The 144,179-nt window shown below is 37.0% G+C and overlaps 1 pseudogene; it reads right to left on the bottom strand.

Moving 5' to 3' along the window:
• Window positions 1–34,009: 34,009 nt before the first annotated feature.
• Window positions 34,010–34,640, bottom strand: LOC118832897 (annotated as a pseudogene).
• Between the last annotated feature and the right edge of the window lie 109,539 nt (window positions 34,641–144,179).

The following is a 144,179-nucleotide window of genomic DNA, read 5'->3' as shown; positions in this document are numbered from 1 at the left end:
CAATAAGAGAAGAAAAAGAAATTGAAGGAATCAGAATGTGCAATAAGGTAATAAAACTATCTCTCTTTGCAGATGATATGATCATATACTTGGAAAACCTTAGAGATTCAATTTAAAAGTTAGTTGAAACAATAATTTTAGCAAAATAGCAAGATATAAAATAAACACGCATAAATCATCAGCATTTGTATATATGACCAACAAAACCCTGAAAAAAGAGATACTAAGAGATAACCCATTTAAAATAACTATAGAAGGTATAAAATACCTGGAAGTATACCTGCCAAGACAACCCAGGAAGTACATGAATAAAATTATACAATACTTTTTATACAAATTAAATCAGATTTAAATAATTAGAGAAATATTAATTGTTCATGGGTGGGGAGAGCCAATATACTGTATTTCATCACATGATTGTCACCATAGCCTAATCATTGCACCCCATTTTTTCAGTCCAAAAATTGGCCTGAAATCTTTCATCTAGTAATCGTAGCAGGTATCTCTGTTCGTTATGCTGCATAAAAGGTAAACAGAGCAGCGGTGTGTTCACCAGTGGCATATGGATACACATTTATGTCTTACATATTGTAAGTTGTAATCCTAGAAATCTCAGCGCAATTACATTGTCAGTGTATTTCTGAAAGCTAACTTATGTGGTTTGTTTAGAGTGCGGTAGTACTAATGGTATTGTCACCCAACCAATTGAAATGCCATAGGCGCAAGGGGAGTGGGTGGGCTGGCAAAGCTGCCATGAGTAAGCTTCCGATGTGATATGGTATGACTTGAATCCTCCTGTGCTAGCTAAACTGTATAGTTGCTCTGCCAGCCATACATTAACCCCCCTAGCAATTCTTTCTGATTATGGGTAAATATAAACACTATTCTGCGAGTTTCAAGCTGAAAGTGATTGTGTTCCCTGAAGAGCATGGAAACAGATCTGCACAAAGACAGTTTTCAGTGAGTGAAAAGTTGATGTGAAACTGGCAAAAACTAACAGAGAAGTAATCCTGCAATTTTTTTAAATAGCTTCACATAATGTTCACGCCCCACATTTTTGCCAAAAATTTGGCATAAAATCTACAGTAATAAAATGACAATTATACCTAAACTCATCCACTTATTCAATGCCATCGCAATTAAATTAGTGAGAAAACTTATATTGAGCCAGTAAGAATAATAACAAAATTCATTTGGTAGGACAAAAGGTCAAGGATATAAAAGAAATTAATGGAAAAAAAATACAAAGGAAGGAGGTTTACCTGTACCAGATCTTAAACTATATTACGAGGCAGTAGCTAAGAAATAGAAAGGTGAATTAGCGGAAGAAAGTAAACATATAATAAATGATTATAGTAACCTTGTGTTTAAAGATTTAAGCTTTTGGAATAAGAATTCGCTATTTGGTAAAAATTGTTGGGAAAACTGGAAAACAGTCTGGAAGAAATTGGGTATAAACCAATATCTTACACTATTTACCAAGACAAGGACAAAGTGGATACATGACCTAGATATAAATGGAGGTATCATAATAAAATGGAACATATTACACATTAGACTTAGCGATAGGAGACTATATGAATAAACAAAAGATAGAGAACATTGTAAGATATAAAATAGGTAATTCTGATCACATTAAATTAAAAGAGTTTTGTACAAATGAAAGCAATGTAGCCAAATTTAGAAGGAAAGCAGAAAATTGGGGACAAATTTTTATAGACAGTTTTTCACATAAAAAAACACAGGTCTAAACAAAGTAGAATTAATGAGATCCTGAATAAGAAGTGCTTTAAAGAACCAATCATAGGGGGCGGAGCCAAGATGGCGGCTGGTAAGCACGGACTAGAGTGAGCTCCGTACCCGAGTCCCTCCAAAAACCTATAAAAATGGCTCTGAACCAATTCTAGAACGGCAGAACCCACAGAACAGCAGAGGGAAGCAGGGCTCCAGCCCAGGAGAGCCCGGATAGTCTCTGGGTGGGCTCTATTCCACACAGAGCTGGGAGCTGGGAGCTGGGAGCTGGGAACGGAGTGGAGCAGAGCCCAGCCTGAGCGGCGTGGACGATCCAGTCCAGAAGCCGGGCAGAGGGGGCCCTAGCGCCCTGAATACGTGAGCAGTTACCAGACCCCTCGACCCACAAACACCAAAGACTGCGGAGAAGGTTAGTGGGAAAAGCTGCGGGAGTGGAAGGAGTTCGCGGTTCGGCTTCCAGCCCCAGGGGCAGCGGAGGTGGGGCAGCTACAGCTGTTGTTACTTCCGGCTCCAGGCCCACCTGGTGGGGGGAATTAAGTGGCGGATCACAGCAGGGGTGCACAGCCTGCCGAAGATCTGAGCCCAGTCTGGACTGGGGGTCCTTGGGGAAGGAGGAGTGCGGCTCTGACAGAGCTGGCACCTCCCCCCCAAATGTAGAACATAGAACTCTGTAATCTACAAGCAGTCATACCGACTGAAAAACTCAAGGGTCAAGTTAGTTGGTTGGGAATATGGCCAGGACGCGAAAACGCGCCCAGATTCAGTCTCAGACTTTGGATTCTTTCTTTGGTGACAAAGAAGACCAAAACATACAGCCTAAAGAAGACAGCAAAGTCATAGAGACTACAACCAAAGCCTCCAAGAAAAACATGAACTGGCCCCAGACCATAGAAGAACTCAAAAAGAATTTGGAAAAGCAAGTTAGAGAAGTAGAGGAAAAATTGGGAAGAGAAATAAGAAGGATGCGAGAAAACCATGAAAAACAAGTCAATGACTTGCTAAAGGAGACCCAAAAAAATACTGAAAAATACACTGAAGAAAACAACACCTTACAAAATAGACTAACTCAAATGGCAAAAGAGCTCCAAAAAGCCAATGAGGAGAAGAATTCCTTGAAAGGCAGAATTAGCCAAATGGAAAAGGAGGTCCAAAAGACCACTGAAGAAAATACTACTTTAAAAATTAGATTGGAGCAAGTGGAAGCTAGTGACTTTATGAGAAATCAGGATATTATAAAACAGAACCAAAGGAATGAAAAAATGGAAGACAATGTGAAATATCTCCTTGGAAAAACCACTGACCTGGAAAATAGATCCAGGAGAGATAATTTAAAAATTATTGGACTACCTGAAAGCCATGATCAAAAAAAGAGCCTAGATACCATCTTTCAGGAAATTATCAAGGAGAACTGCCCTGATATTCTAGAGCCACAGGGCAAAATAGAAATTGAAAGAATCCATCGATCGCCTCCGCAAATAGATCCCAAAAAGAAATCTCCTAGGAATATTGTTGCCAAATTCCAGAGCTCCCAGATCAAGGAGAAAATACTGCAAGCAGCCAGAAAGAAACAATTTGAATATTGTGGAAACCCAATCAGAATAACCCAAGATCTGGCAGCTTCTACATTAAGAGATCGAAGGGCTTGGAATGCGATATTCCGGAGGTCAATGGAGCTAGGATTAAAACCTAGAATCACCTACCCAGCAAAACTAAGTATCATGTTCCAAGGCAAAATATGGACTTTCAATAAAATGGAGGACTTTCAAGCTTTCTCAGTGAAAAGACCAGAACTGAATAGAAAATTTGACTTTCAAACACAAGAATCAAGAGAAGCATGAAAAAGTAATCAAGAAACGGAAATTGCAAGGGACTTACTAAAGTTGAACTGTTTTGTTTACATTCCTACATGGAAAGATGATGAGTATGATTCATGAGACCTCAGTATTAGGGTAGTTGAAGGGAATATGCATATATATATATGCATATATATATGTTTATGTATATATATAAGTGAATGTGTATGTATGCATGTATCTATGTGTATATGTATGTATGTGTATGTATGTGTATATATATATATATATATGTAAAAGAGAGAGAGCAGACACAGGGTGAGTTGAGGATGAAGGGAAGATAGCTAAAAGAAATAAAATGAAATTAAGGGATGAGAGAGTAACTTACTGAGAGAGGGAGATAGGGAGAGATAGAATGGGGTGGATTATCTCCCATAAAGGTGGCAAGAGGAAGCAGTTCTAGGAGAGGAGGGGAGTGGGCAGGTGAGGGGGGAATGAGTGAACCTTGCTCTCATCAGATTTGGCCTGAGGGGGAATACCATACATACTCAGTTGGGTATCTTACCCCACAGGAAAGAAGAGGGAGGAAGATAAAAAAAAAAATAAAAGGCAGGGGGATTATGGAGTGGAGGGCAGATGGGGGTGGAGGTAATCAAAACAAACACTTTGGAAAGGGGACAGGGTCAAGGAAGAAAATTCAATAAAGCGGGATGGGTTGGGAAGGAGCAAAATGTAGTTAGCCTTTCACAACATGAATATTGTGGAAGGGTTATACATAATAATACATGTGTGGCCTAGGTTGAATTGCTCAACTTCTTAGGGAGGGTGGGTGGGAAGGGAAGAGGGAAGGGAATTTGGAACTCAAAGTTTTAAAATCAGATGTTCAAAAACAAAAAAACTTTTTTGTATGCAACTAAAAAATAAGATACACAGGCAATGGGGCGTAGAAATTTATCTTGCCCTACAAGAAAGGAAGGGAAAAGGGGATGAGAGGGGAGGGGGGTGATAGAGGGGAGGGCTGACTGGGGAACAGGGCAACCAGAATATACGCCATCTTGGAGTGGGGGGGGGAGGGCAGAAATGGGGAGAAAATTTCTAATCCAAACTGTTGTGAAAATCAATGCTGAAAACCAAATATGTTAAATAAATAAATTGCATTAAAAAAAAAAAGAACCAATCATAGAAACATAATTATAATAAAACAGAACCAAAGGAATGAAAAAATGGAAGACAATGTGAAATATCTCATTGGAAAAACCACTGACCTGGAAAATAGATCCAGGAGAGATAATTCAAAAATTATTGGACTACCTGAAAGCCATGATCAAAAAAAGAGCCTACATATCATCTTTCAAGAAATTATCAAGGAGAACTGCCCTGATATTCTAGAGCCACAGGGCAAAACAGAAATTGAAAGAATCCATCGATTGCCTCCTCACATAGATCCCAAAAAGAAATCTCCTAGGAATATTGTTGCCAAATTCCAGAGCTCCCAGATCAAGGAGAAAATACTGCAAGCAGACAGAAAGAAACAATTTGAGTATTGTGGAAACACAATCAGAATAACCCAAGATCTAGCAGCTTCTACATTAAGAGATTGAAGGGCTTGGAATACAATATTCCAGAAGTCAATGGAGCTAGGATTAAAACCAAGAATCACCGACCCAGCAAAACTGAGTATCATGATCCAAGGCAAAATATGGATTTTTAATAAAATAGAGGACTTTCAAGCTTTCTCAGTGAAAAGACCAGAGCTGAATAGAAAATTTGACTTTCAAACACAAGAATCAAGAGAAGCATGAAAAAGTAATCAAGAAAAAGAACAAGTAAAAGAAATTGCAAGGGACTTACTAAAGTTGAACTGTTTTGTTTACATTCCTCCATGGAAAGATGATGTGTATGATTCATGAGACCTCAGTATTAGGGTAGCTGAAGGGAATATGCATATATATGTACATATATATATATCTTTATGTATATATATATATATGTATATGTGAGTGTGTATGTATGTAGATATGTATGTGTGTGTATATATATATATATATATATATATATATATAAAGAGGGCGGGGCACAGGGTGAGTTGAAGATGAAGGGAAGATATCTAAAAGAAATAAAATCAAATTAAGCGATGAGAGAGGAATATTCTGAGAGAGGGAGATAGGGAGAGATAGAATGGGGTAAATTATCTTGCATAAAAGTGGCAAGAAAAAGCAGTTCTGTAGGAAGAGAAGAGAGGGCAGGTGAGGGGGAATGAGTGAATCTTGTTCTCATCAAATTTGACCTGAGGAGGGAATACCATACATACTCAGTTGGGTATCTTACACCACAGGAAAAAAGGAGGAAGAACATAAAAAAGGGGAGGATGATAGAAGGGAGGGCAGATGGGGGTGGAGGTAATAAAAAACAAACACTTTCGAAAGGGGACAGGGCTAACGGAGAAAATTTAATAAAGGGGGATAGGTTAGGAAGGAGCAAAATATAGTTAGTCTTTCACAACATGAGTATTGTGGAAGGGTTATACATAATGATACGCATGTGGCCTATGTTGAATTGCTTGACTTCTTAGGGAGGGTGGGTGGGAAGGGAAGAGGGGAGAGAATTTGGAACTCAAAGTTTTAAAAACAGATGTTCAAAAACCAAAAAAAAGTTTTTGCATGCAACTAGAAGATACACAGGCAATGGGGCGTAGAAATTTATCTTGCCCTACAAGAAAGGAAGGGAAAAGAGGATGGGAGGGGAGTGGGGTGACAGAAGGGAGGGCTGACTGGGGAACAGGGCAACCAGAATACACACCATCTTGGATTGGGGGGGCGGGGGTAGAAATGGGGAGAAAATTTGCAATTCAAACTCTTGTGAAAATCAATGCTGAAAACTAAATTTAAAAATAAGTAAAAAAAAAAAGAAAAATAATTATAGAAAGGACAACAAAGAACAGAAAACAACCCAAAATTCTACCATATAGCTAAATAATTCCTTAGAGAGAAGAAAAAATATTATCTATTAAAACATACATTAATAAAATAAAAAAGGAGGAATAATGAACTGAAGTGGCCATTCAATTACAATAAATTTATTGAACTAAAGTATGGACAAAATATCATATGTCTAGAAATATAACATATGTCTATAAAAATAAAAGGTAGCACCAATTTGGTATCGATATGGTTATTGATGTATTCTTATTAAAACAGAAAAACAACAGCTCTGAATCATGAAATTTCTTATGCCATATACTGAATCTTTTGATTGGATGCTATAGTTGTATTTTAGCCTCAGCTAAATGCATCCTCACTGCCAGTAGTGAGGGAGGTGAAGGAGAGGTGCTATGTGAGCATGCTATAGCAGTCAAGTCATAGGTTTGTTTTGTTTTACCTTCTTTTAGATTGTCTCTGTCCTAAATCATGGATATAGCTGATGTTAATTCATCTTTGGTGAATTATTTCTTTTTTGGAGATGTTTCAGAGGTAAAAGGATCAGAAAGTATCTAGTCTTCTATCATGTTGATCATTATGACCTAAAAGTCCAATTCTTGTTTGTTTCAATGATTTCCTTCTTTAACTCACTCACTGTTTAGGATTTCACTGTTAAGTTTGTGATTTTGTTTTTGTCCTTTGTGGTTCATGCACCGATGACTATTTTTATTATATTATGGTCTGCAAAGGATGTATTCACTATTTCTTCTCTGTGTATTTGTTTTCAGTGCCATAATAAACATTCAACTTCCTAAAATTACAGGTGATTTCATGTTGAGAAATATATTTACATATACATATTTCCATTTAGAAGACAGCACAACTATTTTTATTCCACTTCCTCCAGTAATTTTTTTTCACTTCCACATTTTCTCTTTTGTGTATCTTTGTACTAAACTTATAAAAAGCTGAGAGAGGAAAATTGAAGGCTCTTGTCACCATTATGTTACTGCTAATGTGTTCTTACAGCTCAGTTAATGTTTCCTTCTAAATTTGGATACAAAGGCATTTGAAGCTCATGTTTATTCCAGATATTGGTTTGTTTTCTATGGTTCCTTTCAATAATCTTTGATTTGTCTCTAATATTGTATTTTTTCAAGTTATGATTTTACTCCACTTCTGTTGTAAGTAGAGTATTATGTTTCTTTAGATATTTTAGCTTATTTTTTTTAAAAGTCAGTCTTATTTCTATTGAGCCTTCTCTCCTTACTCCTGATCTCCCTCCCATTTGTTACCCTTTTTGAAGTTTAACTTATTAGCGCCTTTTTCTTTCCTAATTTTATTTGGCAATTTATTTCTTCCCCTCTTTTCTTCCTCTCAGTAAAGTGGATTCCCCATTTCTGTCCTTTTCAACTAGTCCTCTTTATTAGGGTTTTTTTTGGTTCTTTTCACAATTACTTTTAAAATTTCAATACTTGTTCCCTGTTATTTTTTTTCTTTTTTAAAATTTATATTTATTTTGAGACCCAATTTTTTCCCTTCCTTCAATTCCTCTCCCACACAGTGTGAGGGCAAGAAATATGATGCCCATTATATTTATGAAATCATGCAATACATATTTCTGTATTAGCTACGTCCCAGGAAAAGAAAAAAAAGCAAGATAAATAAAGGGAAAATCTGGTTTAATCTGCAATATTAGTCCATCAGTTCTCTCTGTAAATGGATAACATTTTTCATTATGAGTTCTTTGGAGATTTGGTAGCTCATTGTATTGAACAGAGTTACTAAGTCTCTAACAGTTAATTTTCTTTATAATATTCTTCTTACTGTGTACATTGTTTTCCTGTTTCTGTTAAATTTCCTTTCTATTAGTTCATGTAAGTCTTCCCAGGTTTTTCTGAATCCATTTCCTTCATCAACTTCTTATGGCATAATAGTATTCCATCATATTCATATTATCTAACTTGTTCTGTCATTCCTCATCTAAAGGAAATTCCCTCAGTTTCCAATTTTTTGCCACCACATGTGCATATGGATCCTTTTCCTTTTCCTTCAATCTCCTTGACCCATAAACCTAGTAGAGGTAATAATGAGTCACATATCATGCACAGTTTTATAACCCTTTGGACATAGTTCCAAATGGTCCTCAAGAATGTCTGGACTAGTTTCACATATACATCTTTTTCCATAAAGGATTTCTCATTCATTTTCTTCATTGTCCATCCTCTCCTTTTTCTACACCCTACTTCTCTGCTTCCTGACCTCTATAATCATCTATTGTCTCACTGTTTTCTGTATTCCTTATGTGCTAATAAGCTCAGAGGTAATCATTCTGGTCTCACTTTCCTAGGCATTTTCTATTACTCTTTTGTAGAACTTGCCCTAAAAACGGTCTTTTCTGGTTCTGACTCATTCCCAGGAAAATACCATTTTTTTGAGCTGACAGAGGGGACAGCACTCTCCCATGGCAGAATTCCCTCCCATATCAAATCCTTGATTTTGATGCTCACTGTTGACCTATATCCTTCTTTTGGTCACCTTCCTTCCCTATTTCCCTCTAAGTCTCCTACCTAGGTCCATGTCCTCCCATTCCCTCAAGCTCCAGTTGCATCAAAGATCTCTAACTACTTTCTCCCTGGGGTGGGAGACAAATGGTTTTTTCAAGCACCAATTTCACACACACATTATCCCATCTCCTTTCATCAAATATTTCCCTTACTCATAAAAGCATTCATCAATGGGACCCATTTCCATCACTAAAACAAATCCTGCCTCCTTTTCATCCCTTTTCAATCTTTACCTTCTCCTCTTCACCCTCTCCCATGCAGACTTTTCTCTTCCTGAAAGACCACAAGAATCATATTTCCCTTCTTGTTAACCCTCAATTTTACCTGTGTGCATCACAAACTCTATGTTTCTTTGCTCCTCTACCCTTTCCATGCACCCTCCTATTTTTTGATGTGGACCCATAAAAACATTGATACACCTGTAGCTGAAGTGTGGCGAGGTTCTCAGATTTTCAAAAAGCAAATATCTTCTGGTCTCGTTTTCACATACCTCTTTATTGGTTACTGTCAAATTTATTTTTTCATTTATGGTTGAGCTTGAGTTTGTGAGATAGTTTATTCTCTACATTCTGATTCTACATTCTACTACATTCTGATTTCTGTTGTTCTTCAGAACACATTATTTCATTTTCTCCTGAGTTTTTTTTGTTTGTTTTAATGAGTGCAGGATAGTCTTGAGTCATTAGAATTTCCTTTTTTTGTATTTTAAGACCTTTTTCTTGGTCTTTTGGAGAATTTGTTATTTCTGAATTGAATTATTAAATTTACCCACCATGTGCTTAGAATATGGTAGCCTTAGGTTTTATTCTAGAGTTGATCTGTGAATTATTATAATTAGTATTTGAATTTCTATATTTAGAAATTCTCGGCAGTTTTGTTGTATTATTGTTTACTTGAAGGTTTTAAGCTTTTTGACTTTTCATTTTCTTCCGGTAGACCCATAATCCTTAGGTTGTCTCTACACATACTGTTTCAAGATCAATGCGCTTTCCTTAGAGAACGTGTTTTCTTTCAACGTTATTGCCTTATAATTTTCTTCCTTTACTTTGTCCTTCACTTCTGTGTATTTGCATTCCAATCAGTAGTCTTGTAATAAGAATTTCCATTATAGATCCAAGTTTTTCTATCCTGTAAATTATTTTTTCCCATACTACATAAATTCAGATGTCAAAATTTTAATTTTTCTTTCAAATCACTCAGGATCAAAATATTATGGTTCCATGTTCTCCACAAATTCCACAGTTACTTCTGTCGCATCAAGTATTGAGTCATTTTCCTTCGTTTTACAATATTTTTTGTAGGAGATTGAATGAATTTACTAGATCTAGAAATATATGTTTTCTGGTTATAAAAGTTATCTCATAGTGTAGGAACACAATTTACACCACACCAAACCACCCAAATGCTAACAAAAAACAATAAAATATTAAAATAATTTTAAAATCATTTAAAATGAAATAACAAAACTTTAAAAAATTGAAATACCTTTGAAAATAAGGAATTTAACTTAACCCTAAAGGATGGAGTGGTTCAAAAAATAAATTATATAGTCGCAATATTAATTAAAGGTCATGACGAAAATGAGAGAATGTAGCAAAACTTTTCTTACAGATCTATCAGTGCTTAGAGAAAAGTTAACATCTCTAAATACCTTAATCAATTAAAGCAAGAGCAGATGAATGAATTAGACTCGTACCAAGACAAAAAACCCTAGAAAATCAACAAATTACAATGACTCATTTAGACATTAAATTAGAAATTCTTATAATATGAAATTAACAAAAGTGAAAGAAAAAAAATATGGTTTTAATAAATAAAACTACCAATGCCTTTTGTGGAAAAGACTAATAAGATAGAGAAACCATTAAATAACTTGATTTTCAAAAGGAAGAAGCCAAATTGTCAGTACCAAAGAAGTTTTAATGTAAATTCACTGTTAATGAAGAAGTAACAAATTATTAGCAAGTATTTCACACAATTATGTACAAATGCAACTGACAAACTGAAAAAAAAATATTTACAAATATATGAACATTTCAGATTAACACAACTAGAAACAGAGGTGTTAAACCTATTTTAGAATAAGTAGAACAGGATATAGAATAAGTAGAATAGGGCCAGTTGAACAGGGCATAAATAAACTCTTAAAGACAAAATCCCTTGAAACATATGGATTTGCATGTGAATTGTATCAAACATTTGTAGAACAATTAATTCCAGTACAAGGTCAAGGGATAAAATAGGAAAGGAAAGAGTCATACCCAACTCCTTCTAGTACAATCTTGGTAAATAAACTAGGGAGAGGCAAAACAAAAAGAAATGTACAGATTAATATTCCTCATTAATATTGATGGAAAAATTAGATGATATGTTAGCAAGGGGTCCATAGTAACGTATTGTAAAAATTAAACAGTATTACCACGCTACACTTATCTCATGAAAGCTGCAATGTTTCAATATTAGGAAAATGATGAAAATAATTATCCACATATTAAATAAGAATGAGAAAAATATTTGCAATCATCGCATTTCATCAATAAATGCAGAAAAAGCTTTTCACAAAATACAACAAACATTCATTCCTTCTTAAAAAACCAAACATCTAGAAAGCATATGAATAAAAGCATTTCCTTTCTATGATAAGTAATATGTGCCTAACATCAAAAGAAAGCATTATTTGTAATTTGGGGACACTAGGGCCCTTTCCAATATGATCCGCAAAAAAGGAAAGATGTTCATTATCACCATTCCTATTAGTATGTAATACTGGAAATGATAGTTACAGCAAATAAGATAAGAACAGAAAATTGAGCCAATAAGCACAGGCAAAGAAGAAAGAAAGTTACCACTTTATGTAGTTTATATAATGATTTATTAGAAAACTCTAGAGATACCCAAAAAGCAAATTATCAATTAACAAATTTAAGAAAATTACTTGATATAAAATAATCTCAAGGAAAGCATCATCTTTTTGTATGTTATCCAAAACATCTAGCAGAAAGAGATAGAGAGATAAATTCCATTTAAAATAACTAAAGAATAAAGTACTTCGGAGTCTCCCATCAAGAACACAAACAAAAACTGTATCAACAAAGTTATAAAACATACTTTAAAGAAATAAAGACAGATATAAATAATTGGAGAAATATTAATTGCTCTTAATTAGGCTGAGCTAAAATAACAAAATGACAAGATGTTCTTAGTGAATACATTTATATAACATATATTTTTATATTATATATTTACATGTAAATATATTTATCCAGTGCCACATCTATTAGGTCATCAAATGATTCATTTCTAGAGCTATAAAATGTAATAGGAAATGCCATATGGAGGAAAAATTCTTTAAAATAACAAGGGATTAAATGCAAACCTGAGAAGTGCCAGTTATCATACTATACAAGAAAATCATAATCATTGAAGCAATTTCGTGCTGGGTAGGAAACAGAGAGGCTAATCAATGGAATAGATTAGGCACACAATGTATAAGAGTAAATGGGCACAATGACATTGTATTTTTAAAACCCAAAGATCCAATCTATTGGGGTAAGAACTCACTATTTGACCAAAACTATTGGGAAAACTGGGGCAGCTAGATCCCTGGGCATGGAGTCTGGAAGATCTGATTTCAAATGTGGCTTCAGAAACTTACTAGCTGTGTGATCCTGGGCTCTGTTTACCTGAATTATAATTGGAGAAGGAAATGGCAAACGGCTTCTATATCTTTGCCAAGAACAGCCCATGGACCGTATCACAAAGAACTGGACACGACTAAATGACTGAACAACAACAAACTGGGAAAACTAAAAAGTAGTCTGAAGGAAACTAGACAGTGATCCAATTGCATGCCATGATAAGCACCAAATAGGTATGTGACTTAGATGCAAAAAGGGACATCAAAAGCAAATTGAAGGAATGTGGAAAAAAATACCTAAGAGATCAGTACATATAATATTGGTCCATGGCAAAACAAGAGATACAGTGGTTCACAGGAAGTATGACACATACATTTTTATTACATCAAATGAAAATATTTTGCATAATAAAACAGATTCAATTAATATTACAAGGAATGAAGGAAAATGGGGGAAAATCTTTGTAGCAAGTTTCTATGATAAAGTTCTCATTTCTAAGATAAATAAAGAACAGTCTAATTTACAAGAATAAAAGCCATTCTCTAATTAATAAATTGTCACACCCCACTTTTTTGCCAAAAATTTGGCATAAAATCTGCAGTAATAAAATGACAATTGTACCTAAACTCATCTACTTACTCAATGCCATTGCAATTAAATTAGTGAAAAAAAAATTTATTGATCCAGTAGGAATAATAAGAAAATTCATTTGGTAGGGCAAAACATCAAAGATATAAAAGAAATTAATGGAAAAAAATGTAAAGGAAAGACATTTATCTTTACCAGCTCTTAAGCTATATTGCAAGGCAGTATGTAAGAAATAGAAATTTGGATTAGGAGGAGAGAGTAAAGACATACTAAATGATTTTAGTAACCTTGTCTTTAAAGATTTGACTTTTGTGATAAGGATTCAGTATGTGGTCAAAATTGTTGGGAAAACTGGAAAACAGTCTGGAAGAAATTGGGTATAGCCCAATATCTTACACCATTCACCAAGATAAGGTCAAAATGGATATAAGACGTAGATATAAATGGAGCTATCATAAGAAAATGGAACATATTACCCATCAGATTTGGGGATAGGAGACCACATGAATAAACAGAAGATAGAGTACATTGTGAGATATAAAACAGGTAATTTTGATCACATTAAACTAAAAGGGTTTTATACAAACAAAATGATGTAGCCAAATTTAGAAGGAAAGCAGAAAATTGGGGACAAATTTTTATAAACAGTTTTTCAGATAAAAAAGACACAGGCCTAAACCAAGTATTATTAATGAGAACCTGAATAAGAATTGGTTTAAAGAACTAATCATACAAAAATAATTATAGAAAGGACAACAAAGAACAGAAAACAACCCAAAATTCTACCATATAGCCAAATAATTCCTCAGAGAGAAGAAAAATCATATCTATAAAAACATACATTAATAACATAAAAAGGATGAAAAATGAACTGAAGTGGCCATTCAATTACAAGAAATTATTGAACTAAAATATGGACAAAATGTCAGAGGAGAAATGGACAAACTACAAAACAAAAAGAAGATAGAGTACAAAAACAAAGCTAAAGGTTCTTTGGAAAGATGTGCATGATTAAAACCCCTTACCTAATCTAATCATAAAGATAAAGGAAGGAAATTAAATGGCCAAATAAAAATTAAAAGGCAAAGTCACAACAGGGAGAGAGCCTTATTATAACTTAGTATACACACTTATATGACAACACAACTGAAAATTCAAAAGAAACGAAATATTAGCTACAAAAAATAGCAGCATTAATAGAACATGAAAACAAGATCTTAGATCATCTAATGTCATAAAATAAAACAATTAACTTTAAAGGACCTTCCCCAAAAAATCTGTATACTGATAGATTTATGGATAAATACAATCAGACTTTGAAATAACAAGCAAACATATTACGAAAATTATTCTAAAATATGAGAAAGGAAACAGTTTACAAAATCCTTTTATAAGATAGTATCTGGAAAAAACTAGGGAAGAATAAAGGAACAAGGAATGACCATAGACTATGTTATTAAAGATTGTTGATATAAGAAATTAAATAATATCATAGCAAAATGGCTACAGCATTATATCTAACAAATTATTTCACTATGTCCAAATTGGATTTATATGAGGAATCCAAGGATGACTGAACATTAGGAAAAATCATTTAACATAATTAATTATACTAAAAACCAAAAGGGGCAGGCCCAAATCATAACTATTTGACAAAGTACAGAAAAAGCCTTTGAAGAAGTACAACCCTCATTTGTACTGAAAACCACAGAAAACATAGGAATTGGAGGCCTTTTTTGAATCTAATAAAGAATATATATTTATAATCATAAAAGTTAGCACCAATTTGGTATCAATATGATTATTTATGTATTCCTCTTACAATAGAAAAATAACAGCTCTGAATCATGTGATTATTTGACAAGATACAGGGAAAGAACCTTTGTAAAAGTACAGTGCACATTTGTGCTGAAACCCCTCCAAAGCATCCATTTTTTGAATCTCGTTGAGTCTGTGTGCATACATGCGTGTGTGTGTGTATGTGTGTATATGTATGTACATATACACACATATATGTGTATATTTATTTATACACAGATATATATTTGTTTTCACATGTGTTTCTGAATATATATACATATATCAGAAAACAAAAGTTAGCATTATTTTAAATGGTAAAACACTAGAAGTATTTCTAATAAATATAAGAATAAAGCAAGGATATGTTCCCCTCTTTTATTGTACTTTCTCAGTCTTCTTTGACATAGTTTGGGAAATTCTAGTACTAGCAGTAAGACAAAAGAAAGAAATTAAAGACCTAAATATACACAAAGGGGAGATACAATTACAGCTATTTGGTGACAAAATAGTTATTGATTTAGCATATTAAATTCAACATGGACTAGAAAAAGAGAAATAATGAAGGGGGAAAAGGAAGGATAACTTGGAAAGGAAAACAGTGAAGGAAAATACCAAAAAAAATTGAGGATAAGAGGAAAAGGAGAAGAAAGTTTTTTAACTGTTAAGTTTGTGAACAAAGAAAGAGTAGGTAAAAATGAGAGAGAAATAGAGATCGATACATGGATAGAGAAATAGAATACATATGGAGGTAAACTCAGAGAATTCGGGAAATAGCAGATGAATCAGAGCAGACATTCAGGACAGAGACTTTGGAGTAGACTAGCATCAGGGTATGAGGAGCAAAACTATTTGCAAGTACAATGTGGTGTTTTTTTCACCTCTTTCTGATCACAATTGGAATTTTCTTAACAAATACACTGACATCGTTTGCCATTTCCTTCTCCAGGTCATTTTACAGATGAGGAACTGAGGCAAACAGGGTTAAGTGACTTGCCCAGGGTCACACAGCTAGTAAGTGTCTGAGGACAGATTTGAACTCGGGTCTTCCTAAGTCCAGGCCCAGCTCTTTATACATAGCACCACCTAGTACAAAGTACTGACTTAATAGAAGAAGCAGAAAACTCATTGCAAAAACAAATGGAAGAAAAAAACAAGACTAATGATCAGAAATGTAAATATAATGTATGAAATAATAAGGCAGAGGAAATGGACAAGAACTAAAATCTAACAATGTTGTGTAACACAACAATAAACAACTTACATCTAAAATATTACAGAATGAATCAGAGTTAATCAAAATTAGCTCCAAAATAGGTAATACAAGGAAAAAAAGGCAAAGAAAAAAAGCAGAAGTCGCAACCACAGTATCAGACAGAGAACACTAAACATTCATAATACCAAGAGAGAGAAACACAGAAACCACTTTCCACCCAAAGGAACCACAGTCAGTGAATGGAAAACTTTATTAAATGTGCATGTACAAAATAGCACAGCATCTAAATTCAAAAGGGAATAATGAACTGAATTACAAGAAGACATAAATAGCAACACAATAATCGCAGGACATTTAATGTTCATCTCTCAAAGATGGACAAATCTAAAATTATAAAGGAACTACAGAACTGAAAAGTCATTGATGTTAGATCTTAAAAGTTTTATGCCATCTTATAAGTGGGGATATTAAAGATTATAGATGTTTTAGTGCCAGGTAGGTTCACAAGAACAGAAGGTATACCAGGGTGCAGAGAAGTTATAAATGAATGTTACAATGTAAAAAGTATTAATACATGTGTTATATTTGTTCATGTAAAAAATAAAGGTAATTAATATAGGAGATGCAAGCAAAAGTCATAGGTCCAACAGAAGGATTAATCATGATATCCTGAAAAATGAGTTGGTTAAAGAACAAGTCTTAGAAACAAATTGATAATTATGTGAAAAAGTATAACAATGATGAAAAAAACATTCCAAAATTTCTGGAATGCAGCTAAAGCAGACCTCAGAAACAAAAATCTTATCTTTGAAAACATATATAAATAAAGTAAAGAGATAAACAATGACATGAAAAGACCAATTAAATAACAAGGAAATCATAAAGAAACAAACTCAAAAGAAATACAAGAGGAAATTACTGAAATCAGAAGTCAAATAGCTACAATATAAAACAAAAAGACTATAGACATATAAAATTTAATGTTATTTAAAAATTTTTAAAAATTTAAATATTTATAACTAATCTGATTATAAGGAGGAGAGAAGAAAATCAAATTTCCAGAATAAAAAATGACCAAGGCAAAACCCCACAAAAGAGAAATAAAGAATTTTCATAACTCAGTGTACATACAAGTACATGCTAAGCACAACTAAGAATTTTGAAGAAATTGACTTTTATTGGAGTCAAGATGGTGGCTGGAAAACAGGGACTAGCATGAGCCCCCCGCCGAGTCCCTCCAAAACCCCATAAAAAATGGTTCTGAACCAATTCTAGAACTGCAGAACCCACAAAATAGAAGAGGGAAGCAGGGATCCAGCCCAGGACAGCCTGGCTGTTCTCTGGGTGAGGTCCATCCGGCATGGAGCTGGGAGCAGAGCGGAGCGCAGCAGAGCCCAGCGTGGGTGGCGCAGACCAACCAGACCAGGAGACGGGCGGAGCGTGCCCTAGTGCCCTGAATCAGTGAGCTGCAGCAGTTACCAGACTTCTCAACCCACAAACACCAAAGACAACAGAGAAGGTTAGTGGGAAAAGCTGCTGGGGACAGAGTGAAAAAAGGAGTTCATGGTTCGGCCACTGCCTCGGGGGCAGCGGAGGTGGGGTAGCTACAGAAGTACAGCTGCAGCTGCTTCCGGCCCCAGGCCCACCTGGTAGGAGGAATTAAGTGGTGGATCAGAGCAAGAGTGAAGATCCTGCTGAAGATCTAAGTCCAGTCCGGGTTGGGGGTTTTGAGGGAAGGAGGAGTGCAGGTGTGGCAGAGCTGGCACATTCCCCCAAGCTTGGACCATAGTTCTCTTAACTCTGCAAGCAGTCATACCCAGATGAAAAACTCAAGGGTCAAGTTAGTTCGCTGGGAATATGGCCAGGCAAAGAAAATGCACCCAGATTCAGTCTCAGACTTTGGAATCTTTCTTTGGTGACAAAGAAAACCAAAACATACAGCCAGAAGAAGTGAACAAAGTCAAAGAGCCTACAACAAAAGCCTCCGAGAAAAACATGAACTGGTCCCAGGCCATGGAAGAGCTCAAAAAGGAGTTGGAAAAGCAAGTTAGAGAAGTAGAGGAAAAATTGGGATGAGAAAAGAGAATGATGCAAGAAAACCATGAAAAACAAGTCAATGACTTGCTAAAGGAGACCCCCCAAAATACTGAAAAATACACTGAAGAAAACAACACCTTAAAAAATAGACTAACTCAAATGGCAAAAGAACTCCAAAAAGCCAATGAGGAGAAGAATGCCTTGAAAGGCAGAATTAGCCAAATGGAAAAGGAGGTCCAAAAGACCACTGAAGAAAATACTACCTTAAAAATTAGATTGGAGCAAGTGGAAGCTAGTGACTTGATGAGAAATCAAGATATTATAAAACAGAACCAAAGGAATGAAAAAATGGAAGACAATGCGAAATATGTCATTGGAAAAACCACTGACCTGGAAAATAGATCCAGGAGAGATAATTTAAAAATTATTGGACTACCTGAAAGCCATGATCAACAAAAGAGCCTAGATATCATCTTTCAAGAAATTATCAAGGAGAACTTCCCTGATATTCTAGAGCCACAGGGCAAAATAGAAATTGAAAGAATCCATCGATCGCCTCCTCAAATAGATCCCAAAAAGAAATCTCCTAGGAATATTGTTGCCAAATTCCAGAGCTCCCAGATCAAGGAGAAAATACTGCAAGCAGACAGAAAGAAACAATTTGAGTATTGTGGAAACACAATCAGAATAACCCAAAATCTAGCAGCTTCTACATTAAGAGATCAAAGGGCTTGGAATGCGATATTCCGGAGGTCAATGGAGCTAGGATTAAAACCTAGAATCACCTACCCAGCAAAACTGAGTATCATGCTCCAAGGCAAAATATGGACTTTCAATAAAATAGAGGACTTTCAAGCTTTCTCAGTGAAAAGACCAGAGCTGAATAGAAAATTTGACTTTCAAACACAAGAATCAAGACAAGCATGAAAAGGTAATCAAGAAAAAGAACAAGAAAAAGAAATTGCAAGGGACTTACTAAAGTTGAACTGTTTTGTTTATATTCCTCCATGGAAAGATGATGTGTATGATTCATGAGACCTCAGTATTAGGGTAGCTGAAGGGAATATGCATATATATATGCGTGTGTGTGTTTATGTATATATATATATATATATATATATATATATGTGAGTATGTATGTATATATGTATGTGTGTGTGTATATATATATATATATATATATATATATATATATATATATATATACAGAGAGAGAGAGAGAGAGAGAGAGAGAGAGAGGGCACAGGGTGAGTTGAAGATGAAGGGAAGATATCTAAAAGAAATAAAATCAAATTAATGGAGGGTGGGTGGGAAGGAAAAAGGGGAGAATTTAGAACTCAAAGTTTTAAAAACATGTTCAAAAACAAAAGAAAAGTTTTTGCATGCAACTAGAAAATAAGATACACAGGCAATGGGGTGTAGAAATTTATCTTGCCCTACAAGAAAGGAAGGGAAAAGGGGATGGGAGGAGAGTGTGGTGAGAGAAGGGAGGTCTGACTGGGGAACAGGGCAACCAGAATATATGCCATCTTGGAGTGGGGGGAGGGTAGAAATGGGGAGAAAATTTGTAATTCAATCTCTCGTGAAAATCAATGCTGGAAACTAAATATATTAAATTTAAAAAAAGACTCTGAAAAAAATAAATTGACATTTATCTATCAAAATATTAAATAGCAAAAATAACAGGACAAGAAGACAAAATATTTCACAATTTATCATCAGCAAATTTAATTAAATGAGTTTTGAAGGAATTATGAAAGAAGCCTCTGTTCCCAGTGGATTTAGAGATGACTACTACTATACTTTTAAGGAACAATTTAAAAAGATAAAAAGTATTCTAAGAAATTGAGAAATAAAAGTCTGCAAAAATCCCTTTCTGTGATGAGCTCTGATTTTAAAAAATCAAGAAAAACTAAAACAAAGGAGAAATATAGACTATATTGCTAATTAATATTGAGTTAAATTAATTTAATGCAATTTTTGCTAAAGACTATAGCAATATATTCAATAAATTATTCATTATGACCAAGATGGATTTATAAAAGTGATACAAGGATGACTGAATAATAGAACAAATTTCAGGTAACTAAATATGTCAGAAAACAAAAACACCACCCCGAATTTAGATGATTATGTGACAACTTGCATTAAAAAAGATTTTGACAAAGTGCCACAATCATTTGTGCTGAAAACCCTGCAAAACATAGGAAAGAAAGAACCATTTTTAATCTGATAAAGGGTATATATCATCACCCATAAGGTACTAATGTTTCTAATTTTAAAACACTATAATTTTTTTCCTAATAAATGCAGGAATAATGCAAAGATCTTTCTTTACATGCTGTTACTTGACATAATAGTTACAGAAATATTAATACTAGAAATAATTCAAAATAAAGAAATTAAAGGTACACACAAGGGTAAAGAGGAAACAACATTATACCTGCCTCTTGACAAAATAGTAATTTACTGAAAATTCAAAACTCCAAATAGACAAGAAATAAAAAAATAATAAGGATGGTAAAATCGAGGAAAAATTTTTGAAAAGGAGAACAGTGAAAGAAAATGACAAAAATAAATCAGAAGTTGGAGGGAAAGAGGACAGAAGATTTTTAACTACTCATTTTAATGGACTAGGAAAGAGAATGGACAAAAATGAGGGCCAGATAGACAGATAATAATAATAATGATAGATGCCATTTATATAGCATTTACCACATTCTAGGTACTCTGCTAAGGATTTTATGAATATCTCATTTGATCCTCACAACAACCCTGTGAGGTAGGTTCTGATATCTCCATTCTGCAGTTGAGGAAAATGAGGCAAACAGAAATCATGTGATTTACCCAAGGGCACACGACTAAGTGTCTAAAGCCAGATCTGACCTCAGTTCTTCTTGACTGCAGGCCAACTATCCATTGTACCACCTAGCTGCCCCATGGAAAGATAATGCAAATTCAAAAGAATTTGGGATAAGGCAAACAGATCAAACGGAGGGTCAGGAGAGAGCCTATGGGGTTAATTAGTCTTAAGGTATTGTTAACAAAATATTTACAGGTGTAAAATGCTGACTTAATAAGGGAAGAGAAGAATACAGAAATAAATTGAGAATAACACAAATATAATAAAGAGAAATTTGAGCATAAGTAGATTTATAAGTAACACAATGAAATGAAAGAGATTGAATAGACAAAAAACCCACACCCAAAAATCTGCTGTATATAAGAAGCTCATCTAAAATACTTATACAGAATGAAAATGAGAGGTTGGATCAAAACTCAGTATGCATGTAACAAAAAAGGAGGAATTGCCTTTATGGTATCAAAAAAGCCAAAATTAAGACTTAAATTATCAGGAGAGAGAAACATAGAAATGACTTCATGCTTAAAGGAAACATACTCAATGAGCCAACATTAATACTTGCAACTAAATTCAAAGATAAAATGTTAACAGGATTAGAAAAAGACAGGCATCAATACAACTAAGTTTAAGGTGCTTTAATGTCCATCCCTCAAAGATGTACCAATGTAAAAGAAAGATAAGTGAAAAGAAAAAAGATAACCCAACAAAACATTGATGTTGGAGTTGAAAGAAGGCTGTAATCATCCGAGTGGAAACATCAAAGATAATATATTTTTCCCAGTACTAGATAATATGTAGAAAATGTGCTAGGCCACAGAGAAGTTATTAGGAAATGTTACAAAGTAAAAATTGTAAACACATCCATTATGGGTGAAAAAAACAACAAAAAATAGTCCTTAGTAAAGGGGAGGCAAGCAAAAGATCCAGACTCAGTGGAGAATTCATGATGACATCATTTGTGATGAGTGGATTAAAAAACTTACCAAAGAGAGAAAATTGATATGAAAGCAGATGATAAAGAGCAAAAAACCCCAAAATTTCTGGGATGCAACTAAAGTAGTCCTCAGAGGAAAAATCATATCTCTGAAAAGTATATTAATAAAATTAAAGAAGGAATTAATGATTTGAAGAGGCAATTTATAAAGGGAAAATCAACAAAGAAACCCAACTAAACATGAAAGAAAATCTTGAAAATAAGAAGAGAAATAAATAAAATACCCAAGAAAAGGTGATAAAATTCACAAACACAACTAAAATTTGTTTGAAAAAATGGAGATAATTGAAAAATAATCTTTAATCTGACAAAAAAGGAGGTAGGGAAATCAAATTGCTAAAATAAAAAATAACAAGCAAAATCATAACAGAGGTGAAATAGAAGTTTTGTAGCTTAGTATACACTATTGCATGCAAGCACAACAGAGAATTTAAAATAGATGAAGGCTTATCGACAGAAATATAAAATAGCCAAATTAATAAGACACGAAAACGAGAACTCAAAAGATCTAATGTCAAAAAGTGAAATTGGATGAGCTTTAAAGTTACGACAAAAGCAAGAAAACCATTCTTCTGATGGATTTATGGGTGAATACCATGAAACCTTTAAAGAATAATTCACCACACTACAGAAATTCTTCTTTTAAATTAGTTAGAAGACAGTCTAATAAAGTCCTTTTACATGATAATAATTACTGATTTTAAAAAAACCCACAAGAGAATAAAGCTAGACTAGACAACTAATGAATATTAAGTAAAAAAAGATTAAATAAGAGTTCAACAGAAAGACTACAACAGTGGTTTCAAACTCAGAAACATGGAAACTAAACAGATATATACACAGATACATATATATATATATATATATATATATATATATTTATGAGTAAATACTATCACATAAAGAACAGGTAATCATATTACAAAGCTTATTTTATTCTAAAAAAATGAGAAAGGAAACAGTCTACAAAATCCTGTTATAATATGCCCACATGTATATATTTGTTTAGTCTCCTTATTTCTACACACACACACACACACACACACACACACACACACACGCATGCACAGTCAGGTTTGAAAAACTGGTCTTCTCTTCCTGTGTTTTATAGGATTTTCAGCACAATTGAGTGCTGCATTTTTCAGTCCTTTTCTGTATCTCATCGAATAATCATGTGATTTGAAATTGGTATTTTTGTTTTTTCAATACAGGTTAAATGTTTTTCCTAATGTTCAATCATCGTTGTATCCCTCGTATGAATCCAATTTGGTTATAGTGAATAATTAATTGGATATACTTCTCTAGCCATTTTGCTATGATATTTAATTTTTATATCAACATTCTTTAGTAATACTCTATCATTGTTCTTTGATTTTATTCTCCCAGTTTTTTGGGGGGGAGGGGGAAACATTATCTTCTAACAGAATTTTGTAGACTGTTTCCTTTCTCATGTTTGTTTTAGAATAGAATAGAATACTAATATGACTATTGGTCCTTTAAAATGTTTGATCATATTTACCCATAAATCCATTAGCTAATCTAATCCTGAAGACCAAAGGAGGGAAATAAGATGGCCAAAATGAAACAAGAACAGGGCAAAATCACAACAGAGAAATCCAGGATTGTGTACACAATTACATGGCAGCACAAATGATAATTCAAAAGAAATAGAAGTTTAGGCACAAACAATATATAAAACAGCATTAATAGAAACTGAAAATGAAATCTTAGACCATATAATGTCACAAAATGAAGTCTTAGACTATATAATGTCATAAAATGAAACCAAATCTTTGAACCAATGTGTTTATGGGTAAATACCATCAGATTTTGAAAGAAAAACTCATCACATTACTAAAAAATATTCTAAAGAATGATGAGAGAGAAAACAGTCCACACAATCTTTTTTATAAGATACAGTCCAGAAAAACTAGGGAAGAATTAAAAACTGAGGGATTGGAGCAGAGGGTATCAAACTAAGATTTATTGTTGTTCAGTCCTTTCAGTTGTGTCCAATTTTTTGTGGTGATCTGAGAATGGCACACCTGAGTTGAGAGCAGTTCTGGTAGAAGGCATTCAGTAGCTTTTCATTTATGTTCAATTTTTGTTGTTGCAATTTTTCCCACCTCACCTGCTTAGAGTGTTCTGTGAAATGTCCTGATATCATTGGGAAGAGAACATAGTTTCTCTTCAGAGAGCTCATTGGGAAAAAGATTTATTGAACTAGAGATGTAGAATAAACCATACTTTTGAGACTCTGAAAAGGTATTGATTTATTTGATTTGATTCTACTTATTACAAAGAAGGGCTTCCATTTAAAAAGAAGAGGTCATCAATTTAACATTTTAAAAATATACAAAAAGCTTGTTAGAAAATAAACTATATTATAATACACCATATTTAGAAAATAATACTAAAAAATGTTGATATGAAGAAATTTAAATAATATCATAGTAAAAAAGCTACAGCATTATATCCAATAAATTATTCACTGTGACCAAATTGGATTTATAGGAGAGATACAAGGATGACCGAACATTAGGAAAACTATTTGACACATTTAATATAACAAGTTAACATTAAAATATTTAACATAAAATTAGCTTAAATTAATTACCTATTTTGATCATTTAATATTTTGTAACATATTTAATATATTTTCTAATTATATGATTTTAATAATTGATTTTAATAATAATTTTTTTAAAAAAATACTAGTTCTAAATCATGATTATTTGGCAAGACGCAGAAAAAGCCTTTGAAAAGGTACAATGCTCATCTGTGTTGAAAACCATAAAAACCTAGGAAGAGAAGGCCTATTTATATATTTCAAAACAGAAAGTAGTTTTTTTTTAAATGGTAAATAGGAGAAGTATTCCTATTACATAGAGGGATATAGCAACGATGCATTTTCCCCCATCCCCAATTTCCCACTATTCTTTGACATAGTTCTGGAAATGCCAGTGCTAGCAATAAGACAAAATAAATAAAGGATCTAAACACACACACACACACACACACACACACACACACACACACAAGGAGGAGACAAAATTATAACTATTTAGTGACACTATGGTCTTTAACTTAGAATGAAAAATTCAAAATGCAATGGAAAAGGATAATTAGTGAAGGGGAAAAGCAAAGGAAAACTTAGAAAAGAGAACAGTGAAAGAAAGTTTAAAAAATGGGTGATAAGGAGAAAAGGAAAGGAGAGGCTCTGAGCTATTTACTTTATGGACAGGGAAAGAGAATGGACAAAAATGAGGGAGAGAGATGGATAGAGAAAAAGAATGAAATATAAATTGGAGAATTTGGGATAGGGCAGACAAGTCAGAGCAGGCAATCAGGACAGAGTCTACGGGGTAGACTAGCATCACAGCGTTAGTAGCAGAACTAGTTGCAAGTTCAAAGTACTGCCTTAATAAAGAAAACGAATAAAACTGAAAAAAAATCTAATGGGGGGCAAATACAAGTCTAATGATGAAAGATTTAAATATGACTGGATCACATAATGCAAGAGAAGAAAGAGAGTGTAAATGGACAAAAGCCAAAGCTTAACAGTATTCTGAATACAAAGAAACCCACCACCAAACAAAATACTCATAACAGAGTGAAAATGATAGGTAGATGAAAATTGGCCGTAAGATAGGTGATAAGTAAAAGAAGGAAAGGAAGGAAGGAAGGAAGGAAGGAAGGAAGGAAGGAAGGAAGGAAGGAAGGAAGGAAGGAAGGAAGGAAGGAAGGAAGGAAGGAAGGAAAGAAGTCCCCTCTCTGTCTGTCTGTTTCCCCTCTCTGTGTCCCCTCTCTGTCTGTGTTTCCCCTCTCTGTCTGTCTGTGTCCCCTCTCCGTCCCCGTCTCTGTGTGTGTGCCTCTCCGTCTGTCTGTGTGTCCCCTCTCCATCTCTCTGTGTGTCCCTTTCAGTCCCCATCTGTCTATGTGTCCCTCTCAGTCCCCTCTGTCTGTTTGTACCCTCTCTGTCTCTGTCTGTCCCTCTCTGTGTGCCCCCTCTACGTCTGTCTGTGTGCTCCCTCTTCCTCTGTCTCTGTGTCCCTCTCAGTCCCCTTCTGTCTGTGTGTCCTTTTCAGTCCTCCTCTGTGTGTCCCTCTCACTCCCTCTTTGTCTGTCTATGTGTCTCTCTCTATCTCTGTCTTTTTGTCCCTCCCTGTCTCTATCTGTCTGTGTGCCTGCCTCTGTCTGTGTGCCCCTCTCTGTCTGTCTGTGTGTCCCTCTCTGTCTGTATATTCTTCTCTGTCTGTCTGTGTGTCCCTCTCAGTTCCCCTGTGTGTTTCCCTCTCAGCCCCACTCGGTCTGTGCGTCCCCTGTCTCTGTCCCTCTCTGCGTGTCCCCACTCCATCTATGTGTATCCCCTCTCAGTCTCTCTGCGTCCCCTCTCTGTCTCTCTGTGTAGCCCTCTCAGTCCCCGACTGTCTGTGTGTCCCTCTCAGTCCCCGTCTATCCTTGTCTGTCTGTGTGTGCCTATCAGACCCCCTCTATGTGTCCTCTCTCTGTCTCTGTCTGTCTGTCTCTCTCTGTCTGTCTGTGTATCCTTCTCTGTCTCTGTCCCTTCTCAGTCTCTGTCTGTGTCCCACTCTGTCTGTCTGTGTGTCTCCCTCTGTCTGTCTGTGTGACCCCCTCTGTCTATGTCCCCCTCTGTCCATTTGTGTGTCCCCCTCTCTCTGTCTGTGTCCCCCTCTGTCTGTGTGTCCACCTCTGTGTGTCCCTCTTTGTTTGCATGTCCTTCTCTGTCTAAAGGTCACACTCAAGGAGCTAGAAGGCTACATGTGTCCTCAAGGCTGCAGGTTCCCCACCCTTGTGCTAAACCAATGGTTCCTGGCTGCTTAGACCCTCCATCACTGTCTGGTTGTACTCATGAAGAGGCAAGAAGGGAGACAGAACATGCTCTGTTAGCTTTGGGTTGGGTTTTTGGGGGTTGGCATATGAAACCTTTCTACAGGGCAAAGCCCCTCATTACAACTCCATTGGGGTTTTTGATTGGAACATCGTTCACTGCTGATGCTTCAAGCTCTCATGATGAATGAAGCTCCAGCACACTTGTCTCCCACAATTTCTGGTATTTTCCAACATGCTTCAATAGCTCTCCAGGCCCCGTTTTAAAATTTTATTTTATTTTCAATTCTGAATCCGCTCCTTCCATGCTCCCCCTTCCTCTACCCATTCAGAAGGCAAGAAAAACAAATATGTAGGGCTATGCAAAACAAATTCCCACATTAACTACGTAACAAAACAAGAAAGAAAAAACAAAAAGGAAATATGCTTTAGGGGCAGCTGGGTGGCTCAGTGAGTAGAGCACTGGCCCTGGAGTCAGGAGGACCTGAGTTCAAATCCGGACTCAGACAATTGACACATGTACTAGCTGGGTGACCTTGGGCAAGTCACTTAACCCCAATTGCCCTACCAAAAAAAAGCTCCTTAAGGGCCTGTGATTTAAGACAACCCATTATAGGAAACCCTTAATAAACTTTGTCTTTTTCCTTGACTGAACAAAAAAGAAAATATGCTTTAATCTGTACTCCAAGTCCATCAATTCTCTATCTGGTACTGGGTGGCATGCTTCATTCATTATGAGTCTTCTGGAAGTGTGTTTACTCATCAAGATTTATTATCTTTGCAATATAGTTGCTATTGAATAAAGTGTTCTTCTGGTTCTACTCACTCCACTTTGCAAAATTTCATAGAAGTATTCCAAGGTTTTTCTGAAACCATCTCTATCATTTCTAATAGTACAATAGTATTCTATCACATTCTTACATAATAATTTATTCAACCATTTCCCAGGTGTGCTCTTTTCCTTCTATATATTGTGTACCTAATCTGTTTCATTAATCAACTCCTCTTTTGCTAAACTCCTCAATATGTCCAAAACAGAACTCATTATATTTCCCCTAAGTCCTCCCTACTTTCTACCTTCCCTATTACTGTAGAGGGCAATATCATCCTTACAGTCCTTCAGGCTCACTCTCCTCATATCCAAACTGTTGCCAAGGCCTATATATTTTACCTTTGCAACATCTCTCCAATATGCCCCCTTCTCTTATCTGTCACTGTCACCACCTTAGTGAAGGCTCTTATCACTGCATGCCTTGAAGAGCCTTGGGTCTTCCTGTTTCAAGTCTCTCCCCACTCTAATCCATTCTCCATACACTCACTAAAGTCATTTTACTAAAACAGACCTGATCACACGCTCACACTCACACACACACACACACACACACACACACACTCACTCACTCACACACATACCCCTCCACTCAATAAACTTCACTGGTTCCCTATTGCCTCCAGGCAGAAATATGAAATGTTCTGTTTGGCATGTAAGGGCCTTCATAACCTAGCTCCTGCCTATATTTCTAGTCTTCTTATACCCCATTCCCCAGCACATACTCTTCAAATACAACAACTGGCCTACTATCTGTTACATAAACAAGACATGCCATATCTCAGCGCCATGCATTTTCTCTTTTTTGTTGTCATTTATTTATTTAATTTTTTCAGTTTTCAGCACTGATTTTCACAAGAGTTTGAATTACAAATTTTCTCCACATTTCTACCCTCCCCCACTCCAAGATGGCATACATTCTGATTGCCCCATTCCCCAGTCAGCCCTCCCTTCTCTCACCCCACTCCCCCCATCCCCTTTGCCCTTACTTTCCTGTAAGGCAAGATAGATTTCTATGCCCCATTACTTGTATATCTTATTTCTTAGTTTCATGCAAAAACTATTTTTGAACATCTGCTTTAAAACTTTGAGTTCCAAGTTCTCTCCCTTCTTCCCTTCCCACCCACCCTCTCTAAGAAGGCAAGCAATTCAACATAGGCCACATGTGTATCACTATGTAAAATCCTTCCACAATACTCATGTTGTGAAAGACTAACTATATTTTGCTCCTTCCTATCCTATCCCCCTTTATTCAGTTTTCTCCCTGGACCCTGTCCCTTTTCGAAAGTGTTTGCTTTTAATTACCTCCTCCCCCTATCAGCCCTCCCTTCTATCATCCCCCCTTTTTTATCTCATTCCTCCTTCTTTCCTGTGGGATAAGATACCCAATTGAATGTGTATGTTATTCCCTCCTCAGGTCAAATCCCATTACAGCAAGATTCACTCATTCCCCCTAACCTGCCCCCTCTTCCCTTCCAATAGAACTGCTTTTTCTTGCCACTTTTATGTGAGATAATTTGCCCCATTCTCTCTCTCCCTTTCTCCCTCTCTCAATATATTCCTCTCTCATCCCTTAATGTGATTTTATTTTTTTAGATATCATCCCTTCATATTCAACTCACCCTGTGCCCTCTGTCTATACATATGTATATTCCCTTCAGCTACCCTAATACTGAGGTCTCATGAATTATACACATCATTTTTCCATGTAGGAATGTAAACAAAACAGTCCAACTTTAGTATGTCCCTTATGATTTCTCTTTCTTGTTTACCTTTTCATACTTCTCTTGATTCTTATGTTGAAAGTCAGATTTTCTATTCAGCTCTGATCTTTTCACTGAGAAAGCTTGAAAGTCCTCTATTTTATTGAAAATCCATATTTTGCTTTGAAGCATGATACTCAGTTTTGCTGGGTAGATGATTCTTGGTTTTAATCCTAGCTCCACTGACCTCTGGAATATCATATTCCAAGCCCATCAATCCCTTAATGTAGAAGCTGCTGATTGCCCCATTCCCCAGTAAGCGCTCTCATCTATCACCCCTCTCCCCCCATCCCCTTTTCCCTTACTTTCTTGTAGAGCAAGATAGATTTCTATGCCCCATAGTGTTATCCTGATTGTGTTTCCACAATGCTCATTTGTTTCTTTCTGGCTGCTTGCAGTAATTTCTCCTTGATCTGGGAGCTCTGGAATTTGGTGACAATATTCCTAGGAAATTTCTTTTGGGGATCTTTTTGAGGAGGTGATCTGTGGATTCTTTCAATTTCTATTTTACCCTATGGCTCTAGAATATCAGGGCAGTTCTCCTTGATAATTTCTTGAAAGATGATATCTAGGCTCTTCTTTTGATCATGGCTTTCAGGTAGTCTAATAATTTTTAAATTATCTCTCCTGGATCTATTTTCCAGGTCAGTGGTTTTTCCAATGAGATATTTCACATTGTCTTCCATTTTTTCATTCCTTTGGTTCTGTTTTATGATATCTTGATTTCTCATAAAGTCAGTAGCTTCTGCTTGCTCCAATCTAATTTTTAAGGTAGTATTTCCTTCAGTGGTCTTTTGGTCCTCCTTTTCCATTTGGTGAATTCTACCTTTCAAGGCATTCTTCTCCTCGTTGGCTTTTTGGAGCTCTTTTGCCGTTTGAGTTAGTCTCTTTTTAAGGTATTATTTTCTTCGGTATTTTTGGGGTCTCCTTTAGCAAGTCATTGACTTGTTTTTCATGGTTTTCTCACGTCACTCTCATTTCTCTTCCCAATTTTTCCTGTACTTCTCTAACTTACTTTCCCAAATCCTTTTTCAGCTCCTCCATGGCCTGAGACCAGTTCATGTTTTTCTTGGAGGCTTTTGATGTACGCTCTTTGACTTTGTTGACTTATTCTGGCTGTATGTTTTGGTCTTCTTTGTCACCAAAGAAAGATTCCAAAGTCTGAGACTGAATCTGAGTCCATTTTCACTGCCTGGCCATGTTCCCAGCCAACTTACTTGACTCTTGAGTTTTTCATCTGGGTATGACTGCTTTTAGAGTAGAGAGTACTTTGTCCCAAGCTTGAGGGGTTGCATTGTTGTTTTCAGAGCTATTTCTACATAGCAAGCTCTGCCACACCAGTGCTCCTCCTCCCCCAAGAACCACCAACCTGGACCTTGACTCAGATCTGAGCAGGCTCTGCACTCCTGCTCTGATCTGCCACTTAATTCCTCCCACCAGGTGGGCCTGGGGCCAGAAGCAACTGCAGCTGTAGTTCTGTCCTCAGAGCTGCACCACCTCTGCTGCCCCTGGGGAGGTGGGCGAACTGTGAACTCCTTTCATTCTGTCCCCACAGTTTTTTTTTTTCCCACTAACCTCTTCTGTTGTCTTTGGTATTCGTCAGTTGAGAAATCTGGTAACTGCCACAACTCACTGATTCAGAGTGGTAGTGCCTGTTCCACCTGACTCTCATTCTGGTTGGTCCAGGTGCATCCCATGCTGAGCTCTGCTCCACTCTACTCCCAGCTCCGTGTGATAGACCTTACCTAGTGACCATTCAGGCTGTCCTGGGGTGGATCCCTGCTTCCCTCTGCTATTTCACAGGTTCTGCAGTTCTAGAATTTGTTCAGAGTCATTTTTATAGGTGTTTGGAGGGTCCTGGGGGAGAGCTTTAGGCGAGTCCCTGCTTTCCAGCTGCCATCTTGGCTCCACCCCCCCCCCCAGCTCCAGGCATTTTCACTGACTGCCCCCCCCATGCCTGGAATGCTCTCCCTCCCCAACTCTGACAACTGACTCCCTGGCTTCCTTTAGGTCTCAACCAAAATCTCACCTTTAATCCTTAATCGTAATGCTTTCTCTCTGTTAATTATTTTCTGTATATCCTGTAGAAAGCTTTTTTTGTATATATTTGTTTGCACGTTGTCTTCCCAATTAGATTGTAAGCTTCCTTGAGGTTGGGGAAAGTTCTTTGCTTCTTCTTGTGTCCCCAGAGTTTAGCACAATGCTTGGTACATAGTAGGCACTTAATAATTGTTTATTAATTGATCGAAATTGTTTTGATGATTATTATTTTGTAGTGTAGATTAAGATCTAGTATTTCCTGATTTTTTGTTTTAACTCCCTTGATTTTACAGACCTTTTGCTCCTCCAGCTGACTATGCTTATTATTTTTTTCTAGATCTAGAAAGTAATTCTGTGTTAGCTTGGTGGATATAGCACAGGACAAATAAATTAAACAGAATTGTTATTTTTATCATATTGATTCAGCCTAACCATGAGCAATTAGTGTTTCTCCAACTATTTTAATCTGTCGTTATTTCTTTAAGGTATGCTTCATAATTGTGTTCACATTGTTTCTGTCTTAGAATGTCAGCTCCCAAGTATTTATTCTTTCTGTAGCTACTTTAAGGTGTTATTTTCTTCAGCATTTTTTGAGTTTTCTTTAGCAAGCAGTTGACTCATTTTTTCATGATTTTCTTGCATCACTCTAATTTCTCTTCCCAATTTTTCCTCTACTTCTACTTGATTTTCAAAATCCTTTTTGAGCTCTTCCATGCCTGAGACCAATTCATAATTTTCTTTGAGGCTTTGGATGAAGGAGCTTTGACTCCGTTGTCTTCTGGTTGTATGTTTTTATCATCCTTGTCACTAAAGTAAGTTTCTATAGTCTGAGGTTTTTTTTTTTCCTTTGTTTACTCATTTTCCCGGCCAGTTACTTGACTTTTTAGCTCTTTGTTAAGGTTAAGCTGCTGTTGCCACTGCCTCCACCTCCACCCCTGCCAACCCAGGGCTGGGGCCCAGACCACACACCTCTCTCACCCAGGTCCCATAGACCTTTCCTACTGACCTTCTAAGTTGTCTTTGGTGTTTGTGTGTGTTGAGAAGTCTGAAAACCACCACAGCTGCTAGTGATTCATTCCCCTGCAATCTGCTCCAGCCCATCTGTGCCGGCACAGCCTATGCTGGACTGTACTCTCAGACTCGTGCAACAGACCTTTTCTGTCAACCTTCCAGGTTGTCTTGGGATAGAAATTTGTTTCACCTCCATCTTTTTGTAAGTTCTGCTGCCCTAGAATGTGTTTAGAGTAATTTTTACAGGTATTTAGAGGGGTTTAAGGGAGAGCTAAAGTGAGTCCCTGCTTTCACTCTGCCATCTTGGCTCCACCCCATCTGTAGCTACTTTAAATGGAATTTCCTTATCTCTTTCTGCTAGATTTTGTGGGTAATTCATTGAAATGCTGGTGGGATTATTTCATATTGAGCAACGGCTGAAGTTGTTAATTGTTTAAATTAGTTTCCAATGAAGACTCTAGGGTTCTCTAAAAAAAAAATTACATAAACTGAAAAAAGCTAGAATTTTGTTTCCTCTTTGCCTATGCTTATCCCCTCAATTCCTTTTTCTACTTTTATCTATAATAACTGTCATTTTAGCACTATTTTGAGTAGTAATGGTAATAATGGAAATTCTTGCTTTGTCTTTGATCTTCTCTAGTTTATATCCATTATAGATAATACTATTTATCATATCAAAGAAAGATTTTTATTCCTATGTTTTATAGATTTAAAAAACAAGAATGAGTGGGTGTTATATCTTCTGAAAAGCTTGTTCTGCATTTATTGACATAATCCTATGACTTTTGTCAATCTTGTTATTAATATAAATAATTATTTGTATAGTTTTCTTAATATCGAATCATCTCAGCATTCATGATATAATCCAGTCTGGTCACAATGTATATCTTTATAATATGTTACTTTAATTTCCTTGATAATATTTTATTTAAAATTTTCACATCAATACTAATGAGATATTAGTGAATAAATCTCTTTCCCTGTTTTGCCTCTTTCTGGTTTAAGTATCAAAACGATATCTGTTTCATAAACAGAATGAGGTATGACTCCTTCTTTTCATATATTTTTAAACAGTTTATGTAACATTATAATTGTTCTATTAACACTTTATATAATTCATACATTATAATATTATTACATTATATATTATATGAATATTATATTATATATAATTCTATAACTACATGTAAATCCATATGGTCATCAGTATTTTCTCTTTGAGAGTTTATTTATGGCCTCTTCAATTTATTTTTAAAGATATGATCATTTAAGTCCTCTACTTCTTATTCTGTTACTCTGGGTATTTCATATTTTTTTAAATGTTTCTCCATTTCTTTTTTTTGCCATAGAGGATAGACTTTATTGGACTCACACCAGCAGCCCGTGCTTCTTCAGCACCTTTGTGTATTTGTGGATTTTGCCTTCCATGTTCTTCTCAGCTTGCTTTCGTGGTTTCGTAAGCTTCTTTTTCTTTCTATAATGGATCTTGGCTTTCTCCTTCCTCTTCTCTTCCAATGTAGCAGTCACTGCCTGATACTTCCAGCCAACCTCAGGGGCCAGGAGCCCCAGATAAGCAAACTTTCTAGTTGGCTTCAGTCTGACGACTTTGAGAGCAGCTGGGACAACCATGTGTTTTCACTTGTCATAAGGTGGGGGAATACCATCAAACACCTTAAGGCATTCCAAAGCAGCCTGACCTCGCTTGGTCTTGTGGGGAAGCATCCTTCTCACAGTCCTCCTGAAAATTCGGCTGGGGGCTCTGAAATGATAAGGGCCTCTTGAAGGGTTTCTATTCATTCGCTTTCGGAGGAAGGCCGCCAGGTATTTCAGCTTGTTCCTGTAGAAGTTTCCCAAGATGTTGATGCCTTCGCAGTGAACCACGACCACCTTCCGCCCCAGAAGGACTTGCTTGGCCACAATGGCCGCCAAGCAGCCAAGAAGATGGCTCCACCCATCGATCACTAGGACCTGCCCGTCCGTCATTCTATTTATCCATTTCTTGTAGATTTTCAGGTGTATTACTTTGTAATTGGGTGACACATTTCCTGATAATTTCTTTTTTGTCTTTCTCATTAGTTGTGAGTTTATGTTTTACAATTTGGATATGATTAATTTGGTTTTTCTCTTTCTTTTTAAAATCGAGTTACCTTACAATTTATCTATTTTATTGGCCTTTTCATAAAATCCACTCCTATTTTAATTTATTGCTTCAATGTTTTTATTTTGCTCACTTTCATTAATCTGATTTTCAGAATTTCTAATTTTGAATCTAAGTATAGGTTTTTAATTTGTTAGCTTTTCATTTTTTCAGTTGCATGCCCAATTCATTACTCTCTTCTTGCTTTTATTGATGAAAGTGCTCAGAAATGTCCATTTTAGGCTAAGTATTGCTTTTTCTACATTCCAGAAATTTACGTTGTCTCACTTTTGTCATTATATTTAATGAAATTATCATTTCTATGATTTGTTCTTAGACTAACTCATTCTTTAGGACTAAAATATTTAGTACACATTTTATCTTCTAGTTGATAAAACATATATTTACTATTTCTGCTTTTCTGCATTCATTTGTGAGGGTTTTGTGCCATGATACATGGTCACTTTTGTGATGGTACTCTGGACAACTCTGAAATATGTATATGCCCATTCAATATTCTCTAGATATCTACCATATATATTTTACATTTCTAAAATTCTATTCTTGTCTTTCATTTCTTTTTTGTTTATTTTTGGTTAGACCTCTCTAGGTCTTGGAGGGGGTTAAATTGGGCTCTAACACCATTATAGTAACTCATTTAACTTTTCCTTGAATTTAGATGCTATGCCATTTGGAACACATATGTTTAATACTGAAATAAATTCACAGGCTATGATTCTTCCATCAAATTTCCCAGTTCATTTTAACTTGTTATATTTTTGTTGTTGCTCCATTTAAGCTTATAATTGCTGCTCTTGCCTTTTCACTTCAGGTTTAGTATAATAGTTTCTGGTCCAACCCTTATTTTAACTCTAAGCATCTTTCTCTTTCAAGTGTATTTCTTGAAAATTATATTTTTTGGATTCTGGTTTCTAATCTTTTAAGCAATTCTCTTCCATTTGATGGAAAAATTCATCCTGTTCATGTTCATGATCCTTAATTTTGTATTTGCCTCCACCCTATTCTCTTGTACTTTTCCTTCTTTTTGTTTCCCTCACCCTCTTTAAGAGTTTGTTTTGCATTTGGCCACTTCCTGCCTTGATCTATCTTTCCTCTTATTTTTCCCTTTTCCTCAGTTTCCCAGTTTGGTGATATGTATTTCTATGCCCAAATGTATATGTGTCTGTTTCTCTGTGTGTGTGTGTGTGTGTGCGTGTGTGTGTGTGTGTCTACTCTTCCCTCCTTTGACAAGTTTAGATGAAAGCGAGGTTCAAGTGTCACTTGCTTCCCTTTCACTACCTTGTCTTGATTGAATATAGATCTCTCACACATCCCAATTTTTCAATATGATATTCCCCATCCTCCTTCTCTGTCCATTCCCAGTGTATTCTTCTCCCCTTCTTTACCATTCACCTTAAATGATTATCAGAAAATAACAACCACTCTCAGGCTTTCTATCCAATCAGACTTTTTCTATGATCCCTGATGATCAAAGACTTCTTGAGAGATACATGTATCATGCCCCCATATTAGAGAGTAAACAGTTTATCCTTGTTTAATCCTTTCTAACTGCTGATTCATGTTTACCTACTTATGCTTCTATTGTCTTCTGTCTTTGCATTTTATAGTCTCTACATATCTTTGGTCTTTTAACTGCAAATGCCTGGAAATCCTTTATGTCTTCAAAGATCTATTTTTTTCCACAGAAGGATTATACTCAGTTTTTCTAAGTAAATTATTCTTGGTTACGAAACTAAATATTTTGCTTTGTGGAATATCAATTTCCAAATTCCCTGCCCCTTTAATGTGTTGACTGCTAAATTGCATGTGATTCTGACTACTGATCCTCAGTACTTTAATTCATTTCTTTCCAGATGTTTGTAGTATTATTTTCCTGAACCTGGAAACACTAGATTTTGGCTAATATATCCTATATAATTTCTGTTTTGGGGTTTCTATTGAGAGATACCCTGTGGATTCTCTGTGTTTCTACTTTGCTCTCTGTTTTGAAAAGATCTAGGCAATTTTATTTTATGATTTCTTGAAATATGATGTCTAGCCATTATTATGACATTAAGTTAGTCTTATAATTCTTAAAATATCTCCCCTTAATATCTTTTTCAGGTCAATTGGTTTCTGATATAAAATACCTTGTATTTTCATTATTTTCCATTCTTTTCACTTTGTTTTAATATTTCTTGATATTGAACATGGCCATTAATTTCAATTTGGTCAGTTATAATTTTCTTTTTTTTATTTTTATTTTTTTTTATTTTACCTTGTCTTTTTTTTTAATTTAAATTTATTTATTTAACATATTTGGTTTTCAGCATTGATTTTCACAAAAGTTTGAATTACAAATTTTCTACCCTCCCCCCCACTCCAAGATGGCATATATTCTGGTTGCCCTGTTACCCAGTCAGCCCTCCCCTCTATCACCCCCTCCCCTCTCATCCCCTTTTCCCTTCCTTTCTTGTAGGGCAAGATAAATTTCTACGCCCCATTGCCTGTGTATCTTATTTTTTAGTTGCATGCAAAAACTTTTTTTTTGAACATCTGATTTTAAAACTTTGAGTTCCAAATTCTCTCCCCTCTTCCCTTCCCACCCACCCTCCCTAAAAAGTCAAGCAATTCAACCTAGGCCACACATGTATCATTATGTATAACCCTTCCACAATACTCATGTTGTGAAAGGCTAACTAGATTTTGCTCCTTCCCAACCCATCCCGCTTTATTGAATTTTCTCCCTTGACCCTGTCCCCTTTCCAAAGTGTTTGTTTTGATTACCTCCACCCCCATCTGCCCTCCCCTCCATCATCCCCACCCTTTTATTTTTTTTTATCTTCCTCCCTCTTCTTTCCTGTGGGGTAAGATACCCAACTGAGTATGTATGGTATTCCCCCTCAGGCCAAATCTGATGAGAGCAAGGTTCACCCATTCCCCCCTCACCTGCCCTCTCCCCTCCTCCCACAGACCTGCTTCCTCTTGCTACCTTTATGTGAGATAATCCACCCCGTTCTATCTCTCCCTATCTCCCTCTCTCAGTATGTTGCTCTCTCATCCCTTAATTTCATTTTATTTCTTTTAGATATCTTCCCTTCATCTTCAACTCACCCTGTGTCTGCTCTCTCTCTTTTCCATATATATATATATATATATATATATATATATATATATATATATATATATATATACACACACACACATATATAAACACATATATATATATACACATACATACATATACACATAGATATATTCATACATACACATTCACTTATATATATATATATATATATATATATGCATATTCCCTTCAACTACCCTAATACTGAGGTCTCATGAATCATACACATCATCTTTCCATGTAGGAATGTAAACAAAACAGTTCAACTTTAGTAAGTCCTTTGCAATTTCCGTTTCTTGATTACCTTTTCATGCCTCTCTTGATTCTTGTGTTTGAAAGTCAAATTTTCTATTCAGTTCTGGTCTTTTCACTGAGAAAGCTTGAAACTCCTCTATTTTATTGAAAGTCCATATTTTGCCTTGGAACATGATACTCAGTTTTGCTGGGTAGGTGATTCTAGGCTTTAATCCTAGCTCCATTGACCTCCGGAATATCTCATTCCAAGCCCTTCGATCTCTTAATGTAGAAGCTGCCAGATCTTGGGTTTTTCTGATTGGGTTTCCACAATACTCAAATTGTTTCTTCCTGGCTGCTTGCAATATTTTCTCCTTGATCTGGGAGCTCTGGAATTTGGCGACAATATTCCTAGGAGATTTCTTTTTGGGATCTATTTGAGGAGGTGATCGATGGATTCTTTCAATTTCTATTTTGCCCTGTGGCTCTAGAATATCAGGGCAGGTCTCCTTGATAATTTCTTGAAAGATGGTATCTAGGCTCTTTTTTGATCATGGCTTTCAGGTAGTTCAATAATTTTTAAATTATCTCTCCTGGATCTATTTTCCAGGTCAGTGGTTTTTCCAAGGAGATATTTCACATTGTCTTCCATTTTTTCATTCCTTTGGTTCTGTTTTATAATATCCTGATTTCTCATAAAGTCACTAGCTTCCACTTGCTCCAATCTAATTTTTAAAGTAGTATTTTCTTCAGTGGTCTTTTGGACCTCCTTTTCCATTTGGCTAATTCTGCCTTTCAAGGCATTCTTCTCCTCATTGGCTTTTGGAGCTCTTTTGCCATTTGAGTTAGTCTGTTTTTTAAGGTGTTGTTTTCTTCAGTGTATTTTTCAGTATTTTTTTGGGTCTCCTTTAGCAAGTCATTGACTTGTTTTTCATGGTTTTCTCGCATCCTTCTCATTTCTCTTCCCAATTTTTCCTCTACTTCTCTAACTTTCTTTTCCAAATCCTTTTTGAGTTCTTCTATGGCCTGGGGCCAGTTCATGTTTTTCTTGGAGGCTTTTGTTGTAGGCTCTATGACTTTGTTGTCTTCTTTAGGCTGTATGTTTTGGTCTTCTTTGTCACCAAAGAAAGAATCCAAAGTCTGAGACTGAATCTGGGTGCGTTTTCGCTGCCTGGCCATATTCCCAACCAACTAACTTGACCCTTGAGTTTTTCAGTGGGGTATGACTGCTTGTAGACTAACGAGTTCTATGTTCCACGTTTGGGGGGGAGGTGCCAGCTCTGTCAGACTACTCCTTCCCCAAGAACCCCCAGCCCGGGCTGGGCTTAGATCTTCAGCAGGCTATTGCACTCCTGCTCTGATCTGCCACTTAATTCCTCCCACCAGGTGGGCCCGGGGCCAGAAACAGCAGCAACTGTAGCTTCCCCACCTCCGCTGCCCCGGGGGCTGGAAGCCAAACCACGAACTCCTTCCACTCCCGCAGCTTTTCCCACTAACCTTCTCTGCAGTCTTGGGTGTTTGTGGGTCGAGGGGTCTGGTAACTGCCGCAGCTCACATACTCAGGGAGCTAGGGGCCCCATCCGCCCGACTCCAAGTTTGGTTGTTCCACGCCCCTCAGGCTGGGCTCTGCTCCACTCGGTTCCCAGCTCCCAGCTCCCAGTTCCGTGTGGAATAGACCTCACCCAGAGACCATCCAGGCTGTCCTGGGCTGGAGCTCTGCTTCCCTCCACTGCTCTGTGGGTTCTGCCGCTCTAGAATTGGTTCAGAGCCATTTTTTATAGGTTTTTGGAGGGACTCGGTATGGAGCTCACTCTAGTCCCTGCTTACCAGTCGCCATCTTCCGGTCAGTTATAATTTTCATGAAGTTTCAGGGAATTGCCTGTTGTGGAAGGAGGGTGATACACTTTAAGATCCAACCCCCATCATCAGAGGGGAAGAAGTAAAAAAGTGAACAATATGGAAAAACAAAAATGAAATTACTAAAGATTTCAGGAGATAGAAAACTGAAAGACCTTGAACATAGTAGATAAATCAATAGGTAAACTTTTAATAGCAGAAGGAAATATGACCTCTCAATTTACTAAAAGTGTTGAGACCTCCTTGAATAAATACTGAAAAACAAAGGAAAAGGACTTAACATATGATGATACACAGGACTGTGAGATCTGAAGAGAAGATGGAACTATAACAAGCTTTTCCTTCATTGTTTAAAAAATAAATGAGAATTATGAGAGCAGAATTTATTTCTTCACAAAAATAATTAGCATAATAGAAATTTTTGAATCTGAAACAGGAAGTATCACCATGCAATCAAAATAGAAGACAACTGATTAGTAATGCAAATACACAGAAGAGAACAACTTACAAGAAAAAAAACAAAAGGTATAAAAGAAAACATACTCTATTCAACTAAAATATACTGATCTTGAAGACAGTATGTGTAGATAAAATTTAAGGAATATAGGTCTCCCAGAAGAAAATGAGTTCAAAAATCTGAAGAGCATTAGGAAATTAGGAAATAATAGATGAAAACTACCCAGAAAATGAAATATTAATAGAAATAGTGTATTGATAGCCTCCACAATAAAACTCAAGGCAGCAAGCTCGAAGACATATAGCCATTAAATTTAACAAATCAATTTAGAAACAAGTTCTGCAAGTGCAAGTAGAAAGACCTTGAAATACAAAAGGGGGTGTGAGGGAAGATTCAAGTAATGCAAAGCTATTCTGCAATCACGAGAAAACTTAGAAGGGAATGAAATAATGTGTTTTGACATCAAATGGAATTGTGGATGATGCCCAGGGTAAATAAACCTGTAAATTTGACCTTAACCATAAATGAAAAAAGATGGATATTCCATAATAAAACAACATTTGAAACATTTTTAGGAAGAAAAGCAGACTTTGAATATGCCAAACGACAAAAATACAGAAGTGAATAAAGGCAGCAGCCAAGGTCTGCAACAGAAACAGAGTAACAGCAGAGAGACAAGTAAGAGGTGGCTTTCAAAATTCACCAGGAGATAAGTTTGAAGGCAGAAGACTATTTAAATAATATTGAAGAAGTGGGCCTGCAGTATTATGGACAGATTCTGTAAACATCCTGCCTACATATGCACCAAGGTTTTATGGTTTTGTTTTTGCTGGGGGGAGGGTGGTTTATTTGTTTTTGTGGGGACTACATTAAAACATTGGAGTACATGAAAGGGAAGAGGGGAGAAAACGTATAAAGAATGTTTGATGTGTCTGGGTCAAATTGAGGGTTAATAAGGAAGGGAAGGTAACCTTTGTGATCTCAGTAAAAGAAAAGAGCAAAAGGGCAGCTAGGTGGTGCAGTGAGTAGAGCACTGGCCCTGGAGTCAAGAGGACCTGAGTTCAAATCCGGCCACAGACACTTGAAACATTTACTAGCTGTGTGACCTTGGGCAAATCGCTTAACCCCAATTTCCCTGCCAAAAAATAAAAAAAAGAGTACAGGGGAGTGGGGGAGGGGATGTGAAGTAAGAGTGGAAAAGGAAATAGGCCTTTCTTTCTTTCAGGGTGGAAAAGGATTCCAGTCATGAATGCTTTTGAGTGAAGAGAGGGCATTTGGGCACTTGCACACTGTGTGGTCTGGGAGATTTGGCACTTCAAAATCCCTCTAATCTTACCTTGGGAAGGAGACAGTTGGAATTCCTGACAACAACTAGCACCTGGTGGAGCAAAAAGTCATGGCTGTGGGGAGAGGGGAGGTTTGAGGGTAAATAAAGAAATAAAGTAACTGGGATGGATACAGAACAGTGGTAATCTACATAATCAGGTATTATATGGTGATGGAGGCTCCCATGAGACAGTGTCCTTTCTGACATCTGTAATAATAATCAGCATTGCTTGAGGAATAACAAACAATGGAAAGGAAAACGTGGGGGAAAGGAGGGCAAGCTCTGACAGGCAGTGACAGAAACTGCCTACAGTGAGCGAATCTATAAATGGATATCATAAAAGTTTTGATGTTGAGGATGGGACACTAGAATAGGTCACTGTGTATGTGGAGGAAGGGACTGTGCCATGTGGAGGAAAAAAGCTCAGCATACAACTGGGGCTAGATTTGTCCCTCCAGAAGTCACTTGGAGCGGAAATTTAGGAAGGTGAACAATGAATTACTCAAAGTGGGGAGGAGGCTAAGATGCTTTAAGATCTACCCTCTGAGGAAATCCCCTCAGAGAGGAGGGAGGCAGAAAGCAAATAATAAGAGAAAATATAGAGGGGAAAAAAGAAATTACAAAAGGTCTCAGGAGGAAGAAAATTCGAAGACCTTGAACATAAGCAAATAAATCAACAGGGACAACATTAACAGTATAAAGAAATATGGCCTCCAAATCTAGTGAACAAGTTCAGGCCTGTATGATTAAATACTGTCAAAGAAAGGAAAATGATCCAACAATTGATGAGGCAGAGGATCCTGTGGTATTGGACGAGAATATGAAACTATAACACAACAAGAAGGAAGGGAGAGGAAGCATGGGGAAAATTATTTCATATAAAAAAAGTTTGCATGGAAGAGCTTTATACAAAGCAGGGGGAAATGAAGGAGGGGGAAGGCAACACTTGAACCTCATTCTCATCTAAACTCATTAAAAGAAGGAGGAATATGTAAATATAGATATTACGCACTCAGTTGGGTTCAAAAATCTATCTAACTCAAAAGAGAAGCAAAAGGGAAGGGTATAAGAGAAGGGGGGAATGTGAAAAGATAGAGAGCAGATTAAGAAAGTGGTCAGAAGCAAAACAAAATTTTTAGGAAAGACAAAGTTAAAAAGAGAAAGAGAAGAATAAATAGAAGAAAATAGGATAGAGGGAAATAGACATTAGTAATCATGTCTGTGGATATGAATGGGATGAATTCACTCATAAAACATAAATGGATAGCAAAATGGATTAGAAATCAGAATCCAACAATAGGTTGTTTACAAGAAATATACTTGAAACAGAAACACACACACACAGAGTTAAAATAAGTGGCTGAGGCAGAATCTATTATGCTTCAGCCAAAACAAAAAAGGCAGGGGTAACAATCATGATCTCAGATAATGCAAAAGCAAAAATACACCTAATTAAAAGACAATCAGAGGAACTTTATTTTGCTAAAAAGTACCATAAACTAGGAAGTAATATCAATACTAAACCTATAAGCACCAAATGGCATAGCATACAAATCCTTAAAAGAAAAGTGAAATGAGTTACAAGAGGAAATAGATTACTGGGGGACCTCAACTTTCTCCTCTCTGACCTAGATAAATCTAACTACAAAATAAATAACACAGAAGTTAAAGAGATGACTGGAATTCTAGAAAAGTATATCTAACTGTCATAGCTAGACAGAATACTAGAGAAAAGTGAAAGAGAACAGAAAGGAATATACCATTTTCTCAGTTGTACATGGCACCTTCACATAAATTGACCATATATTAAGCCATAAAACCTTCAAAACCAAATGCAAAAAAGCAGAAATTTTAAATGCATCCTTTTGAGACCATAATGCAATAAAAATTAAGTTCAATAAAGGGCCTTGGAAGCATATATTAAAAATTAATTGGAAACTCAATAATCTAATTCTAAGGAACGAGGGGATCTAGGGCATCTAGGTGGTTCAGTGAGTACAGCACTAGCCCTGGAGTCAAGAGGACCTGAGTTCAAATACGGCCTCAGACACTTGACACACTTACTATCTGTATGACCTTGGGCAAGTCACTTAACCCCAATCGCCCTGCATTCCCCCCTCCAAAAAATAGAATGAGGGGGTCAAAGAACAAATTATAGAAAAAATCAATAATTTCATTAAAGGGAATGACAACAATAATACAAAGTACCAAAATTTGTGGGATGCAGCCAAAGCAGTATTTAGGAAAAAATATATATCTCTAAATGGTTACTTACATCAATGAAAAAGAGAAAGAGCAGGTCAGTGAATGAAAAGTCATGCAACTAAAAAAATGAGAAAGAGAACAAAGTTTAATTTCCCAATAAAACATCAAAATGGAAATTCTGAAAATTAAACTTATTAACAAAATTGAAAGTAAATGAATTCTACCAAACGTTTAAAGAAGAATTAATTCCAATACTATATAAACTATTTGAGAAAATAGGCAAAGAAGGAGTCCTACCAAATTCCTTCTATGACACAAATATGGTTTTGATAACTACTCTAGGGAGATCGAGAACAGAGAAAGAAAACTATGGACCAATTTCCTTAATGAATATTGATGCAAAATTTTAAAATAAAATAATCAAAAGGAGATTAGAGCCATATATCACAAAGATCAAAGATCATACGCTATGAACAAGTGGGATTTATACTACAAAAGCAGAGTTGGTTCAGTATTAGGTAAACTATAAGCACAATCAGTAATATCAATAAGAAAATTAACAAAAATCATAAGATGATATCAATACATGTAGAAAAAGCTTTTGATAAAATACAACTCATTTCTATTAAAAACAATAAAAAGCATAAGAATAAATGGATCATTTCTTAAAATGATTACTGTCTATCAAAAATCAAGAATAAGCATTATTTGTAATGAGGATAAACTAGAAGCCTTTCCAATAAGATCAGGGGATAAGCAAAGATATCCATTATCACCACTATTATTCAATATTGTACAAGAATTTCTAGCTATAGTAATAAAGCAAGAAAAATAAATTGAAGGAATAAGAAGCAATGAGGAAACAAAACTATCACTCTTTGCAGATGATATGATGGTATACTTAGAGAACTCTAGAGATTCAATTAAAAATGAATTGAAGCAAAACCTTTAGCAAAGCTACAGAATATAAAATTTTCAGTCATTTTTCAGTCGTATCCAACTCTTTGTGACCCCATTTGAGATTTTCTTGACAAAGATACTGGGGTGATTTGCCATTTCCTTCTTGAGCTCATTTTACAGATGAGGAAACTGAGGCAACCAGGGTAAGTAACTTGCCCAGGGTCACATGGCCAGTAAGTGTCTGAAACCAGATTTGAACTCAGGAAAACGAATCTTCCGAACTCCAGACCCAGCACTCTATCCACTGTGCCACCTAGCTGCCCATACATATATGTACATATATATGTGTGTGTAGGATATAGATAGATAGATACATAAATCATCAGCATTTCTATGTATTACCATCAAAACACAGCAGGAAGATATATTGAAATTCCATTTAAAATAACTGCGGGCAATATAAAACACTTGGGAGTCTACCTGTCAAGACAAACCCAGGAACTCAATGAACATAATTTACAAAATACCTTTCACACAAATAAAGACAGATCTAAACAACTGAAGAAATATTAATTGCTCATAGATAGGCCAAGCCAATATAATAAAAATGACAATTCTACATAAATTAATTTACTTATTCAGTGCTATACCAATCAAACTTCCAAAGAATTGTTTGAAAGAATTAGAAAAAAATCACAAAAAAAAATTATCTAGAAGAATAAACAGTGAAGAATATCAAGGGAATCAATAAAAAATGTGAAGGAAGGTGACCCTGCAGTACCAGACTTGAAACTATATTACAAAATGGTAATCATAAAAACCATCTGGTACTAGCTAAGAAATAGAGTAGTGGATCAGTTGAATAGATTAGGTTTATAACATACAGTAGTAAATGATCATAGTAATCTAGTGTTTGATAAACACAAAGATTCAAGATTTGGGGGCAACAACTCATCATTTGACAAAAATTGGGAAGATTTGGGAAAAGTTGGGAAAACTGGAAAGCACCTTGAAAGAAACTAGGCACAAATTAACATCTCACACTGTATACCAAGAGAACGTCAAAATCTGTACATGAATTAGACATAAAGGGTTATATTATAAATAACTTAGGGGAGCATGGAAAAATTTACCTATAAGATCTATGGATAAGGGAAAACTCTAACCCAAACAAGAGATATAAAGGATCATGGGAAGTAAAATGGATAATTGTGATTACATGAAGTTAAAAAGATTTTGCACAAACAAAATCAATGCAGCCAAAATCAGAAGGAAAGCAAGAATCTATTAATTTTACTGTAAGTTTCTCTGATAAATGCCTCTTTTCTCAAATATATAGGGAACAAAGCCAAATTTATAAAACACAAGAGCCATTCCCCAATTGACAAATGGCCAAAGGATATGAGCAGGCAGTTTTCAGAAGAAACCAAAGCTATCAATAACCACATAAATATGTTTTATGTCCCTACTGATTAGAGAAGTGCAAATTAAAACAACTCTAAGATACTATCCCATACCTATCAGATTAGTTAACATGATGGAAAATAAAGATAACAAATTCTGAAGGGGATGAGGGAAAATAGGTACCCTAATGACTTGTTGATGGAGTTGAGAACTGGTCCGGCCATTCTGCAGAACAATTTGGAACTATGTCCAAAGGCTTATAAAACTGTGCATACTCTTTCATCCTGCAAAATGACTACAAAGTCTGTATCCCAAAGACATCAAAGAAAAAGAAAAATGACCCATACATACCAAAATATTTATAGCAGCTCTTTTTGTGGTGGCAAATAATTAGAAATTGAGGGGATGCCCATCACTGGGGAATGGTTAAACAAGTTGCAGTCTATGATTATGATGGAATATTTTTGTGCTATACTAAATGATGAAGAGGGTGATTTCAGACTTATATGGGAAGACTTATATGAACCAATTCATACTGAAGTGAGCAGAATACAGTATAACACAGCAGAACACAATAACAGCTATAGTGTAATTATGACCAACTCTGAAAGACTTAGCTATGCTAAGTAATACAATGACCTGTGACAATTCCAAAGGACTCATAAAAACTATCTAGATCCAGAGAAAGAATGAATGGACTCTGAGTGCAGATTGCTCAAATTTTACTTAATTACTTAAGTTTTCCTTAAAATTTTCTTGCCTTTTTTAGCAACATGACTTCATATGCATATGTTTTACATGACTTCATATGCATGACTGATACCATGTTGCTTGCCTTCTCAATGGGTGGGGAAGAGGCCAGAGGGAGAAAGAATTGGGACTCAAATTTTTTTTTTAAAAAAAAGAATGTTAAAATAAATTATAATTATTTTAAAAAACATCAAGCAGACTACAAAATAAAAGAGAAGCAAAACACATACCTTTCATAGCTATGGTCATGGGATGTGTTTTTTCTAAAACAAAAGATAGAGGCAATTATATATTATTAAATAGATAACTTTGATTACATGAAACTGAAATCTTCTACACAGACAAAACTAATGCACCTAGGATAATAAGGGAAGTGGTCCAATGGGGAAAAAAATCTTTGTATCAGCTTTCTCTGGTAAGGATTTGGCATCCAATAAGCATAAGCAAAGAACAAATACAAGACTAATAACTATTCCCCAAAAATAAGTGGTCAACAGATAAGAACAAACTGTTCTCAAAAGAAGAATTATAAGTATTGCAAACACATAAAGGAATGCTCCAAATCCTTAACAAGAATGCAAATCAAAGCAACCCTAAAATTTCACCTCACACCATGCAAATTGACAAAGATAAAAAATGGCGATTAATATTGGAGGCATTGTGGAATTATAGGCATCTTAATACATTCTTGGAGGAGCTATGAAACAGTTAATCATTATGAAAAGCAATTTGAGTTATGCAAATAAAATGACTAAAATATCCATACCACTTAAAGTAGACACTCCTTTACTGGAGTCTCTACTTTTCGAAGGAAAATACTGATAAGAAGAAAGTCCCCATATACATCAAATCACTTATAGCAACAATTTTTACAATGGTAGATGCCCACAGGTTGGGAATGGCTAAACAAGTTGTGGTTAATGAATATAATAGAATATTATTGTGCTATAAGAAAAATGTATGTGATGAATAAAATGAAGCTTGAAAAGATCTACAAGAATTTATGCAGTGTGAAACAAGCAGAGTCAATAAAACAACATATACAATGATCACAAGTAAATGAAAAGAATAACTAACAGAAAAACTCAAAAGTGAATGTTACAAAAGTATAAAGATCAAGCATAGCTCAACTGAAGACATATAGGACACCCCCAACATGCTTCTTTGTAAAGGTGAGAGGTAGACAAGTGTTAGACATTGCACATGCATTTGGACTTTTTCAATATATTGATGAGTTGTGTCAATTATTTTCTCCTTTGATTTTTTAAAAATACTGTTATATGAGATGGATACCTGGGTTAAGAAGAGGAGGGATACTGAAGGTAACCATGATGATGTCAAAGACAGAAGACATGAATAAAATCTCATTTTAAAAAAAATTTTTAAACCATTCTCAAACCCTCAGACACCTTCTATGAAATCTGATGATTATAGAATGTTTAGAAGTCATGTGAGTCATCATATCTATTAGAATGGAAACAGTTTATTTTTGTTAATGCCTTATTATTGCTTATTCATATTTACCTTTTTTATATTTCTCTGGACCTCTGTCTTTTAGTTTCTGCACAGCACTGGAGTGAAATTGAAAATTGATACCTCACTTTATTTTGTATTATTTTAATAAAGCTTAGTCAATTTATTATATATGGAAGATTGGTCAGTTTGAGCTTCCTCAAGCCTGTAACTTCAGTTGTCTATTGTGAAATTTGACAATTGATATTCCATGATTAATTATTGATTGAGAATTTCATTTAATCAGAATCAATATTTGTGAATCAAATTCAGACTTAACTGCATAAACCCTATTGGTAAAACTTGTAAGGGTTAACTTTCCTATTCCTGCAGGTTAAAGTTCAACCATAAAGATTCAAATATGTAAGCTTTTGCTGACTATGAGTAGAGTGGAGTCAATCTGGTCATAAGATGTTTGCCCACAACAAGACTTTCCAGAGGATGCTTGTTTGGGGATGCTAGTCAACTCTGTATTTTTCCTGTTGCCTTGGGTTATGGAAATCTCCTCTCTGAGTAAAGCCAAACATAGTCTACCCTCCATCTCTGGGTCAGACCAACCAAAGCTTCAGATGTCATTTGCATCACTGGACTACTTTTGGTACCCTATATAACTTGTTACCTTCTCAACTGTATAAAGTTGCTGCTCTCACTGTAAGATGGATCCTTGACTACTGAGAAGTCTTGGATCCAAGCTAAATTCTGGGTGATCTGAAATTTGCTGACCTGTATTTGGATCTGAACAATAAAACTGTAGGCTTTTTCCCAGTTGGAGGTCCAGTAGACTGCTGCTAGAGTCAACCTACTATAAGCCAGCTGGAAAGGTCTACAAGTTCAGAGGGACAGAATTTCAGGCTCCCCTTTGACCTGGTTTTCTTGCCCTCATTATTCTTACGGCAGGCTTCATAGTGAGTTGTGTGCTAGATCTCGGAATGTGATCAACTCCTGGGGTCAGAGCCTCACAGTTGCTGCTTGCTTATGTACATGCTCTTTGATCAGTACAACATCTAGGAACTATGATGACACCCCCTATGATAAGTCACCCCTAGGCACAAGTCCTTTCCTAAGTTCCTCACTGTGTCTGTGACCCAGTCCTGGCTAGCAAGAAGTGGTATACCTTCCAGTGGAAACATGATCATTCTACCTACACCAAGTCAGGCATTCTGTGAGGGTCTGGGGACTCTTGCCCTGGTGCAGTTATACATAGGCCTTCACTGGACCCCCATGATGGAAAGCTCCATGTAGTATGCTCATGGCTAGATCCTTAACTCCTTACCTATAGACCTCTCTGTCTCCCTATGCTCACCTGAGCTGGAAAAATGATTTTTTTTCTTCTGTTTCCCACTCAGTACCTAGTCTTAGACTTTTTCTACATCTCTGTGGGATAGTTGGGGAGAGGGAATCTGGGCTGAACATATACCTGCTACTCTACCATCTTAGCTGATCTCTCCTGTTCATGGTATTATAAAGCTATTATGGAGCTACTTTATGATGTAGCAATAGCAGAGAATTGGGACAATAATACTGCAATGAATTTTAATCATCTGAAAACCACATAACTACAAGATTAGCTTTGAGATATTTGGACTCCAACAGTTTCTGAATTGTTTTTATTCCAACATAAATTCATTGTTTGGATCTTTCCTGTACAGTTGCTTACTGACTTGACAGTAGATGAAAATAACATTCTCAAAGATGTTCTTGATGGACTCATGAACGATGGCATACACACAGGCCAATCACGAAGGAGGAAAAGTCACTGAAGTCCAATATGTGCAACTCCTTCTAGCCAAGTGATGGCATAAACCACATTTGGGGCAGCAGGAGCCAGGGACAAGCAGGAAGGTGGCTTAAATTTCATGTATGCCTACACCAAGTTCTCTGTGTGTGCATGTTTTTAATTTATGTGTGTATGTACTTAACCTTCCTTTGTCTGTTTCAGAGGTAAAGATAACAAGGTGGCTCACTTCTTCTTTGTGTAGTCTTCTCACCCATCCTGATTATTTGAAACAGTTTATTCCTCACTTTCAACCCCTTTTCTTCCCTAGGTTATTCCTTTCCCTTTCCTTTTTCTTTTATCTCTTAAAGTCAGCAAAATATGACAAAACTGAGTTGAGGCCCTCCATCTTATTTATTCGCTCTAGGGTCTATGAAGATGTTAGAGTTCTGAGGGGACATTTATTCTCCCCAAATTAATATATGAACACTTTATCATATAATCCCTTCCATATGCCAGTCTGATGGGTCCGAGGTGGTATCTCAGAGTTGTTTTCATTTGCATTTGTCTAATTGTTAGTGATTTAGAGCACTTTTTTCATGAGGCTATTAATAGATTGGATTACTTTCTCTGAAAACTTCCTATTAAATAAAACACCCAACAACAAAAAACAAAACCTCCCTGTGTATATCTTTTGACAATTTATCTATGTGCCTCTTCAAATCAATCAAAGCCATTATATGAGACCTGGCTGTGCCCCAAGGAACTTGAAATAAATGGACAAACTATTTCAGAATCAGATAGAGATTCTAAGGGCATAGAAGCAAAGATGAAATATTGAATGTCATACCAAGATGATCCAATAACTAGCAGTCCTGGGTCAATCAGGAAGTAGAGATAGAGAAAGCAGAACTTCATTTTGGCTGAGAAGGAAGATATCAAGAAGGGCCCCTGAGTCTATAAGCATCTCAGAACAGAAGAACTGGGCTGGTACAACCAGTGACCAAGCTACACAACTTCGAAAAAAAAATCTCTCCAATTTCCTCTGCTCGTGCCTATCTACAAATCCTATCATATAATACACTATTTCATGACACAATGACTCAAATATTACCAATAACCTGGATTTTGCCCCAAACTCCAAGAAACTAGGGGTTAACAAGAGTTAGATACAAGGCAAATATTCAAACCACTGCAGAGCTGGGAAGACCCTCAGAACATAGGATGGCAGTGCTGAGAGGAATCTATAACCATAGACAGGTAGCATGAGAAGGATCCTGAGCATATAGACAGAGCTAGGAAAGTCCTTAGAAAACTGTATGTCAGAGCTGGGAAGAAATTTGGTGAAGCTCACATGGCTTGTAGTAGGGATTCTGAGTCTGATTCCATAGCAACTTTTCTTTATTGAGAGCATGGCCCCATTGGAAGAGGAACTCACACCAAATATAAAGGTATATTTCCTTATGATCTATGATGCTTCTGAGCTAAATAGTACCACCCTCTTCCACTCAGCATCTCACTTATGGCAGGACATGGGTTGTGTGTGGTACAAAAGCAGTTCACTTAATCCTGAAGTGAGATCCTCCCTGAAGTATTCAGCAATAAATAAATAAAACAAAAATGCATTTCTCCCTATCTAGCACATGTGAACTCAAATGAGCCCAGAAGAACTCGGCCTTCTGCCATTGTATAACTCATTTCTATTAGTTGGTTTGTTTATAGTAATTGTGATTGACTAAAGAAGTTAATTAGAAAGAGTAATTTATACAAGAAGCCCCATCCCCCAAATAAGTAACATAGGACCCCAGGATACTGGCCTCTCTGGTACAAAGTAGGAGTTATCATATTTTTTAAACTGCAAGGTCAAGTTTAATATAACTATCCTACTTTTGTTGAATACCTCTTTTATAAGTTCACTAAGAGAAGAATCAACATTCCAAGAAATAAGCATCAATTGGTCTAAATCGCTAATTGCCATGGTGACTTGTCTATCTCCAAAGATCGCTCTAATCCTGGGTTGCTGGCCCTTGTGCCAACTTCTTTTCGGTCCTGCCATAATCCTTAGGAAAAGAACTTGGGTGAGTTTCTTAACCATTTTGCTCTGAAGAACCAGGAGGGCACAGATATAAATCACAAGGTGGTATAAAATAATAGGTCACACACATATGTACAAATGTGCAGAGATGAGGACAGAGAAATATAGTAGCTAACTTTTTCCATCAATCATTTTCTGCTCTTCCCCTACTCAATGAACTCTCACTTTTAACAGAGGAAAACTTTAAGCAAAATCACAATAAAATATATTCACAATATTTTGCACCTGATATCACCCAATTTTGTCTTAAAAGGAAGGTAGATCTTACTGTATCTTGAAGAAAAGTTAGATGTTGGTATAATTCAAGGATTCAATATTACCTGTAGCTGTTATACAACGCTGTGAACATTTCATAGATGGCTTTATGAGTTAATGTGGTCAAAGAAATCCATCCCTCAGTGGGCATCCTTCTGGCTGTGTTTATATAGGCTGGGTAGAGGATCATGAATGTAGAACTGCAAAGAGTCTCAGCGGACATCTAGTTCAACCACTATAGTCTACAGATGAGGAAAATGAGGCTACAAAGGTTAAGTGACTGGCCCAGGTTCACATTGGTACTAAACATCAAATGCAAGATTTGAACCAAGGTCAAAACCAGCATTTGGAAAGCAGCCCTTGGAGCTCCCATACTATTTGTACTACCTCATTCACAGGGTTATAGGAAAAAAAGAGCTTTGTAAAGTCCAGAGAAATGAGAGCTACTACCAGTCATTATTCTTGCTCTTTCTGAAGGCACACTGACTCTCAGGTAGATGACCATCTTCTAGGTAAAAGATCAGCCTATTGAGGAGGACTCTGGCAAGAATCTTGCCAGCAATGACTAAGAGAGAGACCCTCTTGTGATTGTCACAGGACAATCTATTTCCTTTACCTTTATAGAGATGGACAATGGAGGCATCCTTAAACTTCTGAGTATTACCTCCTCTTGTACCCCTACCTTGTAAATCTCAGCTGGAATAGAATCAGCATCAGGGGCTTTGCCACATAAAAGAAGTCTAATAAAAATCAAAACCTCTACTTTGATTGGAACTTCAGCTAGGGAGGGATTGACTTCAACCTGAGCTAAACGGTCAATGGCTTCAACGTTGATTGATGGTGGTATGTTGAGAAAGCTATGGAAGTGTTCAGCCCATCTCTCTAGGATCTTGTCCTTATCATTAATTAATGGGGCTCCATCAGCACTGAGCAGTTGAGATGCACCATAGGTCTTTGACCCATAAATAGCCTTCAGGGCATCATACAAACACTCTAGATTGTTACTAGCTGCATAAAACTAAATTTCATCTGCCTTCTTACTGAGCCAAGAATCCTGCATGTCTTTAAGCTTTGTTTGTACTTTACTTCTGATGGAATTAAATGCTGCCTTCCTAGAGGTGGATGATGTACAGACTGATAATGAGGTTGCCACATGCATTGCCAGAGCTAGTTCAGTGTTTGGGAGGCTCCAAAGGAAAGTGTGGGAGAGAAGAGGTATTAGACTGACTACCAAACTCTAAGTCTACAGAGCCACTGTGTTGACCTCATTATTATATGCCTAGGAAACTTGGACACTATATCAGCACCATGCCAGGAAACTGAATTGCTTCCATTTGAATTGTCTTAGGAAGATTCTAAAGGTCAAATAGCAGAAAAGATATCAGACACTGAGGTCCTTTCTCGAACTAAACTGCCAAGCATTCCAACTCTACCTCAGAGAGCGCAGTTATGATGGGCTGGCCACGTTGTTCAAATGCAAAATATATGCTTGCCAAAAAGACTATTTTATAAAGAACTCACACAGGGCAAGAATTCACATGGTGGCCAGAAGAAGCAATAAAAGGACACTCTCAAGGTGTCTCTTAAGAACTTTGGAATTGATTGTGTAACATGGAAGACACTGGCAGAGAACAACTTAGCATGGCATGCCCACATCAGAGAAGGTGCTATACTCTATGAGCAAAACAGAATTGAAATCACTCGGAAGAAATGCAAGATACCCAAATTTAGAGAATCCGTCCCAAGACACGGATTATTTGTGCCCGACCTGTGGTAGAACATTCTGAGTTCATCAGCCACAGTCAGACACACTGTAACTTGACTCTAGCATAGTGATGTCATTTTGGTCCTCTTCAAGAACAAAGGACAACTACCAACCAATTCTTGCTAGGGCTCTATATCAGCAAGATCATTCTTTGAAGTTGTTCATTTATGGAACTCTAGCCCCACCAAAGTGGAGTATTATTCATTAAATTTTTATTCAATAAAAATCTGCTTTCTCTCCCTTCTAGACTCCCACCTCATAACTGAGAATGAAAGAAAAATAAAACCTGTTTCAATCATGTAGAATAAAGCACAACAAATGTCCTCAATATCCAAGTCCAAAATAAAATAATGCATGCATGCATGCATACATACATACATACATACATGTCACATTCTATGTTCTGAGTCCTTCACCTCTCTATCAGGAGTTGGGCATCATGTTTTGTCACTAGTCTTCTTGAATCCTGGTGCATTATTACGCTGATCAGAGTTCTAAGTTTTTTAAAGTTTTGTTTATCTTTACAATACTGTTTTCATAGTATAAATTGTTCTCTTGGTTCTTTCTTTTTCACTCTCTATCAGTTCATATAAGTCTTCACAAGTTTCTCTGAAACTATCCCCTTCATCATTTCTTACAGCACAATAGTCTTGTATCACATCTGTTTACTATAACTTTTTCAGCCATTTCCTACCTAGTTGATGAACAGCCCTTTAAGATTCCCATTCTTTCCCACTTCAAAAAGAGCTATCTGTACATTCTTAGAGTTTGTTTTACCTACAAGAAATCCCTCTTTTATTATGCCCTCCCTTTAACTCCCTATTCATCTTTCTCCCCTTTCCCTCCTATTTCTCTGTTGACTGAAATGTATTTTTTATACCTAATAGTATATGCCTATATGTGTATGTGTGTGTGTTTGTGCATATGTGTATTCTTCCCTCCTTTGACCAGTTCAGGTAAGAGTGAGCTTCAAGTGTCTTAGGCTCCCCCAACCTTTCCTCCTTCTGTCTACAGATTTCTACTTGCATATTATGGGAGATGATTTTTCCTAACCTTCCTTTTACTTTCTCCTCCCTTTCCACTCTATTTGTCTTTCCCTCTCTTTTCTTTCTACTTTACTATCATTAAGATATAGCAGATCTATTCTCAGGTCTTCTGTCAAATTAGACTCCTTCTATAATGCCTGATGATGAGAGGATTCAGAGGGGATCATTATTTCATTTCCCTGCATTAGAATGTAAGCACTTTATTCTTGTTTAGTCCCTTTTAATAGTTTTTCATGCTTACCTTTTAATGTTTCTCTTAATTCCTTTGTTTGAACTTCAAAGCCTATATGCACCTCTTTTAGCAGAAATTTTTGAAAGTCCCTAATTTCATTAAATTGTACTAAATTCTGCTGGGTAATTTATTCTTGACTGTAACCTATATCTTTTACCTTCTGGAATATTGTATTCCAAGTTCTCCTCTACTTGATAGTAGTGACTGATAAATCATGTGCGATACTCACTATGGTTCTTTGGTACTTGAATGTTTTCTTTATGGCTGTGTGCTGTATATTTTCTTTGACCTTCAAGTTCTGTATTTTTGTTATAATGTTCCTGGGAATTTTCATTTTGGGGAGTCTTTCAAGAGATGAACTGTGGATTCATTCAATTTCAACTTTGTCCTCTGGTTCTAAGGGATCTGGCCAATTTTCCTGTAAGATTACTTGGTCTTGGTTTTTAAGTAGTCCAGGGATTCTTAAATTAACACTCTTCATTCTATTTTCTAGGTCAGTTAGTCTTAATATAAGATAGGGACCTCTTTCAATCTTTTGACTTCATATTGATATTTCTTGTTATCTTTGGGGGTGATGGCTCCAATTTCATTTTGTACACCTTACATTAAGCTGTTAATTTCCTTTCCAATTCTTTATTCCATAGGTCTGATTTCTTTTCACCTTTTTTTCCTTCTCATGCCCTGATTTCACTTATGAAAACAAACTCTTTTAAAAACTCTTGCTTTATCTCTTCCAGGAATTCTAAATGAATTTGTTCCCAAGCTCTGTTTATCTTGGAGGCTTTGCTTCCAGTTGTTTTATAGTCATTTTCTTCCCCAATAGAGGATTTAGTGTTCTACAAGGGAGCTTGGACAGCTTCTGCTGGGTGAGGTCACCCTGACTTCTAGTGGCTTGAAGGTTGTTCATGCTAAGAATAAGTGCATTTCAATCCAAGCAAAGCCAATGAATCAACAAGTATGTATTAAGCACTCAGCATGTCCCAGGCATTATTTTAGGCCCTAGGGACATAAATACAATGAAGGAAACAATCCCTAATCACAAAATACAACATATATTATCAAAGTGCCTTATGGAGTTGATATATCTGACATCAATCCAGAGAAGTGACTATAGCAAAGCCAGCCTTTGCTCTGAAGCAGGTCTGGGATGGCAAGTGGGGATGGCTCAGTGCAGCCCAACCCCATAAGTTTCAATAAGCAGAGCCTCTGGACTCCTTCACTGGAAGAATACCATACATTCTCTGGCCTGGTATGTTCATTCACACAGCCTGTTTTGGAGCAGAGTCAACTGATAAACTATTAATTTCCTGAGAAACTTAGTATTTTGACACTGGAGAGATCCTGACATAGGAAACTATGAAACTTGTCCACAAAGCTTAGTGTTGATGTGGACAGAATAGGTGTCAGTTTATGAAGGGTGATCTGAGGGGTACAAAATATTTCCACTCTTCCATCCCCAAATCTCACTCCCACTGAACTATAAATTCCACTCATTCACTGATATAAGTGAAAGGCTTCTGGTTTTAGATTTGGAGGCAGCAAGCATGACTCCCTGTCCAGTTCCTCCCATGGCTCTCTTTTCCTTCTGTATCTGGGTTTAATCAGAATCTACCACATTTTGCAGTATTGGGGTAGGATGTGTGGGGTTACCTAGGCAGAGTCTCTATGAATTGTGAGGTCCCTAACTTAGGGTCAACCCCAGGTAGAAGGAAGCACAATTTCAGTACCATTCTCCCCCACTACCTTCCTTCTAAAATAATGGGGTAGAATCTGTGTCTGTTCTTTGTTAAAGAGAGGTAGGGGGAGGGAAAAAGACATGCAGACAAAGTCTCAACAGCAGGAAGGGATACCAGTATGGGTCCTGGGCAGGAACCCAGAGGTCAGTTTGCACATTCTTCCTGGAAATGTGGAGGCTGGTGGGAGAGGAAAGCTGAGGGAGTACATTAAGTTTAATTGGGCTCCTCCTGTGTAAATTCATCTGGATTCTACCTTGCCTCAATTTTCTCTGTTCTCTCATGGGGTTAGGGGAGGAGAGTAGTATTGGCAAAATTGGCAAAATCTGCAGCAGGAAAGGACCCCATAATGATGTCTAGACAGGAGCCATGCTCATCATACTGCGAGTCTCTGCTTCAGTGTCCACAAAAGCAGCATTACTAGTTGCCATGGTGACTAGTCTGTTTCCAAGGAAACCCCCAATCCTGAGTTTCTGGCTCTCATGCTAGATAGTTCCTTATCAAGCTCCTCTTCTGATCCCTCAGCTAAGAGGATAAATGCATGTCTGTACATGTTCTGAATAGTTAGGTGGGCACTGAATTAAATCTCTAGGTCTACAAAAAAACCAGCAGATATGTACATGTGTAAATATACACACAGGCACATGTATATATATACACAAAGCAAGATACTGGCAGAACTAGAGAGATTAATAGAGAAGCTAAGAGCAGCCCAGGATGTATAAGAAGCTCTGAAAACCAGTTATGGATATAAGACCTGACAAAGAATAAAGAACAAACATGCATCATGCTGGTCAAAAGCATAGTGAGCACCTATTGGCCAGCTGCCAACGTCTGTCCTTTGCCCAAGTATATGGCTGAACTCTTAAATTTCCTAAATTCATCTCTCAAAGTTGAGGTATCCTATGCAAAACACCAACAGCAGTTTAAGAATTACCAAGCACCTTTCACACGCCTCATGTGATTTTGACCAGAGCCCTGTGAGAGCAAGTTTAATGATCCCCATTGTCCAGATGAAAGAATTGAGGCCCAGAAAAGAGAAATGACCTGGCTGGAATGGGGATGAGTGTGGTGTGAGGGTGGAGGGCACGCTGCTGCTAAGTGCTTCACTCCAGGCCTGTCGCCTCACTCTCTTGACCTCCAGAGACAATTCTGGGAAACTTTTTCCACTCAGTTTTGGAATTCTACCCCCACTTCCCACCACCCACCTAGAAGTCTTCATTGGTGAGTAAGCACTTATTCACACAGCCCATTATATCTAGCCAGCCCCAGGTCAACCCATTCTTGCCCTCATATCCAAAGAGTGAACAAGGATATTGTCCTGCCATCAGCCCTTCAAAGATATCAAAGTATAGGACAAGTTACTCAAGGCACTGACGTATTTCTCTGACACTCTAGTATTAGCTATATGAAATCATCTGGAAGACAGCTTGAGCTCCTTTTCCCCAGGACTCTATACACACTGGTGAGAAAGGATAGGAAGGTTTTTTTTAATATATATATACCAACTCTATCACAGCAATAAATATACTTTTCTGAAAGGTAACTTACAAGTTAGGTGAATTATAAATAATATCAATTCCTCATCATGAGGTGAAAACATTGTTGAAGGTTCATGAGCTATGACACTCCCCCTCAAAGCTACTTTTAAACCCTTAGGAGAGATGTGATAGCTGTTCTTTGGGGACCTGACATGTGAGGGTTAATGGGACTGGCAGAAGAACTCCAAGTCTGTGCTACACATGTATCATCTCTAACCAAGGCTCTCATGGATCATAAATCTACCTCCCCAAGTGTCAGAAATGAGAATTGAACCTAGGTGTCTTCTGACTCTAAGTGCATACCCACCCATGTTGCCACTATATCATATGGCTGATTTCCTTTTCCTTTTCTTTTTTTTAACTTTTAAAATCAGATATTTTCTGGGCAATGACTTAGGGAATTGGGGAATAGCCTCCTCAATAAAATCTAACACTCATCCTCACTGTGACTGCATCTGAATATGTATAGAATATTATGCACCTCTAGTCCCCTACAAAGAGGAAGGGAGATAGATCATACTGCCTCTTGAAGAAACATTACTTATTACAATTCCAGGATACATTATGGGTACTACCTCTAAATATGTAACCCCATTAACACACCTGAAGTATTACACTGTCATCCTTCTGACTGTACTTGGCTAGGCTGGTCTTAGGAACCTAGCTCTAGAACTAGAAAGGGATATCACAGACCATCTAGTACAAGCCCCCCATTATACAGATGAGGAAACTGGGGCCCAGAAAGGTAAAATAACTTTGCCAAAAAAACCCACACAAGTGCTAACCATCAACGGCAGGATTTAAACTGAGGTCTTCATGCACCACTACTGCCAGTTTTCTTTTCAGTGAACACCTGGGCCTCCAGGTGAACTTTTGCCCACATACAATTTTTCCCAGAGAACATTAGTAGTTGGTTTCTGCGTAGGTTTACATAAAGAAAGGGCAAAGGAAGGTAGTTTCTATGTGAACAATCAGGCTGACAACAAAACAAATACAGGATGGACTTTATTTCTCTTGAGAGAAAATACAAGGCACAGAGGATGAGTGCTTGAGCACATTACCTGATATGGTCTAGCCAGTTAAATTCTTGTAAGGTTGAGTGAATCCACAAAGAGTCAAGACAAATCATTGTCCCCATCTTCAATATTCCCCCACCTCCCCAAGGACGATCTTAGAAGTCAGGACTTCCAAACACTATGCTGGAGGGAAAGTGTGACTTGGGGGTGGGGTGGGGGGACAAGGGACAAGGCAGTCAATGAAGAAATTGTCACTCAATAATTATGTATTAAGCACTAACAATTTAGCAGGCCCAGAGCTAAGTACTGAGAATATAAACACAAATGGAAAGAAAGATAGTTTCTGCCCTCAAGGGGCTTATATTTTAACGGAAGAAGACAGTATATAAAAAGTCAGAAAGCTGTTGGGGTGGGGTGGCAAGGTAGAAGATATCCAGAGGGCCTACAGAGGAATAATAAATGGCTGTCCTGGTCCCAGTAAATAACCATCCAACCTTGGAGAGGCCATTAGAGGTGGAGGCTACTTCCAAGGTATGAATTCAAGGGTTAGAGTGAAACTTCAAGATAAAGTCCAGAGTGAAGAGAAGTAGAGAAAAGGTGGTATATGTCAGATAGGCTTTAGTGGTAGTAATGACAAGACTTGGAAACTAATTTGATAATTTGGCTGAGAGATGATGAGGATCATGAAGTCAAGCCATATCAACAAACATTTATTATGCTTCTACTGTTTGTCGGTTACTATGCTATGTATTTTGGACAATAATATGAAAAAAAAGAAAGGAAAACAGTCTGTCCTCAAGGAGCTTGCAGTCTATTAGGGAAAGATAACATGCAAAATGAATCTAAAAGGTGGGGTGGAGGTATATGACTAGGAGTGATGGCAGAGAAGCCAGAGAAGTCAATATTTCTCATCATCTCATGGGGTGACTGGCTTCAGTTTGGCCCATTAAATTTTCAGCAAGTTTGTTGCTTAGACAGGGTTGTGTACCTCTTGTATTAAGTTGTTAACTAATTCACTTTCCAATTCTTTCTTCTTTAATTTTCATATCCTTTCAAAAAATTTTCTCTCATGCTCTGACTTCATTTATTAAAAACGTTTTTGAATGTTTTTCTTTTAATTTCTTTCATCTTTTCCTGGAATTCTAGGAAAATTTCTGTCCAAACTGAGTTTATCTTTGAGGCTTTTCTTGTAGTAGTTTTGTAGTAATTTTCTTCTCCAGTTGTGGATTTAGAAAGGCTTCCAGAAGGCACCTTGGGGAACATTTGCTGGGTCAGTCATCCTGGCTACCAGTGGCTAGGAGGCTCCTCACCCTTAGGATAAGTGGTAATAACAACCAGAGTATTATGTTCCAATCTAAGACAAGCCAATAATTCAACAAGCATTTATTAAACACCAAGCAGATCCCAGGCACTATTCCAAGCTCTGGAGAAATGAATATTTTGAAGGAAACAATATCTAATCACAAAGTCCAATATATATTATTTAAGTGCCTTAGGAGTTGATATGTGTGACATTCATCCTGGAGAAGACATTACAGCAATATATAGCATGCTTGAAGCAGGGGCTGGAATGGTAAATGAAGATGGCCCAGTGCAGCAGACTCCCACAAACTTCCACAAGGCAGAGCCCATGGACACTTGTACTAGAAGAATCTGGTTTGTTCATTTCCACATCCTAGCAAGGGGCAGAGTCAAGTGATAAACTATTAATTTATTAAGAAACTAAATGCTTTCACACTGGCTGGAAGGATCATTACATAGGTAATGGTGACATTTGTCCACAAGGCTCATTATTGATGAGGATGAAAGAACTGTTAGTTTATAAAGTGTGATCTGAGGGGTGTAGAAAATTTTCTGTCTCAAAATCTCTCTACTACTAACCTATAAACTCCACTCATTCACTGTGATGTAGGAGAAAGACCTCTGGTTTTTAATTTGGAGGCAGCAAGCATGGCTCTCTGTCCAATTTCATCCTTGGCTCTTTTGTTCTATATCTGAGCTGAATCAGAATCTACCAAATTTTGTGGTGTGGTGTGAGAGTGTCAGGGATAACCTGGGCAGAATCTCTATGAATTGGGGGGTTATACTAATCCAGGAGTTGACCCTGGGCAGAAGGCAGAATGTTTTCAGCACTCACATACACACCAAATTCCTTCTAAAATAACTGGGCAAAATCTGTTTGTTGAAGTGGGGTAGCGGAGAGAGTAAAAGGTGCCCTAGGAAAGTCTCTACAGCAGTGGTGGATTCCAATATGGGCTCCAGGAAGGAACCCAAAGGTCAGTTTGTGTATCAGTCCTAGGAATGTGGGGGCTGGTGGGGAAGGATTGTTGTAAGGGAGCGTTAAGGATTACTGTGTTCCTCCTGCGTCAATTCATCTAGATTCTATCTTGCCTGTATTCTCTATTTTTTGTCCTGCAAATATGGAAGGAGGGTAATACTGGCAGAGGCTCTGCAGATGGAAAGAACTCCAAAATGGTCTCTAGGCAAAAGCCTTGCCCTTCAGACTGAGTCCCTGCTGAGGATGTAATTGGTATCCATGAAGGCAGCATCAGTTGATCCCAATCATCAGTTGCCATGGTGACTAGTTTGTTTCCAAGGAAACCCCCAATCCTGAGTTGCTGGCCCTCATGCTAGATAGCTCCTTATTGGGACCCTCTCATGACCCCTCACCTTAGAGGAAAGGTGCTTGTCTTCACAACTTTGTTTGAACAGTTAGGTGGGCCCAGAATTAAATCCCTATTGCTGCAAAATAAAAGGAGATATGCATATTCATATAGACAGACTGGTAGAGGTAGAGAGAAATTACTAGAGAAGCTAACAGTGGCACAGAATGATTAAGAACCTCTGTAAATCAACTACTGAAGTAGGAAAAAGAACAAACATGCCATCCTCAGGCCATTAAAAACCCAGTGATTACTCCCTAGCCAACTGCCAAGAATTCTGAACTTTTCCCAAGACTATGGCTAAACTCTTCAAGTTTCCAAGTTACTCTCTGAAGGTTGAGACATGCTATGCATAACACCAAAGGTGCTATAAAGAATGCAAAGCACATTTCACAGCTTCATTTGATTTTCACAAGACCCCTGTGAGGTAGAGAGTGCAAGTATTTGGAGTCCCATTGTCCAGATAAAATGACTGATTCTAAGAGAGTAGAAATGACCTGCCCAGAATGGGAGTAAGAGTGGCATAGGGATGGAGGGCACATAGCTGCTAAGTGCTTCACTCCACACCTGTATCCACACTTGCTCTCCTGATGTCCAGAGACTATTCTGAGAGACTTCATCCACTCAGTAAGGGAATTCCACCTCCCAATCCCCAAGCCCAAGGGCTGAGAGGTCTTCATTGATGAGTAAGCACATATTGACACAACCCATTATATCTACCCAGCCCCAGATCAGCCCGTGTTGGCCCTCATATCCAGGCAGCCAACCAGACCATCATCCTGCCATAAGTTATGCAGACATATCAGACAAAGTAAAGGACTTTTTTGAGACAGCAATATAATTCTCTGCCACTTAAGTACTAGCTGGCTAAAATAATCTCAAAGAATGCTTGAGTCCCTTTCGCCTAGGACTTTGTATGTACTGGTGGAAAAGTGAGACTTTGGGTGGAAGGTTTGGGTTTTCTTTTAATACCAACTATATCGCTGCTATAAATACCCTTTTCTGAAAGGTAATTGCATGAAGTGGACTAAATTATATCTAGCAATCACCATGGAAAAACACATTATTGGGGGTTCATGAGCTCTGACACCCCACCTTAGGCCTACTTTTTAAACCAGGCCTGTACAACCTGTGGCCCACAGGGGCTTACAGTCTGCAAACACGCCAAAGGATTTGGAGGAGGCCACAAAAAACATAGAGGATGTTTTCCTCTACATTTTTTGCGGGTCGCCCAAAATCCTTTGGCATGCCACAGATTGTGCGGGCCTGTTTTAAATCCTGAGGAGAGATGTAAGAACTGCTCTCAGGGGAATCCGAACTGCCAATGTTAGTGGGTACTAGGAGAGGAACTCCAAGCCTATGCCACACATTATCTCTTTTTTGTCCTAAAAGATTCCCAGCTGAGGAGACTAAGGCTCTGAGAGGTTAAGGGAACTTAGCATGGTCACAAAACTATTAAGTATTAGAGATGGGATCTGAATCCATGTTTCTTCTGACTCCAAATCCATGCACTACAGTCTTTCCACTACATTATATGGCTGTTTCTTTGCTTTTTTTAATTTTTACATCAGCCATTTTCTGCTATTCCTCTCCTTGATAAACTGTCATATTGATCCACACTGTGCCCACATCTGAACCTGTAGAGAATAATCTTCACCTCTAGTTCCCCACCTCTGTAGAGAGAGGAAGAAAGGTGATACTGCCTATTAGAGAAACGTTAGACATTGTTACAATTCCAAGGATACTTTGTGAATACCACCTCTAGCTATGTAACTCCATCAATACCTCGTAGATCCTTTTAGGAGAAAATGTGCCCAAAGAAATTCTGCCCTCGATGGACATTTTTCTGTCTGCACTTAGCTAGGCTGGTCAGAGAATCCTAGCTCTAAAACTAGAAAGGACCTCACTGGCCACCTCCTACAAGCTTCTCATTCTACAGATGAGGAAACTAAGGCCCAGTAAGGATAAATGACTTCTCAAAAGTCACACAAGTACTAAGCACAAAAGGCAATACATGAACCTAGGTTTCAGAGATCATTACAGCCAATTTATTTTTCAGTGAACAACTGTGCCTCCCAGGGGAACTTTTGCTCAAACACATTGTTTCCCAGGACACAATAGAATTTGGCTTCCATATAGGTCAATACCAGGGGTGAGGAACCCACAGCCTCAAGGCCACATGTGGCCTTCTAGGTCCTTGGGTGCAGCCTTTTGACTGAGTCCAAATTTGACAGAAGAAATCCTTTTATTAAGGGTATTTGTTCTGTGAAGTTTGTATTCAGTCAAAAGGATGCACTTGAGGACCTAGAGAGCCACATGTGGCCTCAAGGCTGCAGGTTCCCCACCCCTGGTCTGCACAAAGAAAAGGTAATGGAACTTAGATTCTATTTGAAATGATTAGGCTGACAAGAAATCAAGCACAGGGCAGACTATATCACCTGACAGAAAATACAAAGCACAGAAGAGGAATACTTGAGCGCATTACCTGATATATTATAGACACTTAATAAATTCTTGTAGGGTTGATTGAGAGTCAAGACAAATCACTGTCGCTCTCCAGTGTTCCCCACCTCCCCACAGATCACCCTAGAAGTAAAGGACTTCCAAAAACTATACAGGAGGAAGAGTGTGTCACAGACTTTGGAGGGAAAGGGCATTTTTTCATGCTGAATCTACCACAGCAGTAAATATACACTAATTAAAGCTAAGTCAGGTGGACTAAACAATATTAACTGATAATTATAGAGAAAACACACTGTGGATGAATTATGAGCCATGCATGATCAGCCTCCCCCTTCAATACCCCACCTGCTCCTAGGCCTCAGGTCTACCCTTAAACTCTTCAGAAAGATAGAATAGAAGCCCTTTGGGGACCTGAGCTGCCATGGTGAGTGTGGTTTAAAAAATCAGCTCCAAGCCTGGGCTACATATGGAGTATCTCATTTGACTCTCTCTGGAGTCTCTCATCTGTGATTGCAGCCCTCCTGTGTGCTGGTTTTATTGGCCTTACACAGCCACAGCAGCTGCAAGTAACATTGTTGTTACAGTATGTAAACAGTTTAACCTGATTGAATCCTTCATGTTTTCTGTTTACCTTTTTATGCTTCTCTTGAATCTTGTATTTGAAAATAAAAATTTCTGTTCAGCTCTGGTCTTTTCGTGAGGAATGCTTGAAAGTCCTCTATTTCATTGAATATTCATTTTCTCTGCCTGAGGAATTATACTTAGTCTTGCTGGGTAGGTGATTCTTGGTTGTAATCCTAGCTCCTTTGCCCTCCAGAATATCATATTCTAAGCCCCGTGTTCCTTTAATGTAGAAGCTGCTAAATCTGGTGTAATCCTGACTATGGCTCCATGATATTTGAATTGTTTCTTTCTGGCTGCTTGAACTATTTTCTCCTTGACCTTGGAGCTTTGGAGTTTGAATAAAGTATTCCTGGGAGTTTTCATTTTTTGGGTCTCTTTTGGGAGGAAATTGGCAGATTCTTTCAAATTCTTTTTTTCTATATATTTTTAATTATGATTGTTATTTTTCATAATTAAGATTTTTTATTTTTAGTTTATAACGCTCAGTTCCACATAATTTTGAATTCCAGATTTTCTTCCCCTCCTCCCCCCCTCCCCAAGATGGCATGGAATCCGATATATCTTCTACATATAACTTCACATTGAACTTATTTACACAATAGTCAAGTTGTAAAGAAGAATTATGACCATTCCGGAGCCAAGATGGTGGCTGGAAAGCAGGGGCTTGCGTGAGCTTCCTGCCAAGTCCCTCCAAAAACCTATAAAAATGGCTCTGAACAAATTCTAGAACAGCAGAACCCACAAAGTAGCAGAGGGAAGCAGGGATCCAGCCCAGGACAGCCTGGATGGTTGCTGGATGAGGTCTATCATGCACAGAGCGGAGGGGAGCAGAGCTCAGCATGGGCAGCAGCAGGACCAACCAGACCAGGAGCCAGGCAGAACAGGCCCTAGCACCATGAATCAGTGAGCTGTGGCACTTACCAGACTTCTCAACCCACAAACACCTAAGACAACAGAGAAGGTTAGTGGGAAAAGCTGTGGGGGACAGAGTGAAAAGAATTTGCGGTTCAGCCACCGCCCCAGGGGAAGCAGGGGTGATGCAACTACATAACTACAGCTACAGTTACTTCTGGCCCCAGGCCCACGTGGTGGGAGGAATTAAGTGGCGGATCAAAGCAGGAGTGCAGAGCCTGCTTAAGATTTGCGTCAGGTCCAGGCTGGCAGTTCTTGGGGAGGGAGGAGTGCTGGTGTGGCAGAGCTGGCTGCATGGAAATACCTCTGAAATCAACGGCACATCCCCTCAAGCTTGGAACAAAGTACTCTTTGCTCTACAAGCAGTCATACCCCGACAAAAAACTCAAGGGTCAAGTAAATTGACTGGGAACATGGCCAGGCAGAGAAAACACACTCAGATTCAGTCTCAGACTTTGGAATCTTTCTTTGGTGACAAAGAAGACCAAAACATACAGCCAGAAGAAGTCAACAAAGTCAAACAGCCTACACCAAAAGCCTCCAAGAAAAACATGAACTGGTCTCAGGCCATGGAAGAGCTCAAAAAGGAGTTAGAAAAGCAAGTTAGAGAAGTAGAGGAAAAATTGGGAAGAGAAATGAGAACGATGCAAGAAAACCATGAAAAACAAGTCAATGACTTGCTAAAGGAGACCCAAAAAAATACTGAAAAATACACTGAAGAAAACAACACCTTAAAAAATAGACTAACTCAAATGGCAAAAGAGCTCCAAAAAGCCAATGAGGAGAAGAATGTCTTGAAAGGCAGAATTAGCCAAATGGAAAAGGAGGTCCAAAAGACCACTGAAGAAAATACTACCTTAAAAATTAGACTAGAGCAAGTGGAAGCTAGTGACTTTATGAGAAATCAAGATATTATAAAACAGAACCAAAGGAATAAAAAAGTGGAAGACAATGTGAAATATCTCATTGGAAAAACCACGGACCTAAAAAAAAATCCAGGAGAAATAATTTAAAAATTATTGGACTACCTGAAAGCCATGATCAAAAAAGAGCCTAGAGATCATCTTTCAAGAAATTATCAAGAAGAGCTACCCTGATATTCTAGAATCATAGGGTAAAATAGAAATTGAAAGAATCCACAGATCGCCTCCTCAAAAAGATCCCAAAAAGAAAACTCCTAGGAACATTATCAACAAATTCCAGAGCTCCCAGGTCAAGGAGAAAATACTGCAAGCAGCCAGAAAGAAACAAATTGAGTATTGTGGAAAAATAATCAGGATAACACAGGATCTAGCAGCTTCCACATTAAGGGATCGAAGGGCTTGGAATACGATATTCTGGAGGTCAACGGAGCTAAGATTAAAACCAAGAATAACCTACCCAACAAAACTGAGTATCATGCTCCAAGGCAAAATATGGATTTTCAATAAAATAGAGGACTTTCAAGCTTTCTCAGTAAAAAGACCAGAGCTGAATAGAAAATTTGACTTTCAAACACAAGAATCAAGAGAAGCATGAAAAGGTAAACAAGAAAGAGAAATCATAAGGGAAATACTGAAGTTGAACTGTTTTGTTTACATTCCTACACGGAAAGATGATGTGTATGATTCATGAGACCTCAGTATTATACTAGCTCAAAGGAATATGCATATATGTGTGTGTATGCACGCATATATATACATATGTGTGTGTCTATGTATATATGTAGCTGTGTATATATATACAGAGAGAGGGTACAGTTGAATATGAAGGAATTATATGTAAAAAAATAAAATCAAATTAAGGGATAATAGAGGAATATATTGAGAGAGGGAGAAAGGGAGAGATAGAACGGGGTAAATTATCTCGCATAAAAGTGGCAAGAAAAACCGGTTCTCTAGGAAGGGAAGAGGGGGCAGGTGAGGAGGAATGAGTAAATCTTGCTCTCATCGGATTTGACCTGAGGAAAGAATACCATACACACTTAATTGGATATCTTACCCCACAGGAAAGAAGGAGGAAGAAGATAAAAAAAGGGGGGAGATGATGGAGGGGAGGGCAGATGGGAGAGGTGGTAATCAAAAACAAACACTTTCAAAAAGGGACAGGGTCAAGGGAGAAAATTCAATAAGGGGGGATAGGTTAGGAAGGAGCAAAACATAGTTAATCTTTCCCAACATGAGCATTGTGGAAGGGATTTACATAATGATAAGCATGTGGCCTATGTTGAATTGCTTGCCTTCTTAGGGAGGGTGGGCGGGGAGAGAAGAGGGGAGAAAATTTGGAACTCAAAGTTTTAAAAACAGATGTTCAAAAACAACAACAAAAAAAGTTTTTGCTTGCAACTAGGAGATAAGATACACAGGCAATGGGGTGCAGAAATTTATCTTGCCCTACAAGAGAAAAAGGGAAAGGGGGATGGGAGGGGAGTGGGGTGACAGATGGGAGGGCTGACTGGGGAACCAGGCAACCAGAATATGCACCATCTTGGAGTGGGCGGGAGGGTAGAAATGGGGAGAAAATTTGTAATTCAAACTCTTGTGAAAATCAATGCTGAAAACTAAATATATTAAATAAATTAAATATAAAAAAGAAGAATTATGACAAATGGAATGAATTAGGAGAAAGAACAATCAAAACCGAAAAACAAAAACCAAAAACAAACAAAAGAGAAAAAAAACAAGGGGAAATAAAAGGAGAGCAAACAGTGTGCCTCAATCTGCATTCATACTTCACAGTTCTTTCTCTTGATGTAGATAGCTCTCTCCATCTTGAGTCCTTTGGAATTGTCTTTGCACCTTGTATTGCTGACAAAAGCAAAGTCTATCAGGGTTAGTCATCACAGAATACATCTATCCGTGGTTGTGCATAATGTTCTCTTAGTTCTGCTCTGCTCACTCAGCATTATATCATGTAGGTTGTTCCATGTTATTATGAAGTCTATATCATTCCCATTTCTTATCACACAATAGTATTCCATTACCTTCATATACCACAACTTGTTCAGGCATTCCCCAATTGATGGGCATCCCCTTGATTTCCAATTCTTTGCTACTACAAAAAGAGCCGTTATAAGTATTTTTGAACATATGGGTCCTTTTCCCACTTGTGTGATCTCTTTGGGATACAACCCTAGAAGTGGTATTGCTGGGTCAAAGGGTATGACCATTTTTATAGCCCTTTGGACATAGTTCCAAATTGCTCTCCAGAATGGCTGGATCCGTTCACAACTCCACCAGCAATGTAACAGTGTTCCAATTTTCCCGCATCCTCTCCAGCATTTATCATCCTCCTGTTTTGCCATTTTAGCCAATCTGACAGGAGAGATGTGGTACCTAAGAGTTATTTTGATTTGCATTTCTCTAATCAGTAGTGATTTTGAGCATTTTTTTCATATGCCTATAGATATCTTTAATTTCGTCCTCTGAAAACTGTCTGTTCATATCATTTGACCATTTCTCAATTGGAGAATGACTTGTATTCCTATAAATTTGACACAGTTCCCTGTACATTTTAGAGACAAGGCCTTCATCAGAGACACTGGTTGTAAAGATTTTCTCTCAGTTTTCTGCTTCCCTCCTAATCTTTGTTCCATTGGCTTTTTTTATACAAAAACATTTCAATTTAACATAATCAAAATTATCCATTTTGCATTTTGTAATGCTCTCTATCTCTTCTTGTGTCATGAATTCTTTGCTTTTCCATAAATCTGATAGGTAAACTATTCATTGCTTTCCCAAATTGCTTATAGTATCAGCCTTTATTCCTAAATCATGACCCCATTTTGACTTTATTTTGGTATATGGTGTAAGATATTGGTTTATGCCCAGTTTCTGCCCTACCATTTTCCAATTTTCCTAGCAGTTTTTGTGAAATAGTGAATTCTTAGCCCAGAAGCTTGATTCTTTGGGTTTATCAAAGAGTAGATTGCTATAGTCGTTGACTACTGTGTCTTCTGTACCTATCCTATTCCACTGATCCACAGCTCTGTTTCTTACCGAGTTCCAGGTAGTTTTGATGACTGCTGCTTTATAATACTGTTTAATATCTTGTATGGCTAGGTCACCTTCCCTACCGTTTCTTTTCATTAATTCCCCAGATATTCTAGACCTCTTGTTCTTCCAGATGAATTTGGTTATTATTTTATCCAGCTCTGTAAAATAATTTTTGGTAGTCCGACTGATATGGCATTGAATAAATAAATTAATTTAGGTAAAATTGTCATTTTTATTATATTAGCTCGGCCTAACCATGAGCAACTGATATTTTTCCATTTATTTAGATCTGACTTTATTCACGTGAAAAGTGTTTCACAATTATGTTCATATAAACCCTGGGTTTGTCTTGGCAGATAGACTCCCGAATATTTTATAGTGTCTACAGTAACTTTGAATGGAATTTATCTTTCTATCTCTTGCTGTTGGGCTTTGTTAGTAATGTGTAGGAATGCTGAGGATATATGTGGGTTTATTTTACATCCTGCAGCTTTGCTAAACTTGTTTATTATTTCAAGTAGTTTTTTACTTGATTCTCTAGGATTCTCTAAGTAAATCATCATATCATCTGCAAAAAGTGATTATTTAATTTCTTCTTTGCCTATTCTAATTCCTTCAATTTCTTTTTCTTTTCTTATTGCTACAGCTAACATTTCTAGTACCGAATTGAATAGTAGGGGTGATAACGGACATCCTTGTTTCACCCCTGATCTTATTGAGAATGCATCTAACAAGCGGGAAAAGGACCCATATGTAAAAAAATATTTATAGCAGCTCTTTTTGTGGTAGCCAAGAATTGGAAATCAAAGGGATGCCCATCAATTGGGGAATGGCTGAACAAGCTGTGGTATATGAAGGTGATGGAATACTATTGTGCCATAAGAAATGGGGATGATGCAGACTTCATAACAACCTGGAAAAACCTACACGACATAATGCTGAGTGAGTGGAGCAGAGCCAGGAGAACGTTGTGCACAGCCACAGATATATGGATTCCGTGAGGACCAACCCTGACATACTGAGCTCTTCTCAGCAACCTAAGGGGCAAGGACAACTCCAGGGGACTCACGATGGAGAATGCTATCTTCATCCAGAGAAAGAACTGTGAAGTTTGAATAGAGATCGAGGTGCACTACATGATCGCGTTTTTTTTGCTTCTCTTTTGTTTTTTTGGGTTGGTTTTTTTTTTTTTTTGGTTCTGTTTCTTCTTTCTCATGATTCATTCCATTGGTCAAAATTCTTCTCCACGACTTGACTAGTGCATAAATTAATTCAATGCGAAGTTATACATGACAGTTATATGAGATTCCATGCCATCTTGGGGAGGGAGGGGGGAGGGAGGGGAGAAAATCTGGAACTCAAAACTATGTAGAACCGTGTGTGGTAAACTAAAAATAAATAAAGAAATTATAAAAAAAAAGAGAATGCATCTAGCTTATCCTGATTACAAATAATGCCTGTTGATGGTTTTAGGTAGATGCTATCTATAATTTTAAGGAAGGCTCCATTTATTCCTATGCTTTCTAGTGTTTTTAACAGGAATATGTGTTGTATTTTGTCAAAGGCTTTTTCTGCATCTATTGAGATGATCATATGTTTTCTGCTAGGTTTGTTGTTGAGATGATCAATTATGCTGATAGTTTTCCTAATATTGAACCAGCCTTGCATTCATGGAATAAATCCTACCTGGTCGTAGTGTATTATTCTTGTGATAAGTTGCTGCAATCTTCTTGCTAATATCTTATTTAAAATTTTTGCGTCAATATTCATTGGTGTATAATTTTCTTTCCCCGTTTTGACTCTTCCTGGTTTGGGTATTAGTGCCATATTTGTGTCATAAAAACAATTTGGTAGGACTCCTTCTTCACCTGTTTTCCCAAATAGTCTACAAAGTATAGTAATTAATTGTTCTTTAAATGTTTGATAGAATTCACATGTAAAACCATCTGGCCCTGGAGATTTTTTCCTAGGGAGTTCATTGATGGCTTGCTGAATTTCTTTTTCTGAGATGGAGTTATTTAGGAATTTTACTTACTCTTCTGTTAACCTGGGAAATTTTATTTTTGTAGATATTCATCCATATCCCTAAGGTTATAAAATTTATGGGCATACAATTGGGCAAAATAATTCCTAATTATTGCTTTAATTTCCTCTTCATTGGAGGCGAACTCACCCTTTTCATTTTTGATACTGGTAATTTGATTTTCTTCTTTCTTTTTTGTAATCAAATTGACTAAAGGTTTATCAATTTTATTGGTTTTTTCACAAAATCAGCTCTTGGTTTTATTTATTAATTCAATAGTTTTCTTAATTCCAGTTTTCTTAATCTCTCCTTTGATTTTCAATATTTCTAATTTGGTATTTAATTGGGGATTTTCAATTTGTTCTTTTTCTAGCTTTTTCAGTTGCATGCCCAATTCATTGATCTCCTTTTTCTCCATTTTATTCATATAAGCATTTATAGATATAAAACTTCCCCTAAGAACTGCTTTTACTGCATCCCATAAGTTTTGGCATGTTGTCTCACTATTGTCATCCTCTTGAATGAAGTTATTAACTGTTTCTATGTTTTGTTCTTTGGCCCACTCATTCTTTAGAATTAGGTTATTTAGTTTCCAATTAATTTTTAGCTTATTTTTCCATGGTTCTTTATTACAAATAATTTTTATTGCATCATCATCTGAAAAGGATGCTTTGACTACTTCTGCCTTTCTGCATTGGACTGTGAGGTTTTTATCCCCTAGTACATGGTCAATTTTTGAGTATGCACCACGTACCGCTGAGAAAAAAAATATATATATATATATATTACTTTTTATCCCCATTCAGATTTCACCAGAGGTCTATCGTATCTGTCTTTTCTAAAATTCTGTTCACCTCCTTAACTTCTTTCTTGTTTATTTTGAGGTTAGATTTATCAAGTTCAGAGAGGGGGAGGCTGAGGTCTCCAATTATTATGGTTTTGCTGCCTATTTCTTCCTGGAACTCCCTTAACCTCTCCTCTAAGAATCTGCTTGCCATACCACTTGGGGCAGATATGCTAAACAATGATATTACTTCATTGTTTATGGTGCCTTTTAGCAGGATGTAGTGTCCCTCCTTATCTCTTTTAATTAGATCTATCTTTGCTTTTGCTTTGTCTGAGATTAGGATTGTTACCTCTGATTTTTTTTTTACTTTAGCTGAAGCACAATATATTCTACTCCAATCTTTTACCTTTACCCTGTGTGTATCCTCCTGTTTCAAATGTGTTTCTTGGAAACAGCATATTGTAGAATTATGGTTTTTAATCCATTCTGCTATCTGTTTCCATTTTATGGGAGAATTCATTCCATTCACATTCACAGTTATGATTTCTAGCTGTGCCTTTTTCTCTATCCTATTTCCCCCCGTTTATGCTTTTATTTCTCCCTTTCATCTTCCACTACTCAATAAAGTTTTGCTTTTGACCACTGCCTTCCTCAGTTTACCATCCCTCTTGATTTCCCTCCCTTATCTTCCTGTTTTCCACTTGCTACTGCTTCCCTCCCTTCTGACCACCCCTCCCTTTTTCCCCCTTTTCCCTCCTACTGCCTGTAGGACAAGTTAGATTTCTATACTTACCGGGGTATGTTATTCTCTTCTTGAGCCAAATTCAATGAGAGTAAAGATCAGATACTGCTCTTCTCCCTCCCTTCTTTCAGTCTACTACAATATATTTTTTTGCCTCTTCATGTGATGTAATTTACCCTTTTCTACTACCTCCTTACCTCTTCTCCCAGAACCTTCCCTTTATATCTCTATAATTATATTTTTTATCATTATATCAGTTATTTTATACTGACATCCACAGCCTATGAATATCCCTTTCAATTGTCATTAATAAGTATACTATTCTCAAGCTTGACATACATAACATGTATATATATATACATATATATATATCATACATATATAAAACAAAATAATCCTATATAAGGATGTAATTAATTAGTCTTATTGATTAACTAGGGTTTTTTCCCCATTTACCTTTTTATGTCTCTCTTGTGTTTTGTATTTGGAGATCAAATTTTTCATTGAGCTCTGGCCTTTTCATTAGGAATGTCTGGAATTCCCTTATTTCATTTTATATCCATCTCCTTGCCTGGAAAATTATGCTCAGTTTTGCTGGGTAGTTGATCCTTGGTTGTAGTCCAAGGTCCTTTGCCTTTTCGAATATCATATTCCAATTTCTCCCATCATTTAATGTAGAAGCTGAAAGATCCTGCGGGATCCTGACTGTATTTCCGTGATGTATGAATTGTTTCTCTAGCTGCTTGCAATATTGTCTCCTTGACCTGGTAGTTCTGGAATTTGGCTATAATATTTCTTGGAGTTTTCAATTTGGGATCTTTTTTCAGGGGGTGATATATGGATTCTTTCGATTACAATTTTACCCTCTGGTTCTAGGACCAGGCATAACAATTTGAAACTATGCCCCAAAAGTCAATTAACCGTGTATACTGTTAGACCCCACTACTAGGCTTCTGTCCCAAAGGGATCAAATGAAAAGGAAAAGAACCAAACACACACACACATGTACACACACACATACATACATACACCCATATATAGTAGCACTGTTTTATAACATAAAACTGGAAACTAAGGAGGTTCCCCTCACTTAAGGAATGGCTGAACAAATTGTGGTCTAGGAATGTAATGGAATAATATGCAATGTAAGAAATGTTAAAAGAGGTGATTTCAGAGAATCCTAGGAAAACTTTTATGAACTAATATGGAACCAGAAGAACAGTTTCTTCAATAATAACATTGTAAAGAAAACCAACTTTGAAGGACTTTATTTACTCTCATCAAAGTGAGGACCAACCATGACTCTAAGTGATCTCTGATGAAGGTTCTCCTGAGAGAAGGGTAATGGACCTAAGATACAGAAAGAGGCATACATTTTTATATGGCTATTATATGATCTGATTTTGCCTGAGTATGCATGTTCGTTTTTAATTCAGTTTTAGTTTCAGATCCTCATTCTTTCCATTCTGCCTACTTTTTCCCTCCCCCTTTTGCTTTCCCCCATTAAAAAAGCACAAACCCCTGTCACAATTATGTATAGTCAAGCAAAAGAAATTCCTGCATTGACTAGATCCAAAAATAAAGTCTCAGTCTGCATACTGAGTCCATCACCTCTCTCTCAGCAGATGGGTACCATGTTTCATCATGAGTCTTTTAGAATATCAATTGGTCGTTGTGTTCATCTGAGTTCTTAAGTCTTTCATAGTTGTTTATCTTTACAATACTATTGTAATATTATTGTATTGAATAGTATTGTATAAATTGTTGTGCTGATATGCTCACTTCATCTTACATTAGAGTTCATACAAGTCTTCCCAGGTTTCTCTGAAACCATCCTCTTCATCATTTCTTAGAACACAGTAGTATTCCATCACATTTATTGTACTGTAACTTGTTCAGCCATTCTTCATTTGATGGTCACACCCTCAGGTTCCAAGTATTTGCCACCAAAAATATCTCTTACTAATATTTTTGTACCTGTGTGCTTTTTCTCTTCTTCTGACCTCTTTGGGGACATAGACCTAGTAGTGATATTTCTGGGTCAAAGAATGCACACAGATTAATAACTTTAGGGGCATAATTCTAAATGGCTTTCCAAAATGGCTGGATCAGTTTACAGTTCCACCAACCATGCATTAATATCCCTGTTTTCCTACAGACTGTCCAGCATTTGTCATGTTTCCTTTTTGTCAACTTTGCCTTTTTCTTGATTAAATTTAATTTAATTTTATCTTCAAACAAAGATCAACTTTCTCTCCCTCACACTTCCCTTCCCCATCTCCCTCCCTCCCACTGAGAAAGAAAGAAAAACAAAACCCTTATTGCAAACATGTATGGTTAAGCAATACAAAATTTCTCATTGGCCATATCTAAAAAAAATAGTTTCAGTCTGAGCTCTGAGTCCATTGCCTCTCTATCAGGAGTTAAGTATAAGTACCATGTTTCATCATGAGTCCCCAGGAATTATGATTGGTCATTACATTGATCAGAGTTCCCAAGTTTTCTTTTTATATGTAATAGTTTTAAGCAGCCAACATGTGACTTCTTGTCCTCTCACCCCTAACCCCATACCTTCATTGAAAATATAAGAAAAACAACCCATTACACCCATGAACAGTCAGTCAAAACAAATTTCCACTTTAGACATGATTCCCTATATAGTCTAATAAGATCTTTATGAAGTTTTATTCAGAGAACTCATGAATGAGACCTTTTTCATAGAAACTTACTGGGAAAAAAATTTTCCATTTACCAGCTTCTCTTCTAATTTTAGCTGCATTTGGCTTTGTGAAAAGTTTTTTTAATTTTATTAATCAAAATTGTCTGTTTTACCTCCTAAAATCCTCTTATGGTCATGAACTCTTCCCTGATCCATAAATCTAAAAGGTAATTTCTTTCTTGCTCCTCTAATTTGTTTATGATGTCACAGTGGGAGATGTTGATCTGTACCTTGCTTCTGCCAGACTGCTTTCCAATTTTCCCAACAGGTTTTGTCAAATAGTGAGGTCTTACCCCAGTAGCTGAGATATTTGGATTTATCATATAATAAATAGACTACTGTTCCCATTCTATTATGTGTATCTAACCATGGCCACTGAGCAGCCTATCTATTACCCAGTACCAAATTGTTTTTATGATGACTGCTTTGTAGTATAGTTTGAGGTCTGGTACTGCTAGGCCCCCTTCCTTTTTGCTTTTTTTCATTGGTTTTCATAATATTCTTGACCTTTTTTAAACTCCAGACCACTTTGGTTATTATTTTTCAGCTCTATAAAGTAACCCTTTAATAGTTTAATTAGTATGGAGCTAAATAAGTAAATTAATTGAGGTATTATTGTCATTTTTATTGTATTTCTTTTGCCTACCCATGAGCACATAATCATTCTATAATTATTTAGATCTGTCTTTATTTGTGTAGAGAGTATCTTGGCAAGTAGACTCCCAAGTATTTTATTCATTTTGCAGCTGTTTTAAATGGAATTTCTATTTTGTTAGCAATTCACAGAAATGTTGATGATTTGTATAGATTTATCTTATGTCCTGCAACTTTGCTAAAGTTAATTGTTTAATTTAGTTTTTTAGTTGATTTGAGGGTTCTCTAAGGAAACCGTTACACCATCTGCGAAAAAGTGATAATTTTGTTTCCTCTTTGTCAATGCTTGTACCCTCATTCTTTTTCTTGTCTTATGCTATAGCTAGCATTTCTAGCACTAAATTAAATAGTAATGGAATGGAAATTGTTGTCACCCCAATCTTAGTGGAAAGGCCTCTAGTTTATTTTTATCATAGATTATACTGACTCTTGCTTTTAGATGTATACTCCTTATTAAGTTTAAGGAAAGATCCTTTTATTCCCATGCTTTCTAGTGTTTTGAGCAAGAACAGGTGTTATATCTTATCAGACCTTTTCTGCATCTGTTGACAAAATTATGTGATTTTTTTGTTTTTGTTTTTAATATGGTCAGTTATGTTTATAGTTTTCCTAATATCAAACCAGCCATTGCATATATAATCTTTGTGATATGTTGCTGTAGTCTCCTTGCTAGTATTTTATTTAAAAATTTTGCATCAATATTTATTAGGGATATTGGTCTAGAATATGCTTGTTTATTATAAGGCTTTTTTAATAACTAGTAGGTAGGACTTTAAGGGGAAGAAAAGCTAACAACAGTGATTTTCCCTCCCTCTCCACTCCTCCCCCCAAGACGTTTTTTAATATACAGAAGAGAATAGAAACATAAACAGGATAGCTTTGAAAATAACATGCTAAATTATGTGTAAAAAAACCCAATAAGCTATATGGAGTAGAGATTCACAGTTTCAAGTCCAATTGTCTTTTCTGTTCTACTTGGTATGTAGAAATGCTTACTTTTTTGGGTTTCTGTTCAGATATTTAAAATGTTTATTTTTTAAATGATGGATTATAAAGTTTCAAGAAGCTTCTTAGGTTGTTTGATGTTAGAATGCCTTGGGAAGAACAAAGTGCTGTACAAGTGCTTTATAGGAACATTCAGTGATGTTACTAATCACGTAATTCTAAGTTGTTATCTATCTAAAGTTAAATTTGAGTAATAGTAGTTATCCATGTGAAAAGTACAGTGTGGCCTCCCTCCTGAAAGCAAAGGTGAAGAGACTCAAAGAATGCCTCTCTACTAGCTAGTATATCAGGGAGAATTAAATGTTCCTTTACAAGGGGGATGAAAGGCTTCAATGTGAAAACAAAAATGAAATAGGATCTGAAGAGGCAAAGGGGAATCCTCTCCAACGTCAGGAAGTTGGAGAGTGGAAGAATGGATCACAAAGGGGAAAGGAGAGAAGAACGGCTAAGATCTCAGAGCTAAATAATAACTAGGAGACTATTCCTGAACATGAGGGAGCTGGACCCACTGAAGGTGAAGCAGGAATGTTAATGTGAGAGGCAGTGTGGGAGAGTGGAAAGAGTCAGAGGCTGTGTGTTTGAATCCTGGGTCTGCCACTTTGCAGCTGTAGGACCTTGAGAAGTCAGCCCCTCTCATCTCATTTTCTTCATCTAGAAAATGAGGGAGTTGGACCAGATGGCCTCTAAGGTCTCTTCCAGCTCTAAATCCAGGATCCTGTGGAAGGTGACACTAGATGAGAGATTGTCCAGTAAGGGTCAGAGGAAGAAACACACAAGCATTGGTAGTTAGTGCCTCCTTGACAAGAACAATAGAGAGCTCCGCTATTCTCCTGGGGTGTGCGCCCAGCCCAGAGCGCCTCCCAAGACTTGTCAGACCTGATGATGACTACCACTTCTGGTGTGTAGGCAGAAATGGGATTGAGAAAGCATGGCTAATACTCAGGAAAACAAGGACCTTAAGGGCATAGACTGTCTTTTAATCACTGCTGCTGCTCCTGATTGAAGAAAAATGATTCATAAGAGCAGCCAGTTTGGGCTGTGAACAGGTTAAAAACATGATATCTGAGAACAGGTTTGGAATATGGAATGTGGCCTAATATATAGGAATAACGCAGAAAAGGATCTAACAAGGACAGTGGAGAGAAGAATGTATTTGCTTGGGATCTTGAGAACCATATAATATTATAATATAATATAATCATACAAACTGAAAAGCAAGGGCAGAAGACAAACAGCCGATAGATAACTAGCTAGCTAGATCGTCCAAGGAAAATGCCATCAAGAGTAGCTATAGTGTAGGACGATTAGCAGATAACTGAAAAAAGGATTTAAGGATAAAACCCATAGCCTCTGATTTCTATTTTTAAAACTGTGCAAAGTGTTGTTAAAAAAATGAATTGAAGACCCTAACTCAGGAAAGCAAGTTTGACCTCAGGTTCTGTAATTCCAAATCTCTTGTTCCTTCCACCGTACAAAGAGGAAATAGCAGCATGGCATTGTATTTTAAGAATACACCCTCATTGATGAAATTTAGGAGCCACAGGGGGAAGCATGGAAGAGAGCATGTAGGTAAAGATCAAGGCTAGTCAGAAAAAGAAGCAATGTTGGCATCAGAGGGTATTGTAGACAGAAGACATAGACAAGAGTTAAGCAAACAGGCCAGAAGCCTTGGAGGGAGACCTGATCTAATAGCAATGTGGGTGGGCTGTCAATTAGCCATGTATCTCATGAAGGTCTCTCCTCAGCTAGGAAGGACTAGAGATAACACATTCAAACCCAAGTCTTCTGACTCAAATTTAAGCACTCTGGACACTATGGGGTTCTGCCTCTTACTATACCACCCTGCCTTTCTTTCCCTAAAAAAAGGAGGAAAGAGAAAGAGAAAGGGGGAAGTGAGAGAAAGAGTGAGAAGGAAAGGGAGAGACTAATAGGGAGAAAAAAATAGGTAGGATCTCATGGATTAAAATTCTCCAGAGGAAGTCAGGCCAGGCAGCTGGGAAAGTCAAGAATGAAATTCTGAAGACAATAAAAGAAATAATTCTGAATGGGGGTGGCAGGAAGGAGTTGGAACCCCAACCATCTGAGATTTTGAAAAACTGCCAAAGATGAAAGTAAAGGCAAGTCAGAGAGGATGGCTCCAAAAGCATAGCGGAGTCTAATAAAAAAAAGTGTCAGGAGCAAAGGAAAAGATGAAAAGAGAGTAAGAGCTGCTTCTTGGCTGGGACAGGATGGCACTAGCAGGCTCCTAAGGGAAGACAAAACTGCCCAAGAGAATCATCTGTCCACTGGAAAGGAAGGGACATAAATGGATAACAGTGAGCCAGTACCCACCCTGAGTAAGGAGATAGTATGAGAGGCCCAAGCTCAGTCAGGCGGTCAGCATCTTTGAAGCACCGGTCTTGTGCCACATACCACACCAAGTGCCAGAGATTCAGACACAAAAGCTCACATTCTAATGTGATGTTCCTTGCATGTGACATTCCATCTCAGGACTCAGGGCATTTTCATTGCCTAGTACTCCCTTCTTCATCATTTCCACCTCCTGGCTTCCCTGGAAATCATCAAGTCTAAACTACAGTCCTACAAAAAGCCTTTCCCAGGCTTCCTTAATCTTAGTGCCTTCCCTCCGAGACTGTCTCAGTTTACCCAACCTGTATCCTGTTTATACACAGTTGTTTGCGTGTTATCTCCCCAGGAGACTCGGAGGTCTTGAGACGTGAGACTGGTTTTTTTGTTTGGTTGGTTGTTTTTTGCCTTCCTTTCCTAGTACTTAGTACAGTGCTTGGTACATTTTTGTTGTTGTTCAGTTATTTCAGTCACATCTGACTCTTAGTGACACCATTTGGTGATTTCTTGGCAGAGATACTGGAGTAGTTTGCCATTTCCTTCTTCAGCTCATTTTATAGATGAAGGAACTGAGGCAAATAGGGTGACATGACTTGTCCAGGGTCACAGCCAGTAAGTGTCTAAGATCAGATTTGAACTTGGGTCTTCCTGACTCCAGGCCTCGCACGTTATTCACTGGGCCACCTAGCTGCCCACATGGCACATAGAAGATGCTTAATAAATGTTTAGTTACAGTACTTTTACTTACATAGAATAATTGTCCTTTTGAGATTCATTCAATTAAAGAGTTTTAAATTTATCTGAATATTTTTATTTAGTATGACTGTATCTGAGGATCCAGTGGCAAATTTTTTTTATTCTTCCCTTTAGGATATGACAAATCTGAGATTTGCTTTGAAACAGGAAGGTCATAGGAGAAGAGACATATTTGAAGTCCTCACAAAATATGCCTTTCCACGGTCTCATAGTTTGGTAAGCTAATGTTTTTTTCCCTCGAGTTCTAGAGTATCTGTGTTCCAAAATTGTTTTTCTGTCTTATTTCATTCAACAAGCATTTATTTGAATATATGAATGAATGAATAAGTAAATAAATGTATCAAGCAAGCAAGCATTTATGAAGGGCCTGGTATTTCTGGGCACTATGGTAGGTGTTGGGGGTACAAAGACAAAAAATGAGGTAGTCTCTGCCCTCAAGAAGCTAACATTTTGCTGGGGAAAACATCTTATACACAGAGAAGTTAATACAAATTGAACACAAAATCATTTCCTGAGGCTACTACCTAGTAGCATCTGGCTCAAGATAGCCCTCATGTAGAAGATGATGCTTAAGCTGAGCCTTGAGAGTAGGGAAGGAGATAATGACAAGCATAGAGATAGGAGATAGAATGTAACGTACAAAAACCAACAACTAAGCCAGTTTGAATGGAGCAGTAAGCCTAGAAAGATAGATTGGACCAAAATTGGCAAGGCCTGGAAATGCCAAACAAAGGAATTGGCATTTTATTCTAGAGTCAGCAGGGAAATATTGAAAGGTACTAGGAACAGGAGAGTGCCACAGGCCAGCCTGTCCCTTAGCAGAGTTGGTTTGGAGGGGAGGAGGGTCTTAATTAACCTGGTGGCCACACAAATGGAGAGAAAGGAAAAGATTTTGAGGTGTTTTAGAGGTTGAATCAACAAAATGTGGCAACTGCTTGTATATGAGGGGTGAGTGAGCTCAGAGAATTGAGGATGAGACCAGGGTTGTAAACCTCAGTGATGAGAATGGTGGTGGTACCATCAAAACAAATAGGAATTTAGGAAGGAAATGAGTTTTGGGGGAAAGAAAATAGATTCTGTCTTGGACATGCTGAGTTAGAGATGCCACATCAATTTAGAGACTTCCAACAAGCAGTTGGCAAGGCAGGATTCTAGCTCAGAGGAGAGACAAAGCCTGGGTTTGTAGATAGGGGAATCATCTGGATTGAAGCTATGGGACCTGATGAAATCACCAAGAGAATGGATTTAGAAAGGACAAGGACAGATCCCTGAAGTACACCCACACATAACAGATGGGCCAAGCTTGATGATGTAGCAAAGGAAAATAAGAAGAGGACAGATGTGAGAGTAGAACCAGGGAAGAATACTACAGTACTCCCCTTCCCCCTAAAAAAAGCCAGAGAGGAGAAAGTGCCCAGGTAGGAGGACAGAGTAGTCAGTAGTGTCAAATGCTTCAGAGGGGCCAAGAAGGATGAGAGCTGAGAAGAAGTCATTGGATTTGTTAATGAAGAGATCAGTGGTTACCTTGGAGAAAGCAGTTTCATTTGTGTAGTGATATTCCAAGAACTTGATAGGCAATGAAGTCAGGAGGCAGATTTCAAGGGGTTGAGGAATGAGAAGAGCCAGAGTGGAGGCAATGAGTGAAAAAAAAATGCTTTGTCAAGGAGATTGGCCATGAAAGGGAAAAGAGAGAAAGAACAATTCTTTATCTTGGATCAGAAGTACATATTAAGGGGTGGAGCCAATATGGCAGATGGAAAGCAGGGACTTCCTTAAGCTCTCCCCCAGGTCCCTCTAAACACCTATAAAAATGGCTCTGAACAAATTCTAGAGCCAATGAAATAGCAGAGGGAATCAGGGCTCCAGCCCAGGATAGTCTGGATGGTTGCTGGGAAGGGTCTATGGCACGGAGCTGGGAGCAGAGAGGAGCAGAGCCCAGTGTGGGCCGCACCAGGACCAACCCCAAAGACAACAGAGCAGGTTAGTGGGAAAAGCTGCTGGAACAAAGTGAAAGCAGTTTGCAGTTGGGGGAGAGGAGGCGGGTGAGGAGGTGGTGCAGCTCTGAGGCTGCTTCCAGAGCTACAGCTGCAGTTGCTTCTGGCCCCAGGCCCACCTGGTGCGAGGAATTAAGCAGCAGATTAGAGCAGGACTGCCTGGATCCAGGGCCCAATCCTGGTTGGCAGTTCTTGGGGGAGAAGGAGCGCTGGCGTGGCAGAGCTTGCTGTGTAGAAGTAGCTCTGAAAACAACAGCGCATCCCCTCAAGCTTGGGACAAAGTACTCTATACAAGCAGTCATACCCCCGACAAAAAACTCAAGGGTCAAGTAGTTGGCTGGGAACATGAAGAGGCAGCAGCGAAAACAATCTCAGATTCAGACTCAGACTTTGGAATCTTTTTTGATGACAAAGAAAAAGAAAACATACAGCCAGAAGTCATCAACAGTCAAAGAGCCTACACCAAAAGCCTCCAAGAAAAATATGAATTGGTCTCAGGCCATGGAAGAACTCAAAAAGAAGTTAGGAAAGCAAGTAAGAGAAGTAGAGGGAAAATTGAGAAGAGAAATGAGAGTGATGCAAGAAAATCATGAAAAACAAGTCAATGACTTGCTAAAGGAGACCCAAAAAAATACTGAAGAAAATAACACCTTAAAAAATAGACTAACTCAAATGGCAAAAGAGCTCCAAAAAGCCAATGAGGAGAAGAATGCCTTGAAAGGCAGAATTAGCCAAATGGAAAAGGAGGTCCAAAAGACCACTGAAGAAAATACTACCTTAAAAGTGAGATTGGAGCAAGTGGAAGTTAGTGACTTTATGAGAAATCAAGATATTATAAAACAGAACCAAAGGAATGAAAAAATGGAAGACAATGTGAAATATCTCCTTGGAAAAACCACTGACCTAGAAAATAGATCCAGGAGAGATAATTTAAAAATTATTGGACTACCTAAAAGCCATGATCAAAAAAAGAGCCTAGATATCATCTTTCAAGAAATTATCAAGGAGAACTGCCCTGATATTCTAGAGCCAGAGGGTAAAATAGAAACTGAAAGAATCCAATGATGGCCTCCTGAAAAAGATCCCAAAAAGAAAACTCCTAGGAATGATGTCGCCAAATTCCAGAGCTCCCAGGTCAAGGTGAAAATACTGCAAGCAGCCAGAAAGAAACAATTTGAGTATTGTGGAAAAACAATCAGAATAATACAAGATCTAGCAGCTTCTATATTAAGGGACTGAGGGGCTTGGAATATGATATTCTGGAGGTCAGTGGAGCTAGGATTAAAACCAAGAATCACCTACCCAGCAAAACTGAGTATCATGCTCCAAGGCAAAATATGGATTTTCAATAAAATAGAGGACTTGCAAGCTTTCTCAGTGAAAAGACCAGAGCTGAATAGAAAATTTGACTTTCAAACACAAGAATCAAGAGAAGCATGAAAAGGTAAACAAGAAAGAGAAATCATAAGGGACTTACTAAAGTTGAACTGTTTTGTTTACATTCCAACATGGAAAGATGATATGTGTAATTCATGAGATCTCAGTATTAGGGTAGCTGAAGGGAATATACATGTATACATATATATATATATATATATATATATATATATATATATATATATATATATATATATATATATATATATATATATATGTATGTATATACAGAAGGCACAGGGTGAGTTGAATATGAAGGGATGATATCTAAAAAAATAAAATTAAGGGATGAGAGAGGAATATATTGAGAGGGGGAGAAAGAGAGAGATAGAATGGGGTAAACTATCTCACATAAAAGTGGCAAGAAAAAGCAGTTCTGTTGGAAGGGAACAGGGGGAAGGTGAGGGGGAATGAGTGAATCTTGCTCTCATTGGATTTGACTTGAGGAGAGAATACCATACACACTCAATTGGGTATCTTACCCCACAGGAAAGAAGGAGGAAGGGGATAAAAAAGGGGGGATGATAGAAGGGAAGGCAGGTAGGGGGAGGAGGTGATCAAAAGCAAACACTTTCAAAAAGGGACAGGGTCAAGGGAGAAAATTGAATAAAGGGGAACAGGATAGGATAGTCTTTCATAACATGAGTATTGTGGAAGGGTTTTGCATAATGATACATGTGTGACCTATGTTGGCTTGTTTGCCTTCTTAGGGAGGGTGGGTGGGGAGGGAAGAGGGGAGAGAATTTGGAACTCAAAGTTTTAAAGGCAGATGTTCAAAAAAAGTTGTTTTTGCATTCAGCTAGGAAGTAAGATATACAGGCAATGGGGCATAGAAATCTATCTTGCCCTACAGGAAAGTAAGGGAAAAGGGGATGGGGGGGAGTCGGGTGACGGAAGGGGGGGTTGACTGGGGAAGGGGGCAATCAGAATATATGCCATCTTGGAGTGGGGGGAGGGTAGAAATGGGAAGAAAATTTGTAATTCCAACTCTTGTGGAAATCAATGCTGAAAACTAAAAGTATTAAATAATAAAATATAAATTAAAAAAAGAAGTACATTTTAGCCTGGCACATGTTTTCCTTTAACATATTTCATCTAATCCTGGTTTCTCTATAGAACCTTCCAGTATGCTAGTTCTAACTTAAAAGAAGATAGTACACCTTTATTCTGAGTGTAGTGGAAATATGCTGAAGACTCACGGTGTTACTGCCTGATGAAAAGGCTGCCTTGGAAGAACATGTCTTTCTGTAACTATCTTGTGAAGCATTTTTGCACAAAAGACCGGAGTACACCTCAAAGTGGGGTTTCTCCATTCCCATGTTTCACTGAGTATGTTGTCTACCAACGTACATGGCTCAATTTTTAGGATTGTATTTGAATTATATGTTAAGCTTTTATTAGAAAGTTATTGGGCTTTTAAAAATACATATATCATTTTAAGAGGCTTGTTGTATCATGCATGATTTTATATCAGACTCTTATGTTCAAATATTTCTGAAATTATAACCTGTTAAAATGATTCATTTTACAAAAATTCCATTTATATGCATCTTTTTCAATACAGACCTTCTGCCTAAAGTGAGATATGCTTGCATTGGCTTCTGCACACATACATAGCTTTAGAAATATTTAAAAACTGAAGAACAGGTTATATAGCAAGTGAGAGGTAGAAGTGAGGCCCCCAGCAAACCTTTGGAGACTGCTAGGGTTTATTTGAAGCTAGGGTTAAGCTTGTTCAGGTTACACTTTTGGATCCACAGAAATAGTATCTGGAAACATAAAAAAATTCGATTCCAAGTCAGGTCATGAATTGAATGGATTGTGAGTGTTTTTCTTCTCCTGGATCACCCTCTGGCTCCTCCTGCTTCCCGTTGCAGGCAAACATTCAGTCTGTTCACTGTGTGGCTTGAACTTGGAACTGAGCTTTATTTACCTTCCCCTTAGAATGGCCTCCAAAAGAGCAGTTTGGATATGCTCTAAGTGAATTTACTGGCCTGATCTCTTTTCTTAATCTAGTCAGATTCTAAATAAAGTTTTAGGGAATGTTTCATATTTTCAAAATAACTTCTAGTGCTTTGCTTTCATTTTCTTTTTTCTTAATGTTATTGTGTATTCTTGTAAATAGATTATTGCAAAATGTGACATGCATTTGCATTGCATGCATGTCTTTTTAAACATCATTTCATATCAGCATGTTTTGTGATCAAAAAAGAAGTTTTCATTTGCAGGCCTCAGTTTCCTGCTCTATAAAAGTGAGGAAATTGGGCAAGATGGAGTCTTTCCATCTAGGATTCTTTCTAGCCCAAAATCCATCTGATCTATTACAGAGCATGATAAAATGTAGTCAAATGCTTTGGGAAATAATTGGGTCACCTTAAATCTCTATAGTTCTTTTAGCAAATGTGGCTTTTTGTTTAGTTTCTTCAGCAAAGTGTTTGAGATTATAAATGAACTATTTGGCTGCAGAACCAAAGGAGGAACCAAAGGAGTTCTAGGTTCATGTTTTCTTCTATTTTTTCATTTTTTAGATTTTGTTTGACTGATTCTTGATGTCTCATAGAGATATTAGCTTCTACTTGCCCAATTTTAATTTTTAATATTTTATTTTCTTCCTTTGTCTTCTCTATTTCCTTTTCCATTTGGTTGATTTTACTTTTCAATGAGACATTTCCTCCATTTATATTCTGATTTTCCTTAAACAATTCCCTGATTTTACCTTTTAAACATTTGTTTTCCTCAATGAATTTTTTTTTCAATTTTTTCCATTTTTTCTTTTACCTCCCTAATTTTGTTTTTAAAGTCCTCCTTGAGTTCTTCCAGGAATGCTTTTTGGTCTGGAGACCAGTTCACTTTCCCTTTTGAGGTTTCAGATGTGGGTGTAGTGTCCGTGCTGTCCTCTTCTGAATTGGTATTTTGGTCTTCCTTGTCTCCATAATATGAGTCAATCGTCTTTGAAAGCTTCTTACAATTCTTTTTTATGGTGTTTTTTCCCCTCCTGGGTTCTGAAGTGGACCTCTGTTTCTGAGGCTCATGGGGCTCTGTCCCAAGTTTCTTGTGTTGGGATCTAGCTTCATGTGCTATGGCCTCTGGTTTTGTCAGGTGTGGGGGGAGAGATGGTCTGCCTGCTGGGAGTCTCCTCTTCCCCAGGGCTGCTCTACAGCAGGGGTGGTCTCAGCTTGTGTCTGTGCTGGTGTCTGCCACTTCCCCTTGCTGTGCAAAGCCAAGTCTGCAGTCCTGGCATTGATGTTAGTTAGCTCCACCCCCTGGGGTCAGTTACTCCCCTTGTTCTGCCAAGGTGAGGGCTGCTGGGACACCTCTCTTCCTGCACTAGTCTCCTTCTGCCACCACAGGAAGGGCTCTCTCCCCTACTTCTCTCACTACTGAAGCCCCTCTTCTGGTTCCTCTGTTTCTCCTGAGGTTTTATTTTCTGGGTTTATTCAAGGGCGGTATATGAGCCGTTTTACCTGCACAGCCTGGCTACCGGGAGTCCAAGAAGGCAAGTTTCAAACATTTAGACTGTGGGTTGGAGGCCTCCCGGCAAGCTGCTCCTGCGGTTGCAGGGTCTGTGCTCCGACAGACTCCTGTCCTGGACTGAGAGGCTTGGGGCTCGATCGTGGCCGCAGCCGGTACTTCCACCCTGGGCCTGTTCCTGCTCCGACGTTTCACTCACCCAGATCTCTCCCAGACCTGCAGGCTGGCAGGATTCCTCTGCTGTTTCTGGTTGGTTTTGTGTGGTGCCCTTGCATTTGCCTGGGGTTGGAGGACTCCAGGCTAGCTGCTCCTGTGACTGCAGGCTCTGTGCTCCAAACAGACTCCCGTCCTGGACTCGATTCTTTCAAATTCTAAACTATCCTCTGGTTCTAGGATATCAGAGCATTTTTTCCTTGATAATTTCTTGAAAGATGATGTCTAGGCTTTTTTTATTTTGGTTTTCAAGTAGTCCAATAATTCTTAAATTATTTCTCTTGGATCTATTTTCCATGTCAGTTGTTTCTTCAATGAAATGTTTCACATTTTCTTCCATTTTTTTCATTCTTTTGATTTTGTTTTATTGTTTCTTGATGTCTCATGAAATCATTAATTTCCAGTTGCCCAATTCTAATTCTTAAGGAATTACTTTCTTCAGTGAGTTTTGTACCTCATTTTCTATATGGCCAATTCTACTGTCAAGACAAGTTATCATGGCATTTAGTGATTTAGACAAACTAATACTTACTTCTTGGAACCTTAATTCTCCCTCTAGTGAACTTGTAAAAGAGTTGTTCAACAAAGGCAGGCTAGATACTTTGAACTTGAACTTTCCATCAAAAACAAAACAAAACAAAACCAAAAACCAAACCAGATGTCCCTTCCCCATTGGTTTAACAATCATTTGTACTCCAGAGGCTAGCATATTGAAGCCCAACTCATTGATAGTCCTTGATTTGACCCATTTTCATCTCACACTTCCCTGTATCCTTCTCTTCACCTCCCCTTTCCCCCTTACATGCCCCCTCCCATTTTGTAATGTAGTCTCACCAAAAACATTGATTTATCTGTAGCTTGGATAGCATGAGGTTCTGTCCACAATGCCCTAGGTCTTCCTTTCTGCTATTACCTTCATCTGACTTCTGTCTTCACTGCAGTCTCCTTTCGTACATTTGGAAAGAAGTTTCTTACTGGTTTTTCTCATCTATATTGCTGTTGCCATTCTTGGCTGCTGCATTACATTTCTCTTGTCTTGGGTATTTGAGAAGCAAATAATATCTTCAGGTCTGATTTTCTTTCTAAGAATGTTTTGAATACTTCTTTATTGTTAAACTTCAGTCTTTCTTCATTTATAACTAAGCTCAGTTTTGCAAAGTAGTTCACCCTGGACTGCATCTTGACCTCCATTGCTCTTCAGAACATATCATTCCATTTCTCCTAAGCTTTCTAGTGAATCCAGAATAGTCTTGTCTTGTGGCATTTAAAATTTCCTTTCCTTTGCATTTCAAGATCTTTCTCTTGGTCATTTGGAGACTTTGTTATTTCCGAGTTGAATTGTTAAATTTAACCATTATGTGTTTTTCATTTTGCAGCTTTGCCACTCTTTTGTTTTTATAATACTTTCCATTACAGATTCAAAATTTTCTATTCTGACAATTATTTTTTTCTGTGCAGGACATAAAGTCTGCTCTCATAATTCTCATTTTTCTTTCAAACCACAAAGGAAAAGTATGTTGTTGTTCCATGGTCTTCTCAAATTCTACAGAATCCTCTGTCTCATTATTTGTTGGATCATTTTCCTTTGCTTTACAGTATTTATTTATAGAGGTCTACACTCATTTACTAGATCTGGAGGCCATATTTCCTTTTGCTTCTAAAATTTTGCCTGTTGATTTATTTGTTTATATTCAAGGGTTTTAAGTTTTCTTTCTCCTGAGATCTTTGGTCATTTCACTCTCTTCCCTGCCTCCCCTTTCATTTTCTTTCCCCTATAATTCTTTCTTTTTTATTTTTTTTATTTAATTTTTTTATTTTTAGTTTACAACACATGGTTTTACATAATTTTGAGATCCAGATTTTCTCCCCTCTCTCCCCAAGACAGCATGGAATCTCATACAACTACCATGTATAACTTCGCATTGAATATAATTCTCTTTCTGACTCCCTTCCCTTTGATGATGGTTTACCTGGGTGGAATGGTGGGTCTCAAAATGTCTCAGCCTCTTCCCACACTGGGCAATTCTCTGAAATTCCTCAAAAATGAGAATTGACCAAATAGAAGCTAATGGCTTTATGAAACTTAAGAAATAGTAAAACAGAGTCCAAAGGATGAAAAAAAAAATAGATGAAATTGTAAAATATCTCATATCAAAACCTATGGACTGGAAAAAGGACATGAGGAAAAATAATTTAAGAATCATCAGACTACCTTAATGTCATGGCCAAATAAAGATTTTAGACATCATATTTCAAGAAATCTTTAAAAAAGATCCTTCCCAGATCTTTTATAACGAGAGAGCAAAGTAGAAATACAAAGAATATGAGGTTAACATCCTGAGAGAAACCCCCAAATGCAAATGCTCAGGAATATTATAGCCAACGTAAGACCTTCTAGATCAAAGAAAAAAAAAGTACTACATGTGTACAGAAAGAAAGAATTCAAGTACCAAGGAGCAAAAGTCAGAGTCAAACACAATTTAGCAGCCACTGCCTTTAAGGAGCAGAGAGTTTGGAATATGATATTCCACAAAGAAAAACATCTAGATTTACAACCAAAAGCAACTTACCCAGCAAAACTGAGTATAATCCTTCTGTGGAAAAAATGAACTTGTAATGCTATAGAGGATTTTCAAGCATTCCTGATGAAAAGATCAAAGTTGTATAGAGACTTTGAAATAAAAGCACAGATGTCAGGAGAAGCATTGACAGATAAACAAGAGCCAACAATAAAGAAGACTAAACAAAGATTAAACTGCTTACACTCTAATATGAGGGATGATGCATGAATCTCTCTAGAGTTCTATCATCATCAGGGATCATAAAGGAAATCTTTTTAGACAAAGGATCTGAGCGTGGTTCTGTTATTTTCTTATAATTCTATAAAAATAATGGAAAGAGGAAGGGGGAAAGAATACACTCAGAAGGAGGGCTGAAGAGGATAAGAAAAATAAGCTAACAAAATTGGGAACTACAAAAGCCCATACAATAAGGGCCAGGAGGTAAGAGGGAAGGAGGTTACACTTGAACCTCATTCTCATCTGAATTGGTTCAAAAGAGGGAAGGACACACCTACACCTACACACACACACACACACACACACACACATGCACACACCCCTACACATACATAGTTTGGTACAGGAATGCATTTCACCCAACAGGGAAACAGAGGGGAAGAGCTTAAGGCAAAGGGAGGAATAAGAGGGAGGGTAGATAAAGAGTGTGATTATTCAGAAACATAATAAATTGTTAAAGAGGATGTAGGAAACAAAATAAAGGAAAAATATGAGAGAATAGGATGGAGGCAAATACTAAATTAATGATCATAATTATAAATATGAATCGGATGAATTTACTCATAAAACAGAAGATTATCAAAAGAATTAGAAACCAGAATCTATAAATATGTTATTATGAGAAATACGCTTGAAATATAAAAATGCACAGAGTTGAATAAAAGAAGGGTTGGAGCAGAAACTATTATATTAAACCTTAAGTAAAAAAGGCAGGGGTAAGTAATCATGATCTCACACAAATCAACAACCAAAAATAGATCTAATTAAAATACATTAGCTATTTTAATCCTCATCAACACTGTTATTCAAGAGAATGTCTCACTTATTGAAATCAGAAACTTCTTGTATGAAAGATATAACCACAGAGTGGGCATGAGACCAGGTATTAATAGAGTTGATTCTAAAACCTCAACAGATGAGTTAACTCTTGAAAGAAATGATATTGAACTTCTATCGAGCTCAACCACCCTAATCCAGCAGGCCTCAATAATAAAAGAAACAAGGATGTCACAAAATTTTTGGATGGCATCTATGTTTCTAAAAAAGACACAGTACAATAAGCTGATGCATAATATTGAAAAAGATACCAAAGTCAATGTTCTGAGGATTTAACATTTATTCAGATGTTAAAATACAATATTTTTTGTCATAAAACACTGGGAAACTACATTTTGATGACAGTACCATAAAATAAATAATAAACATGTATGCCCGAAACGGAATAATATCTAAATTCTTAAAGGAAAATTTAAATGAGTTACAGGTACAAATAGATAATAAAACTATTATGGTGTGGGACTTCAGTTTATCCTCTCACTGAGGATACTTTGATAAATGTAATGAAAAATAATCAGAAGTGAAAGACTAAAATGGAATTTTAGAAAAGTGAAATATGATAGATATCTGGAGAATATTGAATGGGTATATATGTATATGTTTGTGTGTATCAACTAGGTGGTGCAGTGGATAGAGCACCTGGCCTAGAGTCAAGAAGACTCCTCTTCCTGAGTTTGAATCTGGCCTCACTAGCTCTATGGCCTTGGGCAAATCACTTAACCCTGTTTGCCTTAGTTTTCTCATCTGTAAAATAAGCTGGAGAAGGAAATGGCAAACTACTTTAGAATGGCAAATCTACTGCCAAGAAAACTCCAAATGGGGTCACAAAGAGTTAGACATGACTGAAAAATGACTGAACAACAACTATGTGTGTGTGCCTGTGTGTGTGTATGTATTTTGTGCAGGGGACCATCAAAAAATGACCATGTAAAAGAGCATAAAATGCAAATAGATACAAAGAAAGTAGAAATATTAAACACATCTTTTACTGACTATAGTGCAATAACATTAGGTTCAATAAAGGGCCTTTGAAGGTAAGATTAAAAATAAATGGATTCTAAATAAATTATAAAGAATGGCTTAGTCTAAAAACAAATAATAGAAATAATAATTATATTAAAGATAATGGAAACAATGAGAGGTCATGACAAAATTTTGGGAATGTAGAAAAAGCAGTACTTAGGGGGAAATTCATACTGCTAAACATTTTAATCGATAAAAGAGAGAAAGAAAAGATCAAGGGTTTGCACATACAGTTGAAAAAAAAACTGGAAAACCAAAAAATAAAGAAGGCTATTTAGAAACAAAATTAGAAATCCTTTCAGAAAATGAGAGATTAGCAAAAATGAAAGAAAGACAATTGAAGTAAAACAAAACTAAGATTTTTTAAAAGACTAATAAAATAGATATATCAGTAGGTAACTCAATTTTAAAAAGAAAGAAGAAAACCGCATTACCAGTATCAGAAATTTTAAGTGTGAATTCACTTTTATGAAGAAGAAACAAAAGAAACCATTAGGAACTATTTCACCTAATAATATGCCAATAAAACTGACAATCTAAAAGAACTGTAGAAATATTTGTGTGTATATATATATATATATGCATATATATATATATATATATATATATACATAAATTTAATGCTCACTTTAACAGAACAGGAAATAGAGGAGATAAATAACCTTATCCTAGAAAAAAAAACTGAACAGGCCATAAATGAACTCCCAAAGAAAAAATCACCAGGACCATGTGGATTTTTATGTGAATTGAATGAAACATTTATTGAACAATTAAATTCAATACTACATAAACTGTTTGAAGAAATAAGAAAAGAAGGGGCCCTGCCCAATGCTTTCCATGAAACATATATAGCTTTGATACCTAAGCCATTTCCCAATTGATAAATGGTCAAAAGATATGAGTAGACAGTGTCCAGAGAAAGAAATATAAGCTACCAATAGCTATTTGAAATAATGCTTTAAATCACTGATAATTAGAGAAATCTAAGTTAAAATAACTCTGAGGTACCATGTCACATCTATCAGTGTGGTCAAGATGACAAAAAAGTAAAATGACAAATGCTAGAGGGGCTGTAAGAAAACAGGTACTTTAATATTCATGGATTGGGCACTCATCCAATCATTCTAGCAAGCAATTTGGAACTATGCTTGAAGAGTTATTAAACTGGGCATATCATTTTACACAGTGATGACATTATTAAGTTTATACCCAAAAGAGATTAAAGGATGAAAGGAGTCATATGCATAAAAATAATAATGGAAGCTCTTTTTGTGATGACAAAGAATTGGAAACTGAAGGGATACCCATCAAATGGGAAATGGCTGAACAAACTATGGTATATGAATATGATGGAATACTCTTGTAATGTAAGAAATGATGAAGGAGATGGTTTGAGAAAAACCTGAGAAGACTTGTATTAACTGATGCAAAGTGTGATGAGCAGAATCAAGAAATCAATTTATACAATAACAAAAATATTATGAAGATAATCAACTTTGGAAGTTGATTAACACAGTGACCAACCACAAGTCCAAGGGACTCATGATGAAACATGCTATGCACCTCTGGATATACAGTGCTGATAAGCTCAGAGTGAAGATTGAAGAATCTTCCTTCTTTCCTTCCTTCCTTCCTGCCTTCCTTCCTTCTTCCCTCACTCCTTTCTTCCTTTTTTTGACATAGCTAATACTGGAATTTTTTTTGCATACCAATACATCTTTCTGGAGTTCATTTTTCTTGCCTTCTAAATGGATGGAGGAGGGAGAAGAGAGAGGGAGAGAATTCAGAACTGAAACTAAAATAAAATTGAATTTTAAAAAGAGGTACGGACATTTGTTGATGTTAGAAAATACCTCAGATGGAACATCCCTTTTAAATGCATAGGGTGGGAAACAAAGATATATAGGAGCCAGCTATACTGCTTGAGAGTACTGCTTATTAAATTTTCATGATGAACACTTAATCTTGTAAATCAGCAAATCAGAACTTGGTTTATTTTGTTGATTGTCTAGACTTAAGAAAGTGACAGAGAACATATTTTTAATTCAGATTAAATTGAAAAGCATGCCGAATACACACTTTCTTTTTCTGGAAGATGTTGTTAAACATTTATCATCTCACCGTGGTGCTATATAATATTTGATGCTATTAAAGAGTGTAGGAAACACCAGGAAGAGACTGTGCTCTAACCTAAAACCACCAATGGAGTCAGTAATCCAATAATACCAGCACCTAATGAGGGGCTTTGGCCTATAAGAGGTTTCTTATAGCCCCTGCCCCTTTCCCTGAAGCTAACAGCATGCTCTGTCTTCCTGTGTGCCTTTTCATGAGAACCCTCAAATGCTCAAGGAATATCTAAGCAGCCAAGAGCCACTGGTTTAGTACTGCCCTCCATAAAGACAGAAAGGAATGTTACTGAGCTTCTCAGTGATTCCTCAGGCCAAGAGAGATTTAACATAAACCAGAAGAGAAAGGAACTGAAGACAAAACAGGTACCTCAGGAAGTAGGTGGACCTAATACAAATAACAATAAACTAATTATTTTGGATGGTCCTCGGGCATTTGGAATTCAGGTAGTGGAGGCACCATCAAGCAGGGAATCCAATAACAATAAGTATTTAAATAAGAGTGCTATTGAACAACGTTGGAAATCCAGTTAACTGATTTCCAAAGAGAATGTATTATGAAATTTAAGAAGTATACAATTGTACCAATATTTTGGATAAGAATATTAGATTTCTTTTTTGAAGAAAATATAGAAGAATTTTACACATAATGCTCCTTGGAGGAATTTTAAGTATAAAACATCAAATCCTACAGAAGAAGCATCCCTGTTACAAAGACTGTCTATGACCAAGGGCCCTCTTGCTTTTTGAGAAATAATTAATGAGGCTTTACCATTGTATCAGATCCCAACATTAATTTTATGTAAATATTTCAAAGAAGTATCTGGACCTAGAACCGCTCTTTCCACAATTTTACATCAATTGGCACCAAATTAAGACTCTCCAGTTCATGTAGGAAACCCGCTTTTGGATCCATTCACTGATAATGAAGGTATGGGATTGCCAGAGGTATTGTAATAATACAGGTCCTGGGCCAGATGACATTGGGTGCTGGATACAAAAAAAAAGTTGATGGAAGGGAACATTTTTGCAATTATTTAAAAATATTCACATAAATATATCTGACAATTCTTTAGTGGATAAGAATTTGCCTTCCAACAGGAGACCAATAACTTTATGTAACACCATAGGGAAGATGAATCCTTCAGTTCTATCCAAAAGAATATGAGTTTGGAGTACTAGGAATGGACACATCTGCAGGTGCCAGAAAAGTTCCATGCCAACTGATGGTTCCTACAAACATAATTTCCTTCTGTATTGTGTCTTTGATGATGCCAGAAATAAAAAGGATGTGTGGGTAGCCTGGCTGGATTCCGCAAATGCATTCAGCTCAGTGCCACACAGGACCATCTGGTTGGCTCTGAAAAGTGCTAGCTTGTAAGATGAGGTCATTAATGTGATACAGAAACTCTTAACAGGCCACTCAGTCTGTGGCAGGAATGGCTCTTCTCCAAGCATAGATATTTGTTCAAGGATCAGAAAAGTTTCCCTCAGCTCATCAGTTTTTAACTCTGGTACTGATAATCTGTGCACTGAAGAGAACCTGGTTGAGCTACGAATTGTATGACAGGAGGAATAATGTCCTGAAATTGCAGACAATTTTAGTATATCTCCTACCCATTTATGTGAAAGGCAAATTTTCTTTTTTATTGTATGATTTTTAATATTAAGGTCATATATCCATTTAGAATTTATTGTGTAATATGGTATAAACAGTTGGTATAACCCTAATTTCTAGCTGATTGTTTTCTAATTATTTTAGTAGTTATTATAAAACATGGACTTCATCCCCAAACAATTTATGTTTTCAGATTTTATAAAAAATGAGATATGAAGTCCCACTGATGCTGGGAAATTGTTTTACCCCATCCTTTTGTGGGTTCTGCCTCTCCAGAATTTGTTTTGAGGCACTATTTAATGTTGTTTGGAGGTGAATTTGAGAGAGCTTAGATGAGTCCCTGCCTTTTCTCTACCACATCAACTCTGCACCCCTGCCAATCTCTCTCTTTTTCCAAAAGGAAAAGGACCTATGTGTAAAAAATATCTATAGCAGCTTTTTTGTGGTTGCAAAGAAGTGGAAATTGAGGGGATACTATCAGTTGGGGGATGGCTGAACAAGTTGTGTCATATGATTGTAATGGAATACTATTGTGCTATTAGATATGATGAGGGGGTGGTTAAAAAAACATGGCAAAAACTATATGAACTGATGCAAAATGAAGTGAGAAGAACCAGGAGATCATTGTGACAGTAACAGTAGTTTTGTAATGATGATCAACTGTGAATGACTTGGCTATTCTGATCAATACAGTTATCCAAGAAAATTCCAGAGGACCATGATGAAAAATGATATTCACTTCCAGACAGAGAAATGATGACCTCTAAGTGCAAAATAAAGTATAATTTTTCTCTTCCTTCCTTCCTTTTTTTTCTTTTTGCCCTTTTTGGCAAAATGGCTAATACGGAAATGTTTTGAGTTATTTCTCACATAAAATTGATATCATTTCACTTGCTTTCTCATGGGTAAGAGAGAGGGTGGGAGGAGGGAAAGTATTTGGATTTCAAAAATAAAAGAATGTCTTAAATAAATAATAAAAAAGGATAAGAGGAAAAACCCACAAGATAACTATAGAAGCTATATATTTGAGAGTATATCTCTACCAAGACACAACCAGGAACCCTATGAATCCAAGTATAAAACAATCTACAGAAATAAAGAAAGGATGGATAATGGGATAAACATTAGTTGCTTATGGGTAAGTTGAGCCAATATAGCAAAAATGACAATACCACCAAAATCAATTCACTCATACAATCTGTACCAATTAAACTACTGAAGTTATTTTGTGGGGCTAGAAACATAATAACCAATTTCATATGAAGGAACAAAATGCCAAGAATCTCAAGGGTAATAATGAAAAGAAAGTGTCAAGGAAGGGGATCTATCAGTACCGTATATCAAACTGTACTACAAACCAGTACTTATTAAAATGACTTGGAAATTGAGAGGTTGATCAGTGAAATATGCAATATACAATCATACGTATAATATACAGCAGCAAATAATCCCAGTATCACAGTGTTTGATAAAGACCCCAATTATGGGGAAGGACTCAATATTTGGTAAAAACTACTGGACAAACTGAACAACAGTGTGTCAGAAATTGGGTTTAGATCAGCACTTTGCATCATATACTAAGACAATCTCCAGATGGATACATGATATAAAAGGTCACATCATAACCAAATTAGAGCACCAAGGAAGAAATTACCTTTCAGATCTATGGATAGGGCAAGAGTTCAAGACTAATCAAGGAACTGATAGCATCACATGATAAAATGGACAATTTTGGTTTTATAAAATTAAAAGGACTTTGCAGATACAAATCTAATACAGGTAAAATTAGAAGGGAACAAGTAACTGGGGGAAAAACTTTGCAGGAATTTTCTCTGATAAAGTTCTAATCTTCAAGACATGTAAGGAATAGGTTCAAATTTATAAGACTAAAAGCCATGCTGCAATAGATGAACAAAGAAATAAGTAGCCAGTTCTGAAAGGAAGAAATCCAGGCTATCAAGAACTGTATGAAAAATGCTCTAAATTACTAATAAATAGAGAAAACTAAATTAAAGCAACTTTGAAGTTCACTTTCACACATATCAGACAAGCAAAAATGCAACAGGAAAATGACAAATTCTCTAGGCGCTGTCGGTACACAGGAATGCCAGCACACCGAGGATGAAGCTGTGAATTGATTTGGCCATTCTGGAAAGCAATATGGAACTATATCCCCAAAGTAATTAACTTTTGCATGCCCTTTGACTCAGTTATTCCACTACTGGGCCTATGACCCAAAGAGATTCAAGAAAGATGGAGAAGATTGAGATGTAAAACAATATTCACAGCAAGGCTCTTCATGATAGCCAAAAATTGGAACCTAAAGTGATAGCTTCCCAGTGGGAATGGCTAAACAAATTGGATAACATGAATTTAGTGGAATGTTATTGTATCATAAGAAATTACAAAATCGATAGTTTCTGAGGAACCTGGGAATATCTCTATGAACTGATTAAGAGCAGAGTAGAACAAGGAGAATAATTTTTAAAGTAACAACATTATATAGACACAAAATGACTCTGAGAGATTTTAGAACACTTATCAAGACTATGATAAACCAAAAGTTCAAAAGACTGAAGATGAATGACACCACTAATTTTTTGTCAGAGATGGGATTAACTTAAATGCAGAAAGAGGCATACATTTTCAGACATGGCTAATGGGGAGATTGGTTTTGTGAACTATGCATGTTTATAAGGAGAGCTTTATTTTTATTTACTGAAGTGGAGGGAGATGGGCAAAGTGAGAGGCACAAATTATAAGTGCTGATAAAAATAACCATGAACTCAACTAATTATTTGTAAGAGTTGAGTTTGAGAACTTGACTTTCTTTTCTCCTTCTTTCTCCTTCCTTTTCTCCTCTTCTCATCTTTCTTCTTCATTCTTGCTGTTTGCCTTCTCTTTACTCTATTTTTCATGGCTGGAAAACATGCACTTTCTTTCACCTTATAGTCCCCTTCCTTCTGTACCAATTCAGAAGGATGGTTGCCAAGATCAATTCTGGAAATGTTTTTCCATTGGTGTTTTCCAGAAATATGTTCATTCCTCTTCCCTATGAGAGTGGTGGGGAATAAATAGTTACCTGCTTACAGAAATAACTACCCGTACCACTGTAACAAAAACGCTGCTTGCAGCTGCTGTGGAGGTTTGAGGCCAGTAACATCAGCACACAGGAGGGCTGCTAGCACAAGTTCTTTGATCTGCTTTTCTAAGGAAAGCAACTTTAAGGGGTTTACAACCACACTTTAATTAAACATACATATATCATTCATTTAGTTGAGGGGGAAAAGCCAGCATCCTGGACTTCAGAGAGAATACAAACAGAAATTACAAGCAAAAATCATATAAGCAGAACAAATAACACAAATCAATAGACAGGCTTCATACATAGTTCCCAGAAAGAGAAGCACCAACATCTGGGTTTTCAAAGCCTGGGGGCTCCTTAATGGCTACCCAGAGTCTTGTCTGGCCAAATCACAGGAACACTCTTCCAATGAGTGAGCCACCAAGCAAAATGCTAACCTCTGAGTATATATATATACTTCTTCAGGGTGAGAGGGTGTCACAACCATGCAACTCAAACCCATGTGACCTAGGCCTTCCCGTGACTTAAGCAGGTCATCAAAAACTCCTGATTCAACCAAAGACTTTTTTTGGAGGGGGGAAGGCAGGGCAATCGGGGTTAAGTGACTTGCCCAAGGTCACACAGCTAGTAAGCGTGTCAACTGTCTGAGGCTGGATTTGAACTCAGCTCCTCCTGACTGCAGGGCCAGTACTCTACTAACTGTGCCACCTAGTCAAAGATGCTTGATTGAAACAAAGGCAAGACTCAAAAACACTTGATTGCTGAGAAGCACTCCAAAACAAAAGACAACAAAAATTCCCACTTTGCTTGCTCTTACACACTCCTACAAGGAAAGGTGCTACTTGTGAGTCTTAAGAACTTTATCACTATTAGAGCAGTTAGAAGGACTACATATAGACAGAGGGTATAAATATACATTGACTTTCATGGGATGATATAAAAAATTTAAGGGGTGACAAAAGGGGAGAGAAGAGGAGTGGAAGAGGTAGAATGCGGTAAATTATCTCACATGAACAGGCATGAAAAACTTACTACAGTGGAGAGAAAGAAAACAGAGCAGGGGGCGCACTAAAACTTTACACTCATCAGAATTGGCTCTAAGAGGGAAGAACATACACACTCAGTCGGGTATAGAAATCTATCTCACCCTATAGGAAAACAGGAGAGTAGGGCTATAAGAGAAGACGTGGGGACTGAAAGAAGTGAGGGCAGATTGGAGGAGGCCAAGATCAGAAGCAAATCACTTGTGAGGAGGGATAGGGTGAAAGGAGAGAGAGAAGGATAAAAAGGAGAAAAATAGGATGGAGAGAAATACAGAGTTAGTAATCATAACTGCAAATATGAATGAGATGAACTCATGCATAAAACAGAAGTGGATGGCAGAGTGAATTAAAAACCAGAGCCTATAAAATGTTGCTTACAAGAAGCACATTTGAAGCAGAGACACACCGATTAAAGGTAAGTGGCTGGAGAAGAATCTATTATGCTTCAGCTAAAGTGAAAAAATAATCAGGGGTAGAAATTATGACAAATCAAAAGTGAAAACAGATCTAATTAGAAAAGAAAAGGAAGGAAACTACATCTTGCTAAAAAGTACCATAGACAATGAAGTAATATCAATATTAAACGTATGCAACAAATAGAAGAGCATCTAAAAATTTAAAGAAGTTAAAAGAGTTACTAGTGGAGGACCTCAAAGGTCATCCCTCAGAACTATATAAACCTAACCAAAAAGTAAGCAAGAAAGAAAATAAGGTGAATAGAAATTAAGAAAAGTTAGAAAGTTGAATGGGTATAGAAAAGAAGAGAACTTTTTCTTGGGGGAACATGGCACTTACATAAAAATTGACCATGTATTAGAGCATTAAAACCTCACAACCAAATGCAGAAAGGCAGAAATATGAAATGCTTCCTTTTCAAATCATAATGCAGTAAATATTAAGTTCAATAAAGGGCAGAGAAAAATATAACAAAATTAATGAGAAACTATCCAATCATAAAGATTGAGTGAGCCAAAGAATAAATAATAGAATCAATTAAAATGTCATTAAAGAGAATGACAATGAAGAGATAATACGCCAAATTTTATGGGAGACCACCAAAGTAGTACTGAGGGGAAATTTTATATCTCTAAATCCTTATAGCAAAAAATAGAGAAAGAGCAGATCAATGAATTGGGACATGCAACAACAATGACCAAAAAAAAACTAGAAAAAAAGGACAAATTAAAAATCCCCAATTAAAAATCAAATTAGAAATCCTGAAAATTAAAGGAGAGATTAATAAAACTGAAAGTTAAAAAAAACTATTGAACTAATAAAACTAGGAGCTAGTTTTCTGGGAAAAACCCCAATAAAATAGATAAACCACTGGTTAATTTGACTTTTAAAAAAGAAAAAAAATAAATTATCAAGTTCAAAAATGAAAAGGATAACTCACTACTAATGAAGAAAAAGTCAAAGCAATCATTAGGAGCTGTTTTGCCCAATTATAGGCCAATAAATCTGACAATCTATGTGAAATGGATGAATATTTAAAAATATATAAATTACCCAGATTAACAGAAGAGGAAATAAAATACTTAAATAACCCCATCTTAGAAAAAGAAATTGAACAAGCCATCAGTGAATTCCCTGAGAAAAAATCCTCAAGGCTAGATGGATTCATAAGTTAATTCTACCAAACAATTGGTTCCAAAATAAACTTTTTGGAAAAATAGGCAAAGAAAGAGCTCTATCAAATTATTTTTATGACACAAATACAGTGTGTATGACACCTAAACCAGGGAGAGCAAAAAACAGATTAAAAAGAACTATAGACCAATTTCCCTAATGAATATTGATACAAAAATTTTAAATAACATACTAGAAGGGGATTACAGCCATATATCAAAAAGATCATACACTATGACCAGGTAGGATTAATACCAGGAATACAGAGCTGGTTCAAAATTAGGAAAACTATCAGCATAATCGACCATTTCAATAACAAAACCAACAGAAATCATATGATTGGGGGGTGGAGCCAAGATGGCCACATGAAAACAGCATCTTACTGGAGCTCTCTCACAAGTTCTGTCAGATACCTCTAAAAAAGTTAATCTGAGCAGGTTTCAGAGAGTTAGAAGCCACTAGTAAACTGAGTGGGGCAAATTTCCAAGCCAGGAGAGTCTGAAAGGTCAACAGGACAGATCTGTAGGCTGGGAGAGCGCCCAGCACATGGAGCTGCACCAGACAGGAAGAAAGCAGAAGCAGCTGCAGAAACCAGCCAGCAATCCAGGCTGGGAGAAAGCTGGGTGCCCGAAACCGGTGGAGATCCCCAGCCTCCCAGCACAGGACGAGAGTCTGTCGAAGCATTGAAAGGCAGCAGCACAGCGCTTGTAGCTGCAAGACATCCACTCCTCAGGCTTGCAGCCCAAAGGTTTGAAACCCACCTTCTAGAACTTCCAGGAGATATAATTGCCAGGTAAACGGCTCTCATCCCTCCCTCCCTCCCTCACTGACCCAGAGGATTCCAACAGGAAAAACACTGGAATAGAGGAGACAGAAGTGGGGCTTCAAAAGCCAAACAATGGGAACTCCTGAGTCCCAGAAGGGAGGAGCCAGCAAGGGTCAACACCAGGAACCCAGACTGCCTTTGCACAGCCAGGGGAAGTGGCAGACAGAAGCACAGACAACAGCTGAGACCGCTGGTGCTGGAGAGCACCCCCAGGGAAGAGGAGACTTCCAGCAGCCAGACGACCCCTCCTCCACATCTTAGGAAACCAACGCCACAATACACAAAGCCAGTAACTAGGCTCACAATTCCCAGAACAAGAAACCTGGGACAGAGATCACTGAGCCCCAAAAGCAGAAACCCACTGTAAAGCCAGGAAAAAGCTAACCAACATGAAGAAGAACATGAAAAAACCGAGGACCATTAATTCTTTTTGTGGAGACAGGGAAGATCAAAATACCAATTCAGAAGAGGACAGAATTGACACTATACCCACATCTGATACCTCAAAAGAGAATGTGAACTGGTCTCAAGCCCAAAAAGCATTCCTGGAAGAGCTAAAGGAGGACTTAAAAAACCAAATTAGGGAGATAAAAGAAAAAAATGAAAAAAAAAACACAAATGAGATCAAATCTTTAAGAAGTAAAATTGGCAAAATGGCTAAGGAGAATCAGAATCTAAATAGAGAAAATGACACCCTGAAAGTAAAATCATCCAATGAAAAGGAGACTCAAAAGCAAAATGAAGACAGCAACTCATTAAAAATTAGAATTGAGAAAGTAGAAGCTAATGACTCTATGAGGCATCAAGAAGTAGTCAAACAAAATGTAAAGAATGAAAAAATAGAAAAAATGTGAAATATCTGATTGGGAAAACAACTGACCTGGAAAACAGACCCAGGAGAGACAATTTAAGAATTATTGGTCTACCAGAAAGCCACGATGAAAAAAGAGCCTGGACAGTATCTTCGAAGAAATTATCAAAGATAATTGCCCAGAGGTCCTAGAACCAAAGGGGAAAATAATCATTGAAAGAATCCATTGATCACCCCCTGAAAGAGATCACAAATTGAAAACTCCAAGAAATATTATAGCCAAATGTCAGAATTACAAAGTCAGGAAGCAAATACTGCAAGCAGCCAAAAAGAAACAATTCAAATATCGTGGAACTATAGTCAGGATCACGCAGGATCTTTCAGCTTCTACATTAACTGACAGGAGAAATTGGAATATGATATTCTGAAGGGCAAAGGAGCTTGGACCACAACCAAGGATCAACTACCCAGTAAAATTGAGCATAATTTTTCAGGCAAGGAGATGGACATTCAACAAAATAAGGGAACTCCAGACCTTCTGGATGAAAAGGCCAGAACTCAATGGAAAATTTGATCTTCAAATATGAAACTCAAGAGAGACATAAAAAGGTAAACGGGGGGGAAAACCCCCACAAACCTTGTTAATTAATAAAGGCAAATTGTTTACATCCTTATATAGGATTATATTGTTTTATACAGGTTATACATATATATGACAATCTTGAGAATAGTACAGTTATTATGACAATTGAAAGGGATACACATAGACTGCGGGTGTCAGTATAAAATAATTGATATAAGGATAAATAACATAATTAAGAGATGTAAAGGGAGGGTTCTGGGAGAAGACATAAAGAGGTAGTAGAAAAGGATAAATTACACCAAATGAAGAGGCACAAAAGCACATTATAATAGAGGGAAAGATGGGAGGGAGAAGAGTAGTATATGAGCTTTACTCTCATTGGATTTGGTTCAAGAAGAGAATAACATACTCTGAAAAGTATAGAAATCAAACTTGTCCTACAGGCAGTAGGTGGGGAAAGGGGAAAGGAAAGGGGGTGATCAGAAGGGAGGGAAGCAGTAGCAAGGGGAAAAGGGTAAGATAAGGGAGGGAAATCAAGATGGAGGGTAAATTGAGGAAGGTGGTGGTCAAGAGCAAAACTCTTTTGAGGAACAAAAGGAAGGAGGAAGAAATAAAAGCATAAACGGGGTGGAGGGGTGGAACAGGATGGAGAAAAAAACACAGCTTGTAATCATAACTGTAAATGTGAATGGGATGAACTCTCCCATAAAGTGGAAGTGGATAGCAGAATGGATTAAAAACCATAATCCTACAATATGTTGCTTACAAGAAACATTTGAAAAGGGCGGATACACACAGGGTAAAGGTAAAAGGCTGGAGTAGAATATATTGTGCTTCAGCTAAAGTAAAAAAAGCAGGAGTAGCAATCCTAATCTCAGACAAAGCAAAAGCAAAGACAGATCTAATTAAAAGATATAAGGAAGGATACTATGTCCTGCTAAAAGGCACCATAGACAATGAAGCAATATCATTATTTAACATATATGCACCAAGTGGCATAGCATGCAGATTCTTAGAGGAGAGGTTAAGGGAGTTACAGGAAGAAATAGGTAACAAAACTATACTAGTGGGGGAGAAAGGGAGAGATAGAATGGGGTAAATTATGTCATATAAAAGTGACAAGAAAAAGCAGTTCTGTTGCAAGGGAAGAGGGGGAAGGTGAGGGGGAATGAATGAATATTGCTCTCATTGTATTTGACTTGAGGAGGGAATAACATACACACTCAATTGGGTATCTTACCCTACAGGAAAGTAGGGGGAAGGGGATAAAAAAGCGGGGATGATAGAAGGGAGGGCAGATGGAGGAGGAGGTAATCAAAAGCAAACACTTTTGAAAAGGGACAGTGTCAAGGGAGAAAACTGAATAAAGGGGGACAGGATAGGATGGAGGGAAATATAGTTAGTCTTTCACAACATGACTGTTATGGAAGTGTTTTGTATAATGATACATGTGTGGCCTATGTTGAATTGCTTGCCTTCCTAGAGAGGGTGGGTGGGAAGGGAAGAGGGGAGAGAATTTGGAACTCAAAATTTTAAAAGCAGATGCTCAAAAAAAGTTGTTTTTGCATGCAACTGGGAAATAAGATATACAAGCAATGGGGCATAGAAATCTATCTCACCTTATAAAAAAGTAAGGGTAAAGGGGATGGGGGGCAGTGGGGTGACAGAAGGGAGGGCTGACTGGGGAATAGGCAATCAGAATATACGCCATCTTGGAGAGGGGGAGAGGGTAGAAATGGGGAAAAATTTGCAACTCAAAATCTTGTGGAAATCAATGCTGAAAACTAAAAAATATTAAATAATATTTATATTAATATATATTATTATAAATAATATTAAAAAATAAAATATTGAAAAAATACTAGAGAGCACAAGAATAAATAAGTAAAGTTCTCCTTAAAAGGATAAATAGTATCTATCTAAAAGCTTTATCTGTAATGGGGATAAGCTAGAAGTTTTCCCAATAAGATCAAGGGATCAGAGACTAACTTGGTTAATTTGAGAGTTCAGTCATGAACCTGGGAAAATGGCAGACTTATTGGCAGCTACCTAGTAGGTGATCACTGTGTTTTTGACTGGCATGGTGAATAGCATGTTTTTTTTTTCTATTTCCTGCCTCAAGTTTTGTAGCCCTAGTTGGTTTACATAACCTTTTATAATACAGTTCTTCAGTTAGCTTCTTTCTTAATCTCTCTCTGCCTCTGCCAGTATCTCACTCTATATAGGCATGTGTGTATATATTATATGTGTGCATATTTGGGGTTTTTTTGCTGCACCTAGGGATTTGATTTTGTGCCCACCTGACTGTACAGAACAAAGTAGTGAAGACACCCACCTCTTTTCTTGGCTGAGGGGCCATAACAGGGGCCTAATAAAGAGCTATCTACCATGAGGGCCAGCAACTCAGGATTTGAGATTTCTTTGGAAACAGACTAGTTACTATGACAACTGATGATTGGTATCAGCTGATGCTGCCTTCATGAACACTGAATACTTCCTAAGCAGTGACTCACAGTCTTAAGGGCTAGGGCTCCTGCCTAGAGCCCATACTGAGATCTTCTGCTGCTGACACTTTGCCAATACTTCCCTCCTCCACCCCCATGACAAAAAAAGAGAGAATACAGGCAAATTAGAATCCAGATAGATTGACATGGGAGGTGCACAGTGATCTTTAATGCATACCCTCAGTACTTTGCCCCCCACCAGCCTCCACATTGCCATTAGGGATTCACAAATTGACCTATGGGTTCTGGCCTGGGGCTCATATTTGAATCTCCTCCTGATGGAGAGACTTTGCCAGCATGCTTTCTCCTCTCCCCTCACTGCCCTTTAATAAACAGCAGATATGGATTGTGCCCAATTATTTTAGAAGGAAAGTGGGGATGGAGGGGGTAGAGACTAAAAGTATGCTGTTTTCTGCCTGGGGTCAGCCCTAGCTTAGGGACCCCCAAACTCACAGAGTCTCTGTCCAGGTTACACTTCCTCTAACCTCTACACATACTCCCATCCCTCACTTCAAAAAGTAGTTAATGAATGGTCAAAGCATATGAACAGGCAGTTTTCAGATGAAGAAATTAAAGCTATCTACAGTCATATGAAATAATGTTCTAAATCACTATTGATCAGAGAAATGCAAGTTAAAACAACTCTGAGGTACTACCTGACACCTATCAGATTGGCTAATATGACAGAAAGGGAAATTTTTAAATGTTGGAGAGGATATGGGGTAATTGGAACACAATGTTAGTGGAGTTGTGAACTGATCCAACCATTCTGGAGTGGAATTTAAAACTGTGCCCAAAGGGCTATAAAGCTAATGATACCCTTTTATCTAGCAATACTACTACTAGGTCTGTATCCCAAAGGGATGATAAAAAGGGGAAATGGACCCACATATACAAAAATGTTTATAGAAGCTCTTTTTGTGGTGACAAAGAATTGGAAATTGAGGGGATGCCCATCAAGTGGGGAATGGCTGAACAAGTTGTGGTATACAAATGTAATGGAATACTACTGTGCTATAAGGAATGATGAGCAGACAGATTTCATATAAACCTGGAAAGACTTTACATGAACTGACGCTGAGTGAAGTGAGCAGAACCAGGAGAACATTGTACACAGTAACAGCGGCATTGTGTGATAATCAATTTTGATAGACTTAGCTCTTCTCAGCTAATACAATGATCTAAGACAATTCCAAAAGACTCCTGATGAAAAATGCTACCTACATCCAGAGAAAGAACTATGGAGTCTGAATGCAGATCAAAGCACACTATTTTCTCCTTTTTGTTGTTTTTTTTTTGTTTTTTTCTTTCTCGTTTTTCCCTTTTGTTCTGATTCTTCTATCACATGACTAATGTGGAAATATGTTTAATCTAATATACATATAGATTGTTTGCCATCTTGGGGAGGGAGGAAGAGGGGAAGGAGGGAGAAAAAAATTAGGAACTCAGAATCTCATAAAAGTGAATGTTGAAAACTATCTTTACATATAATTGGACAAAATAAAATACTATTAAGTGGGGAGGGGGGAGTAGCTGATGATTCACCTCAGACACAGAAGTAAAGGAGAGCCAAGGGAGAAACTGGGCAGGGAGCCACATTTGCAGGCTCTGAATCCTAAACCAGAGGCCTTTCCCCTGTATAACAGTAAATGAGTAGAATTTATAGGTCAATGGTAGAGAGATTTTGAGATACGGGAACAAATGCTTTCCGTGCTTCCTAAATCATCCTTCATAAACAGACACCTATTCTGCCCACATCGGCTATAAGCATTATGGACAAGTTTCACAGTTTCCTATGTGAGGATCCCTCCAGTTTCAAAGTATTCATTTTCTAAGGAAATTGATAGTTCATCTGTTGAACAGAGGAAATATTAAAAATTATAGGAAAAATAGATAAATAGTGAACAGTGTATAGGGTAACAGCAATACTTTATGGTGATTAACTGTGAATGACTTAGCAATTCTCAGCAATATAATGATTTAAGAAAACTCCAAAGGAATCATGATAAAAAATGCTATCTATATCCAGAGAAAGAATGGAATTTGAATGCAGATTGAAGCATATTATTTTTCACTTTATTTTTTTTCATTTTTATTTTAGTCTGTGTTTTCTTTCACAATACGGCTAATATGAAAGTAAAAAGAAAACATAAGAAAACCTGGTTGCAAAATCAAAATAGAAAGAATTTTACATTCATGTCTCAAAAGAAACCTCAGAATAAAACTCTGAGGAACCTTTAACCACAAGGCAGAACTGCCATTTGAAAGACCAAATGCTGCAAGCAGCAAAAAAAAAAAAAAAAAAAAAAAAACTGAAGTGCTAAGGAGCTACTCAGAATCACACAAGATATAGCAGTCATTACTATAAAGGAGTAGATAACTTGAATATCACATCCCAGAATGTATGTGTGCATATATACACACAGACATATATATATATATATATATATATATATATATATATATATACACACACACATACATAGACATATATACACATACATAGACATATATACATACATAGACATATATATACACACATATATACATACGCACACTTATATATGGGATTACTAATAAGAATAACCAAGGATAACTCTCCCAATAAAACTGATTGGGGGTGGGGGAATGGACCATTGATGAAATAGAGAGAACTTCCATGTATTCTTGATGCAAAGGCCAGAGCTGTGCCTAAACTTTGAAATGCAAAGACCAGAGTCCTAAGAAACTTAAAAGTAAATATGAGTGAGCAGTCATAAGAGACTAAACAAGAATTAAGTGTTTCCATTCAGATACATGTGATGATACATATGATTTTCCATAAACCTTTCATCATTAAAAGACATAGATAAAGTTTAATAAGTCAGAGGATCTAGAAAAGTTTTTATAATTCAGTAAGTTTTTATCAATCTGTTTTTCATCATCACAGTTATATCCAGTACCCTTCCCCCCTCCTAGATATATACTTCATGCTTCTATCTTTAGGAATTTTAAGATAAAACATATCTTGTCATATTTTTGTCAATGTTTTCTTATTTTGTCAAAGATTTTTCCTTCGTCTATTGAAATAATCATGTGGTTTTGGATAGTTTGTTTTTTAAAATATGCTTAATAATGTTAATTGTTTTCCTAATGTTGAATCATCCTTGGTATAAATCTCACTTGGAAAATTTGTAATTCAAAACCTTGTGGAAATCAATGCTGAAAAATAAAAATATTAAATTTTAAAAAGAGGGAAAATATAAATCTCACTTGGTCATAATAATTCCTTGGATAAATGCTGCAGTCTGTTTGATAGGATTTTGTTTAAAATATTTGAGTAGATATTCACTGATTATATTGGACTCTAGTTTTACTTCTATATTTTAACCTAAACTAGTTTATGACTCATAAAGGATTCTGGTAGGGAGCTTCCCCAGTTTTTGAGAACAGTTTATGAAGTTTTGGTATTAAATATTCTTTAAAAGTTTAACGAAATCCTCCTATGAATCCATCAGGGACAAGAGTTATTTTTTTTCTTTGATAGTTCCTTTACAGCTAGATCTAGTTCTTTTTCTGGTATTTGTGTTTTTTAAGATCTCTATCTGGCTTTCTGATAGATTGGTAATTTTATATTTTTGAAGGTATTCCTCTATCTAATTTATTATAAGTTTTGTTATCATATAACTGTGCATAATATTCTGATTATTATTTTTACTTCTTCTGGTTTTTTTCTGATTTTACCTAGCTCATTTGCTATTTTATTGATTTGATTTTCTACTCTATAATCAAATTAACTAAAGGTTTATTAAATTTATTAGTTTTTCGAAGAAACAGCTTTTAGTTTTATTTATCATTTCTTTGGGTTTTTTCCAAATTTATCTATTTCTCCTATAATTTTTAATATCGCCTCTTCTCTACTAATTTTAGGTTTATTTGTTAGCTTTCTGGTTTAAAAATGCATATTTAGTTGACCAATCACCTCTTATTTTTTAATGTATGTTTGTAAAGATATGATTTCTTTCTCTGATGACTGCTTTAACTACATCCCCAAATTTTTGGTATATTTTTTCATCCTTAACATTTTCTTTATTAATTGTTTCTATGATTTGTTCTTAGTTGGAGAGTCATTTTTCAGTCATGTCTGACTCTTCATGACCCCATTTGGGGTTTTCTTGGCAAAGATACTGGAGTGGTTTGCCATTTCCTTATCCAGCTTTTACAGATGAGGAAACTGAGGCAAACTTGGTTAAATGACTTACCCAGGGTCACATTGCTAACAAATATCTGAGGCTAGATTTGAATTCATGAAAATGGGTCTTCCTGATGTTAGGCCTGGCACTCTATCCACTGTGCCACCTAGCTGCCTGAAAGTTATTCAGTCATTTTCAGTCATGTCATTCATGGCAAAGATACTAGAATGGTTTGCCATTTCTTTCTCCACCTCATTTTACAGATAAGGAAACTGAGTCAAACAGGGTCAAGTGATTTGCCCAGGACCAGACAGCTAGCAAGCATCTGAGGCCAGATTTGAACTCAGGAAGAGGGGTCTTCCTGACTTAAGGCCTGGCACTCTCTTCAGTGTGCCACCTAGCTGCCCATTCATTATTTAGGATTTCATTTTAAAGTACATATTTTATTCTATGTCTTTTGTTTGTGGTCCCAGAACTAATTCCTATTTTTATTGTGTTATGGTCTATAAAAAAATATTAACTATTTCTGTCTTTTTACCTTTGTTTTCAGTATCTTTGTGACCTAATAGTTGGTCAATTTTTGTAAAATTTCCATGTGGTATAAAGAAATGTGTACATGCTTTTGCCATACCCTTTAGAAGAAGTCATACCTTTTTAAAATCCAGTTTCTTCAGCAATTTGTTCAGTTCTATATTTCCCATTTTGCTTATCTTTCTGCTAGATTTATGCAAAACTGAAAGAGTAATATTGAAATCTCCTGTAATTATTATGTTATCTTTTATGTCTTCTCATATTTGAATTAATGTTTCCTTTGGGAATTTGGATGCTAAGTCATTTAGGGCATATAAGTTTATTTGAGATGCTGGTTTGTTGTCTATGGTTCCTTTCACTCTAATGTAGTTTCTTTGTTTACCCCTTTTTATTTTTTGAATGTTCATTTTTGCTTACTCAAGTAACATGATTCCAACTCCTACTTTTTTGGATTCATTTGCTGTATAGTATTTTTCCTCTACCTTAAGTTTTATTTTGGGCATATCTTTGTTTTTTAAATGTCTTTCTTATAAGCAACAGATTGTAGGTTTTTTTTAAAAATCCAATGTCCCTCTTTTTCCATTTCATTTTATTGGATATTTAAAATCCACTCATATTTAAAGATATGAATTACATTTACATTTTCTTCCATTTCTTCTGCTATAAACACAGTAATATGTCCCTTCAGTTACTTTAACTATGTTTTAAAAGGTAGCCCTTTTCCAGTGGCTCTCTTCCCTTCACCTTCAATTCTGAATTTCTATTAGTTACCCCTCTCTTTTGGGGGTATTGCTTATTAATTCCTTTTTCTTTCCTGTTTTTATTTGGTTATTGTTTTCCTTCCCCCTTTTCCTCCCTCTCAATCAAATATTTTCCCCTTTCTCTCCTCTTCTTCAACTAGTCCTGCTCGTTAGTTTCTTAAATTTTATTTTTTGCTCTCCTTCCCACACAGTATCCCTCTTAGTCTCTTCATCATCCAATCTACTCTTTCTGTCTTTTCCAAGCCCTCCTTATTTTGTTCCTGACCATTATAACGATCTAGTCTCTGTCTACTGTCTGTATTCCTCATGGAGTCAAAACTTCTATGACATTCATTCTGGACTCACTCATGTCTCTAGGCAGTTTCTGCCACTGCCCTGTAGAGCTCTCCGCTTGGACTGCCCTTTTCCATTGTGCCTCCCCACCCCCCCCCCACCAGAACAAAACCAATTCCTGCAGGTGACAGAGAGGGAACGGCCCCATGGTAGGCTCCCTGCCCCTTCCCCCATGACCAAGTCCTTGATTATGCAGTTCACTACTGATCTATTCTCTCTCACTGGTTATCTTCTTTTCTCTATTTGCCTCAAAATCTACTCCTTGTGTCTATCCCCTCCCATTCTCTCAGATGACAGTAGCCCAAGGAATTCCAACTCCTCCTCTGTTGAGGTAGGATGGGTAGTCTTTTCTTTTTGTTTTCATTTTGTAGATTCTTTATAGAGAAATTTAGAGGAAAACATGCATATTACTCACACAGGCTAAGAATGTAGAGAAGAATTATAATTAGTATTGTAGAAGGAATACCCACATGGATAGAAATACTGATGACTCAATAAACCAATGAAGTAATAAATCTCTTTTATGACTTTATTTTCTTGTAATAATCCATGTATAACCTATATCAGAATGCTTGCTGTCTTGGGAAGGGGGAATAGGAGGGAAGGGTGATGGGAGGGAGGGAAAGAGAAAAAAAAATTGGAAATCACAATTTTATAAAAAACGAATGTTGAAAAAAGTAGGAAAAAATTGCATTAGTGTACCTATTTGACCCCCTCCAGCCTTTGTCATTTTCCTTTTCTGTCATCTTAGCTAACTTGATGTGTTGGTTAGAGGCAGCACCTCAGGGCTGATTTGATCTACATCTCTAATTATTAGTCATTTAGAGAATTATTTTCGTATGGTTATTGATAGATTTGATTTCTTCCTCTAAAAGCTGGATTATACTCTTTGACCATTTACCAACTGGGGAATGTTATTTTTGCAAATTTGGCCCAATTCTCTACATATTTTAAAAATGAGACCTCTATCAGAGAAACTTACTACAAAAATTTCTTCTCAGTTTCCTGCTTTTGTTCTTATTTTTGCTGCACTGGTTTTGTTTGTGCAAAAACTTTTAAATTTTATGTAATCAAAATTATCCATGTAACCTCCCATGAATCTCTCTAGCTTTTCTTTGGTCTTGAACACTTCCTCTTTCTACAGTTTTGACAGGTAATTTCATCTGTGCTCCTCTAATTTGCTTATGATATCATCCTTTATCCTACCTAAATCAGGTACCCATTTTGAAATTATCTTGATATATGGTATGAAATATTGGTCTAAACCTAGTTTCTGCCAGACTACTTTCCAGTTTTCCCAGCAGTTTTTGTCAAATAATGAGTGCCTGCATCAGTAGCTGAAAATTTTGGTTTATCAAACACTAGGTTACTGTACTCATTTGCTTTTATATGTTGTGGAAATCTTATTCACAGTCAACCTTCATCCTGTTTTTAAAGGAACAACCATTACAACTTGATTCAAGAAACAAACCAAGACTACAATAATCATCTGCAGCCTAACATGAAATCTGGGAGAATCCTAAGAACACACAAAACCATTGATAATATGGTCCTATGTAGATAAATGATTCTGTACTTTGCTATCTTTCCAAGACAGATGTCAGGACAATGGTTAGAATGGCTGCCACAATAAGAGGATGAGTATAGTCTATTCTGGGGCTGGCTAGATATAGAGGTTTGGGTGACTATATGCTTGCTCACCAATGAAGACCTCTCAGCCATGGGGGCAGGGGATGTGGTTGAAGGTGAGGGTGGAATTCCCTAACCGAATGGATCAAGTCTCCTAGAATTGGAGGTCAGAGGAGTGAAGGAAGAAACAGGTATGGAGGAAATCACTTAGCCCCTCTGTGCCTTCCGTCCCTACCCCATACCCATGCCCATCCCTGGAACATTATTTATTCTGATATCTATTCTTTCATCTGGACAACTGTGGTCAAAATACTTGCCTCCCTTACTTCACAGGGGTCTTGTGTGAATCAGATATAATAAGTGAAAGGTGCTTTGTAATCTTTAAATCCTTATATATACGTATATGTTATCATTTTGTATCACCTAGGGATTTAATTCTCACCCACCTGACTATTTAGGACAAAGTAGTGAAGACACATACCTCTCATCTTAGCTGATGAGTCATAACAGGGGACTGATAATGAGCTTTCTAGCATGAGGGCCAGCTACTCAGGATTGGGTGTTTCCTTGGAAACAGACCAGATACCATGGCAACTGGTGATTGAGATCAATTGATGCTGCCTTCATGGACACTGAATATTTCCTCAGCAGGGACTCACAGTCTGAAGGGAGGGGCTCCTGCCTAGACACCATTTTGGGATGTTCTCCTGCTGTAATATTTGCCAATACTTCCATACTCTTCCACCCCCAAAACAAAAAGGAGAGAATCCTGGCAAGGTAGAATCCAAATGAATTGATACAGGAAGAGCACAGCAATCATTGATATACTCCCTTAGTACTGATCCCCACCAGCCTCCACATTGCTAGGAGGCATGCACAAACTGACCTGTGTATTCCTACCTGGGGCCTATATTGAAATCTCCTCCTGATGTAGGCACTTTGTCAGATCACTTTTTCCCCTCTCCCATCTCCCTTTAACAAGCAATAGACAGAGATTCTGCTCAGTTATTTTATAAGGAGGATGGAGAGGGAGGGGTTAGTGAAAGTGTACTGCCTTCTACCTGGGGTCAACCTATCTTAAGGACCCCCAAATTCATAGAGACTACTCGGATTATCTCCCACACCATCCCCCCACAGTGAAACTGGTAGATGCTGATTTAGCCCAGACAGAGAAGGAAAGGAGAGCCAAGGAAGAAACTTGGCAGGGAGCCATGCTTTCTGGCTCCAAATCCCAAACCTTTACATCAAAGTGAAAGAGTAGAATCTCCAGATCAGTGGTAGAGAGATTTTGAGATGAGGGTACTTTCTGTGCCTCTCAAGATACTGTTCATAAACAGAAAATTGTTCTGCCTAAATCAAGATCAGTCTTGAGGACAAATTTCACTCTTTCCTATGTTGGGATCTCTCCACTATCTAACACTTAGTTTCTCAGGAAATTAATAGTTCATTGACTGTCTTTGCCCCCAACCAGGATGTGGGAATGAACACATCGGGCCAGAGAATATATAGAATTCTTCCATGATGGAAAACTCTATGGGCTCTGCCTTGTGGAAAATTGTGGGAATAGGCTACACCGAGCCATCCCCACTTGCCATCCAGCCCCTACTTCAGATCACTGGTCATGATTTTCAAGTAGAACAATGATTTTTAAATTATCTCTCCTCACTCTATTTTCCAGATTTGACTTTGCTAGGAGATAGCTTGTATTTTCTTCTATTTTTTCAGTCTTTTGATTTTATAATAGTATTTCTTGTTAACTCATGGGGTGATTTGTTTCATTTTGGTCTATTCTAATTTTCATGGGGTTTGTTACTTTGGCAAGCTTTTGTACATCATGACCAAATAATCTTACGAGAAAGCTAATCAGATCTCTTACAACTAGAGGGTAAAATGGACATTGAATGAATCCACAGGTCATCTAATGAAAGAACCCCAAAATGAAAATTCTCAGGAACATTATAACTAAAATTCATAGCTTCCAGGTGAGAGAAAACACACTGCAAGCAGCCAGAAAGAAAGGATTCAAGTACAGCGAGGATCATACACATTTATCAGGCACTACTTTTTAAAAATAATATTTTCTTCTAATTACATGTAAAGACAACTTTTACCATTTATTTAAAAAAATTTTGAGTTCCAAATTCTCTTCCTTCATCCCTTTCCTCACCCTTCCCCGAGACAGTAAGCATTTTGATATAGATTATACATGTGCAATCAAGCAAAAAATGTTTCCATGTCAGTCATGTGAAACAAGACAGGCAAAAAAACCATGAAAAAAATAAAGTGAAAAGTAGTCTGCTTCAATCTGCATTCATACTCTATCCATTCTTTCTCTGGGTGTGGATAGCATTTTTCACCATCCTGAGTCCTTTGGAATTGTCTTAGACCATTGTATTGCAGAGAATCACTGTTAAATGTATCAACTAATAAACACGGAGGATATGCAGTATTTGGGGCTTATGAGCAGTGACCTTGCCCCCTCCTACTCTGCCAGGCCTTAGGGCTACTTCTAAAACCTTGAAGGGAAATGTAACTAAAGCCCTCTGGGGACCTGAGCTGTTAGTATGAGTGTAGACTGAGACAGCACCTCCAAGCCTGAACTACAACATGTAATATTTCACTTGAGTCTCCCACCCTCACTCAACAGTATTATTATCCCAATTTTATGGATGAGGAAACTGAGTCTCAGAGAGTTTTGGTGTCCAAGGCCCCACCAAGCTTTCCAGATAGGAAGCAAGTTGGCAGAATGTTTAGAGCCCTGGGTCTGGAGTCAGAAAGAGCTATGTTCAACTCTGACCTCAGACACTTACTAGGTTTGGGATGCTGGGCAAGTCACTCAAGCTTTCTTTATCTCACTCTCCTCTCTTTTAAATAAGGATGATAATGGCACCAACCTCATCAGAATGCTAGGAAGATACTTGAGATGATATTTGCCAAGTGCTTTGCCAATCTTAAATCATTTAATAAATGCTAGCCAGTATTTCTATTCTCAGCATGCTTTCATGTGCAACATCCTGTTCTGTTACAGTCTCTCTTAATTCTGATCATCTATGACTCTCCTATTACTGACATTCCTTCTAAATGCCCTCCCAGATCTGACACTCTTCTCTATGGCATTTCCCAGTTAGAGTTTCTATATTCCAAGCCTTCTAAGAGGCTTGACATCTTATGTTTTAGGACTTTGTCCTATTTAAATTGTTGTTTTTATATTTACTGCATGTGTCTTAATCTGTTCTTTAGTCATTTTCAGTCATGCCTGATACTTTATGATCCCATTTAGGGTTTTATTGGCAAAGATACTGGAGTGGCTTGCATTTCCTTCTTCAGCTCACCTACAGAAAATGTTAAGTGACTTGCCCAGGGTCACACAGCTAGTATGTGTCTGAGGCCAGATTTGAACTCAGGAAAAGGAATCTTCCTGACTCCAGACCTGAAACTCTATCCACTGAGCCACTAGACTTGGGTTCAAATCCTAGCTCTGGCATACTGGCTCTTTGACCTAGGACAAGTAGGTTAGCCTCTCTGTGCCTCAGGTAATTCTCTAAAAGTTGAAGTGGTAGAGAAAGTGCTGACCTACATGTGCAGTGGCTCCATTTTGCTTCTTAGATGAAATTACAAGTCTCAAATAAAATGGATGATAATTTGAAAGAATGTATCATAAAGTCTAAAGGTAATTTCTTCAAAATTTAGCAAAAAATTTTAGCATTTATAATTTATAATCTGTGTCTCTCAGTTTGCCCTTCCCCTCCAATTCAACAAATAAAAATGAAACTCCTTACAAACATGCATACTTCACAAAACACATCCCACCATTGGTCATGTCTGAAAATGTCTCTGTGCCAATCTCATCTCTAACAAGAGATGAGTGGTGTTACTCATATTCAGTCTTTTTGACTTATGGCTTATAATAGCCTTGATCAGAGCTCTAACATCTTTTAGAATTAGTTTTCTTTCTAATGCTGTTACAGTATAAGCTGTTCTGCTACTTCTTCTGTAAATTTCACTTAGCATCACTTCATAATGGCATTCCCAGGTTCATCAGAAACTGCTCCTTTTACCATTCCTTGTGATAAGTACCATTCCATTCCATTCATATGCTCCACTTTGTTTAGCCATCACTCTGGAAGACAGGACTTTAAATTCTAATTGTTGAATACCATGAAAAGCAGCTTGCTATAAATATTGCTGTGTATCTCAATCATTTTCCACTTTCTTGAATCTTTTTAGAGTATAAGTCCTGTAAGGGAATAGTTTGTCAAAGGGCATATACAAGTTAATTACTTTGGGAGTCACAGTTGCAAATTGCTTTCCAGAATGGCCAGACCAATTCACAGTTTCACCCACAGCGACCTGGCATTTCTACTCACCCATAGCCCCTCCAGCTTTTCTCATTTTCCTTTTTTGTCATCTTTGCCAATCTGCAGAGGGTGAGGGAGAACTTCAAAGTTCCTTTAATTTGTTTTTTCCTTAAACATCATGAGCAGTTTTCTTATGGTTGTGGATAGCTTAGATTTCTTCCTGTCAAAGCATCTGCTCATTTTGCTGACTGTCTACTGAAGAATCACTCTTAGTCTTATAAATTTGAATTGGTTCCTTATATATTTTGAATATACAATCTTTATCAGAGAAATTTCTTACAAAGTTCCCCTCCCAGTTACCTGTTCTCTACTAATATTACCTATATTAGACTTACATCTGCAAAAACCAACATCTCTTCATTTCTCACCTAGGTGCACCACCTTGGGACTTCACTGACTTTTCCACCATATCCCAGGAAGCTCATTATTGCAAAAACCTCATCACCCTGCAAGATCTCATCAGCCTTGGTACTCTACCTCATCACCATCCTCTGTCTCTGACTGAAGGGAAGAGCTATGAACTCCAAAACCTCCATGCAAGGAGAGAGCTCAGCTCAGAACATCTCATTTCTCACCTAACTGCACTACTTTGAGACTTCTCTTACCTTTCCATCATGCCCGCATGTTGAGTACCTTTCCTGCCCACCCACACGTTTCGGTTTCCCTTTGAGTGTCGTCCCCCATTAGATTATAAGATCTTTAAGAGCAAATACTGTCTTTTATCATATTTGCATACCTGGTACTTAGCATAGTGCCTGGCACATCGTAGGTGATTAATAAATGTGTACTAGCTGATTAAGTTTATATATCCACAATTATCCATTTTGTCATACGTAACCCTACCTATTGATTGAATAGTCTTAAACTCTTCCCCTGTCCATAAATCTGAAAGGTAATTTCTTCCTTGGTGCCCTAATTAGGTTATGATGTGACCTTTTATATCAAGGTCATATATCCATTTAGAGATTATCTTATTATTATATGGTATAATGTATTGGTCTTAACCTAATTTCTGATAGACTGGTGTCCTGTTTCCTAGTAGCTTTTGTCAAATACTAAGTTCCTCACAGTAATTGGGGTCTTTTGGTTTATCAAACACTATGCAGTTGTGATTGTTTGCTTCCATATAATATATATACATATATATGTATATATATACATATATATGTATATATACATATATATATATATATATATATTTATATGATGTTTCACTGAGCAACTTCTCTATTACTTCCCCAGTTCCAAGTCATCTGAAATCTGGTACTGAGAGACCCTTTCCTTGTCACTTTATTTTCATTATTACCATTGAGATTTTTGAACCTTTTGTTCAATTCAAATTACTTATTTTTCTAGCTCTAAAAAATATAACTTTGGCAGTTTAACAGTACCATATAAATACTGTCATTTTTGTTGTACTAGCTCAATGTACACATGAACAACTAATGTTTATACCATTACTCAATCTATCTTTTTTCAGCAGAGTGTTTTATACTTGGATTATATATAGCATTCCTGATTGCATCTGTAGTTATTTTGAATGCAATTTCTCTTTCTTCCTGCTGGGTTTTGTTGGTAACATAGAGGAATGCTGATGATTTAGGTGAATTCATTTTATGCTTTGCAACTTTGCTAAATTTATTAACTCTTTCAATTAATTTTTTGTTTGACCCTTTAGGGTTTTATAGGTCAATCGTCAAGCCATCTACAAAAAGTGATACTTTTCTTTCCTCTTTACCTATACTCATTCCCTCAATTTCTCTTTTTTGTCTTATTGCAACAATTAGAATTTCTAGCACTATGTGAAAGACTAATGGTGCTGATGAGCATCCTTGCTTTAACCACGATTTTCTTAGAAAGTCCTCCAACTTTTCTCCATCAAGAATAATTTGTGCTCTTAGATTTACATAGATGTTATTTACTATATTAAAGAAAGGAGAGTGGAATTTTGTCAAAAGCCCTTTTATCATCTACTGAAATAGTCATATGGGTTTATTATTTATATTATTAACATGATTTAATATATTCATAGTCTCCCTTATGTTGAATCAACCCTATATTCTTGGCATAAATCCAATCTGGTCATAGTGTATAATCTTTCTAATAAGTTGTGAAAGCCTTCTTGGAATATAATGTAAAAGGCTTGTATTGAGGGCAGAGCCAAGATGGCAGAATAAGGCAGGAACTCTTCTGAGCTCTCTCAAATTCCCCACCAAAAAACTTTAAGATAACACCTCAAAATGAATTCCGGAGCAGTAGAACCAACAAAAGGATAGGATAAAATAATTTTCCAGCCCAAGACAATTTAGAAAGTCGACAGGAAAGGCCTATCTCACTGAGGGGCGAGTGAAGCACAGTCCAGCAGGGCCCAGAGAAGACAGCAGCATGCCACACACCCCCGTAAGGCAGCAGTGAGGCCTCCTGCCCCGCCCCCAAGCTCCGGCACAAGCCAGCAGCAAGCCCAGTCCCAGAAAGCCAGTACAGGCCTTGGAAGCAACTGAACAAACAGCAGTGACTCTCAGAACTCTTAGCTCCCAGAACATAAGGGGGCCAGACAACTGGTCAAAAGGAGACTACAGGGGACCCTTTGCAGGCACTGGGTGCAGGACTCTGTTGCACCACCCAAATGGGGATCCAAGTCACAGACCCCAGTCACAGTCCCCAGATGAGGAAGAGCACTAGCACATTTGAGCATGTAACCACAAAGGACCAAGGATCCTGGTGACAGTGGCAGAGAGGAAAAGAGTACTTGTGGTCACTCATAGTCCACAACACAGACCAGGAAAGCAATGACCACACCTTTCTTTAAATCATACCACCTTGCAAACATCAAAAACTTACAGGTCTCCAGAATTAGCTCTGAAAATAGCAGCACAAAAACCTAAAGCATAGGATGAGTGTCCCTTCAACTCCAAGAGCAGAGTCCAACATTAATATAAATTAAAAATAAAAAATAGGATGGAAAATGAGCAAAAAAAGAGAACTTGACCACAGAAAGTTACTATGGTGGCAAGGAAGATCAGAACACAAACTCAGAAGAAGACAACAACGTCAAAACGGCTACATGTGAAGCCTCAAAGAAAAATATAAATAGTTCTCAGGCCCAAAAAGAATTTCTAGAAGAGCTCAAAAGGGATTTTAAAAATCAAATAAGAGAGATAGAAGAAAAATGGGGGGGGATGAAAATGATGCAAGACAACCATGAAAAAAAAGAGTCAACACCTTGATAAAGTACAAAAATGGAAAAAGATGTACAAAATTTCACTGAAGAAAACAAATCTTTAAAAAATAGAATTGGCCATATTGAAAAGGAGGTTTAAAAGCTCACTGAAGAAAATGATTCCTTAAATATCAGAATTGGACAACGGGAGGTTAATGACTCCATGAAACATCAAGAAACAATAAAACAAAATCAAAATCAGGAAAAAATAGAATAAAATGTGAAATATCTCATCAGAAAGACAATTGACCTGGAAAACAGATCAAGGTGAGATAATTTAAGAATTTTTGGACTACCTGAAAACCATGATCAAAAAAAAGAGCCTAGACATCATCTTTCAAAAATTATGAAGGAAAATTGGCCTTACATCCAAGAGCCAGAGGGTAAAACAGAAATTGAAAGAATCCACTAATCTCCTCCTCAAAAAGATCACAAAATGAAAACTCCCAGGAATATTATTGCCAATTTCCAGAGCTCCCAAATCAAGGAGGAAACATTCCAAGAAGCCAAAAAGAAACAATCCAAATATCATGGGGCCACAGTCAGGATAGCAAACAATTTAACAGCATCTAGATTAAAGAATGGGAGAGCTTGGAGTATGATATTTAGGAAGGCAAAGGTGGTAGGAAAACAACCAAGAATCACCTAGCAAGTAAAACTAAGTATAATTCCCTCAGGGGAAAAATGGATATTAAAATGAAATAGAAGACTTTCAAGCATCCCTGATGAATAGACCAGAACTGAATAAAAATCTGATTTTCAAATATAAGACTCAATAGAAGCATAAAAATGTAAACAGGAAAGAGAAATAATAAGGGATTTAATAAAGTTAAACTGTTTACATTCCTACATGGGAAGATGATACTCATAATTCTTAACAACATTATCACTATTAGGGCAGTTAGGAGGAGTATAAAAAGACAGTGGGTATGGGCTTGAGTTGACCATGATGGGATGATATACAAAAAAAATTAAGGTATAATAAAGAGGGATGCATTGGGAGAAGGGGGAAGTAAAATGAGGTAAATTATTTCATATGAAAAAGGCATGAAAGAGTTAGTACAGTGGAGGGGAAAATGAGGAGATGGCAGGCAACACTTGGACCTTACTCTCATTGGAATTGACTGAAAGAGGGAATAGCATACACACTCAGTTGGCTATAGAAATCTATCTTACACTATAGGGAGGAAAGAGGGTAGGGGGATAAAAGAAGGCAAATGGACTGATAGAAGGGAGGGTGGGTTGGGGGAGGCCGTGGTCAGAAGTAAAACACTTGTGAGGAAGGATAGGGTGAAAGGAGAGAGAGAGAAAGAGAAGGATAAACAGGGGAAAATAGGATAGTGGGAAATACACAGTTTATAATTAGAATGTGAATGGGATGAACTCATCCATAAAACGGAAGTAGATAGCAAAGTGGAATAAAAACCAGAATCCTGCAATATGTTGTTTACAAGAAACACATCTGAAGCAGAGAGACAAACAGAGTAAAGGTAAGAGGCTAAAGCAGAATTTACTATGATTCAGCTGAAGTGAAGAAAAAGCAAGGGTAGCAATCATGATCTCAAACAATGCAAAAAACTTAGTTCTAATTAAAGAGATAAGGAAGGAAACTACATCTTGATAAGAGGTACTACGGCAGCTAGTTGGCACAGTGGATAGAGTGTCAGGCCTAGTTCAACTCTGGCCTCAGACACTTACTAGCTATGTGACCCCGGACAAGTCACTTAATCCTTTCTGCCTCAGTTTCCTCATCTGTAAAATGAGCTTAAAAAAAATGGTGAACAATTCCAGTATCTTTGCCAAGAAAACACTACAAGGGGTCATGAAGAGTCGAACAAAACAGAAGAACTGAAAAACTGAAAAAGGTACCGCAGACAATGGTGTAATATCAATACCAAATATATGTGCACCAAATGTATAAGACCCAAATTTTTAAAGAAGTTAAAATAGTTGTAGGAGGAAACAGACAGTAAAACTCTACTAGTAGGGGACTTCCCTTTTAGCAGTAGATAAATTTAACCAAAATAAAAATAAGAAATAAGTTGAAGAAGTGAACAGAAATTTAGAAAAGTGAGATATGATAAACCTCTGGAGAAAGTGAACAGAAATAGAGAGGAATATGCCCTTCTCTCAGCAGTACATGGCACCTACACAAAAAATGACCATGTATTAGGGCATAAAAACCTCACAATCAAATGCAGAAAAGCAGAAATATTAAATGCTGCCTTTTCAAATCATAATGCAATAAAAATTATATTCAACAAAGGGCTGTGGAAAGAGATTAAAAAATAATTAGAAACTAAACAATCTAATCCTAAAGAATGAGTGGGTCAATGTAACAACAATGTTGCTAGCAGCTGTTGTGAAAGACCAACAACAAGAGCACACAGAAGGTCTGCCAGCACAAGTTATTTGATCTACTTTTCTAAGGAAAATAACTTTAAGGGGTTTACGATCTCACTTCAATTAAACATACATATATCATTCACTTAGTTCAGGGGAAAAAGTCAGCACCCTGAACTTCAGAGCAAATACAAACAGAAATTAAAAACAGAGATAACATAAACAGACCAAATCACAATACATAGTTACCAGATAAGCACCAACATCTGGGTTTTTCACAGCTGCTTCAATGGCTACCCAGAATCTCATCAGCAACACTCTTTCAATGAGTGTGCATCCGAAGGCAAAACGCTGACCTCTGAGTTTATATACACTTCTTCAGGGTCAAAGGGTGTCACAACAATGTGAATCAAACCCACATGACTTAGGCCCTCTTGTGATGTAAGCAGGTCATCAAAGACTCCTGATTCAATCAAAGATTCCTTAGTGCTGAGAAGCACTCCAAAAGAAAGACAACAAAAAGTCCACTTTGCTAGCCATTACAGTTGTAAAGCAAAACTCATCAAAGGTACTTGATTACCTCAGCATTCCAAAAGAGAAAAAAGTAAAAAAAAAAAAAGGTCCCACCGTAATTACCATAACAGTCAAATAACAAATCAAAGAAATAATCAAAAATTTCATAAAAGAGAATGATAATAATGAGACAACATACCAACATTTATGGGATGTAGCCAAAGCAGTATTTAGGAGAAATTTTATATCTCTAAACACTTACATCAATAAAACAGAAAAAGGACAGATCAATTAATTAGGCATGCAACTAAAAGAAACTAGAAAAAAAGAAAAAATTTTAAATCCCCGATTAAACACCAAACTGGAAATCCTAAAAATCAGAGAACAGACTAATAATATTGGAAGCAAGAAAACCATTTAGCTAATAAATAAAATTAGGAGATGGTTTTATGTAAAAAATAAAATAGATAAACCACTGATTAATTTGATTGACAAAAGAAAGAAGAAAACCAAACTAGCAGGTTCAAAAATGAAAAGAGTGAATTCACCACAAATGAAAAGAAAATAAAATCAATTATTAGGAACTATTTTGCCCAATTATAGGCCAATAAATCTGACAATCTACTGAAAATGGATGAATATTTACAAAAATATAAATTGCCCAGATTAACAGAAGAGAAAATAGAATACTTAAATAATGCCATCTTATAAAAAAAAATTGATGAAGCCATCAATGAACTCCCTAAGAAAAAAATCCCCAGGGTCAGATGGAATCACAAATTAATTCTACCAAACTTTTAAAAAGCAATTAGTTTCAATACTATATAAACTTTTTAGGAATCTAGGAAAAGAAGGAATCCTACCAAATTCCTTTTATGACACAAATATAGTATTGATACCTAAATAAGGGAGAACAAAAGCAAAGAAAAACAAACTACAGACCAATTTCCCTAATGAATATTGACACAAAATTTTAAATATAATACTAGCAAGGAGATTACAGCAATATATCACAAGGATCATATGCTATGACCATGTGGCATTTATACAAGGAATATAGATTGGTTCAATATTAGGAAAATTGTAATTGACCATATCAATTTAAAAAAACCAACAGAAATCATATGATTATCTCAGTAGATGCATAAAAATAGATGCACCCATTCCTCTTTAAAAACTGTAGAGAGTACAGGAATAAATGAAGCTTTCTTTAAAATGATAAGTAGTATCTATCTAAAACCATCAGCAAGCATTATCTGTAATGGGGATAAGCTAGAAGCCTTCCCAATAAGATCAAGGGTGAAGCAAGGATGACTATTATCACCAATATTATTCAATATTGTACTAGAATATTAGCTATAGCAATAAGAGAAGAAAAAGAAATTGAAGGAATTAGAATAGGCAATGAGGAAACAATCACTCTGCAAATGATATAATGGCATAGTTGCAGAATCCTAGAGATTCAACTTGAACTACTTTGAAATAATTAACAACTTTAGCAAAGTTGCAGCATACAAAATAAATCACATAAATCATCGACATTTCTATATATTGCCAACAAAGTCTAGCAGCAAGAGATAGAGAAATTCCATTTAAAATAACTATAGACAATGTAAAATACTTGGAAGTCTACTTTCCAAGACAAACCCAGGAACTATGTGAAACAATCACAAAACACTTTTTGCTCAAATAAAGTCACATCTAATCAACTGGAAAAATACCAATTGCTCTTGGGCAGGCTGATACAATATAATAAAAACAACAATACTACATACATTAAGTTACTTATTCGGTGCCATACAAATCAAACTACCAAAGAATTATTTTATAGAGCTAGACAAAATAATAAAATGCATCTAGAAGAACAAAAGGTCAAGAATATCAAGGAAATTAATGAATACAATGTGAAAGAAGGTGGCCTAGCCGCACCAGATTTCAAATTGCATTACAGAGCAATAATCATCAAAACAATCTGGCACTGGCTAAGAAACAGAATGGTGGATCAGTGAAATAGATTAAGTACACAAGACACAGTAAATAACCATAATAATCTAGTGTTCGATAAACCCAAATATCCAAGCTTTTGGGTCAAGAATTCACTATTTGACAAAAACTGCTGGGAAAACTGGAAAAACAGTTTGGCAGAAATTATATCTAGACTGACATCTCATGTCAGATACCAAGATAAGGTCAAAATGTGAACGTGATTTAGACATAAAGTTTGATACCATGGGCCAATTAGGGGAGCATGGAATAGTTTACCTGTCAGAGCTATGGAGAAGGGAAAAAATTTATGACCAAACAAGAGACAGAGAACATTGTAAGATGCAAAAAGGAAAATTTTAATATATACAGGGTGTTCTTAAAGTCTGGATACATAGGAAAAAAATGCATATTTTCAAGAAATGAAATGAATGAAATTTTCAACAACATTTTATTTAATTGGAATATTAACAAATAACATCTTCAATATGACTTCCATCATTTGTGATGCAAAGATTGATACGCTTTGCAAGATTCACGTGAACTTGATGCAATAACTCCACAATGCCATCAACTTTAGCACATTCATTCTTTATGCATTTAATCAAGTGTATTGCATCTGTGATTTTCATTTTCATTCACCTTCTCTTTTAGCATACCCCAGAAAAAGAAGTCGCTGAACAACACAGAGTCTTCGGTGAAATGGTTAATGAGATGTTAAAGAGATTTCCTATGTGTCCAGACTTTAGGGACACCCTATTTCAGATGAAAAAGGTTTTACACCCAAAAAAAACCCCAAACAAAACCTAATGCAGCCATGATTAGAGGAAAGCAAAAAGCTGGTAAACAATTTTTACAGACAGTGTTTCTGATAAAGGCCTCATTTCTAAACTATATAGAGAAGTGAGTCAAATTTATAAGAATACAAGTCATTCCCCAATTGATAAATGGTCAAAGGAAATAGCAGTTTCCAGATGAAGAAATCAAAGCTATCTAAAGTCACATGAAAAAAATGCTCTAAATCACAATTGATAAGAGAAATGCAAATTAAAACAACTCTGAGGTACCACCTCATACCTATCAAATTGGCTAAAAGGACAGAAAAGGAAAATGATAAATGTTGGAGGGGATCTAGGAAAATTGGAACACTAATGCACTGTTTGTGGAGTTGTGAACTGATCCAATCATTCTGGAGAGCAATTTGGAACTAAGCCCAAGGGGCTATAAAACTATACATACCCTTTGGCACAGCAATCCACTAACAGGTCTGTATCCCAAAGAGATTTTTTAAAAAGAAAAGACCTATTTGCACAAAAATATTTATAGCAGCTCTTTTTGTGATGGCAAAGAATTGGAAATTTAGGGGATGTTTAGTAACTGGGGAATGGCTGAACAAGTTGTGGTATATGATTGTAATAGAATACTATAGTGCTATAAGAAATGTCAAGCAGGATGATTTCAGACAAACCTGGAAAAAATAACATGAACTGATGCAGCGTGAAGTGAGCAGAACTAGAACACTACATAGTAACAGTAATACTGTATGATGATCAACTGTGAATGATCCAAGACAATTCCAAAGTAATAAAAATGCTATCTCAAGAAAGAACCGATCTGAATGTAAAACGTACTATTTTTTACTTTATTTTTATGTGGTTTTTTGGTCTGTGTTTTCTTTTATAACATGACTAATATGGAAATATATTTTACATGAAGGCACACATATAACCTATATCAAACTGCTTACCATCTCAATGAGGGGTTATGGAAGGGAGAGTATTTGTAACTCAAAATTTTTTAAATGAATATTAAAAATGGTTTTTATATGCAATTGGGAAAAATAAAACATTTTTTAATTTTAAAGTTCTGTATCCATGTTCATTAGGAATACTGATCTGTAGTTTTCTTTCTCTGCATTATCTTTTACTGTTTTAGATGTGAAGATCATATTTGTATCATGGAAGGAATATAGAAGAATGCCTGCTTTTCAATTTATTGTAAATAGCTTATATATTATCAAAATGCATGGAATGTTCTCACTTTTGTATCATAGCTTCCCTGGAGTCCTTCAAGTCTCACATCAAATCCCACCTTCTACAGGTTATTGTTCTTTTCATCTAATTGAGTTGTCTCCAAAATTATGTTTCTTCTCTTCTCTATGCATTATATATATATGTGTGTGTGTGTGTACAAATATATATATATATATATATATATATATATATAGCTTTCTTACAAAAGGAAGGGAAGAGGCTGAGTAGAGAATGGATGCCTACTTGTTTGAAATGGATATGTAATACCCAACATGTTCACAAGAGAACTCATTATCTTTCCCCTGAAACCCATTCATCTTCTGAACCTCCCTATCACTGTCTGGGACAGCACCACCCTTCCAGGTACCCTGAGCTGTCACCTCAAATACATACAAGTGAGCTTATGCCATATCTTTCCTGAAACCAAGCTTCCATCTTACTTCCTAGGCACCAGCTGAAAACTATTCAATCTTCTCAATTGTTCAAGTTACCCAAGTTGTATTCTCTTCCCTCTCTAGAATGGAAGCTCTCTTAAGGGAAGGACTATTTTTTTCTTGTTTCATTTTTAAATTCAGTTTTTATCACAGTACCAGGCATACAGTAAGCACTCAATAAAGGCCATAACTCTATATGTCTCTCTATCTACCTATCTATACGAAGGTGTGATAGGTAACTTTAACAACCAGCTATCTAAAAAGTTTTATGTATAATTTTTATTGTCATCATCTTCCCTATCACTTTCAGAAGTCTAGATAATTAACAAAACAATAAATCAAGCTCTGAGTTCTAGCATTTGCCAAATTCTGAAATTTAAATGCTCACTCTGAAAATTTAACAATTAGCTCTTAAGAACCAATTCAAGCCACCTGCAGCACACCACTCAATGTAAGTATGCATGTATCTAGCTAGCTAGCTATCTTTGGCCATTTCATTGTCACTGAGGAAAATATCAATCTTTGTGAGCTAAAGGCATATTGCAACATCCTGAAAGATTTAGGCCAGAAAATATTTATCTATGGATTTGTATATTATCTGTGTATCTATCCCATTGTCCTCAGTCTCCCTCAGCTCCCATATCCAATCAGTCACCAAGTTGGTAATTCCTACCTACACAGAAACTCCAGCAGGTATCCTTTTCTTTCTACTCACATGATGTCACCACTTCTTCCCCGGTCTATCACTATAGCCTCCTAATCAGTTTCCAAGCTTCAAGTAATTTTCACTCCATTCCATGCTCCACTGAACTGCCAAAGGGATTTTCCTATATCACAGTTCTAAGGAAATCATTCTCACCTTCAGTAAACTCCAATGTCCCCCTAGCATGTCCAGAATCTAATCCAATAATTCTGTCATTTAATACCATTCACAGCCTGGCTACAATTCTAGCCTTCTAGCCTTATCATATATCATTCTGCTTTGTGCACTCTATGGTCCAGGCATATTCCAGGATGTTCTTCACACATGACATTTCATTTTCCATCTATAAGCCTTTGCAAAGCTGTCACTCATGCCTGGAATGCAATCCATCTTCGCCTCTGCTTCTTAGAATCCCTAGTTTCCACTGAAGCTAACATGACAGGTCTTCCTACCTGAGATCTTTCCTGAGACCAGTCCCTCTAGATGCTCAAGGGAGTTTGTACCTTCCCCAATTAACTTGCATTTTGTTAATATTCTGTACCTAATTATATATGTACATGTCATCTCTACCAATAGGGTTTAAGTTCCTGGAAGGAAGAGGCATTTTTATTATTGTTCTTGTATCCCTACCACCTAGCCTAGGGCCTCACAGAAAGTAGGTACTTAATAGATACTTGTTGAGCAATTCATTGATATGGAGGAAAATAGCATATTCTTTCATGGACATTGTATGTTGAAAAAGGATAATGCAGAGTCCGGATCTTCTGTCTTGTATCCGAATCCTAGTATTACATTCCAACCCATTCCAAAACCTATTTTTATTGGACTTTGTTATATGTGATGACTCACTCACACTATTAAGGTAGGTAAAATGGAGTCAAATAAAAAATAAACAGGAATTCAGACTGTCGTGAGCATTAAAATTACCTCTCGAACTCTTAGTCATATCACATGAGATATGATGCAGATTCAGCATAAACAGAAGGAATACGATGCTCTAAGACAACTCCAAAAGACTCATGGTAGAAGATGCTTTCCACATCCAGAGAAAGAACTATGGAGTCTGAATGCAGATCGAAGCAGACTATTTTCAACTTGGCTGTGGTTGATGTTATTTCTTTCTCTTGGTTTTTCCCTTTTGTTCTGATTCTTCTTTCTACTAATGTGGAAATATGTTGAATATGACTGTACATGTATAACCTGTATCAGATTTTTGCCATCTTGGGGAGAGGAGAGGGGAGGGAGGGAGGGAAAAAAAGTTTGGAACCTGAAATCTTATAAAAGTGAATGTTGAAAACTTTTGTTAGAAACATACTTAGTCTAGGAATAAACAATACTTTTTGGAAAGCCAAGAAGGTTTTAATTATATCTTCCTGAACAGAGTACAGGAGAGTACAGGGCCTCAGACAAATGCCAGTCCTTTTATTGACTCCCAATTTGAATCTCCGGGCTGGCTCTTCATTGGCTCAATGTAACCTCCTGAACTGCTCACGTCATGCCTCCTTCAAACAGCTCCTTAAACATGCGTACAAGCCTCTAACCTTTAACCCAGTCAGAAGCCTGGTCTCTGCTAGATCACAGCTCTGATTAGAACCAGTCACCTTACTTACAATCTGCTATCACCATTCTGTGGAAACAAACTTCCCACCATTTCTCACACTTTCTTTACATGAAATTGGAAAAAAATAAAATACTATTTTAAAAAAAGAACAAATAGGAGAAACAGCATTTTACAGGTTTTATTCTACAAGAACACCTGGTCTCTGGGTAAAGTACTAATGTAACCCATTCACAAAAGCAAAATTTAGGGGAAATTGATAAAAGAAAATGTCTGATCCCCACATTGAAGGAAATTTATGAAATAAATATCAAGTCTGACTAAGACTGCTAAAGCCAACTGGAACCAGCTCCTTCAGGTTTCCAACGGCTGATTGTTAAATTTTCAGGAATTTTGCCAGCTGGTTGTTAAGCAAAGCCAGCATGCAATTCAATCAGTTCCTGCACAAATAAAGTTATTTATTGCTTTAAAAGAATTGGTGTCAACCACAGCTCTTTCCACCAAGAGGATCAAAGTTACTGATGGGCAGGGGATTTTGTTGTTGTCTTTGTATCTCCATATGTAGAGCAGTGCCTAGAATTTAGGAGGTGCCTAGGAAATGCTTATTGAACAAATCTTATAAGAAAATAACAGTATTGACATCTGGTTTTGAACTAGAATATTGCCCTTTATTGAGAATTTTTAGGCAAGCTTGCCCTCTTGTGACCAAACCAGATATTATAGTTTCAGTCAGCCATTATGTATCCAAATCATTTCAATTAATTCTAAAACCTTTTTTTGCTGGATTTTATTTAGCACATGAGACAACTCACTTGCTGTTAAGGGAGGCATAACAGAACCAAATTAAATCCTTGATTTGCAGAGTGAAGCAAGTAATGAATTCCTTCAGTGTAACTAGGAATTCAGACTAAATCATCACTACTGAAATTACTCTTTCTTCCTTCCTTCCTTCCTTTCTTTTTTAGTTTTCAACATTCATTTTAATAAGATTTTGAGTTCCAAATTTTCCTCCCTTCCTCCACTCCCCCTCCACAAAGTGGCATGCAATCTGATATAGGCTACACATGTATGATCATATTAAATATATTTCCACATTAGTCAAGTAAAAAAGAATCAGAACCAAAGGGGAAAACCGGGAGAAAGAAAACACCAAAAATGACCAAAAAAAGAGAGAAAATAGTAGCTTAATAATAGCTTCAATCTGCATTCAGACTCCATAGTTCTTTCTCTGGATGTGGATAGCATTTTCCATCATGAGTCTTTTGGAATTGTCGTAGATCATTACATTGTTCAGAAGAGCTACTTCTAACAAAAATGGTCATCGCACAGTGTTACTGTTACCGTGTACAGTGTTTTGGCTCTGCTCACTTCACTCAGCATCAATTAATGCAGGTCTTTCCAAGTTTTTCTGAAGTTGGCCTGCTCACCATTTCTTATGGAACAATAGTATTCCATTACATTCACATTCCACAACTTGTTCAGCCGTTCCCTAATTGATGGGCATCCCCTCAGTGAAATTACTCCTTATACTATCACAGCAGATATGATGCAAATGAGGACTTAATAGCAGTAGAGACAGCACTGATCAGGCTTCACCCTACAGTGTACCTTGTCTCTGCATAAAGTATTAATGTTGCCCATTCACAAGAGCAAAATTGGGGGAAAAAATACAAGAAAATAAGTTCTCTCAACTTTGAAAGAAATTTATGAAACAAAACACTGAAATCTGACTGAGTAGTGTGCTAAAGCCTGCTCACACAGGCTCCTACAGGCTTCTGAGAACTGCTTGTTAGATTTCAGGAATTTTGTAGGCTGGCTGTAAAGTTAGTCAGTCAGTCAGTATTTGTTAAATACCTGTTATGGGCCTGGCACTGTGTTCTAAGGATAACAAAGAAAGGCCCTCAAAGACCTCACAATCCAATGCACAGCCAGTAAGAGTTGAATTAGTTCTTGCACAGGTAATGTTATTTGTTGCTCCAAAAGAACTGGTATTGATCACAACAGAGTGAATTTTCAACATGTTGGTGTGTTGATGGTGTGTGATGATTGTGTCTTTAATAATGAATATTAGAAAGTGAGCTTCACTATATTTTTTTCTGATGGTGCTAGTCCAGAATGCTAGGAAGAATGTCTGGAGTCGCCACAGAATTCTTAGAAAATATTCCTAAAATCATCATTTGGCAGTTTAAGTCATTGACTGCAATTATCACTTGACAATTCAATATCTAAAATAAAGCAACTTACTTATTTTAACATATTTCTGAATAAAATGCATTATAACCGATCTAATAAAAATGAAACTGAGCTACAAACTGTAACCAATGAATATGAAACTGAAATTGTTAAACTCGGTCCAGTATTGGAGCTGAGATGGGTAGCATGTAGTTTGTGAATTGCTTTTGCCGTATGGCATGCTTATACTGGTTTATAGATGCATTTTGCTAATTATTCTCTTAATTTTGCTTTGGCAAAGCTAACACTGATTTCTTGCAAGAGTTTGCTTTAATGACTGACATGCCTGAAGAATTCATATTACATTCAATTATACTGCAGCCAACATCAATTGACATTCAGAAAGGATAAAAGTTAATTAAATTAATTGTAAGAGCTTTAGAAAGGTTAAAGAAATTGGTACTAGAAAGCATGAATCTTATGTTGAAGATTTGATCAAGTCAGATAAGTTTAAAAACATTCTGTTTAATAAATATAATAAATTTAATGCTCTTCCTAGGAATATGTTACTAGAAAATAAAACTAAACACATGAACTTATGGCTTTTATTGTTCAGAAGCAACAATGAAAGCATTTTTAATTTATCTGACTTATTAGAACTATATATTTGGCCTCAATAATAACTGAGTTCACCAGGGAAAGGTGGAGAAAAATGTATTATTTCAATTAATTTTTAAAAAACATGAAGTTAGTTTAAAAGATTTTCAAGATTTTATAGTAGAAAAACAATGTTCTAATCCCTAAAACTATACAATATGCTAAAAAGAGAGTTAGCACTATGGCATGCTGTTGAGCTGAAGCTAAAAAAGGTTTCAGTTTAGTGAATATAATTTGTACGAAGGGGAGAAAAAGGTTAACAGTAGACCACATATCTGATTTAATGACACTAAATTTATTAGGAAAAGAGTTAGCTGATTGGTATGTAACTCCATTTGACCAATCATGATGGGATTGCAACCACAAATTGGCTATGTATACAAGAATCTGGCAAAAATTAACAAAAGCATTCTGTGAGAATCAATAAATCGTCTGCTACAATGCTTTATATCAGTAAATTTATAACAATCTTATAAACATGTGTGTATACATATATACTTTTTCCCCAGAAAGCTATTTATTAAATATTTACCAACACATGAATAGACTGAGAATAATCAGTGTTAAGGGCTTTTGGGGGTTCAAAAAGTAAATAAGCCTACTGCTGTAGTCATCATAATAAGTATCCTACCACTGAAAAATGTATATCCTATAATCCTCATCCATACATCAAAGAGAGTCTAGGGTGACATGGCATTTCCCTGATACTCCCTCAGAACAATTTCTGTCTACTAGTGTTTGGTGTTTAGTATTTTCTGTCTCCTTCTGACCCTATCCCACACAGTTGCAAACAGGCATATACATCCGTGTGCCAAGTAACATGATAAAGGAGAAAAAAGACATTTTGTCTACCTCCCTCCCCCTAAAAAACTCATTCTTCATACCATCGCTGTGCTACATGAACAAAATAATGACAAACATCAGCCAAGATGCCATTGGTTATCAGTTTCCCGGGTACAAAATCCCACAAAACCATTGACAGTGAATCTGTTATACTTAGAAAAGAGCTAATGAAAATTTCACCAAAGCATTGGTTCATTCTGTGCTCAGACTTCTTGATGAAGGGACACTGAGCAAAGAAAACCTCTGGCTGTTGGGACTAGCCTTTTACTGTATGTAATGGAGAGTTAAAGAAGAAGAACAATTAAAAAGACATTTGTATATGTGGAAGACCTGAGACAAGGAGGAAAGATGTTCTTGAGCTCAAAAAGTTTAAGGAAGAGCTGAGTAAATGATGAAGAAAATCTGAGTTCAATATTTATTGTTTATTAGATTTTAAAGTCTATTCACTTTAGAAAACAAAACACTTTGTCGAGCATCTATTAGTGTGTTACACTCTGTGGAGGGGTGAGGAAGAGAAAGAGGAAGGGTGGAGATTAGGGGAAGAGCCCCATTATCCCCCACCCCCCAGGAAGCAATGACTGAACTCAGCTCCTAGAACTAGATTGGCTTGCTCTCTTCTTCCCATTTCCCCTCACCTTTACATCAGTGTCAACTGCTTCACCAAATTAGAAAACACTTTTTAAAAACAACATTGAATACAAGGACATATATTGGTTGGGTGCAGAAGGCGCAAGTGGATACTGGAGAGAAGGTACTATGGAACTGGCAATGGATTGGGAGGCAGATCCTACCTCTTTCACTGACTCCCTCCCTGTGTGACCTGGAGCAAGACTTATAACTTCTCTGTATTTCAGGTTTTTCTTCTGTATCTGAAGAGGTCATTTCCAGGTCTCTATCTAGGGTCCTATGTGTGATCTTGGTCAAGTCACTTCACCACCCTGGGTCTCAGTTTCCTCTCCTGGATAAAGAGGGGGTGGAATGGATGGACTCTGATGTCCCTGCCAGCTCCTGTTATCCTGTAGGCCCATTTAGGGGCTGAAAGCTTAGAGTGGAAAGAGAACTGAGGCAGAAAGTATAGACCACCTATTTGAGAAGGTGGGCAGCGGGTGAAAGGAGAGAGGGATGGTTTTGTTCAGAATGTAGTGACACATTGTGTGGGAAAAAGGGAAAATGGAGAACAATGGTCCAGTGGCAGGAACACTATAACACATGCCCATGTCCATCCTCAAAAACCCCTCACTTCATCCATACATCCATGCTAACTATCACCCCATTTCTCTCTTCCCTTTTATGGCTAAACTCCTTGAGAAGGCTGTCTACAATAGGTAACTCCATTTCTTTTCTTCTCAGTCTCTTTTTAATTCTTTATAGTCTGGCTTCTGGCCTGATTATTCAATGGAAAATGCTCTCTCTAAAGTTACTAACAATTCTTTAATTGACAAATCTAATAGCCTTTTCTCAATCCTCATCCTCCTTGACTTCTCTGCCTCCTTAGACACTTTAAATCCCCCTCTTCCCTCCTTCAGTTTTCATGACACTGCTCTATCCTGGTTCTCCTTCTACCTATCTGTCCACTCATTCTCAGAATCCTTTGTAGGATCTTCCTCCATGTCAGTCCCGCTAGCCATGGGTGTCCCACAGGACTCTGTCCTGGACTCTCTTATCTTCTTCCTCCATATTATTTCACTTGGTGATCTCATCTGCTCCCATGAATTCAATTATCATTCTTATGGTTATGATTCTCAGATTTCTCATCCAGGCCTAAATCTCTGCTGACCCCATCTCATATCTCCAGCTGCCTGATGGATATCACAAACTGAATGCCTTGTAGCCAGCCAGGTGGCATACTGGATAGAGTGCTGGGTCTGGAGTCAGGAATTCTTGAGATCAAATCAAGTAATATGTGCCTGAGTCACTTAACCTTTCTCTAGCTCATTTTCCTCAACTATGAAATGGGGATAATAATAGCACTTAATTCAAAGAGTTGTTATAAGGATCAAATAAGATAATATTTATAAAACTGTTAGAACAGTGCTGGGCACATAGTAGGAATTTAAATACTTATTCTCTTCACCTTCCCCTTCTCTGCAGACATTTTAAACTCAACATGTCCAAAAGAGGACTCATTAGCTTTTCCCCACCCCTTCCCTCTTCCTAACTCCCCCATTACTTTAGAGGCTACCACTGTCCTCCAAGTCACCCAAACTGGAAACCTAGGTGTCACCTGCAACTCTCATTTTCTTTCATCCCCACAAATCCAAGCTGTTGTCAAGGCTTGTTGATTATACCTTCAAGACATCTTTTCCATATGCCCCCTTCTCTCCTCTGACAGTGCCACCATGCTGCTGCAAGTCCTCACCATTTGGTGCGTGGACTACTGTGATACCTTACTGCTTAGATTCCTTGCCTCAAGGCTCTACTCACTCCAGTCCATCCTCCACTCAGCTGTCAATGTAATCTGAAGTGTAGATCTGATCATTTCACCACCCTACTCAATAAACTCCAATGGCTCCCTATCGCCTCCAGGATCAAATATAAAATCCTTTGTTGTTTCTTCATAACTTGTTCCCCCACCTTTCGCTATCCACTCCTCTTAAACTTACTGCAAACTTCTCCCAACCTCACCCCCACCTCCACCACCACTCCATGTGCTCAGCAATCTAGAGTCACTGGCTTCCTTCCTGTACCTTTAGCAAGACACTCCATCTCCCAACTTTGGGCTTTTTCACTCACTACCTCACATGCCTGGCCTTATCTCTCCTCATCTCTGCTTCTTGGCTTCTCTGGTTTCCTTCAAGGCTCACCTAAAATCTCACCTTATAAAGGAAGCAATTCCCATTTCTCCTTAATTCTAGGGACTTCCTTCTGCTACTTATCTCTGATTTATCCTGTTTGTACATAGTTGTTTGTATGTTGTCTCCCTCATTAGATTGTTAGTTCCTTGAAAGCAAGAACTGTTTTGCCCCTTTTTTGTATCCCCAGTGCTTTGTAGAATACCTGGAATATAGTAGGTGATTAATAAATGCTTATTGACTGACTGGAGGTAACAAAGCAAAATTTGAATCCCAGCTCTATTACTTAATGAAATGACTACAGCAGTAGTCTCACTTACTTTTTGGATTTTGTATACTCCAAGATTAATTTTTCTCCTAGCCCTCAACACTAGAAAATTCTCAGTCCATTCATGTGCTGGTAAATGTTTTAACAGCTGGTTCACTGAAAAAAAAGTTTGCATATATGTGTATGTACATAAGTTTATTATGAATTTAAGCTGATATAAAGGACTGGAACACATAATTCACAAATAATAACAAAATATACAATACCCCTTATTGTAAATTCCATATAGCAAATTGATTCCAACAGAATGCTCTTCTTGAATTTTACTGCACTCACGTCCATAGCCAACTGATGGTTGTGATACAACTATGATTTGATGAATGGAGTTGCATACCAACTGGATAAGTTTTACCAATAAATTCAGTGTCATTAAATAAGATATGTAATCTACTGTTAATCTGTTTTTCCCCTTGTTCAAATTATAGTCATTAAACCAAAACTTCTTTCAGCTTCAGCTTGACAGGCTACCATAGGGCTGATTATCTTGTTAACCTATTGTATGGCTGCAGGGATTGGAATTTTGTTTAACTCTCCATTATTATCTACAAAAAAAATGTGAAAAATTATTTAAATCAATTTTATGCTTTAAAATTTCACTGAAATGATAATTTTTTCATCATCTGCAAAGTGAATTCTTCACAAAGTCAAATAAATGGTTCTAATAAATTCAAATAATTAGTGGTACTTTCATCTTTGCTTATGTCCAATAAACGGAGTCATATGTTCAATTAGATTTTCTAGTAGTATCATCTAAGGAACAGCATTAAACATAATTTTTATTAAATGAAATGTCTTTAAATTATCTGGCTTAATCAAATCTTCAACTTAAAATTCCTGCTTTCTAGTACCAATCTTTAAATTTTCCAAGGAGCTTATAATGCATTTGATTAACTTTTGCCCTCTCTGAATGTTAGTTGATGTTGACTACAATGCTGTTGAATGTCACAAAAATTCTTTAAGCGTGTCAATCACTAAAGCAAGGTCTTGCAAAAAATTAATGTTAGCTAATCTCCTTACCAAACCAGAATTAAAAGAACAATGAGAAAAACACATATAAAGTGAAGGCTATGTGCTCCATAAAGCAATGGCAACTCCACTGACTACATGTTACCCATGTTGGTCCCAGTACTGGACCAATTTTAGTAATTTCACTTTCAAGCTGTTTAGATACAGTCTCTAGCTCCGTTTGATTTTTATTAGAGTGATAATAAACAGAATTAATTTTATCCAGAAATATTTTTAAATTATTAAATTGTTTTACTTTAGGTATCAAATTGTCAAGTCACAATTACAAATAAATGATTTAAACAGTGCCAAATGATTTTAAGACAATTTTCTAAGAACTTGGCAACTACTCCAAACATTCTTCCCTCTATCAGGGGCCAGATTGAACAGGAAAAAATACAATCAGGTTCACCTCCTAATATTCATTATTAAAGTCACAATCATTTAAAGTAGAAAACATTGTGTTGAAAATTCACTCTGCTGTGGTTAACATCAATTCTTTTAAAGCGACAAATAACATTAATTAACATTAAATTGTGAGCTCCTCCTGGACAGACCTGTCTTTTGTCTTTCTTGGCATTCCCAGTGCATAGCACTGTACCTGGGCTCATGGTAGGTGGTTAATAGGTGCTTATGATTGACTGACTGACTTAACAACCAGCTTGCAAAATTCCTGACAATTTAACAATCAGCTCTTGGAAGTCTGTATGAGCAGACTTTAGTATACCACTGTCTTAGTCAAACTTAGATGTCTATTTCATAAATTTCCTTCAAGTTGAGATCAGTCATTTTCTTGCATTCTTTCCTCTAAGTGGTATTTTTGTGAATGCATAGCATTAATACTTCACCCAGGGACCGGGTGCACTGTAGGGTGAAGCCTGATCAATGATGTTTCCACTGCTATTAAGTCTTAACCTTTATTATATCTCCTATGACAGAGTGTATGAGCTTAAAAAGTCATTTCAATGATGAAGATTTAGGCTGAATTCCTATTTAAACTAAAGGAATTCATTATTTGCTCCCCTTCCCAAATCAGGGATTTCATTTGGCCTCGTTATGCCTCCCTTAACAGCTAAAATTCAGTAAAAATGGGGTTTGGGATGTGTTGAAAAGTAACACAAGAGTTTGGACATGCTGAGTTGGCCACAAGAAAGAGTGCTTGCCTCAAAATTTTCAGTAAGCTGCAATATTTTTATGGACACCAGATGTCAACAAAGACCATGTTATTTTCCTAAAAGGCAATTAATTGTTCAATAAACATTTCTTAAGAAATTTTAATTTTAATAATTAATTTTAATAATTTCTTAAGAAATTATTAAGAAATGCTTAAGCACCTACTAAGTTCCAGATGCTGATCTAGATGTTGGTGATACAAAAAACAAAAATAAAATGGCTCCTGCCTGTAAGGAGCTTTGATACTCTTGGCAGAAGGAACTGTGGTGGACACCACTCCTTTTTTTTAATAATAAATTTATTTGTTGATTGATTGACTGATTGGAGGTGATTAGGGTTAAGTGACCTGCTCAGAGTCGCACAGCCAGTAAGTGTCTGAAGCAGGATCCTCAGATCCTCCTGACTTCAGGGCCAGTGCTCTATCCACTGTGGCACCTAGCTACCCCCACACCAATTCTGTTAAAGCAACAAAAAACATCCTGTTCAGGACTTGACTGAACTGTGCCTGGCATTGTGCTAAGGACTAGGGATGCAAAGAAAGGCCAATGACAGTGAGCTTGAAGAGCTCCCAATCTAATGCAGAGCCAGTCAGAGTGGAATCAGTTCTTATACCAGTGGTGTTACTTTAAAAGACTTGGTATCCCCCACAGCTCTTTCTGCCAAGAGAATCATAAAGTAAATGGAGGGGCAAAATACATGATAAGGCTACAAGTGTTGGGTGTAGTCAGGCTATGAGTGTCATTCAGTGACAAAAAGAGGAGTCTATATTTGATCCTAGATGCACAATGGGGACCCTAGCCTTCACTGAACCAGGGATTGAAACGAGTAGATATGGAGTAGAAGAAGCTTTGTGGAGCTAGGAGAAGGATAGCAGAGAGATCATTCAGAAGTCTATTGCATGTCCATGTGAAAAAAAAAACGAGACTGTCTGAGTTAGTTGGTAGGTCAGTCAACAAATATTTAGGGTTCTCACTTTACAAAAATTTTCATTACACAAATTTGACTTTACATAAAGAATTCAGAAAGTAATCTACATTTTAAACATACACCTATGTTAACTCTACTGTACAGTACTGTACTCTCTCTCTCTCTGATCCTGCCCCTCCGCTCTGTGCTTCACAGCCTCCCACTTCAAACCTCGCCCCCCAAAAAAATAAACAAACAAAAAACCCTCCAAGTGAAGGCAGAAGAATGGACACTTAGAGAGACCACCATCATCACCATTGGTTGGTGGCTCAGTTAGAGAACTCTGTGAGGAGATCTCTGACTGCTCTGCCTAACCCCAGCATGTCTGTATTCCAACCCCATCAGGTCCCCCTCTCCTGTCTATGAGCTGTCCAGCCCCCATATCTGTCCCCTACCCCATGATCTTCCTCTCAGTTTAGCCAGGCCCCCACATGACTGGCCCTGGCCCTCTTCCTCCTTCTGCTCTGCTTTTCTGTCCCATGTATCCTTGAACCATGTGCCAGCTCCCTCCCTTGATTCCCTTCCTGCCTTCCTCCCTCCCTCCCTTCCCTATGTCGAAGGCAAATTTACATTATATGTAAAAATCACTTTACATAGAGATCTATGGGACAGTTCACTTACATAAAGCAAGAACAGTCTGTATTGAGCACTATGTGCCAAGAACTAGGAATATAAATAAAAGTAGAAAGAAAGTTAGTCTCTGCCTTCAAGGAACTCACATTCTAATGGGAAAAGACAGCACACAGAAGCAAGCTGAAAAGCTGAGGTAGAGGCAGGGGTGGCAGAGTAGAGAAAGTCCGAAAAAGAAAAACTCCTCCTTAAAATGCAGGTTCTGGGAACAACCATCCAGTCAGAGGGAAAGGCTGTAGAGATACCTCCGAGGTGTGAATTCCAGGGCTGAAGTGAAACATCAGCATGAAGAGCTGCAGCATATTAGAGGGAGTGCAGAGTGAAAAGAAGTAGAGAAAAGGAGGTGGAATGACAGATCATTAGACGAACGACAATAGTCAACAAGCATTTATTAAGCACCTGCTGTGTGCTACACACTGCTTAAGTTCCGAGAATACAAAGAAAGGTAAAAGATAGTCCCTGCTCTCAAGTAGTTTAATATCACATTTAACATACATATATTTTTTTAAAACTATGTACAAACAAGATATATGCAAGAAAAACTGGAGATAATCAACAGGGTAAAATGCCCTAGCATTTAAGGAGATTGGGAAAGGCTCATTATAGAAGTTAAGACTTTAGCTGGGACTTGAAGAAGCCCAGAAAAGATAGAAAGTGGAGACAAAAAGGGAGAGAATTCCAGGTATAAGGGACAGTAAGTGAAAATGCCCAGACTCAGAAGATAGAGTATCTAGTCCAAGGAAGGAAGGTAGGAAGGAAGGTAGGAAGGGAGGGAGGGAGGAAGGAAGGAAGAACATTTTTAAGTGTTGATTAAGTGCCAGGAACTGAGCTAAGGGCTGAGTCTAAAAATACAAGCAAGCAAGACAACCCCCACCCTTAACGAGTTCACCTTCTAGTGAGGAAAAAGAACACACAAATGGGAGCTGGAAGGGATGGTTTAAAGATAGTAGCTCTCACCCCATTCAGCATAATGAAAAAGTACATAAAATATGTGGGATCTCTCTGACAAAGACAAGATAAGAAGGTACTGTGCGGTATGACTGAAGCAGAACTGCAGTAGCTCAAAAGAAACATGAGATGCCCAAATTTAGACACATCTCCACTGCAAATGTTCATATGGACTATTTGTGCCCCACCTGTGGTAGAGCCTTCCAAGCTTGTATTGGTCTAATCAGCCACAGTTGTACACATTGTACCTTGACCCCAACATAGTGAAGTCATTTGGTCCTCTTTGAACACAAAAGACAACAACCACTTCAGCTTTATCATGATAATTTTTGCTCCAAGCAATTGTTTGTTTTTTAACTATGTGCATCTTTCTGTTTCTAGCATGTTTTTTTAAATAAATAACATTGATAGACAGCAGAGTAGAGTAAAGGCAGGGACTCACCTGAGCTCTCTCAAAGTCCTCT

Source organism: Trichosurus vulpecula, chromosome X (assembly GCF_011100635.1).
Source record: "Trichosurus vulpecula isolate mTriVul1 chromosome X, mTriVul1.pri, whole genome shotgun sequence".
Classification (NCBI taxonomy): Eukaryota; Metazoa; Chordata; class Mammalia; order Diprotodontia; family Phalangeridae; genus Trichosurus; species Trichosurus vulpecula.
This window is presented reverse-complemented; position numbering and strand designations above follow the sequence as displayed.